The sequence below is a fragment of the Oncorhynchus masou genome, chromosome 31 (assembly GCF_036934945.1).
Source record: "Oncorhynchus masou masou isolate Uvic2021 chromosome 31, UVic_Omas_1.1, whole genome shotgun sequence".
In the NCBI taxonomy this organism is placed as follows: domain Eukaryota; kingdom Metazoa; phylum Chordata; class Actinopteri; order Salmoniformes; family Salmonidae; genus Oncorhynchus; species Oncorhynchus masou.
Window position 1 is genome coordinate 31995420 of NC_088242.1, and position 133341 is coordinate 32128760.

At 43.2% G+C, this 133341-nt stretch overlaps 3 protein-coding genes and 2 pseudogenes across 12 annotated transcripts; 1 reads left to right on the top strand and 4 right to left on the bottom strand.

The window, feature by feature from the left end:
- The first annotated feature begins 8974 nt into the window (after positions 1 to 8974).
- On the top strand, positions 8975 to 47148 carry LOC135523803 (neurotrypsin-like). The gene is made up of 14 exons (XM_064950721.1): positions 8975 to 9202; positions 23937 to 23979; positions 35489 to 35731; positions 39026 to 39164; positions 39343 to 39521; positions 39625 to 39772; positions 39915 to 40093; positions 40219 to 40360; positions 40592 to 40815; positions 40917 to 41058; positions 42984 to 43271; positions 43359 to 43481; positions 43684 to 43955; positions 44131 to 47148. The coding sequence occupies exons 1-14, from the start codon at positions 9065 to 9067 to the stop codon at positions 44751 to 44753; spliced, it is 2883 nt and encodes a 960-aa protein (XP_064806793.1). The 5' UTR covers positions 8975 to 9064; the 3' UTR covers positions 44754 to 47148.
- Positions 24866 to 26920, bottom strand: LOC135523805 (E3 ubiquitin-protein ligase TRIM21-like; annotated as a pseudogene).
- On the bottom strand, positions 30603 to 32578 carry LOC135525160 (E3 ubiquitin-protein ligase TRIM21-like; annotated as a pseudogene).
- Positions 47149 to 55718: 8570 nt separating the features above from the next.
- Positions 55719 to 95078, bottom strand: LOC135523807 (calcium/calmodulin-dependent protein kinase type II subunit gamma). 10 transcript variants are annotated; one of them, XM_064950723.1, is made up of 23 exons: positions 94881 to 95078; positions 90936 to 91030; positions 87506 to 87565; positions 78638 to 78692; positions 78476 to 78541; positions 77629 to 77701; positions 71815 to 71917; positions 71129 to 71212; positions 70516 to 70610; positions 69980 to 70102; positions 69223 to 69306; positions 68111 to 68153; positions 66179 to 66238; positions 63806 to 63846; positions 63519 to 63602; positions 63103 to 63141; positions 62975 to 63020; positions 62638 to 62721; positions 60494 to 60643; positions 60098 to 60173; positions 59911 to 60005; positions 58056 to 58292; positions 55719 to 57967 (listed from the first exon to the last, which is right to left on the bottom strand). In XM_064950723.1, exons 1-22 carry the CDS (start codon positions 94946 to 94948, stop codon positions 58060 to 58062), a joined length of 1857 nt encoding a protein of 618 aa, XP_064806795.1. In that variant the 5' UTR covers positions 94949 to 95078; the 3' UTR covers positions 55719 to 57967; positions 58056 to 58059. The 10 variants fall into 10 exon arrangements, with proteins under 10 accessions (XP_064806795.1, XP_064806796.1, XP_064806798.1 ...); XM_064950724.1 differs by lacking the exon at positions 66179 to 66238; XM_064950726.1 differs by lacking the exon at positions 63519 to 63602.
- A 24284-nt stretch (positions 95079 to 119362) lies between these two features.
- ptcd1 (pentatricopeptide repeat domain 1) lies at positions 119363 to 127826 on the bottom strand. Its single transcript, XM_064950722.1, has 8 exons — positions 127030 to 127826; positions 124428 to 124568; positions 122808 to 123026; positions 122516 to 122617; positions 121688 to 122443; positions 120596 to 120712; positions 120032 to 120214; positions 119363 to 119890 (listed from the first exon to the last, which is right to left on the bottom strand). The coding sequence occupies exons 1-8, from the start codon at positions 127519 to 127521 to the stop codon at positions 119708 to 119710; spliced, it is 2193 nt and encodes a 730-aa protein (XP_064806794.1). The 5' UTR covers positions 127522 to 127826; the 3' UTR covers positions 119363 to 119707.
- Between the last annotated feature and the right edge of the window lie 5515 nt (positions 127827 to 133341).

Here is a 133341-nt window from a genome sequence, read left to right on the forward strand (position 1 = left end):
AAACATTGAAATGTGGGATATCATAATTCTTTCTGGATTCCAATAGGAACCACACAACACTTTGCAAGCCAGCATAATGTGACTTTCAGTTAGGGTTGCAAAATTCTGGTAACTTTACCAAAATTCCAAAGTTTTCCAGAAATCCTGGTTTGAAGTTTTATGGAAACAGAAGCAGGACTTCTGAATTCCTTCTATCAGTTTTTGTTTTATTTTTGTGTGTGAGTTTTGGGAAAGTCAACTGAATTTTGCAACCGTACTTGCAGGCCTGGGGCCTCGTTTATAACTGTTGAGTATATTTCACACTAAATATCTGCATGCGCCATTTCTGACAAGACAGTGCATGTTCAAAACTTGGCACAGGCCATACATACGCATGTTCCAGTTTTAAATCAGACCCATCTTGAAACTGTGCATGCATGAACGAGTAAAATAGCCTGGTTTAAATAATAGCCTAGCTCATAGGCCCAATTAAATGAGAGATCCGCATGGTAACTTGTTGTAGGCTAAAGTTTCTTTGGGAAAATGAAACCATCATGGCCAGAAAAGGTGGTGAGGAATTTTTTTTATTCAAATATGCATAAATATAACATTATGCCTGTGGTGTAAAGTGCTTAAATAAAAAATACTTGAAAGTACTACTTAAGCAGTTTTTGGGGGTATCTGTACCTTTACTTTACTACTTATATTTTTGACAACTTTTATTACATTCCTAAAGAAAATTATGTACTTTTTACTCCATAGATTTTCCCTGACACCCAAAAGTGCTCGTCACAATTTTGAATGCTTAGCAGATGGAAGACAGGAAAACGGTCCAATTTACACATCAAGATAATATCCCTGGTCATCCGTACTGCCTCTGATCTGGCGGACTCACTAAACACAAATGCTTCGTTTGTTAATTAGGTTTGAGTGTTGGAGCGTGCCCCTGGCTATACGCAAAAAATTAAATAATAATTAAATGGTGCCGTCTGGTTTGCTTTACATAATGAATCTGAAAAGATTTATACTTTTACTTATCATACTTAAGTGCATTTGCATTTACTTTTGATACTTAAGTATATTTAAAACCAAATACTTTTACTGAAGTAGTATTTTACTGTGTGACTTTCACTTGAGTCATTTTAAGATGTCTTTCTAAGGTATCTTTACTTTTACCCAAGTATGACAACTTGGGTACTTTTCCCACAACTGCATTATGCTGGCTTGCAAGGTGATGTGTGATTCCTATTAGAATACAGCCAATGTGGGGATGTCTAACTTTCTGATATTTTTATCACCTGTAACCTGTTTTCAAAATGTCAGGTGAGAAAGAACAAGTTAAACCATGTAAATTGGACCAACCCTTTCAGTAGTGGGTGCAAGAAGTCCAAGTAATATACTGGCTTGTTATTTGTACTTGATTAGCATAAGATGAATTCATCAATCAATGTATTTGATTAGCATAGGATTCATTAATCAATCAATCAATGTACATGCAAAAACAAAGATGTTGAATGAAACTATTTAAAACTAGAGCAAGCTGGAAAATATGATAATGATGGGTGTGGTTTTGTTTCAAAGTGTTACCTGTGAGTTTCAGGCCCTATATTAGGGTAAAACTAGGCCTTGGAGATAAGGCCTTACAGAAATATGTGTGGTATTGTGTTAAAATATTTTTTATAACATTCATTATCTCATGTGGCAAAGTCGACAAGACAAATATGGATGACTGCAACAATGACAAAACTAATAAATACAGTCATGGGTAGTAACTCTGCAATTTACTCTAAAGGCAAGGCACCCTGGGAAATATTTGAATAAGGCTTTACACTAAGCAGTGTGTTAATTTAACACAGTTCCGGTGTATACAGTATATGAGTCCATAGACTCCACACTTTCAGTGTTGTTTTAAAACTCTCAGTGTTATATCTTTTTTTATTTAACACTGGACAATTAAAGTGGGCCTAATAGTCCAGAGGCCAAAAAGACTAGAAAATATGAATTCTCATACAACCACTGCGTAGAGTGGAAGCAGGACAAGTGCGCAAGATAAAGAGACAATTACTTTTCCTTCAATTTATACTCATCTGAAGGTGTGACTTTTTCAAACCAAAACTGACGAATCAGACCATTCCCAGTTACAGTAACATCAAACTAGCCCAATCTCCACACAGGTCACAGCATCCAAAGGTTTGTATGGGGGTTGAGACCAATGCAGATGAGGCAGAACTCCTATGGACAATAACACCTCTTGCATACGGTTGTTAGAGCTCACTTTGAACACATTCAAATGACCACAGAGATATATTAAACATAATACATCCGTATAGATGGCATCAAAATTATCTTCAGATAACAAGGTTCAGATAGATACCAAGCATGGAAGCAACAGTATTACTCTAACACACATTCCAGTAGTCAATTTTCTGGATTAGTGGGAAATGACTAATCAGATGAGGGAGTGTGATGAGGCGTATGCCGACCGGTTTGCAGGGGCAGACGAGAGACCTGCAATTCTTTAATCTAGTGATCCATTAATGATGTGGTTATTTAGTAGCTATAATAAAACTAGGGCCACAACAATAATTCATCGAGTTAATGGCATTAGTTAATCGTGATTTTAGAATTTAAAAAGCAGTGCATTGAGATATAGGCATACTATTTTGTGATTGTAAGGGGGGAAAAAGCCCTAAATAATCTGTATCAGAATGTTTTTAATGGCATTTTCATCGTAAACAACGTAAACAACACGCACGCACGCACGCACGCACGCACACACGCACACACACACACACACACACACACACACACACACACACACACACACACACACACACACACACACACACACACACACACACACACACACACACACACACACACACACCAGTATGGTTAAAGCTTCAGGCATTCTAAATGAGTGTTCTCCCAGTTTCTGGAAAAAAAAGAGCTGTCTCTATGGATACAAAGAACAAAGAGCTTTTAAACCTGTCCAACAATGTTATGAATTCCACAGACGTCAAAACAACAGATCAGCCAGGTTGGATTTCATGCAAAATGTATGACAGCAATTAGATCTAACCTACATTATGCTACTTATCCATGTTCTTCAACATGAACTGGTCACAAGCCGCTACTACTACAATTGGAATAATTTGCCTAAATCTTTTGACCTGAGAACTACAACAAAAACAGTAGCTAAATACAATGGATGTCCTGTTCAGATTAAAATAATTGTGGGAAGTTGAATCATGAGGCATTCAGCCATGGCATTGTAAACATTATTTTGGTTACTATGCAGTGCATTTTCTGTCCCCAGGAAATATCAGTTCTTATTTAGTGTAAAATTTGAATTCCAAAATAATTGAAATATAAAAGGTCAGGTGTCCTTTACCTTAAAAACACCAGAAAATAGATCCTGAAAAGCAATTTTATGCATTATAAACACTTTAAAACACACATACATTTCCACCCTGTGACATTAAATTATTAACAAATTAAATTAGAAAAAGTAATCAAAATGTTAAAATGTGCTTAGAGAAGTTAAAATCAAGTTCAGGTGTTCACCATTATGCTGGCTCATTCTTGCTCACTCACAGAGCTATGGCTAATTTAGGCTCAAAATGACCACCTTGTTAGATTCTACCCTGTTACGATTATGCACCTTACAAATTGGAAATGCGCCCAAAACATTTACCAATATGTCGGTTGAAAGAAGCTGGTTGAGAGAATGCCAAGAGTGTGCCAAGCTGTCATCAAGGCAAAGGGTGGCTACATTGAAGAATATAAAATATAAAATATATTTTGATTTGTTGAACACTTTTTAGGTTACTACCTGATTCCATGTGTGTTATTTCATAGTTTTGATGTCTTCACTATTATTATACAATGTAGAAAATATTACAAATAAAGAAAAACCCTTGAAAGAGTTGGCGTGTCCAAACTTTTGAATGGTACTGTATATACTGTATATATACTTTTTTTCCCCAAAAGTTTTGAGGTACAAATGGTAGCTCACTAGTCCTAACTACACGCTAACTAGCTAGCTTTATGCAATGCATATAGCTAGTTAGATACAAACAAGTGTTTGTGACTTACCAGGGATGAAGTGCTTTGAACACACAAAAATGTATCGCGTAACCAGAGCCCAAAGCTTTCCATCATCATCGCAGCGTAATGGCCTGAAATTATGTTTGCTTAACCTGATCCTTGGGCAGTTGATAAAACTTACTTTGGTGGTCTTTTTTCCTACTATTGTTTAAACAAAATGGTACTCAACAGCTTTTCAGCATCTTTAAAAGCAGGGTAGTTTAGCTAGTTGAAGAAAGTCTATTGGAATCGGCATGTACATTCCATACGACAGTCTATCTGCTCATGCCAACATTTTTACGTGTTAAATGAAAGTGTTTTTAGGTATGATGTAGTTTGTTGATTAAGACGACATGGAAGTATGTCGAACTCGGTATAAACAGTCATACGAAAATGACTCACCTTTTAGCCAGGTAAATTTCTATGGCAAATAATTCATCAAAACTAACCTGCTCAGGGGCAGGCTAACTCCACTTACCCTGAATGTAATGGCTGAGCCACTAGTTTAGGACCAATGAAATCAGATTCCCTCCCTCTTGCAAAGATTGAGTTATCATCCCCTTCATTGAGGAGACGATTGATTAAATGTTTTATTAATCTAATGTTTTTTTGTGTGTTCAAAAATAGTAATGTTAAAATATATCACATTGCACATTTAGTAATGACAATGCATCTTAAACTTCACACACAGTAAAGTCAACATTAACCATTTTGTATTTTTATTGTCTGAAGAAATTGCTGTTACAATATGTTCTTGTTGCCATCTGATGCACATTCAAATGGCATAGAAAAATCAACACTGCAAAGCACTCACTGTCCTCTGCCGTGCCATGATTCTATTACTGCTTATGATACAGTATCTGGAAATGTGCATGTACAACCTGGCCCGTCTACTATTGCTAGTCCCAATTCTGACTTGTGCTCTCGTAACAACCTGGGTTTTCTGCACATTATTAACACTAGAAGCTTATTACCTAAAATGTATCAATTGAAAGTGTGGGTTCACAGCTAGAATCCAGATGTGTTGGTCATTACTGAGACATGGTTAAGAAAGAGTGTTCTGAACACTGATGTTAACCTTTCTGGTTATAACCTTTTTTGGCAAGACAGATCTTCCAAAGGTGGTGGAGTGGCAATCTTTACGAGGGAACTCCTTCAGTGCAGTTGTCTACACCAAATATGTCCCCCCAAAATGTTATTAGCTGGTTTTAAGCATTAAGCTTTCAAAGAGCTCTTTGTTGACTGATGCATCGTCCACCATCAGCACTCGCCTGTACCCTACCTGCCCTTATGTTCTCTCCTGGCCCCTTACACTAAGTCTGAATTTTCCTGCTAGGTTACCTAAACTGGGACTCCCTAAATCTCTCTCAGATTATTACCAATCCAAGGTATGACTCGAAATAGCCAGAAAAGGCTACTCTCTTTGATGTTATCCTCACAAATAATCCTGACAGGTATCAGTCTGATGTTTTGTGTAATGACCTTAGTGATCACTGTTTTACGGCCTGTGTTCGTAATGGCTGCTCAATTAAACGACCTGTCCTAATTTGTCATAGACACTTGCAGAAAAACGAATGAGCAAGCCTTCCTTCATGACCTGGCCTCTGTAAATTGGTATAGACTCAGCTTGATCCCCTCTGTCGAAGACGCTTGGCTTTTAAAAATATTTTTAGTGGTATTGTTAATAAGCACTCCCTCATAAAGAAAATGACATTTAAAAACAGCCCTTGATTCGACCGTGATTTGTCAGAGTTACTCCACCTCAAGAAATGACTCACCAGTAGATTGATGTTTCAGCAGCGTCTCAATGAAGAGTTTGGCATTCGAATAGCCATGTGTGAAATGCACACGTGGTTACAAGCCTGCTAGAGTTAGCGGCAGGCAGACGAGCAATATCCACAGTCGCAATATGGATTAAGCTGTAACGTGAAGCTAACTGAAGCTGTTTAGTTTAATAAAACCCTGAGGAGATATAGCTTGCTTCTTAGGATACCCCTCTGGTCAATTTCAACCTTTATCAAGCAAGACACACTTGGGATTTATCAAGCAAGACACACTTGGGATTTATCAAGTAAGACACACTTGGGATTTATCAAGTAAGACACACTTGACATTGTGTGTTGTGCTTTATTTTTTTTTGCGGTTACAACCACTCTTACAAACAAACAAATCTAATTTGTACTGAAGTGATAACTGCAAGGATTACCACAATAAGGATTACCACACTACACCAGATCATCACTGGCAAATTGTGAATTAATGTGTGTGTGATCACGACATAAGTGAAAGAACTTGAATTCCATTCCTAACCTCAATATGGAACCGCCCAGTACTCATAGAAAAAAATCTTTCTGAGGAGAACTATGTTACTGCTGAAACCTTATGAGAGACCCTTGCCCAACAAAATATTATGAAGAAATTATAAACAGACAGGATGTAACGGTCGTTGGTGGAAGAAGGTGAGGACCAAAGTGCAGCGTGGTACTTGTTCATGTTATTTAAACTGAACACTATCAAACAAAGAAACAAAAAGCACAACCGAAACAACTCCGTCAGGTGCAAAACACACTAAACAGAAAAATAATCACCCACAACTCAAGGGTGAAAACAGGCTGCCTAAGTATGGTTCTCGATCAGGGACAACGGTTGACAGCTGCCTCTGATTGAGAACCATACCAGGCCAAACACTGAAATAACAAATCATAGAAAAAAGAACATAGACTGCCCACCCAACTCACGCCCTGACCATACTAAAAACAAAGACATCACAAAGGAACTAATGTCAGAACGTGACACAGGAGGCCAACTTCCAATCTTTTATGCAGATTCTGTTAGATTCTGCAAACAACCAGATTGATGTGCTAGTCAGGGAAGTACAAGACCTTATTAAGACCCGTGTTTGCAAACTCCCAAAAAGCCTTTAATGCGCTAAAATCAACGGGAAAAAAGCTCAATTACAATGAAACTCAAGTTCACAGTCTTGTCTCGACACTTCAAAGGTGTTCCCCGAAATGTCTGACTGCCTTGAGAGACGTTACATGGAGAATCAAAGCAGGCACAACAACATTGTAATTGAGTGAATCGTGTCTGATCATGTGGCTGAAACACGAGCTGACACAGAGAGCAAAGTGCGGGAGATGTTAACAAGCAATCTGAAGCTGGACTCAAAAACCATTGAAATTGAACATGCATAGAGGAATGGAAAATTCCGATGGAATGCTGAAAGACCACTCCTGGTGGTGGTCAAACTGCTGAGGTTCAAGGACAAGCAGCTAATCCTCTCCAAGGCCAGAACATTCCTGAAAAACACACCCGTATGCATCAACAAGGACTTCTCCGACAGACTGCATAAGAAGAGAGTAGAGCTGCTCCCTGCTATGAGGGAGGCCAGCTGTCATCAGCGCGGATCCCTTTGTTGTTAGGCCCGGAATGATGAGGATACGCAGAGAGTGGAGAGATCATGGATCCCCATCTCGACAGTGGTCATGAAAACATGACTCTGTATTCTGACTGTGTGTCTCATGGTCAGTGATTATTATCAGTCACTCAATTTCATCATAACTGATATCCACAATATTAACTCTTGATCATGTCTGACAAATCGCTACTCATTGCTTCCCATTAATGATGTGATTTATAATGAATGTTTCTGCAATCTATGCGTGTTTAACCATTTTCCATCTTCTCAATGAGGAAGAGTTTGGTATAGCAATGTCTGAAACATCTAGATGGAATATAAATTACACCAAATGCTACACATTCCATTGACCAATTTAAGATTGATTTGATAAGAGAAAATGACTCCCATAGCAATACTTTTTGACCCAGACAAATTGTATTTCTGGAATAAAGAGTCTTTTGTCTAACTGTAAGTATTATCTTGAGAAAGATTTAATTGCTGACATCAACCCAGAAAAATATATTTTGACAGACTGCCTTATTTCTTTTGTATATAAATGCCTCCATTTTTAAAATAATCTTATCCTTGAATTATCTAGCATTATTTACAGTTTTTATATTCTTGGAGTTACAGAGACATGGTTGGAAAAACAGCCCCAGGCCATTATAACCTCCTCTACAAAATGTTACAGTTGACACTATGCATTGGGGCAAGTAGCATTCTCCTGGTATCCTCCAAACCCATATTTGTCCATCGAGCTACCAGATGGTGAAGCTTGCTTCAACACTCCAGAGAACATGTTTCCACTGCTCCAGAAACCAATGGCGGTGAGCATTACACCACTCCAGCCAACGACTTGGCATTGTGCATGGTGATCTTAGGCTTGTGTGCAGCTGCTTGGCCATGGAAACCCATTTCATGAAGCTCCTCATTCAAACGGTTCTTCTGCTGAAGTTGCTTCCAGAGGCCGTTTGGAACTCGGTAGTGAGTGTTGCAATCGAGGACAGACAATGTTTACGCGCTATGAGCTTCAGCACTCGCCAATCCCGTTCTTTGAGTTTATGTGGCCTACCACTTCACAGCTGAGCCGTTGTTGCTCCTAGATGTTTTCACTTCACAATAACAGCACTTGCAGTTGACCAGGACAGCTCTAGCAGGGCAGAAATTTGACCTGACTTGTTGAAAAGGTGGCATCCTATGACAGTGCCACGTTGAAAGTCACTGAGCTCTTCTACTGCCAATGTTTGTCTATGGAGATTGCATAGCTGTGGGCTAGATTTTATACACTTGTCAGCAACGGTTGTGGCTGAAAGCTGAATCCACTCATTTGAAGAGGTGTCCACATACTTTTGTATATATAGTGTAGATGTATGTGTTTGTTTCTGTTCAGTAGAAGAGATGTGTGTGTTCTTCCATCACATCGAGGGAGATAGAGAGCGCGCGGGAGAGAGAGAGAGAGAGAGAGAGAGAGAGAGAGAGAGAGAGAGAGAGAGAGAGAGAGAGAGAGAGAGAGAGAGAGAGAGAGCAAATGAGCCAGAGACAGAGCTCTCTTAGCATCCGCTGTCGAGTCCGTTCGCGGCAGAGAATAGCGGTCTTATGGGACAGAGATGGGAGAGGTGTGCCGTTTCTTTATCAGCCTATGACACTGACACAGCGGCCAGGATGGATCTAACCACCCGGAAAATGATGCTTCTGATCGGTCTCAGCTGCCTCTGGCTCCAAGTGCTTTCAGAGGTAAGCTACTATGATCACTTGCTGTATGTATTTAGTGGCTATAATTGCGTTCATTTTCAAGGTGCTCCCTATTTTCTCACCATTTCATGGCCAGCATGTAGCCTATGTTTACTCTTGCGGTTATCTTGGGCCGGGTCGAACTTACAAAACTGATTTAACCTAGATGAAATTAACCTGGAGAAATAGCTTACGTTAAATAAAACAACAATGCTCCTTTTTCTTTTCAAGGTGCGCCCCATTTTTCCTCCACCGACATAACGGTCATTATAGGCTAGGTGCTACACACCAAAAACAAATGGTTCAATATAGGGCCAAGTAAAGGTCCTTTGCTAATAACCATAGCAATACCCTTTTGGTTCTATATGGCACCTCTTTTGAAGGTTCTATAAAGCTCTGGAACAGCTGGGTGTCTAATTGAGAACTTCTGACTTTGTCAACCATTCTCAATCGGTCCAAAATGTTCTAATGAGTCACCACCCCTACATGTTCATTATCACTAAAAGGGTAAAGGACCCTTTTTGAACTGCAAATAACCATTGACGGGCTTAAAGGGTTGTTTGGGTCAGTTTGGTTCCATATATAACCATCACCGTTCCCAAAGAACCCTAGAGGAATCCTCATTTTTCAGTGTGTAGCCTACATGTCATCATGGTTGGAATCACAGTATTATGGAACATCGTATACGTTCAGTTGCGTTTTTTTTAATGATTTTCTATTTCAACAATACTTTATTTTAGCCTATAGCTCGGCTACGTCAAGGGGTATAGACTAATGTGCTGGACAAAGCAGTTTGAATGTAGGTACATTCATTCCTTATTAACGAGCGCGCACACACGCGCACACACACACACACACACACACACACACACACACACACACACACACACACACACACACACACACACACACACACACACACACACACACACACACACACACACACGGTTCCCCCATAACGGGCTATCACAGGAACTCGCCCCAGTGATGAACGGTAACACCACGCGCTATTGCCCTTTGTCGCAGCAATTCAATCAACCTCCCTCAGCCTTCCAACAGCGCATCTACACCATTTGCATCTACAATATGTATGATGTTGGGTTGTGGCCTGTTTATATTATAATCATAAAGCCTTATTGAGACGCAATGTAGCCCTATTGCCTATATGATATGCTTAACTGTTGGGCCATATTCGAGGTTATCCTTTCATACAGATCATTCAGAGTGGGTACTATATTACTGTCGAATGAATCTCTCAACGTGCATCTTTTAGATAAGGAGATTGGATGGAAATGCGGGGAGTGATGTGAGGTGGATTGTTGTTAGAATGGACACTAAAAGGCGTATTTGGGAAGGTTGGTGATGGTTCTGACTATTTGAGCCCTTCAATGGTTCTTTGCCGTTAAGAAAAGTGTTCTTTGCTCTTTTAGCGATAATTAAAATATATGGGGCGGTGGCTCATTAGAATATTTTGGGGCGTGGTTTGCTCGCAGCTCTTTTTGTGCAATTGTGAGTGAGCGACATTACAGTTGATATCATGTGTTGAGTTACGGGAATTTACGTTGAAAAAGATTATGGTCAGTGACAGTTTCATGTATTGCCTTGTGTCAACTAAGAACAGTTGACTGAATCAGTGGTTCTCAAGTCTCTCCTCAGGGACCCAAAGCTGTTGTACAGTTAGAACGTAGTACTCAATTTGTTAATTTAAACAATAATAACCCTTTAGGAATTTCAACAATATAATATGGCTAACCAGGATTAAAAGAAATGATGGTTCTTCAAAAGGTTTGAAAAATGAATTTTGAGATTAGCAAAAATTCTTTAGAGAATAATTCTCCATAGAGATTATATAATGAACCATCAAAAAGGGTTCTCTTTATCCCCCAAAAGGGCTGTAACCATAGCAAACCATTTTTGGGGGTGCTGTATATAACCTTTTATTCGTGGTTATTTATAGAATCTTAGGAAAGGGTTCTTTATAGCACCATAAATCCTATATTCCACAGGCTGTCATTGCATACGAATTTGTTCTTAATTGTTTACCGGGATAAATAACGGTAAACAAATATTCCATTTAAGACCTAGGTTCTTTATAGACCTTAAAAAATATATTATACATAAAGCACCTGCTTAGCAAAGCATTTTAGCTAACCCTTTACCTTTATTTAACTGGGCAAGCCAGTTAGGAACAAATTCTTATTTACAATGACGGCCTAGGAACAATGGGTTAACTGCCTTTGTTAACTGCAGAACAACAGATTTTTACCTTGTCAGCTCGGGGATTTGATCTAGCAACCTTTTGGTTCGCTAGGCTAACATGCTAACCACTAGGCTACCTGCCACCTCAGGTAGCCTAATTCTCCTAACCTGTGTCGTTAATGCTGCAAACCTGCCACGAAAGGTCACTTTCATCCATAGCTGTGTACCATAGTCAAAACCTGTGTGGTGTGTATAGGCCATGGCTGGTTGTGAGAGGGTCAGGGTCATGGGTGAAGCCATGTTTCATCCAGACCAGGGACATGAGAAGTGGATCACCTCAGAGGCCAGATCAGCTGTGTAAACCATATGTTACAAGACACTGATTATGTGTCAATATTGTAGATTGCAATTCTCTCTAATCATCAATGCTGAGGAATTATAAACCCCTTTGGTTCCTCAAACCCTATGAGGCATATATCAATTAAATGGTCCATCAATTAATCAGTGAATTCATCTATTTTAACGTTTTAGTTTTTCTGAATAAATCAGAAGGTTTGTCATGTATTATTTATGAAACCATGTAGATATGTGAGTGTTGAGTGTGGTGTTAATTTTAACAGAGCTGGTTTGGTGAATCATGAATCAAGTGAACACGTCCATGTGAAGAGAAACCTTGCCGTGAGACCTGAAGACTTGTCAATTCCCAGAGCTATTACTTGAGCTCCATGGGCTTGGCTGACAGTCTTGTGGTGCATATCTCTGTGTGTGTCTGTACCGGTTCTGTGACCCCATCTCTGTGTGGCTGTGCAGTCACCTGTGCCGTACAGATTGAAGGCTACCAGTATGTTCCAATACCAACTCAATTTTACCGTTTAGAATGCATGCTCGATATACTGATTCATTCAAAGTGGTGTGCTAGTGTGGATATTGGAACAGATCGAGACTGTGGTGCGGTAACATCTGAATGCTTCTCTATCAGTATGATAACCGTGACATTGATATGAGTGGAGATATCAGCATGTTAGATTTTCATCAGAAACTCCTGTTCACTGTATAGTAAGATTAACCAGAGCAATGCCAAAGCACCCAGGACTGACTTTGGGGAAACTGTGCGAAATAACTAAATGCTCAATGTAAATCTGTGTGTGTCAGAGGCAAAGCAACGGAAGGGCCTTGCCCATTTGGTTGCCAACTGTCCCGTATTAGCCGGGATGTCCCTTATATTGGGCTAAATTGGTTTGTCCCATACCTGACCTCCCTTGTCCCGTATATTCATCCAATCACAGTATAGCGTAAACGTGCCAATTCCTGCAAAGTTATTTCTGATGTTGTTCGGTATGGATAATAAACTATATATGGGTAAATATGGATAAACCTGCAAAAAAGAAAAGACTGCAGCTACAACAAACAACGGGAAGCAACAAAGACGTGGGTTAAGGCTGTCAGTGGTGACTCAACGAAAGCTTTCTGTACTTTATGCCGTCAGGAATTCTCAATTGGCCATGGAGGGGAGAATGACCAAACTCCGCATGCATCCACAGAAATGCACAAGAAGGCCACGCTAGCTAAAGGTGCGAGCAATATCGGCGCATTCTTCGTGACGTCTAATGCGGAGAATCTTGTTTCTCATGATCTGTGAGTCCTTCAGGTTCCTTTTGGCAAACTCCAAGAAGTCTGTCATGTGCCTTTTACTGAGGAGTGGCTTACATAAAGGCCTGATTGGTGGAGTGCTGCGAAGATGGTTGTTCTTCTGGAATGTTCTCAAATCTCCACAGAGGAACTCTGGAGCTGTATCAGAGTGACCTTTGGGTTCTTGGTCACCTCCCTGACCAAGGTCCTTCTCCCATGATTTCTCAGTTTGCCCGGATGGCCAGCTCTAGGAAGAGTCTTGGTGGTTCCAAACTTCTTCCATTTAAGAATGATGGAGGCGAATGTGCTCTTGTGGACCTTCAAGACTACAGATCTTTTTTGGTACCCTTCCCCAGATCTGTGCCTCGACACAATCATGTCTCAGAGCTCTACGGACAATTCCTTCAACCTCATGGCTCGGTTTTTGCTCTGAAATGCACTGTCAACTGTGGGAACCTATATAGATAGATGTGTGCCTTTCTAAATCATGTCCAATCAATTACCACAGGTGGACTCCAATCAAGCTGTAGAAACAGCTCAAGGATTATCAATGAAAACAAGATGTACCAGAGCTCAATTTCAATTCTCAGAGCAAAGTCGGAAGTTTACATACACTTAGGTTGGAGTCATTAAAACTCGCTTTTCAACCACTCCACAAATGTCTTGTTAACAAAATATAGTTTTGGCAAGTCGGTTAGGACATCTACTTTGTGCATGACACAAGTAATTTTTCCAACAATTGTTTACAGACAGATTATTTAATTTATAATTCACTGTATCACAATTCCAGTGGGTCAGAAGTTTACATACACTAAGTTGACTGTGCCTTTAAAAACTTGGAATATTCCAGAAAATTATGTCATGGCTTTGGAAGCTTCTGATAGGCTAATTGACATAATTCGAGTCAATTGGAGGTGTACCTGTGGATGTATTTCAAGGCCTATCTTCAAACTCAGTGCCTCTTTGCTTGACATCATCGGAAAATCAAAAGAAATCAGCCAAGACCTCAGAAAATAATTGTAGACCTCCACAAGTCTGGTTCATCCTTGAGAGCAATTTCCAAACGCCTGAAGTTACCACATTCATATGTACAAACAATAGTATGCAAGAATAAACACCATGGGACCACGCAGCCATCATACCGCTCAGAAAGGAGACGCGTCTCCTACTGATGAATGTCATTGTGAAAAGTGCAGTGAACAGCATAGAACCTTGTGAAGATGCTGGAGGAAATAGGTACAAAAGTATCTATATCCACAGCAAAAAAAATCCTAAATAGACTTAACCTGAAAGGCTGCTCAGCAAGGAAGAAGTCACTGCTCCAAAACGGTTTGCAATTGCACATACTTTTTGGAGAAATGTCCTCTGGTCTGATGAAACAAAAATATAATTGTTTGGCCATAATGACCGTCGTTTGGAGGAAAAAGGGGGAGGCTTGCAAGCCGAAGACACCATCCCAACTGTGAAGAACGGGGGTGGCAGCATCATGTTGTGGGGGTGCTTTGCTGCAGGAGGGACTGGTGCACTTCACAAAATAGATGGCATCATGAGGTAGGAAAATGATGTGGATATATTGAAGCAACATCTCAAGAGGAATCTCAGTCAGGAAGTTAAAGCTTGGTCGCAAATGGGTCTTCCAAATGGACAATGACCCCAAGCATACTTACAAAGTTGTGGCTTAAGGACAACAAAGTCAAGATATTGGAGAGGCCTTCACAAAGCCCTGACTTCAATCCTATAGAAAATATGGGCTGAACTAAAGAAGCGTGTGCGAGCAGGGAGGCCTACAAACCTGACTCAGTTACTCCAGCTCTGTCGGGAGGAATTGGCCAAAATTCAACCAATTTATTGTGGGAAGCTTGTGGAACGCTTGTGGAATGTTTGACTCAAATTAAACAATTTAATGGCAATGCTACCAAATACTAATTGAGTGTATGTAAACTTCTGAACCACTGGGAATGTGATGAAAGAAATAAATGCTGAAATAAATCATTCTCTCTACTATTATTTAGACATTTCACATTCTTCAAATAAAGTGGTGATCCTAACTGACCTAAGACAGGGAATTTGTACTAGAATTAAATGTCAGGAATTGGGAAGAACTGAGTTTAAATGTATTTGGCTAAGGTGTATGTAAACTTCTGACTTACACTGTATATAAATAAGGTATTTCAGTGTTTTTGTTGTTGTTGTTTTTTCCCCAAAAATAATTACATTGTCATTATGTGGTGTTGTGTGTATATTGATGAGGGGAAAAATAATTTAATCCATTTTAGAATAAGGCTGTAACGTAACAAATTGTTTTTAAAAAGTCAAGGAGTCTGAATTATTTCGGAATGCACTGTATATTTAGTTCATTTACTAGCTGCTCTCATCACACCGTAGTACCATTACACTTCTGATACCAATGCAAGGTGAAAGGGGGCCACAAAATTGTGAACCGCTGTAAAAAAATATTTTGTATGGAATAAAAAAACAAACATTTTGACAATACATATTACAGTTCTCGAAAGTTTCTTATTACAAAACAGTGTAGTTCATCCCAGCGTTATACAAATGACAAATTACTCAGAAGTAATTTAAATATACATTTAAAATGCATGTAACATAAATGCTGCCCATATCGGGCAGCAGCGGCCTGTCTGCCAGGGTGTAGGACTTTTGCACTGAAATAATCACTTCAGGCCCCATGTGATCACTATCATAACTCTGTTATGGATGCTGAATTTACCCTGTTCATTCAGAAACTGCACTGAAAAGGAATTCCCATCCCTTATTGAGGTTTTGGACAGCTGCAGCCCTGACATTTTCCCTAACATCAATAGACTACTAAGGGCCATCATTGCCCTTCTTATGTCTTCATGTAGTGTTGAGAGACTCTTCTAAACTACAAACCAGATCAAAACATCCATCAGATCTTGCATGCTGACTGCACGTCTCAACAATCTAGCACTGTTGTACTTTGAAAGGGAACACAGTGACTCTTGTTGTTGACTGTCATGAAATAATCTCCATCTTTAACCAAGCATGCACACTACAACACGTGGGTTCCTCAATGGAAGGGTGATGGTTCTATTTTTATTTATGTTTTTATTTTTATTTCACCTTTATTTAACCAGCTGGGCAAGTTGAGAACAAGTTCTCATTTACAACTGCGACCTGGCCAAGATAAAGCAAAGCAGTTCAACACATATAACAACACCGAGTTACACATAGAGTAAAACAAACATACAGTCAATACAATACACTGGAATGGTAGATTTGACAGTAGATGAGTGTGCAAAGTAGAAATACTGGGGTGCAAAGGAGCAAAATAAATAAATACATACAGTAGAGGAAGAGGTAGTTGTTAGTGTTTCCAGTTTCAGAGATTTTTGTAGTTCGATCCAGTCATTGGCAGCAGAGAACTGAGTAGAGGCGGCCAATTGGCTTTGGGGGTGACAAGTGAGATATAAATGCTGGAACGCGTGCTATGGGTGGGTGCAGCTATGGTGACCAGCGAGCAGAGATAAGGCGACTTTACCTAGCAGGGTCTTGTAGATGACCTGGAGCCAGTGGGTTTGGCGACGAGTATGAAGCGAGGGCCAGCCAACGAGAGTGTACAGGTCGCAGTGGTGGGTAGTATATGGGGCTTTGGTGACAAAACGGATGGCACTGTGATATACTGCATCCAATTTGTTGAGTAGGGTGTTGGAGGCTATTTTGTAAATGACATTGCCAAAGTCGAGGATCGGTAAGATGGTCAGTTTTACGAGGATATGTTTGGCAGCATGAGTGAAGGATGCTTTGTTGCAAAATAGGAAGCCAATTCTATATTTAACTTTGGTTTGGAGATGTTTGACGTGAGTCTGGAAGGAGAGTTTACAGCCTAACCAGACACCTAGGTATTTGTAGTTGTCCACATATTCTAAGTCAGAACCATCCAGAGTAGTGATGCTGGACGGGCGGGCAGGTGCAGGCAGTTATCGGTTGAAGAGCATGCATTTAGTTTATTTGTATTTAAGAGCAGTTGGAGGCCACGGAAGGAGAGTTGTATGGCATTGACGCCCGTCTGGAGGGTTGTTAACACAGTGTCCAATGAAGGGCCAGATGTATACAGAATGGTGTCGTCTGCGTAGAGGTGGATCAGAGACTCACCAGCAGCAAGAGCGACATCATTGATATATACAGAGAAGCGAGTCGGCCCAAGAATTGAATCCTGTGGCACCCCCATAGAGACTGCCAGAGGCCAGGACAACAGTCACTCAGATTTGACAAAATGAACTCTGTCAGATAAGTAGTTGGTGAACCAGGCGAGGCAATCATTTGAGAAACAAAGGCTATTTAGTCTGCCGATGAGGATGTGGTGATTGGCAGAGTCGAAAGCCTTGGCCAGGTCAATGAATATGTCTGCACAGTATTGTTTCTTATCGATGGTGGTTAATATATCGTTTTGTACCTTGAGCGTGGCTGAGGTGCACCCATGACCAGCTCGGAAACCAGATTGCATAGCAGAGAAGGTACGGTGAGATTCGAAATGGTCGGTGATCTTTTTTTTAACTTGGCTTTCGAAGAACTTAGAAAGGCAGGGTAGGATTGATATAGGTCTGTAGCAGTTTGTGTCAAGAGTGTTCCCCCCCTTTAAAGAGGGGGATAACCGCAGCTGCTTTCCAATCTTTGGGAATCTCAGATCACACGAAAGAGAGGTTGAACAGGCTAGTAATAGGGGTGGAACCATACTGATCATAAGAACCCTTTGAGCCCTTCAATGGTTATTTGCTGTTCAAAAAAGGGTTCTTTCCTCTTATAATGATAGATAATTACACTGGACCTTCTAGAAACTGGAAACAACATATCTTGAGGCCGCATTTGTTTTAGCTGGGGATTTTAATTAAGCATTTTTGAGGAAAACGCTGCCAAAGTTCTATCAACACATTGCGCTTCAAAACTCTTGAACATTGTTACTCTCCCTTCCGTGATTGCTACAAGGCCCTCCCCCGCCCTCCCTTTGGCAAATCAGATCAGGACTCCATTCTGCTCCTCCCTTCCTATAGGCAGAATCTCAAACAGGAATTACCCGGGCTAAGGTCTATTTAACGCTGGACTGACCAATCGGAATCCATGCTGTTGTTTTGATTACACGGAATGGGATATGTTCCGGGTTGCCTCTGAGAATAACATTGACTTATACACTGACACAGTGACTGAGTTCATCAGGAAGTGTATAGGGGATGTTGTTCCCACTGTGACGATTAAAACCTACCCAAACCAAAAACCGTGGATAGATGACAGCATTCGCGCAAAACTGAAAGTGCAAACAACCACATTTAACCATGGCAAGGTGTCTGGGAATATGGTTGAATACAAACACTGCAGTTATGCCCTCCGTAAGGCAATCAAACAGGCTAAACGTCAGTACAGAGACAAAGTGGATTTCAAAAGGAAAACTAGCTACGCCGCGACACTGCTGCCAAGCTAAACACCTTCTTCGCCTGCTTTGAAAATAACACAGTGGCCCGCTCCCGAGGACTGTGGGCTCTCGTTCTCTCTGACCGATGTGAGTAAGACATTTAAGCTTGTTAATTAACCCTCGCAAGGATACCGACCCAGACGGCATCCCTAGCCGCGTCCTCAGAGCATACGCATATCAGCTGGCTGGAGCGTTTACTGACATATTCAATCTCTCCCTATCCCAGTCTGCTGTCCCCACTTGCTTCACGATGTCCACCATTGTTCCTGTACCAAAGAAAGCAAAGGTAACTTCTGTCATCATGAAGTGCTTTTTCGAGGCTAGTTAAGGGTCATATCACCTCCACTTTACCTGACACCCTAGGCCTAGACCCATTACAATTTGCATACTGCCCCAATAGAGCCACAGAAGATGCCATCGCGATCGCACTGCACACTGCCCTATGCCATCTGGACGAGAGGAATACCTATGTACAAATGCTGTTCATTGACGTCGCTCAGCCTTCAACACCGTAGTACCCTCTAATCTCATCATTAAGTTTGGGTCCCTGGGTCTGAACCCCGCACTGTGCAACTGGGTTCTGGACTTCCTGACGGGCCGCCCCAAGGTGCTGAAGGTAGGAAACAACACCTCTACTACTCTGATCCTCAACACAGGGTCCCCACAAGGGTGCGTGCTCAGACCCATCCTGTACTCCCTGTTCACCCATGACTGCGTGGCCACGCACCTTTCCAACTCAATCATCAAGTTTGCAGACAACACAACAGTAGTAGGCCTGATTACCAACAATGATGAGACAGCCTACAGCGAGGAGGTGAGTTCCCTGGCGGAGTGGTGCCAGGAAAATAATGTCAGCGTCAGAAAAATGAAAGAGCTGATAGTGGACTTCAGGAGACAGCAGAGGGAGCACGCCCCCACCCACATCAACGAGACCGCAGTGGAGAAGGTGAAAAGCTTAAAGTTCCTTGGCATACACATCACGGACAATCTGAAATCGTCCACCCACACAGATAGTGTTGTAAAGATGGCGCAAAAATGCCTCTTCAACCTCAGGAGGCTAAAGAAAATTGGCTTGGCCCCTAAGACCCTCACAAACTCTTACAGATGCACCATTGAGAGCATCCTGTTGGGCTGTATCAACGCCTGGTATGGCAACTGCACTGCCCGTAACCGCAGGGTTCTCCAGAGGGTGGTGCGGTCTGCCCAACACATCACCGGGGGCACACTGTCTGCCCTCCAGGACACCTACAGCACCCGTTGTCACAGGAATGCCAAAAAAATAAACATGGGCATCAACCACCCGTGCCACGGCATGTTCCCCCTACTATCAAGGCAGGCAGGGTCAGGGTCAGGTGCATCAAGGTGCATCAAAGCTGGGGCCGAGAGACTGAAAAACAGCTTCTATCTCAAGGCCATCAGACTGTTAAATAGCAATCACTAGCCAGCCTCCACCCAGTACCCTGCCCTGAACTTAGTCACTGTCACTAGCCGGCTACCACCCGGTCGCTCAACCCTGCACCTTAAAGACTGCTGCCCTATGTACATAGACATGGAATCAGTGGTCACTTTAAAAAATGTTTACATACTGTTTTACTAATTTCATATGTATATAATGTATTCTACTGTATTCTAGTTAATGCCACTCCGACATTGCTCATCCTAATATTTATATATTTCTTAATTCCATTGTTTTACTTTTAGATTGTATGAATTGTTGTGAATTGTTAGATACTACTGCACTGTTGGAGCTAGGAACACAAGCATTTAGCTACACCCGCAATAACATCTGCTAAGTAAGTGTATGCAACCAATAAAATTGGGTTTGATTTGATTAAAATGTAGGGGCGGTGGCTAATTCGAATTTTGGGGGGGATGGTTTGTTGTCTGCTCTTTTTGTGCAACTGTGAGTGAGTACCATCCCAGTTGATCTAATCTGCTGTGTTATGATATTGCATGTTATATATGACAATGGCTGGTGATGGTGCCTTGTGACAGACTCACGTATGGCCTCGTGACAATTGAGAACAGTTGATTAAGTCAGTAGTTCTTAGTTCTCTCCTTGGGGACCCTTAGTGATGGGGAAATTAAGCTTCCTGAAGCATTGAGGTTTTCCAGCCAATGGGGGTCGAAAATAGGTTAATTACGCAAGGCTTTCAGCGACACAGTGTACACTAGTGGCACATGCTGGTGTTATAGATGATGTTCCACACCCCGTAGCGCACGCGTGCAGCGTAACCTTTTTGTCTTCTACCAAACCAATACCAAACCAATCAGGTGGTTGTTTGACAAAACAAAGCTTCGGACGTCATTGATCACGTGCTTCTGATAAAGCGATACAGGTATCGGCACACTGCTTTGAAGTACGCTGCTTAGCAATTTCGACGCATACCTCGGAGCTCTGGCATCAAACATGACATCACTAGGGACCCCCAGCCTTTCCAGAGCAACTTGTTTATAAACAAAATGATAAAACCTATGGAATTTTAACAATATAATATGGCTATTAAACCAGAACAACAAAACCAGTATGGTTTTACAAAGAACCGATGATATTGAGAGAACCATTCTCCATACAGGTTCAATAAGAACCATAGAAAACGGTTCTATATTGCCCCAAAAAGGGTTGTAACCATAGCGGAACCCTTTTTTTGGTTCTATATAGAAGCTTTTTTTAATGGTTATTTATAGAACCTTAGGAAAGGGTTCTTTATAGCACCATTCAGGTTTAATTTAGAACCTTATGAGCATGGTTCTATATAGAACCTTCAAAAAACGGTTCCATATACTGTAGCACCAAAAAGGGTTCTGCTATGGTTAGAAGCCAATTAACCCTTTTTGGGATTTGGGACCAGAAAGAATCATTTGTTTTTAGTGTGTATGCGTCTATGCCTTGTGCTGTAAAGCATGAAAAACACAAGAAAGATAAGCCTGTATACTGTTTATTTATGATTTAGCCTAGTGTTTTCATGCCAAACTTGGTAGTCCAGGCCTATATGTGTTTGATTCAAAGTGAGCTACAATGGAAGTCAAGATGAAGAGGGTGAAACATTTATAGATGTTATCTGAGTCCTCTTTTATTCAGTATCAGCAGAAACAGGGGCCTCCCGAGCCTCGCAGCAGTCTAAGGCACTGCAACGCAGTGCTTGAGGTGTCACTACAGCCCCGGTTTCGATCGTGACCAGGTGTCCTATAGGGTGGTGCACAATTGGCCCAGCGTCGTCTGGTTTAGTGGAGGGTTTGGCCCGGGGGGGGGCTTTACTTGGCTCATCGCGCTCTAGCGACTTCTTGTGGCAGGCCGGGCGCATGCAGGCTGACTTCGGTCGTCAGTTGAACGGTGTTTCCTCCGACACATTGGCTTCCGGGTTAAGCTGCAGGTGTTAAAAAAGTGTGGTTTGGCAGGTAATGCTTCGAAGGACGCATGACTCGACCTTCGCTTCTCCAGAGCCCATTGGGGAGCGATGAGACAAGATCGTAATTGGATTGCAATTGGAGATCACAAAATTGGGGAGAAAAAGGGTGTAAAATACCATATATATATATAACCGAGTTTTAGACAGTTTCAGATGATATCTGACAGAATGCTGTGTAGTGCAGTCTCTTAGAGTCACAGAAACCAGGTCAGAGTCAAGAGGAGAGACGGAAATGGAGGAAATTATCTGACTGTTTCTGATGATACTATATATATATATATTTTAACCTTTATTTAACTAGGCAAGTCAGTTAATTAAAAACAAATTCTTATTTTCAATGACGGCCTAGGAACAGTGGGTTAATCTTGATATTCCCCATCCCGGATCCGGGAGCGTAATCATCGCCTGACAATAATTAGCATAACGCAACGGACATAAATATCCCTAGAAAATATTCCTATTCATGAAAATCACAAATGAAATATATTGAGACACAGCTTAGCCTTTTGTTAATCACCCTGTCATCTCAGATTTTCAAAATATGCTTTACAGCCAAAGCTAGACAATAGCCTAGCATAGCATTATGTTTATCGATAGCCTAGCATAGCATTATGCCTTGCTAGCAGGTTTGTCACAAATCAGAAAAGCAATCAAATTAAATCATTTACCTTTGATGAACTTCGGATGTTTTCACTCACGAGACTCCCAGGTAGATAGCCAAAGTTAATTTTTTCCCAAAATATTATTTTTGTAGGCGAAATAGCTCCGTTTGTTCTTCACGTTTGGCTGAGAAATCGACCGGAAATTGCAGTCACGAAAACGGCAAAAAATATTCAAAATGAGCTCCATAATATCGACAGAAACATGGCAAACGTTGTTTATAATCCATCCTCAAGGTGTTTTTCTAATATCTATTCGATAATATATCCGTCGGGACAAGTTTTTCATTAAGACCGATTGGAGTAATGGCTACCTTTGTATTTTACTCGAGAATCTCTTTCGGAGCCCCCATGTGACCACTTACGCAATGTGGCCGCCTATGGCTTTTCTTCAACATAAATGCGTAAAACTACGTCACAATGCTGTAGACACCTTGGGGAATATGTAGAAAGCGTAAGCTGGTTCATAGCACACTCACAGTTCAATAGGGACTCATTGGAACGCAGCGCTTTCAAAACCTGGGGCACTTCCAGATTGGATTTTTCTCAGGCTTTCGCCTGCAACATCAGTTCTGTTATACTCACAGACAATATCTTTACAGTTTTGGAAACGTTAGAGTGTTTTCTATCCAAAGCTGTCAATTATATGCATATTCTAGCATCTTGCCCTGACAAAATATCCCGTTTAAAACGGGATTTTTTTTTCTTCCAAAAATGACAATACTGCTCCCTAGTACCAAGAGGTTTTAACTGCCTGTTTAGGGGCAGAACAACAGTTCAACGCTCTAACCACTAGGCTACCCTGCCGTATATAGTATCAGCAGAAACAGTCAGATAATTTCCTCCATTTCCTTCTCTCCTCGACTCTGACCTGGTTTCTGTGACTCTAAGAGACTGCACTACACAGCATTCTGTCAGATATCATCTGAAACTGTCTAAAACTCGGTTATTCAGTACCAGAGGAGGCTGGTGGAAGGAGCTATAGGAGGATGGGCTCTTGTATCAGCTGGAATGGAATTAATGGAACGGTATAAAAAAAACATCAAACATATGGAACATGTGAACATATGGTTCCATTTATTCCATTACAGCAATTACAATACTCCTAAAGCTCCTCACACCAGCCTCCACTGTTCAGTACCCAGGTATCTGTGTTCTGTATGCTTGTGTGTCTGTAATGTTTGTCTATGTGACTGGTAGGGATTTCACCTGCATCATCGGCACGCCACAAGACAAGCCCACTGAGCTAAAGCCTGTAACAGGCTTCGGGTCTTAGGCAAGGTCATGGGAGTCTATATAGAATTGATTAGTTCCGTAACAGATATGATGTGAAATATTGACAGTAGGTTGTGTAATCTGAAACTATGTCTGATGTGTTCCTCTTCTCTCAGGTGGTAGCTGATGACAGTTATTTAAACGAGGTGCAAAACACAGGTAGGCTAACAGTCACCTCTCTCCTCTTCTTCCTGTTCACTGATCTATTTCTTTGTGTTCTATAAAATGTGCCATCCCTTTTTCCCCCACTCATATTCTCTCCATTCCTACTCTCACTCCTCATGTTCTTATAACCTATTTTCCCCTCCTCCTATATCCCCGTCTCTATTCTCTCTATTCTCTCTATTCTCTCTATTCTCTCTATTCTCTCTCTCTCTCTGTGTGTGGTTGTGATCTGGGTGTGGTTCTCTCTCTCTCTCACTAGCAAAGACCAGCCAATTCATAATTTCTGGCCTCAATCCAAGTGCTCAAAATCCACAGAAGCACACACACACAAGCGCCCAAATCTCTACAGTGCTGCTGATTAATTGAGGCCTTTGAATGTTGTCACATCAAGGAAAAGAAACCCTGCCCCAACATCTGGCCAATCAGACAGCATGATAATCTGCAAGGCCCTCCTTGGCTTTGATAGCGTACAGTACATCAGTGTGCTTTATTATAGTGTAGCTGATGTTGTAGGTATGAGTGTGTCTCGTGTTTGTATGCACTGCCGGTATGTGTGCGAGGACAGACACATACCCACCCCCATATGGCTCAGCTCTGCATGTGTGAACCGTGTGAAAAACTCATTGTGGCGGGGGAATGGATTATGGGAGCTGAGAGAATGAGTGTTCCTGTGGTGATGGTTCCCATAGCGATGGAGGAGAGTCTGGTTGTCGTAGCAACACAGAGTGTTGGTTTCCCTAGCAATCAGTGTGTGACTAGGATGTTATGAGTTAATTTGGGTTTAGGTCAAATCTTTTGAGATCTGGCAGGGTCCATTAAACAAGAAGGCAACTAAAAAACATGATTTCCTTCGAAACAGCACATATTTCCAAATCATACGCAAGATTATTCTAAAATGTATTTCACACATTGTCTCACCACACTTGATAGAAAAAAGGAAAAATGATCAAATAACCAAAATGATCCAGTTAAAACACATCATAAACATCTGATGTAAAAGATAAGGTGAAAGTAAATTACAACTACTCTGTACTTTCAGTATGTTACAAACACTTAGACACACCTCACGCCACTACAATTTAACACACCATTACATTCAACAACATCATATTATATCAAAGACATTACTCCCATCAACACATTTTACAATTCCATTCATGTATGTATGTTTTCTTTCAAATGCCTAATTGAATAACACAGTCTGACAAATGACCAAATCATCATTAGGTTATACGGTCACATCTCTGACTGACAGCATTATGAATACATACGGCACAATAAAATCTGTGACCTTATTGGATCACTATTTATTCTGTGTGATTGACAGTAGAGATGACCAATGAGGCAGTGTTTTTACCACCAGCATTACCACCCGAGTTGAAGTATGTATAGAGCTTCACGGTGAAGTTGCAGCTAGTGAAAGAGTGGATGTGAGATCTGGCCTTTACATCATAAAAGGAGACTAGACCCTCCTCATAATCCACAAACACCCCCACTTTTTGGGGTGTCGGGGGCTTGCCGGAGAAGAAGGGCAGGTAGAAGAGGTTATCGTACATGTTTGCACAATACCAATGCCGGTGGTACCCACTCTTCAGACCCAGAGTCCAGAATCCATTCTCAGGGGTCAGTGGAAGCCAGCCCTTCCTGTTGGTAGACTTTCTAGCCACCCCTAACCTCCACCAAGTCTTCCCCTCTACCTGCACCTCATAGTAGAATCTCCCAGAGGAGGATTCATTCTTTCCCAGGATAGCGGGATTATAATCAAACCTCTCAGGTTTGTTAGGAAGTTTCTTTAGTACATCTCCCAGTGTCACTTGTTTTCCGTCCTCAGACACGTTGAGGTATGGAAATGCTGTATCAGGGTCCAGAGTCACATCCAGTGCGTACTGCTGCATCCTCTTCAGCTTGATGTCAGGCAACTTCTCGATCTCATTATGAAGTGTCTCCTCTAGTTGAGACACAACTCTCCTCACATTCTTCACATGTAGATAGTAGTGAACACTGATCTCAGACCGGTCCTTGGTGAATGTGGGGGTGCACAGGGATGGGGAACTCTGGAGGAGGTGGAGGTGGTCCTCGGTGTGTGAGAGCTGCTCCAGCTCGGTGCGTCTTCTCTTAAGCTCGGTATTTTCTTGCTCCAGCTCGTTAATCAGCCCTTTAGCCCGCCTGCCTTCAGCTTTCTGCTTCTCCTCAATCTCCACAATGAGCTCAGCCTGGCTTCTTTCAATGGAACGCACCAGAGCCTTGAAGACCTTTACACTGTCTGCTTTCTCTCTCTCTGCAACTGTCTTGCTGAGCTCTACAGAGTCTTTGATCTCCCTAACCTTCTGCCAGCGGTCATGGATCATCTGCCACATTTGTGCTATGGAGTTCCGCAGTTGATCCTTCTTCTTTCCAAACTCTTCCTCTAGAGGTACGGTGTGGTGAGTCTTGTGGTCTGTCTCAGTGCAGAACTGACACACACACGTTTGGTCAGTCCTACAGAACAGCTCCAGGAGTCTGTCGTGCTTCTTACACAACCTGTCTTCCAGGTTCTCCACAGGGTCGATCAGCTTGTGTCTTTTCAGGCCTGCAACTCTCTGATGAGGCTGCAAGTGAATCTCACAGTAAGAGGTCAGACACTCCAGGCAGGACTTCAGGGCTTTAAGCTTTCTCCCAGTACAGAGATCACAGGCCACTTCTCCGGGCTCGGCAGGGGACAAATCTCTGTCTCTGTCACTCATTCTTTTGAAATGATCTGCAACATTTCTCAGTGTTGTGTTGGTCTTTAGCTCTGGTCTTATGTAGAAAGTATGCTTACACAGTGGACACTGGCTCCGGCTAGTGGTATCCCAGTATCCACTAATACAAACCTTGAGACTGGCTCAGTGAACACATCCTGACAGATGGAGCACTGGAACTGATCTTCAGACAGGAAACTGCTAGAGGACGCCATTTCTGCAACACAAAGAGCAAGAGCAACCACATACTTATGTTCTGGAAGGAGTACAACCACAATTCAGTCTCCTTTTATCCAGACGAGGAAGAGTTTAAAAAGATGATGGATTCAGAAAGAATATACTTTACACTAACCAACAGTATATAATATAATACCGATAAATGAATCAGTCAGATATACACATTTCCATCAAAAATTCCCAGTTTAAAGAAGTGACCCCAGTAGTGATTTATAAACCATATAATGTAGTGGATGTTTGTCAGAACTGTTCTGTTCTCCTGTTTGTAGACTGTGTTTTGTGGTTGTGAACGAAATAGTTGTCATACTCTGTTGCTGATCGATATGTAATGTTACTGTTGTGACTATCTGTTTTTGCGTGTCTTTCCCTGAGACATGTACAACAAATGTGACTTCTGTGGTCAATGAAATGTAATTCCAGGAAAATGTAATAAACGGATATAATAAATCATCTTCATAAAATGCCTCTAATATTGTCGACAGAGATCATGGCTTTTAGCCAAGGGCGTAGCACATGAATACAGCTGAGGAAAACAGGAAGCACAGCGATTCTGGTAGAAATAAGCCATACCTGTTCGGGTAAACCCTCCCTCCAACTCGATCAGTACTTACTTGAGTTTGCTTGTGCCTTCTATTTCTCCATGAAAGGTGGAATCTGTGCAGGCTGCAGCTGTGTTGCTATCTTCGCGAGCAGGAACGTGCTTGTTACCGTGTGCAGTTTCCTGCTCTCAATTGAACTCTGACTTCAGCAAAGTGTCATCTCGTAACTCCTCCCTGCTCCTACTTCCCTATAGTAGGGAAGGCGTGTCATTAGCTTTAATCGTCCATAGTTATTTGCTTGAAAGTATACTGAAAAACAAAACAAAAAAGGTTCAGAAAATGCTCATTAACTCGTGGAGTACAATGGAACGGGGGATGAAGAGAAAGACGGAGAGGGAAGTGTAATGAGATGAGCAGAAGGAAGAGACGGTGTGTACAGTAGGAGGAAGTATAGCACAGTAGTTTGTTTCATACAGGCTTCTCCTATCGGCTGTGATATTCCCCAGAGATGATAGGTCAGTTTTATATAAGCCTCTACTATCGGCTGTGATATTCCCCAGAGATGATAGGTCAGTTTTATACAGGCCTCTACTATCGGCTGTGATATTCCCCAGAGATGATAGGTCAGTTTTATATAAGCCTCTACTATCGGCTGTGATATTCCCCAGAGATGATAAGTCAGTTTTATATAAGCATCTACTATTGGCTGTGATATTCCCCAGAGATGATAGGTCAGTTTTATATAAGCCTCTACTATCGGCTGTGATATTCCCCAGAGATGATAGGTCAGTTTTATACAAGCCTCTACTATCGGCTGTGATATTCCCCAGAGATGATAGGTCAGTTTTATACAGGCCTCTACTATCGGCTGTGATATTCCCCAGAGATGATAAGTCAGTTTTATATAAGCATCTACTATCGGCTGTGACATTCCCCAGAGATGATAGGTCAGTTTTATATAAGCCTCTACTATCGGCTGTGATATTCCCCAGAGATGATAGGTCAGGTTTATATAAGCCTCTACTATCGGCTGTGATATTCCCCAGAGATGATAGGTCAGTTTTATATAAGCCTCTACTATCGGCTGTGATATTCCCCAGAGATGATAGGTCAGTTTTATACAGGCCTCTACTATCGGCTGTGATATTCCCCAGAGATGATAGGTCAGTTTTATATAAGCCTCTACTATCGGTTGTGATATTCCCCAGAGATGATAGGTCAGTTTTATATAAGCCTCTACTATCGGTGTGATATTCCCCAGAGATGATAGGTCAGTTTTATATAAGCCTCTACTATCGGCTGTGATATTCCCCAGAGATGATAGGTCAGTTTTATATAAGCCTCTACTATCGGCTGTGATATTCCCCAGAGATGATAGGTCAGTTTTATACAGGCCTCTACTATTGGCTGTGATATTCCCCAGAGATGATAGGTCAGTTTTATATAAGCCTCTACTATCGGTTGTGATATTCCCCCGAGATGATAGGTCAGTTTTATATAAGCCTCTACTATCGGTTGTGATATTCCCCCGAGATGATAGGTCAGTTTTATATAAGCCTCTACTATCGGCTGTGATATTCCCCAGAGATGATAGGTCAGTTTTATATAAGCCTCTACTATCGGCTGTGATATTCCCCAGAGATGATAGGTCAGTTTTATACAGGCCTCTACTATTGGCTGTGATATTCCCCAGAGATGATAGGTCAGTTTTATATAAGCCTCTACTATTGGTTGTGATATTCCCCAGAGATGATAGGTCAGTTTTATATAAGCCTCTACTATCGGCTGTGATATTCACCAGAGATGATAGGTCAGTTTTATACAGGCCTCTACTATTGGCTGTGATATTCCCCAGAGATGATAGGTCAGTTTTATATAAGCCTCTACTATTGGTTGTGATATTCCCCAGAGATGATAGGTCAGTTTTATATAAGCCTCTACTATCGGCTGTGATATTCACCAGAGATGATAGGTCAGTTTTATACAGGCCTCTACTATCAGCTGTGATATTGCCCAGAGATGATAGGTCAGTTTTATATAAGCCTCTACTATTGGTTGTGATATTCCCCAGAGATGATAGGTCAGTCTTATACAGGCCTCTACTATCGGCTGTGATATTCCCCAGAGATGATAGGTCAGTTTTATATAAGCCTCTACTATCGGTTGTGATATTCCCCAGAGATGATAGGTCAGTTTTATACAGGCCTCTACTATCGGCTGTGATATTCCCCAGAGATGATAGGTCAGTTTTATATAAGCCTCTACTATCGGCTGTGATATTCCCCAGAGATGATAGGTCAGTTTTATATAAGCATCTACTATCGGCTGTGACATTCCCCAGAGATGATAGGTCAGTTTTATATAAGCCTCTACTATCGGCTGTGATATTCCCCAGAGATGATAGGTCAGTTTTATACAGGCCTTTACTATCGGCTGTGATATTCCCAAGAGATGATAGGTTAGTTTTGGCATTTAGTGGATTTATTGAGTCTTTTAAGGTTGTCTGGCAGTAAGCCAATACAAAAGTACAAAAAACGATTCAGTACACCTAATATTCCAACACAGTGTCAGGATTTGGCCAGGGTTGTTCCGGGTTTTGGTCACTAGATGCCCCCATTGTGCTTTTTGACCTTATGTTTTTTCCCTTGTTCCCCATTATTATTTGCACCTGTGCCTCGTTTCCCCTGATTGTATTTAAACCCTTAGTTTCCCTCAGTTCTGTGCTCTGTGTTTGTATGTTAGCACCCAGCCCTAGTGTTCTGTGTTTTCTTGTCGATTCCGGTGGATGCTCTTGTGGAATTCTGTTTTTGAGTATCTCTTGAGGCTTTTTTGTGCTATTCCTACCACCTTTTGGATTTGCCATTTTTGTATTGAAGGACTTCTCCTTTTTTTACTTTATTAAATACACCGTCTTAAGTACTGCTGTGTCTGCCTCATCTTCTGGGTTCTGCTGACTATTCGTGGCTCAGTTGGTTAAGTGACTGCTTCTCACTCCGGAGACCCAGGTTCGTAACCAGGTCCTGACACACAGTACACCCCCATTATCTTACACAGCACATACATAACCAAGACTATAATACATTAGATTATTTACTCATCATTGCATGATAAAATTATATCAACAAACTAATTGCACATAAAATGTGCTAAATTCCGACATTTTATTCAGTCTGTGTGATTGACAGGACAGATGACCAATGAGGCTGAGTTTGGACCCTCAGAATTATTACAAGGGTTGAAATACGGATAGAGTTTCTCAGTGAAGGTGTTGCCAGTGAAAGAGTAGATATGAGACCTGGCCTCCACATTATAGAAGGAGATCTGACCCTCCTCATAATCCACAAACACCCCCACCTTCTGGAGCTTCTCTCTCAGGGAAATGGGGACACGAGTATAGTTGCAGGCCTGGTACTTATTTTTACCTCTCATATACACAGTCCACTGTCCACCCTCAGGGCTCTCAGTTGTAGGTTCTTTTCTCATGATGGACTCTTTGGCCACTCCAAAAATCCACTCAATCTTCCCCTTTACCTGCACCTCATAGTAGAATCCCCCTGAGGAGAAGCCCTCCTTTCCCAGGACAGAGTATAAACAATCAAACCTCTTTGGGTTGTCAGTGAGAAGCTGTGGTCCTTCTTCATATCTCACTTGTTTCCTGTCCTCAGACAGGATGAGACAGCGATGTGCTGTATCAGGGTCTAGAGTCACATCCACTGCACACCTCTGCATCCTCATCAGCTCGGCATCATACAACTTCTCCATCTCTTTGATAATTGTCTCCTCCAGCTGAGACAAAGTTCTCCTCATGATCCCTGCACACAGTGCACTGTGAACACTGATCTCAGACCAGTCCTTGGTGTTGGTGGGGGGGCTCAGAGATAGGGAGCTTTGGAGGAGGTGGAGGTGATCCTCAGTGTGTGAGAGCTGCTTCAGCTCAGTGCGTCTCCTCAGTAGCTCATTAATTTCCTGCTCCAGCTCTTTAATGAACCCTTCAGCCTGCATCTCTGATACTTTCTGCTTCTCCTCAACCACCTCAATGAGCTCAGCCTGGCTTCTCTCAATGGAGCGCACCAGATTAGAGAAGATCTGCATGCTGTCCGCTATCTCTCTCTCTGTGTCTCTCTTCCTAAACTGTACTAAGTGTTTAATCTTCTGAACCTTCTGCAGTCGCTCATGGATCATCTGCTGCACTTGTGCCTCCGTCTTCCCAAGTTGAGCCTTCCTCTCTCCACACTCTTCCTCTCTCGACACTCTTCCTCTAGAGGGACAATGTGGTGAGTCTTGTGGTCTGTCTCAGTACAGAACTGACACACTCATGTCTGGTCAGTCCTACAGAACAGCTCCAGGAGTCTGCCATGCTTCTTACACAACCTGTCTTCCAGGTTCTCCACAGGGTTGATCAGCTTGTGTCTCTTCATGCCTGCAACTCTCTGATGAGGCTGCAGGTGAATTTCACAGAAAGAGGTCAGACACTCCAGGCAGGACTTCAGGGCCTTGAGCTTCGTCCCAGTGCAGACATCACAGGCCACTTCTCCAGACTCTGTAAGACTTTGGTTTGGGCTGCCGGGAGCTTCCACTTGAACTGACCTCCTGAACTGAGCAGCCATCTCAGAAATGAAGGTATTGACGAGAAGCTCAGGTCTCGTGAAGAACTTATACTTACACATTGGACACTGGCACAGGTCAGTGGTATCCCAGTATCTGCTGATACAGACCTTGCAGAAGTTGTGTCCACATGGAGTGGAAACGGGCTCAGTGAACATATCCAGACAAATAGAGCACTGGAACTGATCTTCAGACAGGAAACATCTAGGGGATGACATTTCTGGAACACAGAACAAACACATCAAACGACATGCTAGAATGTGTCAGCATTTAGACAGTAAACGTTGTACTTGTCCTTTTCCTCACTCTCATAGTGACCTTGGTGTCTTCAGTTCAGTTCCCACTCTCACTCACAAGGTTTTGCTATCTCCCTATTAAGCATCTTCACCATCTCATCTCGCTACTCACCCGAGTGTTTGTTATTCCCTTTTATATCTCTATGAAAGGTAGACTGTCAGCTGCAGTGTTCTTTTTGGGAGTTGCTGGAGAAAGTTTGTTTCTGTGTGCAGATGCCAGCTCTATATTTAACTTTCACTACAGCAAAGTGACATCATTTAACTCTACCCTGCTCTGCTCTTTGCAAATATTTGCCCTTAAAGGGACAGAGTTGATATTTTACCAGCCTGTCTAAAGTCTCTTCTGATGTTTTTCCTCTCATCATTTTGTATTGTAATTTGGTGATTATTTGAATCAGCTGTGTAGTTTTAGGGCAAAAAACAAAATGTGCTCCCCTTGTGGTCCCGAGGACCGTGTTTGGGAAACCATGCTCTATCGTGTGTGGGACGTCATCTAATATAATCATTTAGCTGCTATAAATTCTTGATTGAAGCCTTGGGTAATGAACCTGTTTACGACACAATTGTCTGGAAAGCCTCAATGCTTTAGGAAGCTTCATTTCCCCATCACTAATTCATACCAGAACGCAGAGGAATGTGTCAAAATTGTGAAGTAGTTTACTTCAAAGCAGTGTGTCGATGCTTGTATCTATCAGAGTCGTGTGTATAGGTGGCAGGGAAGTCAGGATCAGGAGAATCAAACTTAGTGGAATGGAATTGTTTAATGACTTTAAACAAAACATAACTCCAAAACTATGAATAATATAAAACAAAGTGGGTACGAGGACCCGTCACGCACCAATACAAACAAGAAATATGAACAACAAAAATCACTGACAAAGACATGAGGGGAAAACAGAGGGTTAAATACATAACAGGTAATGAATGGGATTGAAACCAGGTGTGTAGGAAGACAAGACAAAACCAATGGGAAATGAAAAATGGATCAATGATGGCTAGAAAACCGGTGACGTCGAATGCCGAGCACCGTCCGAACAAGGAGAGGCATCGACTTCGGCAGAAGTCGTGACAGTATCACTTTATCAGAACCATGTGATCAATGACATCCAACGCGTATTTTTGTCAAACAACTACCTGATTGGTTTGTTAGAAGACAAAAAGGCTACCCTGCGCAGGCGCTACGGTGTGTGGGACGTCATCTATAATAATTTGGCTGATCTAAATTCTTTTGACAAGCAGGTGCCGCTAGTGTACACTGTGTTGCTCAAAGCCTCAAGCAATGAAAAGTTTCAAATACAATTGGCTGGGCCTTAATGCTTCAAGAAGCTTTGTTTCCCCATCACTAGTAAATATCACTTAATTTGCATATACCCTGCCCATTCCCCTCCCCAATAATCCCAATTTGTGCCACCCATAAGTGAAAGACCTACATAACCATAAGGTTATAGAAAAGAACAGAAGTGTGAAGTTAGTTCTACCTACAGGTTATGGAAAATGTGCTCTTATAGTTTTGCTCCAGTAGGTTTTTTCAAGGAGAAAGCCCCAAACTTCCATGTCAAAAATAATAAATCACTTTAGTAATTACTACAGTAATGTCCCCAAAAACACTATAGCAATTATTACAGTAAACCAAAACACTACAGTAAATATTACGGTATACTACAGTTTGCAAAAACACTACAGTAAATACTATAGTATATATTTCTCTTTTTTACTACAGTATTTATGCTATAGTAAACTAGAGGAAACACTACAGTGAATACTATAGTATTCACTACAATATGTTTTCATGTGGGTCCCTCTCCTTTTTTCTCTCTTCCTCTTCCAGATTGGAATGAGGTATGATGGGTAAGGGCTACAGCCTCTGGAAAGAGAAAGAGAGAGAGAGAGAGAGAGAGAGAGCGTGCGTGTGCGTGTGCGTGTGTGTGTGTGTGTTTGTGTGTGTGTGTGCATGGCATGATTAGATGATGTTCAAGGACAGCCAAGCTGTGTGTGAGAGATAACACTGGTCCTGGCTATTGCAGCTCCTCTCTCTGTCCTAGCTATTAATCACAGTGTGTGTGTGTGTGTGTGTGTGTGTGTGTGTGTGTGTGTGTGTGTGTGTGTGTGTGTGTGTGTGTGTGTGTGTGTGTGTGTGTGTGTGTGTGTGTGTGTGTGTGTGTGTGCGCGTGTGTGTGCGTGCATGTATGTCTGTGATTGTTTGGGTCTGGCAGAGTGTGAGTTGCTTAGCTACTATAGAGTCTGATCCTGCTACTCAATGGAAAGTCTAATACATCTCTCTCTCTACTAATACTGCTCTAATTACTGCCTGGGAGATTATTGTTGTTGTGTGTGTGTGGGTGGGGGGGTTGGGGTAGCATAATTTTCGTGTCAGCAGCAGTTTTATTTAGCCTTTGTTGTTTATGCCTCTTCCACTAATTCCCCCTCTACAGTACAGAGTGTACACTCCTTAGAGACCCTCAGACTACAGACTGTACCCTCCTTAAGGACCCTCTGCTGTGTGTCCTCCTTCATTTTGAGTAAGAATGGGAGTGGGAGGTGAAGGGATTTCAACATGGATCAGTTGAGTAACCGTATTACAGAGGTCCCCTGCTGTGTCATCGGAAAGTGGACATTAATATGTCTTGTAACTGTCTGTACATGAATATAGGAGAAGCAAGGCGATTTTCCATTTTGAATCAGGACTCTCCATCTCCCTCTCTCTCTTCAGCTCCTCTTCTCTCCCTCTCTCTCTTCAGCTCCTCTTCTCTCCCTCTCTCTCTTCAGCTCCTCTTCTCTCCCTCTCTCTCCAGGTCCTCTTCTCTCCCTCTCTCTTCAGCTCCTCTTCTCTCCCTCTCTCTCCAGGTCCTCTTCTCTCCCTCTCTCTTCAGCTCCTCTTCTCTCCCTCTCTCTCCAGGTCCACTGCCCTGCTATGAAGGGTTTACAGCTCTACTGTAACATTGTCCCTTTTCTCCTCACCTTCCACAACTGTCTTTCTCTATCTCTCCTCCAAGCTCCTTGCTCCTGTTCCAAGGGTTTTTCAAAGCTGGGTTACTAACATTATCCTCTCTCTCTCTCTCTCTCTCTCTCTCTCTCTCTCACTCTCTCACTCTCTCTCTCTATTCAGCCCCTCTCTCCTGTTCGGAGGGTTTTACAGAGCTGGGTTACTATAATGGCTCTGTGTCTCAGACGGACTCTGGCGCTCTCTGCCTGCGGTGGACAGAGTTTCCAGACTACGTGCTGCAGTACCCTGGCCGAGGCCTTGGGGAGCACAGCTACTGCCGTAACCCTGACAGAGAGTCCAACCCCTGGTGCTTCTTCAGGCAGACCTCTGGGGCCATCGGCTGGTCTTACTGCGACTGCCACCAGGGTAGGTCGACAGCACATATGTGAAATAGGCATATTAAATAAATGCAGTAGTTTGTGTGTATATACAGTACCAGTCAAAAGTTTGGACACACCTACTCATTCCAGGGTTTTTCTTTATTTTTGAAACTGAAAATGAAATTACACATATGGAATCATGTAGTAACCAAAAAAGTGTTAAACAAATCCAAATATATTTTATATTTGAGATTCTTAAAAGTATCCACCCTTTGCCTTGATGACAGCTTTGCATAGTTTTGATGTCTTCATTATTGTTCTTCAATGTAGAAAATAATAAAAAATAAAGAAAAACCCTGGAATGAGTAGGTGTGTCCAAACCTATGTCTGGTACTGTCTATATATATACAAAACATTAAGAACGCCTTCCTAATATTGAGTTGCACTCCCCCTTTTGCCCTCAGAACAGTCTCAATTCATCAGGGCATGGACTCTACAAGGTGTCAAAAGCGTTCCACAGGGATGCTGGCCCATATGGACTCCAATGCTTCCCACAATTGGCTGGGTGTGTCCTTTGGGTGGTGGACCATTCTTAATACACACGGGAAACTGTTGAGCATGAAAAACTCAGCAGCGTTGCAGTTCTTGACACACTCACACCAGTGTGCCTGGCACCTACTACGATACCCTGTTCAAAGGGATTTAAACCTTTTGTCTTGCCCATTCACCCTCTGAATGGCACACATACACAATCCATGTCTCAATTGTCCAACCTAAATTGTTTAACATGTCTCCTCCCCTTCATCTGTATGGATTGAAGTGGATTTAATGTGACATCAATAAGGGATGATAGCTTTCACCTGGATTCACCTGTGCAGTCTGTGTCATGGAAAGTGCAGGTGTTTTTGATGTTTTGTACACTCAGTGTATATATATATTGTGCATTCGGAAAGTATTCAGACCCCTTCACTTGTTCCACGTTTTGTTACGTCAGAGCCTTATTCTAAAATTGAATGAAATACATTTTTCCTCATCATTTTACACACAATACCACATAATGACAAAACAAAAACAGGATTATGTCAAGGCATGGATCTGGGTTAGGGTACCAAAACATTTCTGCAGCAATGAAGGTCCCCAAGAACACAGTGGCCTCCATCATTCTTAAATGGAAGAAGTTTGGAACCACCAAGATTCTTCTCAGAGCTGGCCGCCCGGCCAAACTGAGCAACCTGGGGAGAAGGTCTTGGTCAGGGAGATGTTTATATATCTGGCATTACTCATCTCAAATGTAGACACTGTATTCTATACTATTCAACGGTATCTCAGTCACTTAATAATGTTTACATATCTTGCATTACTCATCTCATATGTATATACTGTATTCTATACTATTCAACGGTATCTCAGTCACTTAATAATGTTTACATATCTTGCATTACTCATCTCATATGTATATACTGTATTCTATACTATTCTATGTATCAAATCAAATTGTATTTGTCACATACACGTGGTTAGCAGATGTTAATGCCAGTGTAGATAAATGCTTGTGCTTCTACTTCCGACAGTGCAGTAATAACCAACAAGTAATCTAACCTAACAATTTCACAACAACTACCTTATACACACAAGTGTAAAGGAATGAAGAATATGTACATAAAAATATATGAATGAGTGATGGTACAGAACGGCATAGGCAAGATGCAGTAGATGGTATTGAGTACTTTATATACATATGAGATGAGTAATGTAGGGTATGTAAACATTATATGAAGTGGCATTGTTTAAAGTGGTTAGTGAATCATTTTTTTTCATCAATTTTTACATTGTTAATGTGGCTGGAGTTGAGTCAGTATGTTAGCAACAGCCACTCAATGTTAGTGGTGGCTGTTTAACAGTCTGATGGCCTTGAGATAGAAGCTGTTTTTCAGTCTCTCGGTCCCTGCTTTGATGCACCTGTACTGACCTCGCCTTCTGGATGATAGCGGGGTGAACAGGCAGTGGCTCGGGTGGTTGTTGTCCTTGATGATCTTTATGGCCTTCCTGTGACATCGGGTGGTGTTGGTATCTTAGTCCACTCTGAGATCGATCATCCATAAGTATATAGTCTTAATTCATTCCAACTTAGATTTGTGTGTATTGGGTACATGTGTGTATTGGGTACATGTTGTGTAATTTGTTAGATATTACTGCACTGTCGGAGCTAGAAGCACAAGCATTTCGCTACACCCGCAATAACATCTGCTCGTCGCGTGTATGTGACCAATAAAATGTGATTTGATTTGAACCTGATGGTCACTCTGACAGAGCTCCAGAGTTCCTCTGTGGAGATGGGAGAACCATCCAGAAGAACAACCATCTCTGCAGCACGCCACCAATCAGGCCTTTATGGTAGAGTGGCCAGATCGAAGCCACTCCTCAGTAAGAGGCACATGACAACCCGCTTGGAGTTTGCCAAAAGTCACCGAAAGAACTCACACACCATGAGAAACAAGATTCTCTGGTCCGGTGAAACCAAGATTGAACTCTTTGGCCTGAATGCCAAGCCTCATGTCTGGAGGAAATCAGGCACCGCTCATCACCTGGCCAATACCATCCCTACGGTGAAGCATGGTGGTGGCAGCATCATGTTATCAGCGGCAGGGACTGGGAGACTATTCAGGTTTGAGGGAAAGATGAATGGAGCAAAGTACAGAGAGATCCTAAATAAAATTCTGCTCCAGAAGGCTCAGGTCATCAGACTGGGGCGAAGGTTCACCTTCCAACAGGACAACAACCCTAAGCACACAGTCAAGACAACGCTGGAGTGGCTTAGGGACAAGTGTCTGAATGTCCTTTAGTGGCCCAACCTGAGTTCAAACCCGATCTCTGGAGAGACCTGAAAATAGTTGTGCAGCGACGCTCCCCATCCAACCTGACAGAGCTTGAGAGGATCTGCAGAGAAGAATGGGAGAAACTCCCTCAAGAAGACTCACGGTTGTAATCGCTGCCAAAGGTGCTTCAACAAAGTACTGAGTAAAGGGTCTGAATTATGTACACGTGATATTTCAGTTTTTTATTTTTAATAAATTAGTAAATGTTTATAAAAACACATTTTTGCTTTGTCATTATGGGGTATTGTGTGTAAATTGATGAGGGAAAAAAACTATTTAATCAAATTTAGAATAAGGCTGTAATGTAACAAAATGTGAAAAAGGTGAAGGGGTTTTGAAACTTTCCAAATGACAAATAGCAAATAATTTGGACATAATATTTGGATTTGATGAGATTCCTGTCATGTGTCTTTCTTCCAGATTGTTGATTGGCTGATGTACATGTCCATCTCTCCCTCTCCTAGGTGCAGCTCGGCTGGTAGGCGGGACATCGTCAGGAAGTGGACGTGTGGAGGTGTACCTGAATGGCCAGTGGGGGGCAGTGTGTGACTCTCATTGGACAGACAGAGATGCCAGTGTGATCTGCAGACAGCTGGGACTGGGGTAAGAGAGATGTGTGTGGTAGGGGTGTGTATGTTTGAGCGCCTCCTCATCAAGATCGGCATTGTGGTATCGCAGCATTTCCATTTCATCTGTAAGATGAAGATCCGTAAGATTGTGTGTGTGTGTGTGTGTGTGTGTGTGTGTGTGTGTGTGTGTGTGTGTGTGTGTGTGTCCTCAGTGAGATCGGCACAGCGTTGCAGCACTCCCGGTTTGGCTCGGGCTCCGGTCTCTTCCACTATGAGCGGCTGGGTTGCCGTGGTGATGAGAGCTCCATCAGCCAATGCCGGAGCAGGACATTTGTTACCGGGGATTGTAGCCATGGAAACGAGGCAGGAGTGGTGTGTGCTCCACCAGAAGGTCAGTAGAAAGCATCGGGAGCTAAAGAGAAGGGAAGAAAGTGCATATTGTTACGTCTTGATCCTACTTAGCATCCATATTGGGTTATTGTTTCCTCCCCTAGGCAGTGGTCCTCCTCTACGATTGGTTGGAGGAGAGGAAGACTTTGAGGGGCGTGTTGAAGTGTTCCATGGCGGTAGGTGGGGCTCTGTCTGCGATGACCAATGGGACGACAGAGATGCAGAGGTGGTCTGTCGACAGCTGGGCTTTGGGTGAGTGTGTGTGTGCGTGTGTTTACGCGCGCACAAGAGAGAGAGAGAGGAGACAGAAGGAATCTGTAATAGCATTTAGAGGAAGAGCTAGAGGAAGAGTCATTATTGTGGTTTTGACACATTGATGTGCACATGTGTTTAGGGGTGTGGCGAAAGCCTGGTCATGGGCCCACTTCGGACAGGGCTCAGGTCCCATTCAATTGGATGCCGTAAGGTGTACAGGAAATGAACTCTTCTTGGACCAGTGTCTTCATGGAGACTGGGAACAACACAACTGTGACCATATGGAAGATGCTGGGGTGTCCTGCAGCCCCTACACAGGTACACACACACACACACACACACACACACACACACACACACACACACACACACACACACACACACACACACATCCTGAAAACAGATATAACATGCACACAAATGACTGTGTGTGTGTGTTCCAGACGGTGTGGTCCGGTTGGTAGGAGGAGACAGTCTTTGGGAGGGTCGTGTGGAGGTGTTCCACTCTGGGGACTGGGGTACGGTGTGCGACGACCACTGGACTCAACAACACGCACAGGTGGTCTGTCGACAGCTCGGATACAGGTGTGTGGGTGTGTACTTTCCTTTGCATACATGGCCACACTTGGAAGAGACAATAGTGTCTGTGTTGAATTTCATTGTTGTTGATTACTGTAACTAGGGAGTCTCCACTCTGTTCATGTTTTAAAGGTAGACTCAGTGATATGACATCATCATAAATGTCAGAGCTTTATGGTAATCAACAACTACCAAGTTGTACCTTTAAGTTGAAGTAATTTCGTGGTCCACCTCTAGGGGCCATGCTGACGTCATGGCTGACAGAACGTTTGGCGAGGGTTCCGGGCTCATCCTATTGGACGACGTTCGTTGTGAGGGGACGGAGTCATCCCTGCTGGACTGTCACCATGGCATATGGGGCCGTAGCGACTGTTCCCATGGAGAGGACGTGGGCGTCCGTTGCAGAGCCGGAGCTAAAGAAGAAGAGACCAATGAGGTCCCGGCTGTTGCACCTGCCACAGGTGAGCCTGACAATATGGCCAAACCTCCATCCAGCCCTTTTTTCCTGGGGCCCAGTGACTACAAAAAAATAAGTGATTTGTATCATGTCTGTGTGTTGCAGGTCCCCTGGTGCGTCTGGTAGGGGGTGGTAGCCATAAGGAAGGTCGTGTGGAAGTGTATCTCCATGGAGACTGGGGAAGTATCTGTGACTCAGGCTGGAGCAACCTGAACGCCGCCGTGGTCTGCAGACAGCTGGGCCACAGGTGAGTGTGTGTGTCTGTGTGCTTTAGTGTGCACAGACCTACAGTTGAAGTCGGAAGTTTACATACACCTTAGTGAAATAGATTTAAACTCAGTTTTTCACTATTCCTTTACATTTAATTCTAGTAAAAATTCCCTGTATTAGGTCAGTTAGGATCACCACTTTATTTTAAGAATGTGAAATGTCAGAATAATAGTAGAGAGAGTGATTTATTTCAGCTTTCATCACATTCCCAGTGGGTCAGAAGTTTACATACAGTGGGGCAAAAAAGTATTTAGTCAGCCACCAATTGTGCAAGTTCTCCCACTTAAAAAGATGAGAGAGGCCTGCAATTTTCATCATAGGTACACTTCAACTATGACAGACAAAATGAGAAAAAAAATCCAGAAAATCTTATTGGAGGATTTTTAATGATTTTTTTGTGCAAATTATGGTGGAAAATAAGCATAAGTCAATTAGCATTTGGTATTATTGCCTTTAAATGGTTTAACTTGGGTAAAACATTTTGGGTAGCCTTCCACAAGCTTTCCACAATAAGTTGGATGAATTCTGGCCCATTCCTCCTGACAGAGCTGGTGTAACTGAGTCAGGTTTGTAGGCCTCCTAGCTCGCACACGCTTTTTCAGTTCTGCCCACAAATTTTCTATAGGATTGAGGTCAGGGCTTTGTGATGGCCACTCCAATACCTTGACTTTGTTGTCCTTAAGCCCTTTTGCCACAACTTTGGAAGTATGCTTGGGGTCCATTTGGTAGACCCATTTGCGACCAAGCTTTAACTTCCTGACTGATGTCTTGTCTTGAGATGTTGCTTCGATATATCAACATAATTTTCCTGCCTCATGATGCCTATTTTGTGAGTGCACCAATCCCTCCTGCAGCAAAGCACCCCCACGACATGATGCTGCCACCTCTGTGCTTCACGTTTGGGATGCACCCCTCTTTTTCCTACAAACATAAAGATGGTCATTATGGCCAAACAGTTCTATTTCAGTTTCATCAGATCAGAGGATATTTCTCCAAAAAGTACCATCTTTGACCCCATGTACAGTTGCAAACCGTGGTCTGGCTTTTTTAATGGTGGTTTTGGAGCAGTGGCTTCTTCCTTGCTGAGCGGCCTTTCAGGTTATGTCGATATGGGACTCGTTTTACTATGGATATAGATACTTTTGTACCTGTTTCCTCCAGCATCTTCACAAGGTCCTTTGCTGTTGTTTTGGGATTGATTTGCACTTTTCGCACCAAAGTACGTTCATCTCTAGGAGACAGAATGTGTCTCCTTCCTGAGCGGTATGATGGCTGCGTGGTCCCATGGTGTTTACACTTGCGTACTATTGTTTGTACAGATGAAAGTGGTACCTTCAGGCGTTTGGAAATTGCTCCCAAGGATGAACCAGACTTGTGGAGGTCTACCATTTTTTTCTGAGGACTTGGCTGATTTCTTTTGATTTTTCCATGATGTCAAGCAAAGAGGCCCTGAGTTTGAAGGTAGGCCACAGGTACACCTCCATTTGACCTAACAGAAGCTACTAAAGCCATGACATAATTTTCTGGAATTTTCCAAGCTGTTTAAAGGCACAGTCAACTTAGTGTATGTAAACTTTTGACCCACTGGAATGATGATACAGTGAATTATAAGTGAAATAATCTGTCTATAAAGAATTGTTGGTAAAATGACTTGTGTCATGCACAAAGTAGATGTCCTAACCTAATTGCCAAAACTATAGTTTGTTAACAAGTAATTTGTGGAGTGGTTGAAAAACAAGTTTTAATGACTCCAACATAAGTGTATGTAAACTTCTGACTTCAACTGTATGCGTGTTGAAGTAATTGTGTATTCAGTCTATCCAGCATTTTCAATGTTCCTTATCAATTATCTCAGTCTATCATCCTCACACTCCCACCCTTTCTCCTCCCCCTCTCCCTCAGTGGTCATGCGGTAGTGGTGGGTGGGTTCGGTCGGGGAAAGGGTCCCGTCCACCTGGACCAGGTGAGGTGTAGGGGGAAGGAGGACTTCCTGGGGGAGTGTCCATCTCTGGGCCGGAGCCCTGAGGGCTGCAGACAGAGAGAGGATGCAGCGGTGAGCTGTGACCCCGCCCCCCAGGCAACAGAGGGCCAAGTCAGGCCAAGTGAGCGCACCTGTGGAGTGAGGAAGGTTGTGGAGGAAGGGAACGAGAGGAAGAGTGGAGTGGGAGGAGGAGGAGAGAATATACTCGGGTAAGAGAAGCTTTACCTACTGTTCAGATGTGCAGTACAGTATATCATACATGAGAACACATATACACATCTCCCCCTTTCCTCTAGCGCGTCGTGGCCGTGGCAGGTGTCAGTGTGGTTGGGTTCTGAGGGGAAAGATGGCCATCCTATTTGCAGCGGAACTCTGATCTCTCCCTGCTGGGCCCTCGCCTCCGCTCACTGCTTCACCAGGTGAGAGCACTTCTCCTTTGTCTTTTCTCCGCTCTTTTCCGGACATTTGTTTGCTCACTAGTTTTTGTTGCTCACGTCTTCTTTCTCTGCCTACATTTCTCCCCATCCAATTATCTGTCCCCCTTTTCAAAACCTTTACTCCCCCTATCTCTCCTTTGTCTCTCGCTCTCTCTCACTCCATCTCTCTCACTCCATCCTCTAGGTTTGGTATTGACCCGTCCCACTACGTTGTGCGCGTGGGGGGTTCTGACCGAACTCTGACCCTGGAGAAAGTGGTGGTCCACAGGAAGTTCAGGTCAGATCAGGGCCCTGGGGGTCATGACCTGGCCCTGCTGAGGGTGCCCAGCCCCAAGGGTCACTGTTTGACTTTTGACCCCGACACCAATGCTGCCTGCCTCCCCATCCCGGAAACTGCGAGTGGCAAGACCCCCTCTTCCTGCATCGCTGCGGTTACCGCAGGCTGGGACGGCCCAGGTACGACTCCCCTTCCACTCCCTCAACTCTGATCTCTCAACTACAACCTCGGAGGACATTGATTTGTGGTTTAGCATTGCCAACTTTTTTCTCTCTCTCTCCTTCTTACTGTACATCCAATCTCCCCATTCGCTCACAATCTCTTCCTCTAACCACTCCCCTTGTCCCTTCACAGATGCTGTGCTACAGTCCTGGGTACCCCTCCTGTCATCATGGCAGTGTAAGAAGCGTTATGGGGATGGTTACTCTTCCCACGGCACGCTATGTGCCGGCAGCCCCCCTGACACACGCCGTCTCCACAAGAACAACGGTTGCCAAGGCAACTGGGGTGGCGGGCTGGTGTGCCAGGGAGATGAGGGGCGGTGGGTGTTGACCGGGATTGTCTCCGGGGGTTACGGTTGCAGCGACCCCTCAACCCCGGCACTCTACACACGGGTCGGCCGGTTCCGGCGCTGGATCGAGGAGGTCACACAGCGGGAGCGGAACACACACAGTCAGGAGCACGAGGAGCTCACACACACGGAGGACCGGAGCATACTCGCATACGTTTATGACAAGCTGCAACACACACACTCCCAAGAGCAGAGCACACACACTGATGATCAATTCATACATACACAGCACAACAATATTCATACACACGATCACAATGAGCATAAACACACTCACACTCACAATCTGCAAAGCAACACTCGCAATGAGCTCAAACACACACACAATCAGCATGCACATACACACACTCACGATAAACACTCCCAGACCCGCGAAGCTGTCACTCACACACCCGCCCTGGTCTGATCGATGACACGCCATTGGCTCACCGGCCGTGCCATGTGACTTTCCGAGGAAGAGGAGGAAGAATGGATGATAAAGGAGGAAGAGGAGGAGGACATGTTGGAAAAGAAGGAGGGGGAGAAAGAGGAAAAGACATCAGAGATCCTCCTCTCCCTCTGCCTCCTGACCCAGACGATGTAAACCTCTAATATTCATGTCAACTCTGTCTGATTATCATCATAACTTAGCTGTGGTGTGTGTGTTACGCTAGCTGTGGGGTGTGTATGTTACGCTATCTCTGGTGTGTTTGTGTAACGCCAGCTGTGATGTGTGTGTGTTACACTAGCTGTGGGGTGTGTGTGTGTTACGCTAGCTGTTTGGTGTGTGTGTTACGCTAGCTGCGGGGTGTGTGTGTAGCGCTAGCTGTGGGTTGTGTGTGTAACGCTAGCTGTGGTGTGTGTGTGTGTTACTCCAGCTGTGGGGTGTGTGTTACGCTAGCTGTGGAGTGTGTGTGTTACGCTAGCTATGGGTTTTGTGTGTGTTACGCTAGCTGTGGGTTGTGTGTGTGTTATGCTAGCTGTGGTGTGTGTGTGTTATGCTAGCTGTGGAGTGTGTGTGTGTTTGTGTGAGTGTAACGCTAGCTGTGGGGTGTGTGTGTTACTCTAGCTGTTACTCTAGCTGTGGTGCGTGTGTGTTTGTGTGTGTGTTACGCTAGCTGTGGGGTGTATGTTACACTAGCTGTGGTGTGTGTGTGTTACGCTAGCTATGGGGTGTTTGTGTTACGCTAGCTGTGGGGTGTGTGTTACGCTAGCTGTGGGTTGTGTATGTGTTACACTAGCTGTGGGGTGTGTGTGTGTTACACTAGCTGTGTGTGTGTTATGCTAGCTGTGGTTTGTGTGTGTGTTCCGCTAGCTGTGGGGTGTGTGTGTTTGTGTGAGTGTTATGCTAGCTGTGGGGTGTGTGTGTTATGCTAGCTGTGGTGTGTGTATGTTAAGCTGGCTGTGTGGTGTGTGTCACGTTAGCTCTGGGTTTTGTGTGTGTTACGTTAGCTGTGGGGTGTGTGTGTTGTGCTAGCTGTGGGATGTGTGTGTGTTACGCTAGCTGTGGGGTGTGTGTGTGTTACGCTAGCTGTGGAGTGTGTGTATGTTAAGCTAGCTGTGGGGTGTGTGTGTTACGCTAGCTGTGTGGTGTTTGTGTGTTATGCTAGCTGTGTGGTGTGTGTGTTACGCTAGCTGTGTGGTGTTTGTTTGTTACGCTAGCTGTGGTGTGTGTGTGTGTTACGCTTGCTTTCGGGGTGTGTATTTAACACTAGCTGTGGTGTGTGTGTGTTATGCTAGTTGTGGGGTGTGTGTGTTTATGTGAGTGTTACGCTAGCTGTGGGGTGTGTGTGTGTTACTCTAGCTGTGGTGTGTGTGTGTTATGCTAGCTGTGGTGTGTGTGTGTTTTGCTAGCTGTTTGGTGTGAGTATGTTAAGCTGACTGTGGGGTGTGTGTATTACGCTAGCTGTGGGGTGTGTATGTTATGCTAGCTGTGGGGTGTGTGTGTTATGCTAGCTGTGGGTTTTGTGTGTGTATTACCCTAGCTGTGGGTTGTGTGTGTGTTACGCTAGCTGTGGGGTGGGTGTGTGTGTGTGTTATGTTAGCTGTGGGGTGTGTGTGTGATATGCTAGCTGTGTGTGTGTGTGTTACACTAGCTGTGGGGTGTGTTTGTTACACTCGCTGTGGTGTGAGTGTGTGTGTTACGTTAGCTGTGGGTGTGTGTTATGTTAACTGTGGGGTGTGTTACGCTAGCTGTGAGGTTTGTGTGTTACACTAGCTGTGGTTTGTGTGTGTTAAGCTAGCTGTGATGTGGGTGTGTGTGTTATGTTAGCTCTGGGTTGTGTGTGTGTTACGCTAGCTGTGGGGTGTGTGTATTACGCTAGCTGTGGGGTGTGTATGTTATGCTAGCTGTGGGGTGTGTGTGTTATGCTAGCTGTGGGTTGTGTGTGTGTATTACCCTAGCTGTGGGTTGTGTGTGTGTTACGCTAGCTGTGGGGTGGGTGTGTGTGTGTGTTATGTTAGCTGTGGGGTGTGTGTGTGATATGCTAGCTGTGTGTGTGTGTGTTACACTAGCTGTGGGGTGTGTTTGTTACACTCGCTGTGGTGTGAGTGTGTGTGTTACGTTAGCTGTGGGGTGTGTGTTATGTTAACTGTGGGGTGTGTTACGCTAGCTGTGGGGTGTGTGTGTGTTACACTAGCTGTGGTTTGTGTGTGTTAAGCTAGCTGTGGGGTGTGTGTGTTAAGCTAGCTGTGGGGTGTGTGTGTTAAGCTAGCTGTGGGGTGTGTTTGTTATGCTAGCTGTGGTGTGGGTGTGTGTGTTATGTTAGCTGTGGGGTGTGTGTGTGATATGCTAGCTGTGGGGGTGTGTGTGTTACACGAGCTGTGGGGGTGTGTTAGTTATGCTAGCTGTGGGGGGGGGGGGTGTTACGCTAGCTGTGGGGGTGTGTGTGTGTTACGCTAGCTGTGGAGAGTGTGTGTTACACTAGCTGTGGGGTGTGTGCGCGTATGGGTGCCATATGTGTGTGTGTGGAGGGGAGGTGGGATCCTATATTGATCATGTTTAGCTAGACAACATGTCTTTTCTCTGACAGTGGGGTTGGCTTTTTTATGATTGGTGTTATGATGCCCTATTTAAATGTAAAGTCCATCCAGACTGATTGGTTATTCCTTAACCAGTGGTAAAAAAAAATGCTGTTCTTCAAAAGCTGTTCTGGACCATCTAATACCACGGTTGTATTTCTGAAGATGCTATTTAATTTGCCTTGGAAATGGACTGGACTTAATCTTCTTTCGAATGTGAACTGGACAACTCTTCTTCTCTCCTTTCAAATATACTGGACATTCTTGGGGGCTTAAAGCCGGACTCTTTGGGGGACAGCAGTTAGCCTTGAAGTGTGGGCCAGTAACCTGAGCTTAATAGTTCCAGTTCCCAGATTGCATCTGCCGCTGTGACCTTGAGCAAGACACTTTACTGTTAGATCAAATTGCTCCAGGGATCCTGCACTGTGGCATACCCTGTGCCTCTCAACCGCACTGCAACATCACAAAAAAAGGACAATACAATTGTATGCTACTGTACTCTACTCTGTTCTATTCCTAATGTACTATGTTCTTCTCTCTCCTCTCAAAGCCATAGAGCCAAGGGATAGATGGATCATATTCATTATTTTCTACTGATCTCCCTGAACTGTTCTAGTTGTTAACATTGTCTGTAAATAGTTCTGATTGTTTGTGTGTTGCATTAATTATTGTCTTATTCCGATGGCCAAACAGTTAGACTTCCTGTAGTTGAATGTCCCTGTCTCTGTTCTCTGAGCGAATGTGTGTGATCTAACCAGTAGACGGCTATGTTGTCGTATATTCAGAGCCATAATTTATTGTACGCTTGAGGGAGAAGTTGTCCCTAACCACCGATCTGGGATCAGATTAGCCAACTCCAAAGCGTAGCCATTGGGGAGGATACAAAAAGATATGACCCAGGAGCAGTGGTTAGGGACAATGGCTCCCAACCCCAGACAGTATATGACCATGATTGTTTTCTGTTCTTGTTTTTTACTGGATGGACTTCCTCATTTGTGTGCTGTGCCCTGGTGTTGTGTAGCATATTGTATTCTATAACTAATTGTTTCTCTCAAACAGGAAATGCTCCTTTGCCTCTTTTTTGAATCCTCTACAGATGCCTACCTATCCAGTAACATGATGTGGTATATACTATATAATCGTTTCATGAGACTCCTCCCTGATGCTTGAATAAAACACTGTCCAGAGAATCATATTAAGTCAATGTAAATACAGTATTTCCATAGCTGGACATATTCCACCAAACCCCCATTGCATACTGTACACAGTGTCTGTGCACACATAGGCAGCAGTAGTTTGTAAACGCAGGCACTGCGTAAACAATGCTTTTGCGGGTTTGATTGAATCCCGGCCAGAGGATTCATGTCTCTGTTTAACGCTGTGAAGAGTCTGGCTCAGTAGAAATGTTAAAACGGTCTCACCATCTGTGTGTTCCTCTGACGGGTCTGTCTCTGTACTGAAACATGGTGGACTATTAAAAGAGAGCAGGTCCTGTGTTGGTCTCGATGTGGTCTTTTCTTTAATAAAACAGCTGCTTGATGAGCAGGTCCTGTGTTGAGCTGTATGTGTCTGTACTGGTCCTTACCTCATAGTAACACCTGGGGGGGGAAACTGTCCCTTTAAGAGCAGGAGTTGAGGGACACCGATTAGCTAAAAGTGTGAATGAGTGGGTTACAGTGGCGGGAAAAAAAAAAATGAGGAGTAAAGTTGTGGTGGAAAACAGGAGACTCGTTTTCAGTCGGAGTGATAGTTTTGGACCAATGTAACCTGGGAGATCCTTTTGAAGTCTAGTTAAATGTCATCGATGCGTTGGGGGACGTGGCGTCAGTGAGGGTCACAAGAAGTGGGCTCATTTGGATTTCATGTGTGTCTGCGAAGCAGAAGAATCATACATTGGGCATAAAGAAGATATATGAGTGGAATGTTTTGTGTATGGCTCTTCAAAGCAGAGCGCCTATAAAGGCGGTTCTCTCTGGGCCGGCCTATAAAGTGTGAAGATGTAACACCTAAGGAAGTAGGTGGAGTCAGCGCATGCTGACTGACCCGTATGGTAGATAAAATGAATTTATTCACTCTATCCATGTACAGATGAAGTCGGAAGTTTACATACACCTTCGCCAAATACATTTAAACTCAGTTTATCAGAAGTCCTGACATTTAATCCTAGTAAGAATTCCCTGTTTTAAGTCAGTTAGGATCACCACTTTATTTTAAGAATGTGAAATGTCAGAATAATAGTAGAGAGAGTGATTTATTTCAGTATTTATTTTATCACATTCCCAGTGGATCAGAAGTTTACATACACTCAATTAGTATTTGGTAGCATTGCCATTAAATTGTTTAACTTGGGTCAAACGTGTTGGGTAGCGTTCCACAAGCTTCCCACAATAAGTTGAGTGGATTTTGGCACATTATTCCTGACAGAGCTGGTGTAACTGAGTCAGGTTTGTAGGCCTCCTTGCTCGCACACGCTTTTTCAGTTCTGCCCACAAAATTTCTATATGATTGAGGTCAGGGCTTTGTGATGGCCACTCCAATACCTTTTGTTGTCTTAAGCCATTTTGCCACAACTTTGGAAGTATGCTTTGGGTCAATGTCCATTTGGAAGACTCATTTGCGACCAAGCTTTAACTTCCTGACTGATGTCTTGAGATGTTGCTTCAATATATCCACATAATTTTCCCTACCTCATGATGCCATCTATTTTGTGAAGTGCACCAGTCCCTCCTGCAGCAAAGCACCCCCACAGCATGATATTTGGGATGGTGTTCTTCAGCTTGCAAGCCTCCCCCTTTTTCCTCCAAACATAACAATGGTCATTATGGCCAAACAGTTATATTTTTGTTTCATCAGACCAGAGGACATTTCTCCAGAAAGTACAATCTGTGTCCCCATGTGCCGTTACAAACCGTAGTCTGTCTTTTTTTATGGCGGATTTGGAGCAGTGGCTTCTTCCTTGTCGATATAGGACTCGTTTTTACTGTGGATATAGATACTTTTGTACCTGTTTCCTCCAGCATTTTCACAATGTCCTTTGCTGCTGTTCTGGGATTGATTGCACTTTTCACACCAAAGTACGTTCATCTCTAGGAGAGAGAACGCTTCTCCTTCCTGTGCGGTATGACAGCTGCCGGTCCCATGGTGTTTATACTTGCGCACTATTGTTTGTACAGATGAATATGGTACCTTCAGGCGTTTGGAAATTGCTCCCAAGGATGAACCAGACTTGTGGAGGTTTACAACTTTTTTTCTGAAGTCTTTGTCTGATTTTCCCACTGAGTTTGAAGGAAGGCCTTGAAATACATCCAGAGGTACAATTGACTCAAATTATGTCAATTAGCCTATCAGAAGCTTCTAAAGCCATGACATCATTTTCTGGAACTTTCCAAGCTGTTTAAAGGCACAGTCAACTTAGTGTATGTAAACTTCTGACCCACTGGAATTGTGATACAGGTAATTATACGTGAAATAATCTCTAAAGAATTGTTGGGAAAATGACTTGTGTCATGCACAAAGTATTTGTCCTAACCGACTTGCCAAAACTATAGTTTGTTAACAAGAAATTTGTGGAGTGGTTGAAAAACGAGCTTTAATGACTCCAACCTGTGTATGTAAACTTCCGACTTCAACTGTGTGAAGAGTCTCTCCCCTCTCATGTTGGGCTATACTGTATGAGTTGGGCTATATGAGATAGCCTGTAAGAGCCTCCGTGCACAAACCCCTTCAGTGCCATATATGCAAAAGATTTGGACACGTCAAGTGTATGCAGACAGGAAGAGAATCCAGTGGAGGTTAGATATTGCAATTGTCGCTGCGAACATGCACACACATTTTCGGATTGCACTGTTAGGGTAAAGGAGGTGGCACAAGTAAGGGCTGTCCAGCGTGTCGCCTATCTGTAGGCGGTGAGAAGAGTGGAAGGAGCAAGTAGAGCTGAAGACGCATTGATAGGAGAGCCTACACCTGTGGCTGTTTCTCAGAAACTGAGGGATCCTGATATATTGCATGTTAAAAAGGTGGACTACGTAACATTTATTGCAATGGTCTTAACCTGCACAGCAGAAATGGCGTCCTCCAGCAGTTTCCTGTCTGAAGATCAGTTCCAGTGCTCCAACTGTCTGGATGTGTTCACTGAGCCAGTCACCACGTGGACACAACTTCTGCAAGGCCCGTTTTAGTGGATACTGACTTGTGCCAGTCACCACTGTGTAAGTGGCCTTCAAACAAGAGACCATGGGCCCTGTTTCCTAAAAGCATCTTAAAACTAAGTTTGTTGTTAAAACCATCAGACAATTAAGACAAACAGACTTAAGATGATTTTGGGAAACCGGGTATCTGTACTGGAACAAGGTGCAAGGCCCTGAAGTCCTACCTGGAGTATCTGATCTCTTTCTGTGAAATGCACCTGCAGCCTCATAAGAGAGTCGCAAGCATGAAGAGACACAAGGTAAATGACCCTGTGGAGAACCTGGAAGACAGGATGTGTAAGAAGCATGACAGACTTCCGGAGCTGTTCTGCAGGTCCGACTAGACGTGTGTGTTTCCGTTCTGCACTGAGACAGACCACAAGACTCACCACACTGTTCTTCTAGAGGAGGTTTGGCGAGAGGATAGCTGAACTGGGGAAGACGGAGGCACAAGTACAGTGAATCCAGATGATTCAGGAGCGTCTCCAGATGAATCAGGAGATCAACCATTCAATAGTGCTCAGCGAGAGAGATGCAGAGAGAGAGAGAGAGAGAGAGAGAGAGAGAGAGAGACAGATAGCATGCAGGTCTTCACCGATCAGATGCACTCTATTGAGAAATGCCAGGCTAGATTCACTGAAGAGAAGCAGCTCTCACACACTAAGGACCACCTTCACCAAAGTTTCCCATCCCAGTGTACCCTTCCAAACACCAAGGACTGGTCTGAGATCAGTAATCACAGTGAGCTGTGTGTGGTGAATGTGAGGAGAGTTTTGAGGAGCTCTGTGTCTGAGCTGGAGGAGAACGCGAGGAGAGCATTTCTTGCGCTTGGGGAGACTCTGGACCCTGATACAGCAAATACCTGGCTCATCCTATCTAAGGACAAGAAACAAGTGAGAACTGGAGCAGAATAAATAATCTCCCTGACAACCCAGGGAGGTGTGTTTGGAATCGCTCTGCACTGGGAAAGGAGGGCTTCTCAGGGAGATGCTACTATGAGGTGCAGGTAGAGGGGAATACTTGGTGGAGGTTAGGGGTGGCCAGAGAGTCCATTGACAGGAAGATGTATACACAGAGCACTAAGAATGGATACTGGAATGTGGGACTGAGGAATGAGTATGAGGCCTTCAGCTCTTCCCGTGTCACTTTCTTCTTGGCGAAGCCCCAGAAGGTGGGGCTGTTTGTGGATTATGAGGAGGGTCAGATCTCCTTCTATAATGTGGAGGCCAGGTCTCATATCTACTCTTTCATTGGCTACACCTTCACTGAGAAACTCTATCCATTATTTGAAATTGGGTTAACTGATGATGAAAACTCATTGGTCATCTCCCCCGTCAGTCACATGGCCTAGTAAACTTGTTGAGAGGAGAACTGAAAATGTTCATCCTACATCATGTTCTGTTTGCCTAGTTTATGTACACTGAGAGTACAAAACATTTGGGACATGACATAGACTGACCTGGTGAATTTTTTATTTAAAACGTTCTCATTTGCAGCAACGACCTGGGGAATAGTTACAGGGGAGAGGAGGGGGATGAATTGAGAATTTAGCCAGGACACCAGAGTTAATATCCCTAATCTTACGATAAGTGCCATGGGATCTTTAATGACCACAGAGAGTCAGGACACCCGTTTAACGTCCCATCTGAAAGACAGCACCCTACCCAATCACTGCCCTGGAGCATTGGGATATATATATATTTTTTAGACCAGAGGAAAGACTGCCCCCTACTGGCCCTCCAATACCACTTCCAGCAGCATCTGATCTCCCATCCAGGGACTGACCAGAACCAAACCTGCTTAGCTTCAGAAGCAAGCCAGCAGTGGTATGCAGGGTGGTATGCAGGTGAAAGATATGATCCCTTATTGATGTCACTTGTTAAATCCACTTTAAACAGAGTAGATGGAGAGGACAGTTTAAAGAATCATTTTTAAGCCTTGAGACAATTGAGACAATGGGCCATACAAAATATTGAAATGCCTTTGAACCGGGTATGGTTGTAGGTGCCAGGCACATAAGTTTGAGTGTCCAGAACTGCAACGCTGCTGGGTTTTTCACACTCAACAGTTTCCCATGTGCATCAAGAATGGTCCACCACCCAAAGGACATCCAGCCAACTTGACACAGCTGTGGGAAGCATTGGATTTAACATGGGCCAGCATCCCTATGGACTGCCTTCGACACCTTGTAGAGTCCATGCCCGGCGAATTGAGGCTGCTCTGAGGGCAAAGGGGAGCGCAACTCAATATTAGGAAGGTGTTCCTAATGTTTTGTATTCTCAATGTTTATCAAGATGTCTAACGTTCATGGTATACTGTTTAATCTAATGTGAAGGTTAAACAGAATACATACTTGACTAAGCTCTAAGAAGGAATGAGTGACTGGTATCGAGTTCTCTCTCTAAATATGTTCTAATTCCACAGAATCATACACCATTCATCTGACAGAAAGGGCAGGTTTTCTGCATTTATTGACACTAATCTGTTCCCTGTTCTTCTAAGTATGTGAAGCGCTACCGCCCCCTTTTGGCCTCAGATAGTACTGTTCTTCAGTGGCTGACCTTGAGAGCTGCATCTTAGCCCAGGGCACCAGGTCAGATTGAACAATGACAATATGACCAAAGTTCCCTGTGGAGACCAGTGGTAATTTGCAATAGTCTTTCCTCTTCTGCTTGGACATTCAAGTGCAGCTTGGACATTCATCCTTTGTGTATTGTCAGTTTTCATAGAGAGAAGGTGTGTTTCTGCACTGTGATAGAGTATAATAGAGTAAAGTAGAGCAGGGAGTGGAATGAAGGGACATGTACTTTAATATCACGATCTAGTCAGTGAACAAGGAGAGTAATCAAGCTAAGTGTCAAGACTGGTGGAGGAGGACCTTCGGACCTTCTCTTTTCCCCTCTGACATTTGGAGGCGGGATGACGACGAGATGAGAGACATGAGGAATTGAGGAAAGACTTGAGAATGAGCGCCGGCTATCTATTCCCAGCTCATGTCTACATGTCTGTGACCTTTGAGAAGACAGAAAAGGTAGAGAACAAGAGCGATAGAGGCAGATGGCCAGAGAGATAAATAGCATGCTGGAAAGGTGATGGTAGGTTGGTTGGTAAACCTGTGTGTCAGTACTAGTATACGCGTGTGTGTTCATGAACGTGTGTATTTCATGGTGGTGGTGTGTGTGTGTTGGAAGCTGACCTGCAGCAGTGTCCTCATTAATCACAGAGAAAGACAGGGGCCAAGAGACTTGTCCTACATCTCAGACACACACAGGAATACACAGTCCGCCTTAAATAAGGTTACACACAGGAGTATACAGTCTGCCTTAAATAAGGTTCCAATACTGCCCTAAATAGGCATAGGCTAGAGTCACCTCCATGAGAACAGGACAGGGAAGCTTTAAATAAGACTTAAAAGGCCAGACAGACACACTATCAATAGCTTTAGGGCACATGTCAAAACTCATTCCACAGAAGGCCGAGTGTCTGCTGGGTTTCGCTCTTCCCTTGTACTTGATTGATGAATGACGGTCACTAATTATTGTCTCGGTCTTATTTGAAAGGAAAAACCAGCAGGTACTACGCCCTCCCTAGCACACCACTTTGAGGCAATCTACTGGGCATGCATTCTTAGGGTTCGCAGGACATTGGAACACCTAGGCCTCGATTTAATCAGATCAAGCCTTAAAAATCGTTAGTAGACATCCACATAGTGGATGTTTTGGAAGTGTAACTGCGGTATGAGCTGACAAATAGGCGAGTGGCTGCTCACGCCACAAACCACTCCCTTATTATCCCTACAGTTACAACTTCAAAACAGAGATATAAATTGGAGTCTTATGCATGCTATCATGTACATTTGGATGTGGATGTATATCCAGCCTATCAGTCTAATCGAGGTGTAGACAACAGAACATCATACAATTCCGTTTTTGAACTTGTAATGCAGCTGCACAAATTAAGGTCACTGCATAGGATTTTGTCAGATTATAAAATTGGGTGGTTTCGTTGAATCCAATGGCAGTTTCCGTGAAAAGCCAATGCTAGGAGCCGCTTGTGGATGTTACAGCTCTAACGCAGTTCCACTTCCAACACGTCCAAAATATCCGCTGTGTGGGTGGCGGCTAGCGCAGGCCTGATATCATCTTGCCCCTAGTTTTACGTTAAAAGAGACACGGAGACAAAACTGTGCTGAAATAGTATTTTTATTAAATACTTTCAAGATCCAAGTTTTGAAGAATAACAAAGCTATGATAAAGGACCTACTAACAATTAGACAAACATTTGATCGTCCTCAATTCATGGTTTTAATTTACCGTACATCATGATCATGCAAAAAAACTCCAGCATCCAACGACTGCTGGGGAAAGAAAGCGCAGCCCGACAGGTTCACATCACAACGCAGGGAGAGTACTGACAATGAGCTTCATAACAAGCCAAGGCTCCTCAATCCTTTTTGTAATTAAATAGAATTTTTTTGTTGATTTTATTATCTGTCACCTATTTAATATGCTGGACGGAGGCAGAGTTTTTAATTTTCTTAATTTCAAAATATGCAAATATGATAGTTAATATATACCCTTATCCTCCGTCCTAGTTCAGGTAGGTGCACAGTGGAGATGCTTAAACTGAAACATGCATACATTGCTCTCTGGTTTAACGCCATAAATACTTATCTGATCTCTGAACCCTTCTCTCCACCTGAATGGGCAATATAAGGACTAAAATCCCACTGTCTGGGAGAAATAAAATTTATTTACTGGTAATCAATAAAAATTCAGTTGTCTCCTCGTTTACCCTCCATTTCCTCCTGTGTGTAACAGATTTATATCCTCAACAACTGATCTGAATTCAGTCCCTTCCATCCCTGTTATATTCGAACCAGCTAGTCTGATCAGTTTAATAGTTGGCCTAACTTTAGTGTGTGCGCGTGTACAGAATGCAGAACTTTCCAAAAAGCAGATTAACATTTTTTTTTTTACTGTCAAGAAAACCCAAACAGAGACGCACACATATATATATATAGACACACACACTCAGAGACACACATTCACACAGATAAACAGACTGCTCAAACAGAGGGAGAGACAGTTACTAATGATGGGGCGAAAACACGAACAGTGCCAGGGTTTCACCGCGGGCACACTGCAGTGGTGAAGATAGGTTACAAAACCTGACGCCACAGTGTGTATTTACACAGGATATTATGAGACTGACAGCTCAGGACATCAGGTTGAAATAAGAATTTGGGAGGTGTATGTGTTGGTATCCATGTGTGTGTTTGTGGAGGTCAGAGGTTGTCAAAATGGTGTCAGTAACATGGACATGGGACTCGAGCCGATTAATGTGTGTTAGACAAGTTTCCACCCCTTTGTCATGCACTCTGAGTGACTCCTAGACACACGTACATGCTATGTACAATCACACACACACACACACACACCCCATGTAAACACAGCCAGGATGAAGGGACAAAAAAAAAGGAGTCTTAGAAATACAAAAAAAAGGAGGACAAGAAAGGGGGAGAGAAAGAAGGAAAACATTTAAAATGCAGATGCCTTTCCCCAAAATGTGCCATCTCCCACTGCAGAACGATAAAACAGACAGCAGGTACATACTGCAGGTTCACTTTCACAACCTTTTTTTTTTTTTTACTCAGTCGCTTAAAATTGACTACATCAGACTCAGTCCACAGAAACGCAACATAAACAAGGCTAAAAACACAACAGAAACAGTGCTCTCGAATGCACCACTACCTTCTCTTAAAAAAAACACACAAAAAAAAAAACTCGTACAAAGCCTAAAGTTCTACACTTTGGTGCTTCACCTTTTGATATCAAGTTTCTCGCATCAGGTTCTTACATATTTCTGATTGAAACAACTGTCCTTCCATATAGAATTCTGCTTGGGATTTCTCCATATACATTCTCTGGGAAAGAGAGCAATTCCTGCTCTGGAGATAATTTTTTTCCAACATGTCATCTACTACCATCACACACTCTCCTCTCATCGTATATATAAATGCTTGTTAGGGTTGGGTGTTATCTTGTACTAGTCATATATTACACTGTATACTCATTCTCATAACTGTCATCACAAGTTCATGAACCCGTTCCTCCCCGCTCCTCTCATCTCAAAATGGCGGCCATGGACGGGAGACAAAATGGCTGCCGGGTGGGAGGGGTCAGAGGTCAAAGGACGAGCCCTCCTATTGGCCGTCAGATGCATGCATCATCCCACAGGGGCGGAATCCACACTTGGCCGGCCCCCAGCGGATCAAAGGAGAGACTGGATTGGTTGGTGTTGTGGAGAGGGTGCAGTCTTGCCCGGCCGGGCTCCTGGCATTGGTCAACCCACAAAGAGGACACGCCCCCAAAAAACACGCCGAAAACACGCCCCAAAACTCACACTCCAATAGCCTGGAGCGTTTGAACACCTGAGAGAAAGCGAGAACTTTTAACCCTTTGAATGTTCTAAAGTGTAAGTGTAAGTGTAAGTATGTGTGTGTGTGTGTGTGTGTGTACCAGTTCACTGCAGCGGTGCGGCCGGAGCCCCAGAGCAGTGGAAGTGGACATTGAGCCACTTGCTGTCACGGCGATGCCACACCCTGGTCTCCTCCGATTGGCTGGAGCGGGGGCGTCCCTGACCGTCGACGAATTGCGTGAGGCGGATGTAGGCGATGCAGGCAGCCTCCTCTCCAATCAGGTGAACGTGGGGGTTCAGCAGGGTGGTGTGGACCGGCTTACTGTTCTTACTCAGCACTGTAGGAACACAAAGATAAAACATGTTTGGATCTTTCTGCTGATCTCATTCGTTGTATGGAAGTGTGTTTGCATGTACAGTGCATTCGGAAATTATTCAGACCCCTTGACTCACATTTTGTCAGGTTACAGCCTTATTCTAAAATTGATTAAATCATTTCTTACCCCTCAATCCACACACAATGCCCCATAACGGCAAAGCAAAACAAGGTTTGTGTAAACTTTTTGCAAATGTATTAAAAATACAAGACTGAAATATCATATTTACATAAGTTTGAAGCACATTTGGCAGTGATTACAGCCTAGAGTCTTCTTGGGTATGACGCTACAAGTTTGGGACACCTGTATTTGGGAAGTTTCTGACATTCTTCTTTGCAGATCCTCTCAAGCTGTCAGGTTGGATGAGGCATCGCTATACAGCTATTTTCTGGTCTCTCCGGAGATGTACGATGGGGTTTAAGTACGGGCTCTGGCTGGGCCACTCAAGGAAATTCAGAGCCTTGTCCCTAAGCCACTCCAGAGGTGTCTTGGCTGTGTGCTTAGGGTCGTTGTCCTGTTTGAAGGTGAACCTACGCCCCAGTCAGGTCCTGAGCGCTCTGGAGCAGGTTTTCATCAAGGATCTCTGTACTTTGCTCCGTTCTTCTTTAACTCAATCCTGACTCGCCTCCCAGTCCCTGCCGCTGAAAAACATCCCCACAGCATGACGCTGCCACCACACTTCACTGTAGGGATGGTGCCAGGTTTCCTCCAGTCAAGCTTAGCATTCAGGCCAAATAGTTCAATGTTGGTTTCATCAGACCAGAGAATATTTTTTCTCATGATCAGAGTCCTTTGCCTTTGGGCATCTCCAAGAAGGCCATCATGTGCATTTTACTGAGGAGTGCTGTAGAGATGGTTGTCCTTCTGGAAGGTTCTCCTATCTCCACAGAGGAATTCTCAATCTCTGTCAGAGTGACCATCAGGTTCTTGATCAGCTCCCTGACCAAGGTCCTACTCCCCAGATTGCTCAGTTTGGCTGGGCAGCCAGCTCTAGGAAGAGTCTTGGTGGTTCCAAACGGCTTCCTTTTAAGAATGGAGGCCACTGTGTTCTTGGGGACCTTTAATACTGCAGAAATAGTTTTTACCCTTCCCTAGATCTATACCCCGACCCAATTCTGTCTCAGAGCTCAACTGACAATTATTTCGACCTCATGGCTTGGTTTTTGCTCTGACATGCACTGTCAACTGTGGGACCTTATAGAGACAGTGTTGTGCCTTTCCAAATCATGTGAAATTAATTGAATTGACCACAGGTGGACCCCAATCAAGTTGTAGAAACATACCAGGATGATCAATGAAAACAGGATGCACCTGAGCTCGATTTCGAGTCTAATAGCAAAGGGTCTGAATACTCATGTAAATAAGGCTTCAGTTTAAAAAAAAATTCTATACATTTGCAAACATTTCTAAAAACCTGTTTTCGACTTTTTCATTATGAGGTATTGTGCGTAGATTGATGAGGGGCAAAAATGATTTTATACATTTTAGAATAAGGCTGTAACGTAATGAGGAAGAAGTCAAAGGGTCTGAAAACTTTCCGAATGCACTGTGTGTGACAGAACAAAAGAGAGAGACTCACGGTTTTCAAAGTAGAACTTGTGGAAGTCCATGCCCTCCACCAGGTTCCCCAGAGCTTCAGGCTCAAAGGAGGTCAGACCTGGATCACAGATCCTCCTGATGGGGGAGGAGAAGAGCGAGCGAGAGAGAAAGAGACTAACGCTAGTAATTCAGTAGTCAGACGTGTGAAACAACGTAGCTGTACTCACGTGTAGGCTTCAAAGTCTCCATTGTTCACAGCTTCAATCAGCTGTTCAGTTATCTTGATGATCTCCTGCTTACGAGCTAGAGGGAGAGAGAGGGAGAGAAAGGGGGTGGGGGGGAGAACAAAAATGGGAGAAGAGAGATGGAAGTTCAGCGATTTAGCTAAATAGGAGCAACTTCACTACTCACCCTCCACTATAGCTGTACGGTCTTCCCTCACTCTTTCTATGTATTCCACTCTCTCCCTTTTCTCTCTCTGACAGCTAACAATGGACAACTCCATACTAGTGGGTGCTCCAACTCTGTCATGGGTTTGTGTGTCTGTTCTATGTGGTGTGCATACAGTACCTTCCTTGTATGAGCGCATGTAACTGTGTCTCTCCCTTGGTGTGTATTCTTACTGTGCTGTGTGGTGGTATTGACTGTGACAGGGACAGTGTTGCTCCCTAGCAGAGCAGCAGGGGAAGCAGAATGAGCGTGCCCCGACTCGGGGTTGGAGCCTTGATCGGAGCTGTTCCACGCCATGCGCTTTACATCATGCAGAGGAACAGCTGGAACACACAACGCACGGTCAACACACACACGTACGCAGTCAGACACGTGCACACATGAACAGTAATGAATGATGTTAGTTCGCTAAGACATTGAAACAGACAGACTGTTAGGGGGGGGGGGGGCTCTGAGAAGCTCAGCTGATTAAAAAATTTACTGACTAGATCGTGATATTAAACTACATGTCCCTTCATTCTACTCAACTTCACTCTATTATATTCTATCACAGTGCAGAAACACACTTCTCTATGAAAACTGACAATACACAAAGGACGAATGTCCAAGCAGCACTTTGAGAAGCAGAACCGATGCCTGCCATTGGTTCAGTGCTTGCACGAGCACTGGCCAATAGGAGAGCAGCGTTGTGAGGGGGAGAGAAAAGAGCAACACTGTGGGAGGAAGATGAAAAGAGAGAAGGATAACACTAGAACACCGGAGGATGACGAGAGAGAGAAGATGAGAGAAATAAGAGTAGGAGACTCCTCTCCTTCACCATCCCCTGACAGAGACACACAAACACAACTGTAGAAGGAGTGTGTGTGTGGGGTCATCCCGAGAGACTGAATATCAAACCAGCCCCTCGCCCCAACCAACTCGCTCAGAGGACCCTTTGTTAACACGCGAGGGTGACTTTCAGAGTGGTGAGAAATCCAATAAACCCATCAACTTCCGGACACATTCATGACTTAAATGATGCAATTCATGTTTTACATTTAAATAATAATCAAGCATTAATAAATATATATAAATTCCCCTTGTCGTTTTACAAGATAGAAACTTCAGTAACAGTGAAATACTTAATTTGGGAGGTATTACATTTAGTCACGTGCCAAGCCTTGAAATGGGACGCAAACAAATGCAAGTGACATAATTAGGGACACCTCCATGCTTTTGTATGAAGTGTCCATCTTAAGGGTCAAATTAGCCCCTAAATCCTCAGCATTGTTTCCCCAAGGATTGATTTCAGCAGCAGTGGTTCACAGCAGTCGTTGGGGGGGGCCTCCTAGGGCGGTCCGGGATTATTTTTGTTGAACGACTGAGAAGGTTACTTCAGCTGACAAAAATAAATAAAAATAAAATCTACTCCAAAATGCATAAATGTAATTGTTATTTTCATTTGAATCGAGTTTCAATTTAATCTGTTCATCTCAATGACATCAGCCAATTCCATCTTAACCCCAAACATTTTTATGCTAACGTTACAGTTTCTTAGCTGACAACTAGGGCTGGGAATTGCCAGGGACCTCACGATACAATATTATCAAGTGACTTCGGTGCCAATATGATATGTATTACGATTCGATACTGCAATTTAATTTTAGCGATTTGAAGTTCTAAATATGATGCTCACTACATGGCTGCTGCAGAGAGACAAGAGAGCCATGAGAAAACCAGTCATGATCAGTCAGAGAAATAAGTGCTGAAAACATGTTGGCCCACAATTAAAACAGATTTTAAGGATGAAAAACACCGAAGTCAAACATCGTGCAAAAATAATATTGCGATATGTAACTGTACTGATTCTCCCCATCACTACTAACAATTATCATCATAGGGCTGGCTACACTTCCAGGATTACAAGCCAGCTAGGTAGTTACCAATGGAGTTCTCTCTGACAATCTGGTGAAAATCTACAGAAGATATGTCACTTGTTGTAACTTGGCACACTTTTTAAGATAAGAGTGACTCGGCAGGTTTTTATTTGCTAAATGACTATAGTGGAAAAACTACTCAGCTTTGGAGCACTTGTGAATGTGGTGTAGGCAAGTGTGAATGTGCAAATGGAAGGCAGAGGGGTGAGAGGAAGGGGAAGGGAATGGTTTGGGATTCAGCAAAAAAGAAAAGAAAAAGGGGGGTACAGGAGAGATTCCCAATGTTGAAGGCTCAGAAAAAAAGACACACACACACACACACACACACACACAGGTCAGAAGAGTGGGGTCTTTGCCAGGGACATCCCCGAAAAGTTGTGGTTGCCGTGAAAAACACTTACTGGCAGGCGAGTTGTCAGACGAAGTCAGAAGGGAGGGCATCTCCTCTGTAGCACTGCCCTGACTCATCATCACAACGCTGTCCCCTAGATTAGAACCCACACACGCAAATAATGCACACACACGTAGGCACACATGTACACACATATACACGGGTGAGTCACACACACACACATACATACATGGGTGAGTCACACACACACAAACCTCAGCACACTGCTAGCTATAGAGCACAGGAAGATCTATCAGAAACTACGGTTAGATTACAGAGAGAACAAAGCAAAAGGAGAGAGAGAAGAGCAAGCAAGCAGAGAAGATAGATAAGTGTAATTTCCCTACCTTTCATATCCTCATCCTCATTTGTGTTGCAACTCTCTGTAGAACCCTAGAGACAGAGGGGGGTTAATAACACATAGTGAGCCTTATTCATATGTTGTTAACCTAACTCTGCACACAAACACCCTCACCTTGATCCCATCAGTAGCAACCACTGTATTTTGAGATTCCTGGTAGAAGAGGAACATAGAGTTACAAATCTGGTTACATACCCAGGTCTGTACAAGTGCCTGGGGGTTAGGGTTCGAGTTGATATTAAGATGTAGGCCGGTGTGGGAAGGGGTTAGAGGTTTGTGAAGGGTCAAACATGAAACAATCTTAGACTCCAGCCAACAGAGACAAAAGACCACTAGGAAGAGAATGGAGGTTAGGGGGCTGAGTTAGGGGGCTAGGAAGGGAGTATGGACTTTAAGGTGCTAGGAGGTTAGGGTGCTAGGAAGAGAGATACAATGAGGCTAATGGAGGGAGGAGAGCAGGCTAGGGTGCTAGAAGGTTAGGGAACTAGGAGGAGGGGAACATGGGATGAGAGGTGGTTAAGGTTCTGTACCATCTGTGAGGCAGCCATGCTGTTGTCCTTCATGGCATTTATAGCGCTCACGATGCTGTTCTTACTGTTGTTGTTGGTCGTGGGCTGAGACACACAAAATTAACAAACTGAAGAGAGTAATCTCTTTCTTCATTTCTCTTTCATTTCCCTCTATAAATACAACAGCCTTTAATTGTCCACTAAATCAAGTAGTCAAACAATCTCTTCACTAGCCCTGTCAGCCAAAGAGAGAGAGAGAGGAAGAGGGAGTGTGTGACAGCTACATGACATCAGATTTCACCCATTACCTTAGCAGCATCCGCCTTCTTGTTCAGTAAACTTTTGCATGCTGTAAAGAGGGGAATACAGCATAAGAGAGTTGCACTGGACTTCAAACATCTCTCCAGTCACTTCCCTCACATTCATCCAACCTGGTCCAAGTCAAGCATCAACCACTCCTAGACCGCAGTCTGATTTCTCTACGCCTTCTGCCGGCAGTGTGCACTTAACTACCCTTTCAGGGACTTAAAAGCATTGGATTGGTGTGAACATGGACTAAAGGGAGCATCCCCACCATATTCCAGACACCAGAGGCATTCTATTCCACGAAGGGGAGTGAACAAGCGCACACTTCAGGGAGAATGAGCGTGCTATAGAAGAGGCGGATGTTTAGTCACGTTACTGTAAACTATTGATTTCCTTTAGGAAACTCCAGTCAGTCGTCTCACTCTGGTCTCATCTAAAGCATTTCACTTTGCTGCTGTCCCAACTGCTTTTTAAGTATTACTGACACACACGCACGCAATTCTGGGATGCATGCAATCTCTTGGGGTTCCTTACCTTCCGTTAACAAGTGGGAGAGAGGGCGAAGAAAAGAGATGGAAAGAGAAGTCTCAGTGGTGCATTATCAGAGTGAGAGAAACAAGGAGAGAGAGGGAGGGTGGGAGACATGTTTTAGGCAGCAGGCATCAGTTGTCGGTGGTGGTTGGTGCACTGCTGGTGTGTGTGTTCTTACTGTGTGGCAGTATCGACAGGGAACAGTCTGGCGCCCTATCGGAGCGGCGGGCGGAGCAGACAGCTGCTCCGACTTGGGGTTGCAGCCTTGATCAGAGCTGTTCCATGCCATGCACTTTATATCACACAGCGGAACGGCTGGAACACGCAGTGGACCAGCCATGCAGCATCCACATCAACAACAGTTCCAAAGGTACATAGCTTCCACTCAGCAAACAGCAGAACAAAGCTGGGCCTTGATTGGTTAACTTTTGACACGTCTTCTACCCAGCTACCCACAGGGCGGGCAAGCATGGTCCCTGTTCCAAGATCTTCGTCGGACATATCGGTCACGTCACAGGCCAACTACATTGCAATGGTGCATTGCATCAACCAATGGCTGCATGCCAAATCCTCACAGTCGGGCATCAGATTAGCTGACATGTTAAAAACCTGAGATCTGGCAGACAGGCATTTGCAATGCAATTAACTAGAACGTGGCCATTGTCTAACATCTTCCCTTTCCTCTGTCCAGTCACCTCAGATCAGTGGCTATTTCAAGGAAGACAGGAAGTAACTTGTAAGTGTCCAAGTGTGCACTCATACCAATCATTTTACCTCTGGGAGGCAAAGTGAACGAGTGCACACTTCAGGGAGTAGAGCATGGAAGGGAAACGGATTGTATAGGGAATACAAGTCCACATGCAGCAAGGCAACATTGTTCACACTGTAATTCATCTGGGCTACAGTGTGACGATGTGACTGGGTAAGACGGAGGGTCATAAGCAGAGAGCAAAGTCTGCCTCAGCCAAACACAGTGGAGGGGAAAGCAGTGAAATCGCAGGGAGGCTAAGCTGCAGATGCCCTTCATAGGGCGATGATGTCATCCGTCTTCAGGACTTACTGGCAGGCGATTGGTCCACTCTCAGAGGAGAGGCCTGTGATTGGAGGGTTCTAGCGTATAGCTCTGTCAACCATCCTCATGCAGAACCAGAGCATCAATCGCACACTCAGGGGAGACTAACTCCCCCACCCTTGTTATTGGGCCAATACTACTATTACCCTACTTCCTAGAGACACTTGTGTAGATCTGAAAGGATCTGATAGGTGTAAATAATATGGTAGTAGCTCCAATTTGCCCTATGATCGGCTGGGTGGAATTTGCTGTTGCTTGCACCTATCCAACCCTTCCAGAAACATTATACCATTTCCTAGTCCGCATGGGATCGCTGACCTTAGTCCACCCACTCTCCCCCCTCTTTACCCAGGTCAGACGATGGCAGCATGCCTCCCCTGCTCCTGTCCATCCCCCAGTCAGTCAGTCGCCACAGATACACGCCTCCCCCCCCCATCCCTCCTCCCTCAACCCCCTCATGGCCGTAACCAAAGCAGGAGGGAGGGGAGGGGGGTTGATGTGGTAAGGCTAATGAATTTGATGATTTCTGATGTTGACATGAGGCTAAGTGGTATTGTTGACAGAATGTGTAGAGTTAGATGTGTTTAGCCTGTGTGTCCATGGTATTAGCGCCATCCTTAAAAACATCCATATGGTCTCACATGTGTGTATGTGTTTCAGGCTAACGTGATCTGCATTCAGGAAAGAATGCTCCCTTATAGAATGAAGTGGGAGGGACTTAAGACAGGAAGCGTGTGTAGAGGAAGTAAGAGGGCGTGTCTCTGTGACGTACCTTCCTGGGCCAGCGAGGCGGTGGAGGACACAGCAGCAGGGTTGGCATGCTGCCGGCCCACTATTGGACAGAAATACTCAGGTTGGGAGGAGCTATTCAAATCTGGGCTGGCCTAACCCAATACAGTGACCAATCTTAAATGACACCCTATTGTCCATATAGTAGCCAAAAGTAGTGCACTATATGAGGAGTAGGGTGCCATTTAGGACGCAAAAATCCTATTCCCTTAAGGCCAGGTCTTCATCCTAGGGATGAGCATCTTTCCATTTCAAGACAATTCGATAAGCATCTAGATATGGCACCGATATGTTTTAGTTTGAAACGATCCGATTAGTGAACAAATCGATGCAGTAACATTTGTTGCATAAACATGTTCATTTTCCATTCTAAATTAAAATCTGATGCGGATGGAGCTCCTCAACTGGGCCTCTCTGACCTGGATCTGTCTGTATGCGTGTGTAGATTCTGTATGTCTCTGGTGTATGTATATGTAGGCGCCTGAGATGAGCCATAAGGGAGACTAGGCATCCAGAACCCCACCCATCAGATTAAGGGGGGCAACATAGCCTACATTTTGTGCCCCCCCCTCTTTGGTTCTGAAATAACCATCACCCTCTAATTAAAACTTGTCATTTTTGCAGATGAAGTGTTTGAGCTAGTAATGCATCAATATTAGTTTACGAATGAGCTAGCACTATATAGTCATCTTTGGATTCCACCCTCATCTCAAAATCAAATGCTTTTGACCATTTGAAGTCTAGTGAGCTGCTTTTCGCCTCCCGCTTTTGCCGTGCAGAGCCTCGAAGTGATTGCGGACTTATCGAAATCATCACCTTCACCCTGTATATCTAAAAATAACCAGAAACACTGATTGTTTAAACCAAACTACCAACACCACTGCTGATGATGAACCTGAACAATCAAATTAAATCTATTGTAAGCCCCGTTCAGCGGGTAGCCTATAACCAGATGAGTAGCTTACTTTTAACAGCGCACAGATAAATTACAAAGGTTGTCACATAACTAATAAAGCCTAATATCAGGCAAGCCATTTCAGCATTTGAATGCTGAAGGTGCCGCGTAGATGTGCAAGATCAGGAACAGGCCGCCTACCGTGCGAAGCTGGGCACAGTTTGACTAGGTCACTGAGATTGCCTGGGCTTGTTCGGCCCGCAAAATGACTTGTAAACTCAATGACTGTCAATGCAGTTACATGCTTAGTTCCACAGAAGGAGAGGACGCATCAGTTGTCATAAAATAGGAGGTATTGTCAGAAGGCAGAAAGAAACTAATATGAGAAAGAAATGCGTAACACTTGAATCGTTTTTTTCTGACCGATGCATGCTTCATTTGGATCGGTTTGGAGTCCGCGGAACGATGCAGTCTAATCTTAAACGTTTGAATCGGGGACCGATGGCCTATCGGTGAATTGTTATATTCCTAATCATCTTAAGTAGCATAAGAGTGAAAGTAGAGCCTTTAAAATAGTGCCCTTTGTGACACCACATAGACATCCACCACTCCTGAGTAAACCGCTCACGCACACACTCCAGAGCCGACAAGGGGAGAGAGAGGTGCGTTAGAGACAGATACAAAACACACAGAATCTAAAACTCAGTACTGCTGGAATTCTAGAATCTAGAAAAACAGTCTGCAATTCTAGAATCAATGACCTCCTTCTAGCACCTCTGTGCACTGACACCTTATGACATCCTGCTCAGAACTTGCAGAGGAGCTCCTTTCATCTCTTCCTCTCCTTCAGAACATGTGTCCTGAACACACACTTCGAGTACTCACTCACACACACACACATACTCGGCCTAAAAACCTACATTAGGTGGACTCCACCGAGGAGGAGAGGGAAGGAGGGAGTAGAGCTCCATCTGTCCTCCCCCCTCACTCTAACTGGAGCGAGGGAGGAGACACACCCACCTGAGAAGGTTCTGGACACCAGCATGGTGGTGAGGATCGCTCCCTAGGAGAGAAAGACAGGGAGAAAGGAGAGATGAGTATTAAAGACAGATGATATGTAAAGGGCAGTTAAAAAGAGGGGGTTAATGAGGAGAAAAGGGATGTGGTCTAGGGGGTGTGTAATGAGGAGAAAAGGGATGTGGTCTAGGGGGGGGTGTAATGAGGAGAAAAGGGATGTGGTCTAGGGGGTGTGTAATGAGGAGAAAAGGGATGTGGTCTAGGGGGTGTAATGAGGAGAAAAGGGATGTGTTCTAGGGGGTGTAATGAGGAGAAAAGGGATGTGGTCTAGGGGGGTGTAATGAGGAGAAAAGGGATGTGGTCTGGGGGTGTGTAATGAGGAGAAAAGGGATGTGGTCTAGGGGGGGTGTAATGAGGAGAAAAGGGATGTGGTCTAGGAGGGGGTAATGAGGAGAAAAGGGATGTGGTCTGGGGGGTGTAATGAGGAGAAAAGGGATGTGGTCTAGGGGGTGTAATGAGGAGAAAAGGGATGTGGTCTAGGGGGGGTGTAATGAGGAGAAAAGGGATGTGGTCTAGGAGGGGGTAATGAGGAGAAAAGGGATGTGGTCTAGGGGGTGTGTAATGAGGAGAAAAGGGATGTGGTCTAGGGGGTGTGTAATGAGGAGAAAAGGGATGTGGTCTAGGGGGTGTAATGAGGAGAAAAGGGATGTGGTCTGGGGGGGTGTAATGAGGAGAAAAGGGATGTGGTCTAGGGGGGGTGTAATGAGGAAAAAAGGGATGTGGTCTGGGGGGGTGTAATGAGGAGAAAAGGGATGTGGTCTGGGGGGGTGTAATGAGGAGAAAAGGGATGTGGTCTAGGAGGGGGTAATGAGGGGAAAAGGGATGTGGTCTGGGGGGGTAATGAGGAGAAAATTATGTGGTCTAGGGGGAGAGGTATATAGGGAGCAGGAGGATGAGTGTGAATAAAGAAGGAATAGAGATGAGAAAAGGAGGTGGAGAGGTATATGAGCCAGTAGGAGAGGTGTAGGGAAGAATAGGAGGAATGGGATAAGGGGTGGAGGTAGCGAAGGAAAGCAGGAAGAAAAGACGTGTAGGGGTCAGTAGCAGTAGTGTACCTTGAGCTTCCTCCGAGCGTTGAACTTGCGCAGACATTCCACTGTCTCCTGTCTGTGGATCATAGACGCCACGGTGGAACGTTGCTATAGGGGGTGAGAGAGAAGTATTACACAATTAGGGTTGCAAAACTACCGGTAATTTACCAAAGTTAGCGGAATTTATAATAGTCTGACAATTTTGGAAATGTATAGCTGAATATTTATGAAAAATGTATTAACATATAGTATTAGGTTTTTATATCTGTGCCCATATTTTCCATGGTTTTCTAATAGGCCATATGGTTCAAGAGAAAATAACCTAATTACTGAAGAAAAAAAGCATCTAATCAACAATGACATTATTTTCAATTAACTCTGCAGCTACTGACTTTGACAACTGCCACCAGTTTGAAGCCAAATCATTTACAAAAAGACAGACATGGTAAAATAAAGGACATTTCATGCCGACACATTTACATCTTTATCATTCCGTTTAATTTCTAAAAGAATCTTATTTTATTATTTTAAATGTGATGAGGCCACAGAGTGCCAGACATAATTACAGACACCTGTGATAATCTAAAGTACTCAAAAAAGGGCACTAGATGTCATGTGATAAAACTCCATAAAAGTTTAAACAATATTGGTAGTACAGGTGAACTTTGAAAGTTAACTACAATACAACCATCCCATTGCAACCCTATACACAATACACAAAGCAGTATGTGAAGCGAATGTGATTTTGTGTTGCCATATACAGGTTTGTGTGTGTACTTACGCAGATCCATGGGTGTTTGAGAGCCTGATCAGCAGTGATTCTCTTGGAAGGGTTAATAGTTAACATCTGGTTAATCAGGTTCTTAGCCTCTGGCGTAACAGTGTCCCATTCGGGAGAGGGAAACTAGAGAGATGAGGCAGGAAAAGGAACAGAAATACAGAGACCAGCATTTGCATTATGTACACAACACAAATGTACTTCTTCATGTTTCATATCATGTAAACAATGTCTTCCTATAATCCAGAACGCTAAGATGCATGAAATGTGTGTGTATATGAATGTCTGCCATGTTAAATCTCAGTACCAGTCTTCATTAATTGTGTAACCGGAATACTAGAGACAAGGAGAGGATAACCCCTTGCATGCACGCACGCACACACACGCGCACACACACACACACACACACACATCCCTCTGCAATGCGTCAGGAGGCTGACGGGATCAATAGCTGAGGTGCAGCTCTCAATCGGACACTATTAAAAATTCACCAGCTGTGCAGCCAACCTCCACACTGTACCCTGCACAAACCGACTCACATCATAGGCCCCAGCCTTGATCTGCTGGTAGAGTTTGTGTTGGTCTTCATCCCAGAATGGAGGATAGCCAACCAACAAGATATACAGAATAACACCTGGAGAGGTTGAGAGAGACCGAGAGAAAGAGAGCGGTTAGATGGTCTGTAAAAACTGGTGTAAGATGTATGATCTCTGCACCATAGCCCAGCTTTAGATGCGTGCGTAACTATGGGTCAAAACAGACAGGGATGGCTTAGACTGTTAACATGCAACTTTATTTTGTCTCCAAATGTTTATTGAAAACATAGTTGCATAACGAGCACTTGTCGCAAATACCCCATTAGTTGTTGGATAGCTAGCGATGTTTTTGTTGCCACATTAGTATTGACATATAAAATCAGTCAAAAACACCTAAAAACAAGACATTGTATCAATAACATGATAAAGCTAGCTTAAACGAGCCACCTACGATTCCCCCCATGGCAGATTGTCATTGTTGCTAGCTAAAGTATCTGACTGTTCAGAATCAAAAAGCAGGCTTCAGGCCCCATCGATGTGCGCGCATCATTTTCGTGACGTTGTCAGCCAACACGTCTATTTGTTCTTCACCTACAGTTAGAGGTTAAAGGCTCACCACAGGCCCATATGTCCACAGGCTTGCCATAGGGGTCCTTCCTCAGGACCTCAGGGGACAGGTAGCCAGGGGTACCCGCAAAACCTGCCAGGCAGAAGAAAAAAGAAGATTTAGGTCTGATGAAGGTTACTCAAAATGTATCCACCCCTCCCTTTGCCTTCTGAACAGCCTCAATTCGTCAGGGCATGGACTCTATAAGGTGTTGAAAGTGTTCCACAGGGATGCTTGTACATATTGACTCCAATGCTTCCCACAGTTGTGTCAAGTTGGCTGGATATCCTTTGGGTGGTGGACCATTCTTGATGCACACGGGGAAACGGTTGAGCATGAAAAAAAACAAAAAACAAAACAACACACAGCAGCAGTTCTTGACACAAACCGGTGGGCCTGGCACCTACTACCATACCCCGTTCAAAGGCACTTCAATCTTTTGTCTTGCCCATTCACCCTCTGAATGGCACACATACACAATCCAGGTCGCAATCGTCTCAAGGCTTAAAAATCCTTCTTTAACCCGTCTCCTACCCTACATTTATTGGAGTAGATTTAAAAAGTGAAATCAATAAGGGATCATAGCTTTCACCTGGTCAGTCTGTCATGGAGAGAGTTCATAATGTTTGGTACACTCAGTGTATGTTTTTTATGACAAAACACTGTCCATAAAGAGTGTGTGTGCGCGGTCTTACCAAACCATGCCTGTTGGTCTCCCTGCACCTCAATGGCCAGGCCAAAGTCTGCCAACTTCACCGCTGCTCCCTTCATCTTACTGGCCAGCAATAGGTTTTCAGGCTGAAGGGGTGGAGAGAGACAGTGTGTTTGTTTGTGTGTAAAGGGGGGGGGGGGTATATGGAGAGGGACAGAGATGCATTGTTCTATATGTAAACCCTAAATGTGCTTCGAACTCTTTGGCTTTGCCAACATTTATACATCCATATCCTGTCAATAAAAGATTATTATTCAATTCAGTTGGGAGAGAAAAAAAAGGAGAGTAAAGAGAGAAATGAAGGACGGAGAGGAGTATTACGTTTTTGATTCTCTTATGTAGCTACCTAAACATTGCCTTACATTGTACTAGGTCAGGGGTCAAACTAATGACTGGTAGCGACAAGTGTTGAGGTTGCCGCACAATACATTTTTGTCCTTTGCACGTGCAATAGTGGCAATATATGATATTCAGCACCAGGGATATCAGTCGGATCACATTACCACGAAATCTGGCATTCAGGGTGACAGAGCAGTTGTAGCATCTGACTGGTGAAGTTGCAGGAAGAATTGAATCTTGTGAACATACATTGATTAAAATAAATAAATAAAACCTACCAAAGGAAATATTGTTCTGCAGTGATTAATTGAAATATTCACATAACGCTCTGCAAGAAATTGAATAACGACACACATACACAAGTATTATAATGGAAACAGAAGGTTTGATTGTCCTCAATATTTATTATACTGCTTTAACTACCCTGAACAAAATTAAAATGCAACTTGTCCCATTTTCACATGCTGAAATAAAAGATCCCAAAAACATTCCATATGAACTAAGCGCTTCACAAATTTCGTGCACAAATTTGTTTACATCTTCTTTAGTAAGCAATTATCCTTTGCCAAGAATCTGGCTGTCTTTGGCTGGCATGGTTACTCGTGGTCTGCGGTTGTGAGGCCGGTAGAGCGCACTGCCAAATTCTCTATGGTAGAGAAATGAACATTCAATTCTCTGGCAACAGCACACTCCCCAAAAACTTGAGACATCTGTGGCATTGTGTTGTGTGACAAAACTGTTCATTTCAGAGTGGCCTTTTATTGTCCCCAGCACAAGGTGCATCTGTATAATGATCATGCTGTTTAATCAAATTCTTGATATGCCACAAATGTGCCACAAACTTGAGAGAAATTACGCTTGTGTTCGTATGGTACCTTTTGGGGATATTAGGACCAACACTTTACATGTTGCGTTTATATTTTATGTTCAGTAAATAAATAGCCAGGGAGTCGCAAGGGGGATGTTGAAGAGCCGCGGCTTGCTGACCCCTGTATTTTACATCATGAGGCCGGTGACACTTTGCTTCTTGAAAGTCCAATATTTTTGAAAACTTCCCTGCCAACATGCAAAACATTTTTTGGACTAATGAACAAAATACCAAGATAAGTTTGTTAAATAGAGCCCCAAAACTAACGCAATGGTACTTCTAAGCACAGGCGGTAGCACTGTAGGTTCAGGGGTGTGTAAGAAATATTTGTGCCATTTTCACTAACACAATTAAATCGGCACACTTGCCAGTGGTGTAAAGTGCTTAAGTAGTACTTTAGGGTATTTTTACTGAAGGTGGGTTTGACAAATTTTACTTCACTACATTCCTAAAGAAAATAAAGTAAACGTTTTACTCCATACATTTTCCTTGACACCCAAAAGTACTTTTTACATTCTGAATGCATAGCAGGACAGACAAATGGTCCAATTCACACACTTACCAAGAGAACATCCCCTTTCATCACTACTGCATCTGATCTGGCAGACTCACTAAACACAAATGCATTTGTAAATGTCGTCAGTGTTGGAGAGTGCCCCTGCCTATCCGGAAATGTTTTAAACAATACAATGGTGCGGTCTGCTTTGCTTGATAAAAGGAATTTGAAGTGATTTATACTTTTGAGATATGAGAGATTTTTTAAAATTGGTTAAAACCTTATTTCACCTTTATTTAACCAGGTAAGCTAGTTGAGAACCATTATTTACAAGCAGTGCGACAGAAACAACAGAGTTACATGGAATAAAACAAGCGTAGTCAATTACACAATAGAACAAAAAGAAAGTCTATATACAGTGGCATGAGATTCTCTCCCTCCCTCCAAATACTTTTACTCAAGTAGTATTTTACTGAGTGACTTTCTATTATGGGATCTATACTTTTACTCAAGTATCACAATTGGGTACTTTTTCCACCACTGGCACTTGCTAGCATTAGCGTGAAAGGGCTGGGTTTTCATGAACCAACAAGTCGAGGCTTAGCCCTCACTTGCCAATCAGAACGTGCTTCACGGCGAAATATCTGTTTGCTTCAAATTGTATATTTGCGGTATTTTATGCATTGCCTTAGAATCAACTCCAATGTTAGTCTAAGTTTGTGAAATGGCTTACAGAAACAAAATAAAATGTAGAACTCTTTGCTAAATACGTTAACTTGAACATTTGTAGTCCACATAACCACATCTGCCGCCCCATGTTTCAAATTATTAGTTCAGCCATGATGCAATTTACAGTAGGCCCCTATATCAGTGTGAATGCAATTGAAGCCATGCAATTACTTACAACGTTGGGCCAGTAACCGAAATGTTGCTGGATCGAATCCCCGAGCTGACGAGGTAAAAATCTTTCATTCTGCCCCTGAACAAGGCAGTAAACCATCTGTTGCCCTGTAGTCCATTGTAAATAAGATTTTGTTCTTAACTGACTTGCCTAGTTAAAAGGCTAAATGTAAAAACACCACAACAACTTGTTTAAAAATAAAAGCCTGTGTCACACTTACAAGCACCATCATTTCTCCCCGTGGGCATATAATATTAAAACAGACTATGAAGGGTTTTACGCACATCCAAACTTTTCACGGGAGCTGGACAAAGATCCGATATGAAGAGAAAGGGAGAATGTCCACTCACCTTTACATTTCCCAAATAGGCCTATGTTTTATGAACATAAATCAGAACCATTTCACAGATCAGATCACATTCACACAATCTCCAGCAGTGGAATTGCAAGCGTCCCACGGACATTGTCGCCATGAAGGTGAATCATTGGATTGTAATAAAAAATGTAATGAAAAACCAGCAATACATTTTTTTTTAAACAAACAATGTTTGTTGAACCAGCCTTTGCCATAGGCCTAGGGCAGGTCTTGGGTGTTTAACATATGAAAACAAGCAAAAAACATTGTATTTTTTACAGGTAACTTCTAAATACGAGGTTCACCGTTATTCAGGTTCTCATCTCTCGTTTCACGGTGGGCATGGACACAGTCTACATCATGGAGAGGGTGTAATGCACGTCAAACATTTTAACCTGGATGCCTAAAATAAATGTGGGCCTCCCGACAATACATAGATTTTAAAAAAGGGAATGTCAGCTCACCGTTGTACTCCTCTCAAACTTGATATTTGAATAAAGCTTTGGCGATGAAGACCTATTTCCAAGCGGTCTCAGGAGTCAAACTGTTTATCGACAGTCTTGACTACTTGGCATTCGGCAGACAAATAAAGAAGCCTTCGTCGAGGGGTTTGGTTTTAGAACTAAATAAAAAGTGGGAAAACATTTGTTTTTATGTTTCTAAATACGAAGTATACACGCACCAAAAGCACTTTAGGCTACTCGTTTCATGCACATATGGGCAGTGTGTGTCACGGCTGGATAGGCTGCTTTTCCATTGTCCATGCCATAACCAGCTGAGTTATCACTAAAACCAGCTTTTGGTTAGTCTTAAATATTGCTATCAGTGCTGCCTGAAATTATCACTTGAGATCATGTTTTTCCAGCTGAGCTGAAGCGGGCGGATGTAAAATTGCCAAACCTGGCGTTAGGGCTGGAAAACGCCTGATTTTACACGATGAAATTGTAAACTAACGTGCGTTTTGACACCAGCGCCCCTTTAACGCCAACCAAATATAGAGCCCTTTGAGTGGATTTTTCCTTTAAGCCGTTTTGGAATTGACCACATTTGACTGTGTGTGGGTCTCCATCTCTCCTACAATTATCTCTGCAGCCATATATTGACATATGGTGGTAGCCATGGAAACCACTTGAGAGTCATTTAGACAGCACTGCAGACTGCATGCGCATGCGTGCGTGCGTGTAAGGGACTGCAGTAAAAGCCCACTCAGGAAAAAAGGCCAACGAAGCAGACAGCACACAATAGGTAATACAGCTAACCTCAGTAGAGCGATTCAAGCGATGAGATATATATATATATATATATATATATATATATATATATATATATATATATATATATATATATATATATATATATATATATATATATATACACACACACACACACACACACACAGAACAAAAATATAAAGGCAACATGCAACAATTTAATTGATTTTACTGAGATAAAGTTCAGATGAGGAAATCAATCAAGTGAAATAAATTAATTAGGCCCATATCTTTGGATTTCACAACTGGGAATACAGATACCTGTGCTTCACAATATGCCTCGGAATCTCATGGTATTTCTGTGCATTGTGTTGGTTGTCCATAGCTTATGCCTGCCCAAAGCATAACCCCACCATGGGGCACTCTGATCACAACTCTGACATAAGCAAACTGCTCGCCTACATGTGGTCTGCGGTTGTGAGGCCGGTTGTTTAGATCTTTGTTAGTGAGCATTTATCCTTTAGCCAAGAAGCTGATTAACCAGATGTGGAAGTCTTGGGCTGGCATGGTTACGTGTGGTCTGCAGTTGAACGTACTGCCAAATGGCAGAAAGGGAGAGGATCATTTTTTTTTTTTTTAATTCAAAATTGAAGAGAGTACACCACAAGGTTGCACTCACTCTCCCAGCACAGTGAATTCACAATGCAGATGGTTTCTATCACCCTTCACGCAGAGAGACATTATAATTTATGCTGCTGCGCTTGCTTTTCACGAGTGCCGCTTTCTATCATCCAATCACAAGTCATTAACCCAGCACAAGGCTACAGTCAGAGCTAGTGCCTCGGTGTGGCAAGTTATTAGGCGATATCTAGGCTAATAAATGGAAGATGGAATTGTAATGACAGACCTAAAAAAGTTAACTAAAAGAGAAGGACAAGCTACAACACCAAGAGCCAACAGGTAGGCTGCTACTTAATAATCTGAATGGAGTGGTTGATATTAACAGTAGGTCGGAAGTTAATGTTAGCTAGCTTCTCTCGGTTTGATGTAGTCAAGACGGGCACTATGTAACAAGATGAGATAAATAACTAGCAATAAGTTAGTCTACCGGTGCGAGTGGACTTGGTTGCCATCTCCCTGCTCCCCTTGTCCTTCAGATACACACTGCCCCCTACCCCGCTCCCTGCATGAGTTGCTTCTCTCCCTGCAGTAGAGCTCCAGTTAATAAAGTAGCAAAGAAATACAGCATTGTTGCATTACGTATTTGTTACATTCTTATTTTCCCTTTATGATGATGATGGGGACCTGTTAGTGGGAGTTCTGTGATAACAAAATGACATTCACAGTGCAGTTAAGGATTTTTTCTTAACGTTAACCCAATCTCATTTTAAATGTTCATACCCCTAGTGCAGAAGAGAGAGTGGAAAAAAAAGAGGCAGTGAGAAAAGACGAGGGCTAAAGAGGTCAGAGAGAGAGAGTGGGCCTTTGTGAAAGGGAGGGGAGCAAGTGGAGAGAGAAAGGGGGATAAAGAGGGAGATGAGAGCAGTGCGTTGCCATGGCCACGAACAGAGGTGTGTGTGTGTGGTAGTTATAGCAACACACACGCACACCACAGAAACACACACACCTTGAGGTCCCTGTGGACGATGTCATGCTGGTGGATATGTTGGACACTCTCCAAGATCTGGTTGATACACTGACTGGAGAGGAAAGGGAGAGAAGGGGGTTGAGCGTGAGAAAAGGAGAAAACAAATCAGTCATCTTTTCATCACTAAACACATGCCTGGTGTGTACAGAAAGCTCAACAGGTCTGACAAAGAGACAAAGTAGTGAGACAGATTTATTACAATAGTTGCTTTAAACTTTTCATTACTGTACCCATATCACATTTTGTTATGCCTGGAGTACCCCCTCATAAGCATTTGACCAACTTGGCCTATGTTCTTTTGAGACTTCCCAAGTACCCCAAATGGATAAGCCAGTTGGCAAAAATACTGTTAAGACGGTCTGCTGGTTGTGAGGCTCTGAGGTGAAAGGTCAAATCAGTCTTGGGAAGGGCGTGTTGCTGACCCCATGTGGCTTGTAGAGTGTGTGTGTCAAAAGCCCTGGTCAGCACTAGTCAAATTATTTCATGGACACTTCCCTTAATTCAACAAAGAATATCACCTAATAGCAAGATTGAGGAGAAGAGAGTGAGAGGGAGGGAAGAGAAAGGGAGTAGAGTTAGGAAGGAAACAAAAGGGAAAGAGGGAGAGATGAGTGGGGAAGAAGAGAAAGGGTTATATGATATATAGGAAGAGGGAGGAGAGAGGGATAACAAGACATGACAATGCAGCAGACATGAATACAAGGAAACCCATAGTCAGCCTGTGTAGTGTGTGCGCGCACCACGTGAAATCACGCCACTCTCCCACGGTTTAGACCCGCGCTGTGCGGCACAGTAACCATGGTAACAGTAAATAGGGATTGCCCACCTGGCATCAGCCTCGCTGTAGTACTCCCTAGCAACGATGTCCTCAAACAACTCTCCTCCAGTCACCCTGAGAGAGAGAGAGAGAGAGAGAGAGAACATGACTGTTATCATACATAATAAAGCTCATTCACAAGCCTGAAATGTGCATGTGTGCTATACTTACAGGTCAAAGACAAGGTAGTGAAAGCCTTCCTCTGAGATACTGTCATGTAGCCTCACTAGAGAAAAGAAAGGGAGAGTGGGTGGAGAAGAGGGAGAGAAAGAGAATTGAGAGATTTTAAAAAGTGGAATATTACAGGCTAGTGGCTCGGGCTCAGTTTTGTGATTCTAAATCTGACCTACTGTATGGTTTGTTTAAGGGTTCAGATTTCAAGGTTAAAGGTGATGTAAAAAGGTACATTTTGCTGTGCAATGAGCAGCAGGTCGGCCCTGCAGCAAGTACAGTACATGTGCTCATATCACTATCCCCTCTATCTGTCCCACTCTCTTTATCCAAAGTTTATAGGGCAAATGAGAGAAGGGGGTGAGAGAGGGTGAAGTATAAAAAAAGAGAATGAAAAGGGAGTGTGAGAAAAGGAAGGAGACCATGCCTGAGGGGTAGAGCAATCTGGGACACTGGAGAAAAAATATATAATAATAATAAATGAGGCAGAAAGAAGGTAGAGGGAGACATGATCGAGGGATACAAATGAAGGAGACAGCACAAAATTGTCATTGACTCATTGGTAAGGCCTCATCCCGCTCTCATATTTTCTCTTCCTCTACCTCCTTTGTTCTCTCCTCCTGGTTATATTTTTTTAGGGGGCGCTATTTTAATTTTTGGATGAAAAACGTTCCCGTTTTAAACAAGATATTTTGTCACGAAAAGATGCTCGACTATGCATATAATTGACAGCTTTGGAAAGAAATCACTCCGACATTTCCAAAACTGCAAAGATAGTCTGTGAGTGCCACAGAACTGATGTTACAGGCGAAACCCAGATAAAAATCCAATCAGGAAGTGTCGCATTTTTTGAAACCGCTTCATGCCAATGACACCTTATATGGCTGTGAATGAGCTACGAATGAGCTTACATTTTCCACGTTTTCCCCAAGGTGTCTCCAGCATTGTGACGTCTTTTTAGGCATTTCCCTTGAAGAATGGTTGTAAGGGACCATATATGGCATGTGGTCACATGGTGTCTCCCGCAGAAAACCTTGCGTAAAATACTGAGGTAGCCATTTTTCCAATCGCTTCTTATGAGAAACCAACTGCCTCGACGCATATATTATCGAATACATATGTTAAAAACACCTTGAGGATGAATCCTAAACAACGTTTGCTGTGTTTGTCGATATTATGGAGCAAATTTTGAAAAAAGTTTGCCGTTATAGTTGAAGTATTTTTCGTTCGATTTCTCAGCTAAGCAGGATGAACAAACGGGAGCTATTTCGCCTACAAAAATAATATTTTTGGAAAAAAGGAACATTTGCAATCTAACCGGGAGTCTCCTGAGTGAAAGCATCTGAAGTTCTTCAAAGGTAATGATTTAATTTGGTTGCTTTTCTTATTTTCGTGAAAATGTTGCCTGCTGCCAGCAGAGCCTAGCATAGCATTATGCCATGATAAACTTACACAAATGCTTGTCTAGCGTTGGCTGTAATGCTTATTTTGAAAATCTGAGATGACAGTGTTGTTAACAAAAGGCTAAGCTTGTGTTGGAATATATTTATTTCATTTCATTTCATTTGCGATTTTCATGAATAGGAAAAGTTGCGTTATGGTAATGAGCTTGAGGCTATGATTATGCTCCCGGATACGGGATTGCTAGTCGCAAGAAGCCCGAACTGATTTTAACAATAATTATTGTCCTCAAATCGATTACTTTTTCTAATCCTCAATTTGAAAATAAAACCAGTAGACAAACAAATACAGAGGCTGACATCCAGACAGAGAGATATACACTCAGACATACAGATTGATAGAAACACTTAGAAAAAAAGGGTTCCAAAGTGTTCTTTGCAGAGGGATAAGGTTCTGCAGTCTATGTAATAGCATAACAGATTAGTTCAACTGGAATGACTCAACTCACGGTTGCCTAAAAAGAGTTGTGCACAAAGCACAGCCCAAAATATTGTGAGTCACCGCCCCTACATTTTAATTACCACTAAAAGAAGAGAACCCTTTTTTCAACCGAAAAGACGTAAAATAGTGTAATTTGCTCAGCAGCCTGATTAACTTGTGTTTGTACTCTCAATTTCTAAACCGTATAATCAAAAACGAAGTCTCCATCCTCGCAAAAGGAAACTCACACAGGTGAAAATGGCGGCTGTCAGTCGCCCATTGGCGGGTGGTCCCTAAAACACACCATGTCGTCAGCAAGCGAATGAACAGCAGACTGTCAAATCGGTGCAATGTGTTTTCTACATAACGAAAAGCCCTTCAACGGTTCTTCGCAGTTTGAAAAAAAGTTATTTGTGATAATTCAAATGTAGGAGCGCTGACTCAGAATATATTGGCCCGTGGTTTGTGCACAGCTTTTTTTGTGCAACAGTGAGAGAGAGTCATTCCAGTATAACTGATCTGTTATGCTATTACATACAGTGCTTTCGAAAATACCTTTACTATTTCCATATTTTTTTACGTTACAGCCTTTTCTATGACATTTACATAAGTATTCAGACACTTTACTCAGTACTTTGTTGAAGCCTCTTTGGCAGCGATTACAGCCTCAAGGCTTCTTGGGTATGACGCTACATGCTTGGCAGACCAGTATTTGGGGAGTTTCTCCCATTCTTCCCTGCAGATCCTCTCAAGCTCTGTCAGGTTGGATGGGGAGCATCACTGCACAGCTATTTTCAGGTTTGATGGGGTTCAAGTCCGGGCTCTGGCTGGGCCACTCAGGACAATTAGAGACTTGTCCCAAAGCCACTCCTGCATTGTCTTGGCTGTATGCTTAGGGTCGTTGTCCTGTTAGGAGGTGAACCTTCGCCCAGTCTGAGGTCCTGAGCACTCTGGAGCAGGTTTTCATCAAGGATCTCTGTACTTTGCTCTGTTCATCTTTCACCCGATCTAGTCCCCCAATCCCTGCCGCTGAAAAACATCCCCACAGCATGATTCTTCACCATGCTTCATCGTAGGGATGGTATTGGCCAGGTGATGAACGGTGCCTGGATTCCTCCAGACATGACGTTCGTCATTCAGGCCAAAGAGTTCAATCTTGGTTTCATCAGAGCAGAAAATCGTGTTTCTCATGGTCAGAGTCCTTTCGATGCCTTTTGGCAAAAATCCAAGCGGGCTAAAGAGTGGCTTATGTGTTGGTCACCCTACCATAAAGGGCTGATTGACGGAGTTCTTGAGATGGATGTCCTTCTGGAAGGTTCTCCCATCGCCAGAGGAACTCTGGAGCTCTGTCAGAGTGGCCATCGGGTTCTTGGTCAGCTCCCTGACAAGGCCCTTCTACCCCAGATTGTTCAGTTTGGCCAGACAGCCAGCCCTAGGCAGAGTCTTGGTGGTTACAAACTTCTTCCATTTAAGAATGTTGGAGGCCACTGTGTTCAACCTGCAGAATTGATTTTGGTACCCTTCCCCAGATCTATGCAGACAGAATCCTGTCTCGGAGCTCTATGGACAATTCCTTCGACCTCATGGCTTGAATTTTGCTTTGACATGCACTGTCAACTAGAGGTCAACCGATTAAATCGGAATGGCCGATTAATTGGGCCGATTTCAAGTTCATAACAATCGGAAATCAGTATTTTTGGGCGCCGATCTCCGATTTGTATTTTTTATATACCTTTATTTAACTAGGCAAGTAAGTTAAGAACACATTCTTATTTTCAATGAGGGCCTAGGAACGGTGGGTTAACTGCGTTGTTCAGGGGCAGAACGGTCAACTAGTCCAACGCAATAACGACCTGCCTCTCTCTCGTTGCACTCCACAAGGAGACTGCCTGTTACGCGAATGCAGTAAGCCAAGGTAAGTTGCTAGCTAGCATTAAACTTATCTTATAAAAAACAATCAATCATAATCAGTAGTTATAACTACTAATCCAGGTTAGCAGGCAATATTATCCAGGTGAAATTGTGTCATTTCTCTTGCGTTCATTGCATGCAGAGTCAGGGTTTAAGCAACAGTTTGGGCAGCCTGGCTCATTGCGAACTAATTTGCCAGAATTTTACGTAATTATGACATAACATTGAAGGTTGTGCAATGTAACAAGAATATTTAGACTTAGGGATGCCACCCGTTAGATACGAACGGTTCCGTATTTCACTGAAATAAACATTTTGTTTTTGAAATGATAGTTTCCGGATTCAACCAAATTAATGAGACCAAAGGTTCGTTTTTCTGTGTGTTATTATGTTAGAATTAAGTCTGATTTGATAGAGCAGTCTGACTGAGCAGTAGCAGGCTCGTAATCATTCATTCAAACAGCACTTTCGTGCGTTTTGCCAGCAGCTCTTCGCAAGCACAGCGCTGTTTATGACTTCAAGCTTATCAGCCTAATGGCTGGTGTAACCGATGTGAAATGGCTAGCTAGTTAGCTGGGTGTGCGCTAATAGCGTTTCAAACGTAACTCGCTCTGAGACTTGGAGTAGTTATTCCCCTTGCTCTGCAAGGGCCGCGGCTTTTGTGGGGCGATGGGTAACGATGCTTCGAGTGTGGCTGTTGTCGATGTGTTCCTGGTTAGAGCCCAGGTAGGGGCTAGGAGAGGGACGGAAGGTATACTGTTACACTGGCAATACTATAGTGCCTATAAGAACATCCAATAGTCAAAGGTATATGAAATACAAATGGTATAGAGGGAAATAGTCCTATAAATACTATATTAACTACAACCTAAAACCTCTTACCTTGGAATATTGAAGTCTCATGTTAAAAGGAACCACCAACTTTCATATGTTCTCATGTTCTGAACAAGGAACTTAAAACAGCTTTCTTACATGGCACATATTGCACTTTTACTTTCTTCTCCAACACTGTTTGTGCATTATTTAGACCAAATTGAACATGTTTCATTATTTATTTGAGGCTACATTTGTTTTATTGATGTATTATATTAAGTTAAAATAAGTGTTTATTCTGTATTGTTGTAATTGTCATTATTACCACCCCCCCAAAAAATAAAAAAATAAAAAAAGGCCAATTAATCGGTATCGGCTTTTTCGGTCCTCCAATAATCGGTATCGGTGTTGAAAAAAAAACAACAAAAAAACAAATCGGTCAACCTCTACTGTCAACGGTGGCCTACTGACATGTGTGTGCCTTTCCAAATCATGTCCAATCAATTGAATTTATCACAGGTGGACTTCAATCAAGTTGTAGAATCAAGGATGATCAATGGAAACAGGATACACCTGAGCTCAATTGAGTCTCCGAGCAAAGGGTCTGAATACTTATGTAAATAAGGTATTTCTGTTTAATACACTTGCAAATATTTCTAAAAACCTGGTTTTCGCTTTGTCATTATGGGTTGTGTATATAAAAATAACATTTAAATACATTTTAGAATGAGGCTGTAACGTAACAAAATGTGGAAAAGGGGAAGGGGTCTGAATACCGTACGAATGCATTGTATATGACTATGTGATGGTGTCTTGTGAAAGACTCACGTATGGCCTTGGGTCAATTGAGGTCGTTTGACTAAGTATGGGTTGTAACTATAGCGGAACCCTTTTTTAGTGTCATATAGAACCTTTTTTTTTAATGGTTCTTTATAGCACCATACAGGTTCCATTTAGAACTTTATGAGCATGGTTATTTATAGAACCTTTAAAGTAAAATCCATATAGCATCAAAAAGGGTTCTGCTATGGTCACAAGCCAAGAACCCTTATTTGGCACTATATAGAACCATTTGTTTTCAGTTTGTACCAAGACCCTTTTTCATCCTAAGAACAGTTTTTGGAAGAAAGGGTTATTTGATGATTCGTGGAAATGCAAGAAGGATTATTTGGAAGGCAAGAAGGGGTTCTACATAAAAACCTTTGGAATCATTTTTTTATAGTGCTTAAGCATTAGTGTTTAATAACATTGAGGCAAAGTATTCTGATAAGTTTAAAATGATAGGTAGTTTAAAAACATTCACACATCTATGTTATGGGTATATATATCTGGTATACTGTTAATAATTTTACATATACAGTACTGGCATAGTTGATATCTTTGTCATGATGTCTGTCTTTAAATATTTACTGTAATTTTATTGAGCAGAGAGTAGGAGAATAGAAGGGAGTCAGTGACCCAGCAGTGTAATAATTTAGCCCTACCTCTCCCCCTACTGTATTTATTTAGCTCCTTTGCACATTCTTCCACTGCAAATCTACCATTCCAGTGTTAATTGCTATATTGTATTTACTTCGCCAACATGGCCTTTCTTGCCTTTACCTCCCTTATCTCACATTGTATATATACTTATTTTTCTACTGTATTATTGAGTGTGTGTTTGTTTTACTCCATGTGTAACTCTGTTGTGTCGAATTGCTTTGCTTTATCTTGGCCAGGTCGCAATTGTAAATGAGAACTTGTTCTTACTTGGTTAAGGTGAAATAAATGTATTTTTTGGTAGACAAAATTGGCCAGTGTTACCAACAGTTTATCAGTGTAACATGTCTAGTGTTGTTTCAGGAGTTAATTTAACACTCAGGTGACTGCGTGGTGTTAGAGAACCCCAGTGTTGGTGTAAATAACCAGAGTTGAGTGTAACACATTTTTACTCTGAATGAGGGGTGCAAATTCTGGTACAATTTGCTGCAGTCTAACTGACCCTTATTAACCAGTCAACAAACACATTTTTCCAAACAGTAAAATTACGTGATCAACAGAGATCTTTATATGACGACAAGATGCTAATGTTTCCGCTCTAACAATGGGAGTCGTCACAAGGCGAAGGCAGGCGACAAGTTTAGGCCCAAAATAAGCCCATAGAAACGCATTGGGCTTATTTTGGCGGGAATGAAACCTCTTGCTTTGCCTCTTCCTCTCTGATACTATGCATGCATACAATGACCAGACAAGAGCTTATTGGAAACATGCAACAATCTTACTCAAAAGGCTATAGCCTATTATTGAACATGCAACTCCTGTAATGAAGCAACAAAATAAAACGTAATTTAACCATTTGCAAAAATGCAATTCGAGTTATACACGGTTCTAAACAGCACACCTAATGCGAGCAGTTGTGAGATACATCTCTGTTAGAAACTTCTAAAGATGGGGAATCGAATAGCAGCAACTAGGATGTGTTGCTGATATGACAAGGATTGTGCCTTTGGCTTCTGGACAACGAAAGAAAGTTGATATGAAAACCAATAGAAAAGGAGAGAAACGCTGGTTAATGGCTGGAGGAAGTCTTGATAAAATAATTGCCTCCACATTTCTATGGTTGGATTTTGGCAAGGCTACTCTGAAGCAAAGACAAGACATGCCCCATTATTTGAAGTAAAGTCAACTGTTCACGTTTCAAACAATTACACTGCCTCTAGCTCACATTGTAAAGTGGTGGTTGACACGCTGATAGTAAACAGTAGGCAGACTATAGCCTACACACCCATATGGCGAATGGGAGGCGTGCCTTAATTACGAGCGGAGATTAAGAAATAAAAATATCTCCTTTTAAAAATGGTGGCCACCAACGTCAACACACGATTGCATTTAGAATTGTTACTGGTTGCGCAATGACTAGGCTTATAAAAGCCAGTTTCAAAAATACACAAGCAGCAATTTTATTCCACAAAATTATGCAAATGAACCTATAGACTGATAAGCATGACAGGTCAAATGTGTTAAGCGACTAATGGATTAACGGGTAACATCCATACTCTGAATTGAGTAATACACTCAAAACCACATGCATTATCATATTACCAAGCATGCTCTATTGCAGGTTGATTTTCAGAATTGTTTCTTTCAATATCTTTTTTTTTTTGCATGTACATTGATTGGTTGAGTCATCTTATGAAACACAAAGATCAATAACAGATTTTTTGAATCCAATCTTTTAGCAGTTTTATTTATTAAACTCGTTACTGAGACAGTTGTTCCAGTTTAGATGATTTAGGCAGTCTCAGTAATCATTCTGCCCTCTCTGGCAGTCATTCTGAATGCAGGTTGCGGGTGATTAAAGGTAGTCAGCAAAACATTATTGCGATGCGCAAGATGCAAGACTTCGCTCTCACTGTCAAATACAGTATCTGAGCAAGTGGAGAAGATTAGTATCGTGCTCCAACGCTTTCAGTCGTTGCAGAAATTGGCCCACAATGTTGGCTTACTTTGTGCATCTACCTCATATCGCTGACTCTCCATTTAAAAAGTTCCACTTGTTGGATGTCCTTACTTTGGCTGGATTACAATTTGGAATTACACATCACTTAGCAAGCCAGCGTGACTTGCAGGCCTGATGTGGCCTATAAACCAGGAGCTTCAGACCATTGTGTTAGGGTATAACTAGGCCTTCAAAGAACAGCCTTATATTATATGTAATGTCATAAAGACTTTACCAAGTATCAAAAATATGTTATCTTATGAGGAAGTCAAAGAACCCAATATGGTTCTACTTTTAGCACCTTTAAGAGTGTAGAGGGGGGCCTCCCGGGTGGCGCAGTGGCTGTGCCAGCAGAGACTCTGGGTTCGCGCCCAGGCACTGTCGTAACCGGCCGCGACCGGGAGGTCCGTGGGGCGACGCACAATTGGCCTAGCGTCGTCCGGGTTAGGGAAGGTTTGGCTGGTAAGGATATCCTTGTCTCATCTCGCACCAGCGACTTCTGTGGCGGGGCGGGCGCAGTGCGCGCCACCAAGGTTGCCAGGTGCACAGTGTTTCCCTCGACACATTGGTGGGGCTGGCTTCCAGGTTGGATGGCGCTGTGTTAAGAAGCAGTGCGGCTTGGTTGGGTTGTGTATCGGAGGACGCATGACTTTAAACCTTCGTCTCTCCCGAGCCCGTACGGGAGTTGTAACAATGAGACAAAACAATTGGATACCACGAAATTGGGGAGAAGGGGTAAAATTCAAAAATAAAATAAAAAGAGTGTAGAGAGATAGACGACAAACCTATGTTGGAGTGTTTGAGAAGACGGCAGATGCGAGCCTCTCGATCCAGCTTCTGGTGATCTGAGGAGAAGACCAAAAAAATAAAAGTTAGGGAATCGTATTTCACGTAAAAGAAAGATTATCTAATATATACACACACGACTGTATAAGGTGTGAATGTTTGTGGAGGTGACTCGCAGCTCCAGCTGTGGAACATTGCTATGCCAGCACATTGTCTAGCAGGGGACACATGATGAAATTGGAACACACGCACACCCCCGCCCCTCGTCGTCACTGTTAGCAAGGCGGTTGCGAGAGGTTAGAGGTAATCTGGGGTAAACCTAGCAACGGCATAGAGAGTGAGTCAGAAGTGTGACTGCTACAGGGCTCCAAAACAGAGGGAGAGCATGCACACAGACAGCACTTAATTGCATTAATTAAATCTGAGTATTTGATACTGCAACACTGAATATCTTAAACTCAAGAACTGGCAATTTCATCTGAAACCCTGTCTAACAAACAAACACACATTAGACCCACGCACAGACACTGCAATGCACACCCATCCTTCTTTCTCTTCACATTATACATTTCAGCCAAACAAATGCGACACTCCTATACTGCTGCTAACCAGCCTTACAGCCGAACACACAGTTCCCCCACCTTTCTACCCCACCCCCCATGCCTCCCTCTACTATTCCTTAAGCCTTCCACCTCCCCCATCACTGCTCTGGCTTCTTCCATTCCTGATTGCCTCTCTCCCCTTCCATCTTTCCCACTACCCCTCTCCTTTTTCTCCTCCCCATGTAGGCTATAGATTCTCTCTCCCCCTTCTGCAAAGGGAAAAAGTACAGAAACTTGTCTCATTTCACTACTGGCGCATAGAGAGCGAGAAATAATTATATGAACTTTCCATTTGTGAAAAGAGGTAGGGCTGGGCGTAATTGCCAAAATATCATCACTGCGTTTCTCATTTTTGACGGTATTTGGTATTTCTGAATAATAACAGTTCAAATATGCTTTATGGGTAGTGCATGGTAACAAATTCATTCTAAGTGGTTAATGGGCTTTCTCCATTCTGACTGCATTATACTGTTCAACCAAAAACAAATAGGACAAAACTGACAGTGAAGTACTTCTATTTGTAGAACATCGTATAGGAATCAAAATCCTCTTTTGTAGACGACTCAAACTCTGGTACTGAACCAATGGTTTTCCATTTGCATAGTTCATTTGTTCAATTCCAGCATTCATTTCAATAAATGTCTTAATTTGCTGCACTAATTTGTTAACATTTACACACCGTCGGGTTCTTCTTTTGTCTTTGTATCCCTCTATTTGACAGAATAATTATTCTCCTCAGAAGGCATTTTTGCTTCAACTTCACTTCTTACTTCCGCCACTAGGGGTAGTCAGACGATTTTCTGGGATCCATTTGGCAAGCTTGCCCTCCAGAAGTTGTTAACTTGTGTTAGCGAGCAGCCCTCAGTTGTAAGCAGTTTGTTTGTTTTTTGTTTGGTTTTTTTAAACTGGCAACAATCTTCTCAATCCTCTTTTAGAGTCATTAGTGAATTATTTAATGTAACATATGAAACATTTAAAAAACTATTGTCGACGGTAAAGTAAAACTCCAATCTGGTCTGTGAATGAATGAACAGCAGGATATAGTTTACAGTTTACCACCCAGCCCTAGAAAAAAGGATCACAACTTCCCATTGAATGTGTGGTGCGTGTTCAGCACAGCATACTACAGCTTTTGCTGATTCTTTCAATTATTTCTTGATGTGTGCATGTCTGTGTGTATAGGCGTGCACAATGCATGTGTGTATGGCGGTAGTAGATGGGACAGAGAGTGCTGCAGGGTTAACTCAATACTGGCACTTCCTGCTGTTCTCTAATTGGCCATCTGCTCCACCGGGGGGCGGGCCTATAGCCATGTTACATCAGGGAGAGAAGGAGAGGCAAGACACACACACCACTAGCCCGCCTCAGATTATGACGGTGTTTAGCGGAGCTTTAAGAGACTTATTACCCATGGGGCAGTGCGCTAGGTCAAACAGGCCCAATGGTGCTAAAAACAACACTTAAATCCTTAAATCCTACCAGGCACACTGCCACCGGTGTACACACACTACGTATAGACGGGTTGCCTGACGTCGTCACAAAAACTATGGCCGCGCAACGCACAGGCACTAGGCTGTGTGTTATGATTCTGGACGGTCAGATAGCTAACAACGATGGCAAGAAGCTGACGTGGTGAATCTTGGGTAGCTCGTCGTATCTTGTTATTGATTACATGTCTTGTTTTGACTCATGTCACGTCTATGCTAATATGGCTCAAATTCACTAGCTAGCTAACCAAGAACTGTAATGTATTTGAGAGACAAGGGCTCATTGTGAAAGCGTATTCACATTTCCAATATTCATTGAGAGGAAATAGTTGACAGGTTGTCAACAATCCTTTGATTCTAAGCCTACCCCATCTGTTTTCCCCCAAGGGTTGCGCACGCATCGTTTTGTTGCTAAACAACCCACCCATCTATGGCTATTCCTCTAATCTCTAAAATTTTCCCCTTCTCACTATTCCTCCTCCTCCCTACAATCGCTGTCTGCATCTCCCTCCACCTTTCCTCTCAGTCTCTAGACACAGATCACTGCAAGACCGTCTGAGTCCCTCCCATCCTGACATACACACACACACACACATTTAAATTCTGTACAAAGCTTATCATTTGACTGCTACCATGACAAGATTGGTATTCTGAAACAAATACCTTCCCCTAATGTGACACTATTAACACACACGCAGGCACAGAGAACGAAGGGGCTAACAGGGAGGTGTGTATGATCCGTGGGTTCTTAGACTAAATATATATCTCATCAGGGGCTAACTGGATTAGCCTCGATACTGACCAATCCGCTAGCTACTGACGGGTGGGAGGAAGTGAGAGAGAGCAGGAGGGGTATCGAGCAAAAAGCCAGGACTGCTCAAACTGAACAGAAAAAAAAAAGAACGGGCGAGCGAGCGAGAATGCGTGCTGACTGCAGAGGAGGGCAGCTCTGAGCTGAGGCAGCACACAGTCCCCAGACACACTGTCTATGTGAGTGAGTGAGTGAGAGAGAGATGCTTAGAAAAGTTGTGACCCCGTATGCCTACAGCCCACAATGGAGCTCGGCCTCCTTGGTAAACATAGTTCCCACATAACCTACCACCCCCTCCCTCCCCCCACACAATCTCAGAAGCAAAATCTTGAGTATGCAGAATATTTTATCAAAGTTAGAATGTATGATAACATTTGTCACAAGAGATTACACAAACATGACACATTAGCTACTCATGGTCAACTGAAGACATCTGACAGTCACCAATTTGTACAGCAGATCACTGACAGCTCACAAGGATGAACATCGCACCCCTACCCACAAATCTACCACTGAGTGTGTGTGTTACCTCTGGCTGAGAGTTTCTTGGTGTTGATAATTTTGGCAGCAAACTCCTGACCTGATGACTTCTTCACACATCTGCGGACCACTGAAAACGCTCCCCTGAAAACAAGGCAAGCAATGATCAGTTCTGGGTCGGGGGGGGGGGGGGGGGTTGACATTTAGTATACTAACGCCCAGGCATACCCACAAACAAACACACAGAGGGGTTGGCCATCAACACTGATACACAGCAAGGAGCCATAAAAATGAAATTGACAGTGTACTGCAGGGCTCTCCAACCATGTTCCTGGAGAGCTACAAATCTGTATTTTTTACACCAACACTAATCTAGCACAACAGATTCTAATAATTAGCTGGTTGATAAGCTGAACCAGGTTAGTTACAACTGGGGTTGGAACGAAAACATACAGGAAGGTAGCTCTCCAGGAACAGGTTTGGACGCCCAGATTGCAGAGCTCTCTCTCAAATACAGGTCTATAACACTGCTGGTTGTTCCTTCCCCTCTAATCAGGTACTGATCCAGATCTACGACACTGAGGTCATGTTCAGTCGGCACAAGAACATTTTCCAAAAATAGATTGAACCGAAATGGTAGGCTACTATCGGATCTACTCCAATAAGAAAATACATTTGTTTCCCATTGCAAAAAGTTTGATACTTTGTTCCCTAATGAACACATCCCTGGTGAGCAAGAGGACTTTGTTTAATTAGTCAATAAATCAACTAACTACTAGGTAGGCCTAGTAGAGAAAACCAGTAGTCGTGCAGACCAGGATAAGATTGGCTGTAGTGTACACACTACAAGTCTAGACACCAGTACTAGCATATGTACAGTACCAGTCAAAGGTTTGGACACCTACTCATTCAAGTTTTTTATTTTTTATTTATTTACAATTTTCTACATTGTAGAATAATAGAAGCCATCAACTATGAAATAGCACATAAGAAATCATGTAGTAACCCCAAAAAAGTGTTAAATCCAATCATATTTTATAATGGAAATTCATCAAAAGTAGCCACCCTTTGCACACTCTTGGCATTCTCTCAACCAGCTTTTAATTTTTTTTTTATTTCACCTTTATTTAACCAGGTAGGCCAGTTGAGAACTGGCCAAGATAAAGCAAAGCAGTGCAACATAAACAACAGTTACTAATGGAATAAACAAATGTACAGTCAATAACTCAATAAAAAGGTCAATATACAGTGTGTGCAAATGAAGTAAGATTAGGGCGGTATGGCAAAATAATTACAATTTAGCAATTAAAACACTGGTGTGATAGATGTGCAGAAGATGACTGTGCACGAGGTAGTCACCTGGAATGCATTTCAATTAACAGGTGTACCTTGTTAAGTCCATATTATGGCAAGAACAGCTCAAATAAGCAAATAGAAATGAACAGTCCATCATTACTTTAAGATATGAAGTTCAATCAAGGCGGGAAATTAAAAACTTCGAAAGTTTCTTCAAGTGCAGTCGCAAAAACCATCAAGCGCTTTGATGAAACTGGCTCTCATGAGGACCACCACAGGAAAGGAAGAACCCGAGGTACCTCTGCTGCAGAGGATAAGTTCATTAGTTAACCGTACCTCAGCAATTGCAGCCCAAATAAATGCTTCAGAGTTCAAGTAACAGACATTTCAATATCAACTGTTCAGAGGAGACTGTGTGAATCAGGTCTTCATGGTCGAATTGCTACAAAGAAACCACTACTAAAGGACATCAATAAGAAGAAGAGACTTGCTTGGGGCAAGGCCAAGAAACATGAGCAATGAACATTACACCGGTGGAAATCTGTCTCCAGATTTTTGGTTCCAACCACAATGTCTGTGAGACGCAGAGTCTGTGAACGGATGATCTCTGCATGCATGGTTCCCACCGTGAAGCACATGATGGTGTGGGGGTGCTTTGCTGGTGACACTGTCAGTGATTTTTTTATTTATTCAAGGCACACTTACCCAGCATGTCTACAGCAATACGCCAACCCATCTGGTTTGCACTTAGTGTGACCATCACTTGTTTTTCAATAGGATAATGACACCTCCAGGCTTTGTAAAGGATATATAACCAAGAAAGAGTGACGATGATGTTTCAGATGACCTGTCCTCCACAATGACCTGACCTCAACCAAATTGAGATGGTTTGGGATGAGTTGGACCACAGAGGGAAGGAGAAGCATTTGTGGTTACACCTTCAAGATGGTTGGAAAAGCATTCCTCATTAAGCTGTTTGAGAGAATGCCAAGTGCGTGCAAAGCTGTCATCGAAGGGTACTTTGAAGAATCTCAAATAAAATATTTTGATTTGTTTAACACTTTTGGTTACCACATGAGTCCATGTGTTATTTCATAGTTGACATATTTACTATTTACTCTACAATGTAGAAAATCATTAACCAAAATAAAGAAAAACCCTTGAAAGTGTAGCTGTCTCCTAACTTGACTGGTACTGTACAACAGAGCAAGGATGGCCAACTCTCTCCTGGAGTGCTACTGGGTGAGCATGCTTTTGCTCCAACCCTGCTCTATCACACAGCAGCTCAGTCTTGATTAGGATACAAGCTAGTTAAAAATGTAGCAGGTGTGTTAGAGCAGAGCTGGAACCAGGTTAAACCCTGCAGACCCAAGCCAGTAGCCCTCCAGGAGGGTTGGCCACACCTAAATTAGAGGACAAACAGAAGCAGGTTTAACTACTCTTCCAGCTCTCACTGGAAACAGCCACTCTGTAACCCAACATCTACCTGTGTTAGTGCTACAGTATCTGGGTAGCTCAGTTAGTACAGCATGATGAACATAACACCAGATGTGGGTTTGATTCCCACTAGAGACACCGATAAGAAATGTGGGCAGTACCTGTAGATCAAATCTCTTAAGTGGCATATGTTTATAGCTATATTATAATAGTATGTACCAAGAGGTCTGGGGCTTTATGGCAGTGTGGCCAACTCTGGTTGTTCTTCTTAGATGACTAGACTGTTTATGTTGATCATGATAAGAGTAGCATACGTGTCAGAGAAGCAACTGTTCTACATACACTGATATCTGAACGTTCCACAACGTTGAACTACTCAACGCGGCCCAGGTGTGTGAACTGATAAACCAATCACGGATCAATAGAATGCTAGAGAGACGCCCAGACACTGCGACTAAAGCCAGGGTCTGGGGCTAAAGAGATAGGTATACAAAACAACCATCATCAGTCGAGAGGATCGAGCCACCGACAGATGCCCATAATAATAATAATAATAATAAATAATAATACGTCCCGGTTCTCAGAAAAAAGCCACCGAGATTCTGAGAAACCGCATCACGCTCACCCTTGCACTTTTAAGCCACACCGACAGAGTGTGTTAGGAGGCTTATAATGCTACTTATGGCATTTATATTTACGGCTGCTGTATGAAGGGGTGCAGGGTTTTACATAATGTGCCAACAACATCGCTTTCGGAGGAGTCCGTGTGGGCTATAACTATAGGTCTATGTTCGACACATCAGCTAGCTAAAACCGCAGTTTAGACAAATTACCTAATATTGTACAGCCACAGACAGCTAGTAATCATACATACATTCAGCACAGTCAAACAGGCTGCTAACGCAACGTGCCGTGCCAGCAAATGTCAGTGTTTTCGCTCAAACGCTTCCTGCCTGGCAATTTTCAGCAGACCAAAAGACAAGGCGTTGACACACCAACGTTACATTGTTAGCTAGCTGTGCTATCGCATATACAAAGTGCATTAAATACATACATTGTAAACTATGTCCCTAACCTACGACACGCAAGCTAGCTTCCTTCTGTCAACAACCAGCAAAACACAATAGGGTCAAGCTATCGCAGCTAGCTAGCTGACTAAAGAAGGAGAAAGTTAGCATACGGGGGTGGGGAGAAGGAAAGACAGAGAGCACGGCACTGTGCATTAGCAAGCTAGCGTTAGCAAACGGCGACAGTCGCTTACTTCCCAAGCTCCTCGTAGAGTTGGTATTCATCTGTAAAGCGTGTGGATGTAACGATAGTAGTAGCCATGGCTGAGCGGGGGGGGAGAGTCTCCAAGCCTCGGTCAGGGTACGGCAGGCTGGGTCTAGGGGAGGACTGTCACCCTCCTGTACTAGCAACGGCACTGACAGGCTGGAAGAGAGAGAGAGCGAGAAAGGAGGGGTTGCCAAAGACAGAACCACGCGAGATGTGAGCAGGGTTTTTGAGCGGAGTCATGTAAATCAGAGTGGGGCAGTATTCGGTGATTCAGCGGTTCGCGAGCTCTAACAAAACGTTTGAAGACTTAACAACCCCTCCCCTCCCGCCTTGATTTGGGTGCAACCCAATATAAGGAAGGTGTTCTTAATATTTCGTACACTCAGTACAAAATTTGAAGGATTCAAATGTTTAAAAAATCTATACATCCTTAAAAATGAACACAAAACATCACAAACCGATAAACACAAAAACACAGTTTTACATTCAAAGAACCAACATTTGAAAAGCTTAAGAGTATCAACAACATTATTTTTCTTACTGACCTTATTATTCAATGTGGCAAAGTAATTTAATTCAAACCTTTCAAAATATTGACTGATAGTGTTCTTAATTTCATTTTATAGATGTAATATTTAGCAAGAATTAAACAAATGAATTACATGCTGTTCTTTAGTGAAGAATCTTGGATTATCAAACATAAAAAGAACATCATAAACTTGCAGATGGATGTCTTTACCAAATATTTTTCCCAAGTCCCGGTGAATGTCTACCCATAAAATAATTACATGCACTGTAAATCCTTTCCTGTTCTTGTTACAGTAACTTATAGGCAGCCAGTTGCCTGTAAATTACTGTGAAATAGGTACAGTATGTTACGTACTGTATTTTATGGTGTCCAATACTCACTAATATTTTTTATTGTTGTTTTTATAGTAACTTACAGGCAGGCAACTGGCTGCCTGCAAGTTACCGTAAAACAGTACAGTGCATTATGTAAAATGTTTACAGTAATTGTAACAAATTAATGAATGGATGGATTAATGAAATTCATTGAGGGGGGGATGGGGTTTGTATTTTACAATATCTTACCATAACTGCATGGGATTGGTGCAAGCAGGTTGGCTGCTAGGTAATGTGTTTGCATATTACAGCATGAAGGCCAGTTTGGAAGCCTTTGTTAAGGCTTTTACAAGTGCAAGTGATATAAATAAAATGCATGTTGGTATTTTATATCACATGCACTTCTAGTGGCAACCCGTCATTTGTATTTATTTTTCCCTGTTTTGCATGTTATTTTGTCATTAATACATGTCACATATCAGTTTGCAAACAATATAAGCAAATATTAAAACATTTAGTTAATAAAGCTGCATACAAACATTATCTTTTTTTGCTTTCTTGAAAAAGGCAGCTCCAAAATGCAGGTGTTTCAGCCTAGCTCAGAGCTTTCTGTGGTGGTGAGGCAGCCAGCAGAAAATACAGAGCGTAGGGGTTGGTAATATTTTCTAGTTGTCTCAGTGTTCTGGCACAGTGTTCTGTCACTCAAGGGTAAACTACATCACCGCAAAATCAATGGGGAGAGCTTGAAAATTCAAACCCCTTGGGTGCTGCCATAGAGTTACATTAGAAGTGGCCATCCAAGAAGGCTCAAGGTCATTGGCCACAGATAAAATGATGTCAAATCAAATTATATATACCATAGCTTTGATTGGACCGATCATAGGTGAGACCAAAAATGTCTTGTATGCTGCTGCATAAATTATGTGATATGCCAGGGAGATATGCATACTGTAGCTAAGAAAGTAACACTAAGTGTCTGTTGGGCTAGTAACAGCTTACTACACATGTGCCTCACCCTTATCATTTGGTCCCTTTCCCCTCATAACTTAGCCTACTGTTCTGACTTGGTGGTGCACACGTTTTAGAGAAATGTCTTAATCAAAATTATGGACAGCCCCTTATCCGCTTGGAGTCCCCTTATGCCATAGTTTGTACATCTCAATTGTCAGTAGAAAGCACATTTGTTTAAGCAAGTCAGCCATATCAGCTATGTTTTTTTCAAAGGCAGTAAATGCAGCTGAATGAACTGTTTCCCTGCCAGACAAGGCTCCGCTGACAGCCAGATGTACTAATGGTAAGGTGGTGGGACTGCTGTTGGGACAGCTTTATCACCCTTGTAGTGCAATTAATATATTGTTTATCCTAGCCACCGTGCTTCTACACCTGCATTGCTTGCTGTTTGGGGTTTTAGGCTGGGTTTCTGTACAGCACTTTGATATATCAGCTGATGTAAGAAGGGCTGTATAAATACATTTGATTTGATTTAATGTTGTGTTGTGGCTTTGTTGGCATGCATCAAAACATTCGTGTTTTTTTTCGTTTGCTCCACCAAGATTTACGTGCTACTGCCCCTATACACATTTAATTGTTGGGGAACTCCTACCACATACCAGTGAAATTGGTACAGCACTCTCAGTAACAGGTTGCACAAATTAAGCCTCAAAATATGTTAATAAGCCTGTAATGTTGTCTGATTCACAGCAATAAAAAGCTAGATAAAACAGGTTCAAACTATTAAAAACTGAAAATAACTAGAGAAACAAGCCTTTATTTCTTTGTACACCTTAAGAAATTCAAACAGTATAGAGCAATCGAAATTATATTGTATCAACGTTCAGGCAAAGACAAAAAAAACAACTATTTTCACAATGACCCAAATCTGTGAGTCCATAACTAAGATTGTATCCGTAAATTCAATCTGGAGTGCCAGAGTGCGTGTTAAGAGTGCGCTCTGGGCGTTCGTAAATTCAAAGCATTGTTATATTGTCTGTTTGTAAATTCAGAGCGTTTCGCTCTCGGAGAGTTCATAGCGCACCCTGAAAGCTCTGGCGGAGGAGTGGGGCTGATCTGAGCGTTCTGACCTCATGTCAGTCAAGCACCCAAGCAAACTGGCTTTCGTTGGCTTACTTCCAGAAACAAATGAGATAACGCCTCAATCTCACCAGTTTACGCGCCCTAGCAGAGCTATTTAGACTGTTTTCATGTTATCCAGAGCATTGGTGACTAACTGTGCTGCTGGCAAGAATTTAATTACGCTTTCTTACCGACGTTTACTGACACCGGCCATATCCACCGGTTTTGAGCGTTCGGAAATGCATCAGTTATTCTGCGCTCTGCCACACTCAGATCGATTGCTCTGAATTCGAAGTAGATTGCCAGACTGAATTTATGAGCGCACCCTAAAAACACCCAATAATTGTCCTTTTATAATCCCAAATCCCGCCCTGTACACAACTCAGTCCAATAGAAACCCGATCCGCCCCGTGACACGGTTGCAAGAGCGCGAGACTCAGTCGTTATAATCTAACACAAAGGAAAACGCCACCAGACTTAAAAAGTAAAGAATATCAGTGTGGCAATAAAATCAACAAGGAAAAAAAAAATTGATCTCACCGTGAGATAAGAAAGGGAAAGGGGGGTACCTAGTCAGTGTCCAACAATGTATTCAACTGGAAATACCCCTTAGAATGTGTATACTCTCACTGTTTTGAGAGGTGCACCTGACACATACCACAAATCTATACAAACATTTGACATAATAATTCTCAATAAAAAAAACCTTGGAACAGACTCAGGAGCAGCATTACTCTCTTTTCTGGTGCAAACCAACAGGCCTTCTACCACACATCATAGACCAGACACACCCTTAGTATCTGTTGGGAAAATATCAGTCTGAGTATCATTGTTCTTTACACACAATTATTGGTCTAGGGATAACCTTTTACCCTTTAGTTAGATTACCATGTATGGTTTTCACTTAAAGCTCATTTACACAGGCCTATATGATTTGTTACATAGGCTGTAAAACAGGGTATGCGTTTCACCACATTGACAGAGTTCTCTTTCCCTACTGGGCTGCCCCATTAATCTCGGTAGTTCACTGGTCATAGTTTCTTTAAGACTTTAGCTAGACCTGCCCACTTTGGCGCTAGCTGTGTCATGTCATTGTCTACCGGCCTTAGAAAGACTCAATCTCCCAGTAGGAATTGTGCATCCTTCCTCCGAGAATTGTAATATTTAGCTTGTTTGGCTCGGTGAACACCCACCCGGTGAAGCTCTTCTGCTGTCTCTCAATCAGATTGTAAGCTGTTTGTCATGGCAAAGGAGGCTTGTAGATCAGTCTCTCAAGGGGACCTTTCAGATGCCACCCCAGTGCCAACTCAGCAGGAGCTTTTCCTGTGGTTTCCAGTTGAGCTGCGTTTAGGTCCCGTGTTCTGTGATGCTTTCCTATGAAGGAGGCAATCATTGTCTTGACACCAGAATTTCCTATTTGTGGTGTGTTTTGCTGTCTCTCAGAGGGAACATCTCGATCCACTTGGTGTAATAACCAACTATGACCAGCAGGCATATATTTCTGTTCCTCTTACTGGTTAGAATCAGATCAACCAAGAGTGTTTCCTGGTTCGTTGACCTCAGTGGTCTGAAGATGTTGTTGTATGCTTTGCACTGTCAGCAGGTGTTGCAGCACTTTATGTGCTTCCATACAACTTAATCCACACTGGGCCGCCAGGCAACTTCCAGAACAAGTATTAAGGTCTTCAGTTGTCCTAGATGACCCCTAGAAGGTTCTCGTGGAAGTAGTGTAGAGAACTGAAGATCAGTGCTTGGGGAACAACCAACTGTTACTTTGCCCCATCATCCTTCAAAGGAACTCTACGATAGAAGATGCCTTGGTGGTCTTCAAACCCAATGCATTCTGGTCTGGGGTCCATCTTGGTGTTTTTTGACATATGTCTCACACTTCTGGGTTGTTGTTTTGATTTCAATTATTGTGTTGGGCAGATCACAGCGACATTTGTTGGAGATGACAGCCAGACATGGAAAGACAGCCCCAGTTGCGGGTTCAAAGGCTCTGGACAGAGCATCTGGGCCCAGGTTAAGGCAACCTTTCCGGTAGTGGAACTTGAAGTGGAACTGCTGAAGCCTTAGGATCCATCGAGTCAAGCGAGATGTGGTTTTGGGGCAGTTGAACACCCAGGAGAGGGCAGCATACACCTCAAACTCTACTCCTTCAAGGTAGTGCCTCCATTTCTCTACATCCTAGACAACATCAAAACACTCCTTTTCAGAGGTAAAATAGTTACATTCCGCTCCACGGATACCTCTGGAGGCGTAGGCGATCACCTTCTCTCCTTCTAGTGTGGTCTGGGTTAAGATGGCCCCCACCCCCACTTCACTTGCGTCAGTATGCACTTGAGTTTCAACTGAGTCAACACAGTTGGGTCTTGTGTAACAGTATAGCTTCCGTCCCTCTCCTCGCCCCTACCTTGGCTCAAACCTGGGACCCTCGGCACACATCAACAGCTGACAACCACGAAGCATCGTGGGTGAACAACTACTTCAGGGCCTTCAGAGCTAGTGACGTCACCAATTGAAACACTATTAGCGCGCACCACCCCTAACTAGCTAGCCATTTCACATCGGTTACACTCATCCCCCTTTTGACCTCCTCCTTTTCCGCAGCAACCAGTGATCCGGGTCAATAGCATCAATGTAACAGTTTTGTTTCCGTCCCCCTCCTCGCCCGACCCGGGCTCAAACCGGGGACCCTCGGCACACATCAACAGCTGACACCCACGAAGCATCGTGGGTGAACAACTACTTCAAGGTCCTCAGAGCGAGTGACGTCACCGATATTAGCTATTAGTGCGCACCACCGCTAACTAGCTAGCCATTTCACATCTTTTACACTTGCAAGACACCCTTCAGACCATCCACACATCCATAATACTTCCGGCGCCGATTGAGATGGCCGCCTCGCTTCGCGTTCCTAGGAAACTATGCAGTATTTAGTTTTTTTACGTGTTATTTCTTACATCGGTACCCCAGGTAATCTTAGGTTCGATTACATACAGTTGGGAGGAACTACTGAATATGAGAGCCACGTCAACTCACCATCATTACGATCAGGAATATGACTCTCCCGAAGCGGATCCTGTGTTTTGCCCACCACCCAGGACAATGGATCGGAGGATCCCAGCCGGCGAACCTAAACAACGTCGTTGTAAAAGGGGCAAAAGAAGCGGTCTTCTGGTCAGGCTCCGGAGACGGGCACATTGCGCACCACTCCGTAGCATACTACTCGCCAATGTCCAGTCTCTTGACAACAAGGTTGATGAAATCCGAGCAAGGATAGCATTCCAGAGAGACATCAGAGACAGTAACGTTCTTTGCTTCACGGAAACATGGCTCACTCGAGAGACGCTATCGGAGTCGGTGCAGCCATCTGATTTCTTCACGCATCGCGCCGACAGAAATAAGCATCTTTCTGGTAAGAAGAGGGGGGGTATGCCTTTTGATTAACGAGACGTGATGTGATCATAACAACATACAGGAACTCAAGTCCTTCTGTTCACCTGAATTAGAATTCATCACAATCAAATGTCGAACACATTATCTACCAAGGGAATTCTCTTCGATTATAATCACAGCCGTATATATTCCCCCCCAAGCAGACACATCGATGGCCCTGAACAAACTTTATTTGACTCTGTGTAAACTGGAAACCACATATCCTGAGGCTGCATTCATTGTAGCTGGAGATTTTAAAAAGACTTATCTGAAAACAAGACTCCCTAAATTCTATCAGCATATCGATTGTGCAACCAGGGCTGGTAAAACCCTGGATCATTGTTATTCTAACTTCCGCAACGCATATAAGGCCCTCCCCTGCCCTCCTTTCAGAAAAGCTGACCACGACTCCATTTTGTTTCTTCCAGCCTACAGACAGAAACTAAAACAAGAAGCTCCTGCGCTCAGGTCTGTTCAACGCTGGTCCGACCAATCTGATTCCACGCTTCAAGACTGCTTCGATCATGTAGATTGGGATATATTCAGCATTGCTTCCAACAACAACATTGACGAATACGCTGATTTGGTGAGCGAGTTCATTAGAAAGTGCATTGGCGATGTCGTACCCACAGCAACTATTAAAACATTCCCAAACCAGAAACCGTGGATTGATGGCAGCATTCGTGCAAAACTGAAAGAGCGAAGCACTGCTTTTAACCAGGGCAAGGTGACCAGAAACATGACCGAATACAAACAGTGTAGCTATTCCCTCCGCAAGGCAATCAAACAAGCTAAGCTTCAGTATAGAGACAAAGTAGAGTTGCAATTCAACGGCTCAGACACAAGAGGTATGTGGCAGGGTCTACAGTCAATCACGGATTGCAAAAAGAAAACCAGCCCCGTCGCAGACCAGGCTGTCTTGCTCCCAGACAGACTAAATAACTTCTTTGCTCGCTTTGTGGACAATACAGTGCCACTGACACGGCCCGCTACCAAAACCTGCGGACTCTCCTTCACTGCAGCCGACTTGAGTAAAACATCTAAACTTGTTAACCCTTGCAAGGCTGCAGGCCCAGGCTGCATCCCCAGCCGTGTCTTCAGAGCATGTGCAGACCAGCTGGCTGGTGAGTTTACGGACATATTCAATCAATACTTATCTCAGTCTGCTGTTCCCACATTCTTCAAGAGGGCCAACATTGTTCCTGTTCCCAAGAAAGCTAAGGTAACTAAGCTAAACGACTACCGCACCGTAGCACTCACTTCCGTCATCATGAAGTGCTTTGAGAGACTAGTCAAGGACCATATCACCTCCACCCACCTGACACCCTAGACCCACTCCAATTTGCTTACCGCCCCAATGGGTCCACAGATGAAGCAATCGCAACCACAATGCACATTGCCCTAACCCATCTGGACAAGAGGAATACCTATGTGAGAATGCTGTTCATCAACTACAGCTCAGCATTTAACACCATAGTACCCTCCAAACTCGTCATCAAGCTTGAGACCCTGGGTCTCGACCCCGCCCTGTGCAACTGGGTACTGGACTTCCTGACGGGCCGCCCCCAAGTGGTGAGGGTAGGTAACAACATCTCCACCCTGCTGATCCCCAACACTGGGGCCCCACAAGGGTGCGTTCTGAGCCCTCTCCTGTACTCCCTGTTCACCCATGACTGCGTGACCATGCACACCTCCAACTCAATCATCAAGTTTGCGGACAACACTTCAGTGGTAGGCTTGATGACCAACAATGACAAGACTGCCTACAGGGAGGAGGTTTAGGGCCCTCGGAGTGTGGTGTCAGGAAAGTAATCTCAATAAAACAAAGGAGATGATCGTGGACTTCAGGAAACAGCACATCGACGGGACAGTAGTGGAGAGGGTAGTAAGTTTTAAGTTCCTCGGCGTACACATCACGGACAAACTGAATTGGTCCACCCACACAGACAGAGTTGTGAAGAAGGCGCAGCAGCGCCTCTTCAACCTCAGGAGGCTGAAGAAATTTGGCTTGTCACCAAAAGCACTCACAAACTTTTACAGATGCAGAATCGAGAGCATCTTGTCAGGCTGTATCACCGCCTGGTATGGCAACTGCTCCGCCCACAACCGGAAGGCTCTCCAGAGGGTAGTGAGGTCTGCACAACGCATCACCGGGGGCAAACTACCTGCCCTCCAGGATACTTATACCAGTCTGGTCCACTCTTGCATGAGTGGACCAGTGTCCAAGACAGCCTCTCCCTTCAATCCACCCATATCCATAGGCACCAATAAAAGTTACGGTCCTACTTTGGGTACTTCTCCCCTAATGCACCATATTGATATCTGCTGGTGGTCTACAGTGTCCTCCCTTTTCTTGGTTCTTTCTCCCCTTTTTTGTCCCCTCTATCCTTGTCCCTTTGGTAGCCCACTTTCTGCCAGTACTTTTTAGAAGCGGAACAGTCTTTCTCCACCATGGTTCCTACCTTCACCAGCTGATCCACAGTCTTCACTACACCTCTCAAACAGCCAGCCACTTGTGTATTGCAGTTATTCAGTATCTCGCCAGGTTATCTTCTGAGATGTCTGGCTTCCATTTGAGACAGAGAACCCTATAATCATAGGTGAAAACATGGAGGCACTGGTTAGGCTCTTCGACTCTGTTTCTCAACTTCTCCTCCACTTCTGTCACATAGTCTGTGGGCAAGAAGGCTGACTGGAAAGGGAATTCAAGACTGATCGGAGGGTAAGTATATAGATGGTTGGCACCGGTCAGGTTACTGGGAGTCATGACTGGGATACGACTCAGACCAGGGGTGTATAGTAATGACTGTGGGATGGTAGTGGTGCTGGATTGTTTTACTTTACTCATCTCTGTATAAGAAACAATTTACTACATCATTGATAAGATAATTGAGGACACCCATCCTATGGTTTTCAAGAGATACTTGCCTTTTGATCTACATAGTCCCTGTAGCTCTCTTCTCTGTTAATGTTACTGTCTAGTGAATCTTTGTAATCATTCTTCAGAGATGCCACTGGCAGTAAGAGATGCTACCTGTGCTTGTAACAGAACCAGATCCGCTGCAGCAGCTGCTTTGGCCTGTTTAACATTTTCATCATCATCCTCTTCATTTTTATCATCATCAGATGTGAAAGGAAGTGATTTCCCCTGGGGGATCTCTCCTAGTGACATATGGCCCAGCAGTAAAGTTTGGATACTCATGGATAGCCACTGACTCTGGCCCTTGCTCTCTATAAATCCCATGATTAGCATGTTCCAATATGACACACAAAAGGAAAAAGACACAAAATAATGGCAACAAGTTACACTACTGGCCAACACTATTGTAAGGGGTGCGTAACTGATGGCAGGGAAGTCAGACGCAGGAGAGCAGAACTAGGTAATAGCCGGAGCAGTTTAATTCCAAAACCAACGGCATCAAGAAAATAACAACTTGGTTACAAAACCCGACACGCACATGTGCACATGTGCACAAGCACTTACAAACAAAAGCCGGTGGTGGCTGGCCCATGTGCACAAGCACTTTCTTCTCAGACCGGTGGTGGCTGGCCCACTCCAGGAGGCTGAGGTGCGGGAGGTTCCTCCACCCCCTCTGGACATCGAGGGGGCCCCGGCATACTCCGTTCGATCCATCCTGGATTCGAGACATCGGGCGAGGGGCCTTCAGTACCTCTTGGACTGCGAGGGGTACGGTCCGGAGGAGAGAAGCTGGGTTCCGGTGGAGGACGTGTTAGATCCTTCCCTGCTGCGAGCCTTCCGGTGTCTGGAGCCGCGCGTCAGGGGGGAGACTGTCATGGCTTCTGCCGAAGTCGATGTCTCTCCTTGTTCGGGCGGTGCTCAGCGGTCAACGTCACCGGTCTTCTAGCCATCATTGATCCATTTTTCATTTGTTTTGTCTTGTCTTCCTACACACCTGGTTCCAATCCCATTCATTACCTGCTGTGTATTTAATGCTCTGTTTCCCCTCATGTCCTTGTCAGAGATTGTTTGTTGTTCATTTATCGTGTTGTTTGTGTTGGTGCACGACGGGTCCTCGTACCCACTTTGTTTTGATTATTGTCATGGTTTTGGAGCTATGTTTTTAAGTTATTAAACTACTCCATTTTACCAAGTTCGATTCTCCTGCACCTGACTTCCCTGCCACCTTTACACACGTTTATGACACCTATACACATTGTTTGATTGGTTCACTCCAGACCTTGATGTCTCTCAATCCTATTACTCAGAATTGTTTTGAAAAAGTTGCAAGTTGCCAATCCCACAATGCTGTGGGGTTACAGTAATATACTGTTTAAAGGGGCAATATGCAGTTGCTTCATTCATTTTCGGACTTCTGAATAAATTAAATGCCTCGTGAGCTTACTTCAACTGTGAAGTATAAACTAAATAAACACAGAAGATGCTGATAAACACCGAAAGCCGGGCCTCCACAGCTCATGAGGATATCTTATTTGTCTGCCTGTGACCTACCATTATTGATCACCAGCCCCTAGAGTCAAAATGTTTATTTTACACAACATTTTCACCAAACAGCAAAGGTAAGCTTCGATTTGGTCTGTGTTTGAGCTATAGCTACATGGGGAGTATAAAATGAATTCTTAGGTTGGTCTATTTGTAACGGCAGATCTCTTCTTCATCTGAAGAGGTGTAGCAAGGATCGGACCAATACACAGCGTCGTAAGTGTCCATGTTTTAATAGAAAAGACTGAACATGACAAAGTGAAATGGAAACGAAACAGTCCCGTGTGGCACCAATACTGATACAGGAAACATACACCCACAAACCAACAGTGAAACCCAGGCTACCAAACTATGATTCTCAATCAGAGACAACTAATGACACCTGCCTCTGATTGAGAACCATACTAGGCAGAAACAGAAACCAAACATAGAAAAACAAACATAGACTGCCCACCCCAACTCATGCCCTGACCATAATAAATAAAGACAAAACAAAGGAAATTAAGGTCAGAACGTGACACTATTGGCCTATTGCCAATGTTATCTGATGATGTATGACTTAATGGCAACATTGAATGTCCACCGAGTGACTATCTTTGTACATCAAAAATATGATGTTGCCTGCTTACAAGCTGTAGGCATCCATTACAGAGGGGATTGGCTACTATGGCACCTTGACAGTCTTGTAGTCAACGAGATAAGCTTTCCAGGGACATGCAGTTGAACTGGGTGGGACAAAGCAAGGCCTAAACCTCCGTAATGCGAGCTATTGCTACCTGGCTCAGAAACTTGGAAACGTCCATGACCACACCTGATACCACCACTAAAACATCTTCCCATTTCTAGTTGTTAGGTCTATCAATCCCATTTCTTTTGTCTGATATTGTTCACATGTTGTGGAAGTCATCTGATCATCAATAATTCACTTATAGCTAGTCAATGAAAGATGACTAGATTAGGATTTTTAAGCCTTGTTTTGAGACATGGATTGTGTATGTGTGCCATTCAGAGGGTGAATAAGCAAGACAAAAGATTGATGTGCTTTAGAATGGGGTATGGTAATAGGTGCCAGGTGCACCGGTTTGTGTCAAGATCTGCAATGCTGCTGGATTTTTCACGCTCAACAGTTTCCTGTGTTTATCAAGAATGGTCCACCACCCAAAGGACAACTCGATATTCTTAATGTGTTCTTAATGTTTTGTACACTCAGTGTATAGGCTGCATGTGTTGGATTCACTCCACACAGTGGATAATTGTACTCATGTTAATACTTTGCACATGAACCGCCTCTCATTCTGAAAGAAATTGCAATGTACATATTTACGTATGTCGTTGTTGTCTCTCCATGTTGGAATCCTCGATTGTCCTGTGGAGTTCATCAGAGTCTCTGGTTAACTTTCCCAGGAGTCACAATGTATTTTGTGGTTGTAGGTGGTTAGATAGATACTTCAGAGTACCATTCGGAAATGTTCTCATAGAATAGGTGCTTCGGCGGTTGTCGGTATTCTCGTTCTAGATTTACATAATTTCTAGCTACAGACTAGTAATTATACATCTAAGATTTGTTCTTATTCTGTAGTGATCGATAATCTCAGAGTTTAAGCATTTCAAGCTACAGCTGTATGGTCTCTATGGCCTATAGAATTGTAACCATTCCAATGTGGTGACTCTGTCCTGGCGTTCTCTGACTTCTTAACCATTCGAGACGTCCGGCACGAAAGGTACATTTTGTCACGGGTGATTTTCTACTCTGAAGTAGAAAAGGGCAGTTCCATGACGCCAACGTAATGTTTATGCTCACGTGGGCGTGGCCACTGACAAGTTAATCTTTATATGAAAATCCATACTCTCATTTAGAAGGTTAACATCACATTACATCTTTTCACAAATAGTTTCATGTTTAATCACATACGTTTCACAATATTTAGATGTAAACCTGGCAGCTGGGAAATGTACACTTTCAGAGATACAGTTATGTGTGTTTCCAATCCTACATGAGATGAAATGAAAAACACTCAACATGACTGTCCCTTAAGTGTCCACGGACCACTTACGGACCATTCCCACATTCTCATAAGTAGAAATATTGTTTAGTTCTCCCATTTTGGGGATTAGGAGTTTTGAACTAAGAGAAGCTCTTTGTTCTGGTAGACTCTGTCTCTCAATACTGCATGGCAGTTTCTACGAGGTATTCATGATCTGTCATAAAACTGTGGAGAGAGAGAGAGAGGGGAGGGGGGCTATGATCCTTCCCTCAGGGCATGTCATGACACTGTTTTCTGTCTGGGTACTTTTTGCCCATAGTTTCAAGTGCTAGTTATCAAGTGTTGCCGACAGTCTTCTATTTATGTTTATTTAACTTGAACGTGGATACACTTTTAAAGTCAAAAGTCACGACACGTTTTAAACTGCTCTGGTGACGAACACTTTTTTCCTTTTCTCCATTTGTCCTCATGGCTGCTGGCTGCACTTTGCAACCACTGAAAATATTGTGAAGATTGCCCATTATTTAGTTTTTGTAAGGACCCCAAAAAACGGAGGCAGTGGGATAACCTATTCAAGTAAGTAAATACCTTCTTTAAATGTTAAACATTTTATTGTTCGCTAGCTGGCTACAGTTGCCACTTTGTAGGCTAACTCAACTGAGCTGCTAGCTAGCTAGCTAGGTTTCTAACTTCATACACTGTTTACTTAAATTAATTAAATGTCATCAGCTAGCTAACTTCCTATTATCATGACGTAAAACAGTTTCCAAATGCATTTGTACATAACAGTGAAATTGCAGCTCCAGCTGTCAGTAAAGGCTACTGGATAGGGCAGGTAATTTTGTGGGAGGACATTATGAAAATATTCTCAAGTTCCAGTCCCTAGAGCAGGAATCTCCAACCATGTTCCTGGAGAGCTACCGTCCTGTAGGTTTTAGCTCCAACCCTAATCTAGCGCACCCGATTCTAATAATCAGCTGACTGAAGCTGAATCAGGTTAGTTACAACTGGGGTTGGAGTGAAAACTTACAGAAAGGTAGCTCTCCAGAAACAGGGTTGAAGAGACCTGCCCTAAAAGGGTTAAACCTTGAGGATAGAGATATACTGTATGGTATTGAAGGCTAAGCTCATTACAAAGCTCACAGCCCTGGGTCTGAACTCCTCCCTATGCAACTGGGACCTGGACTTTCTGACGGGCCACCCCCAGGCAACATTACCACCTCGACACTGATTCTCAACACGGGGGCCACACAAGGGTGTGTCCTCAGGCCCTCCTGTATTCCCTGTATACACAGGACTGTGTGGCCTCACACAGTTCCAACTCCATAATCAATTTTGCTGACGACACAACAGTAGTAGGCCTGATTACCAACAATGACGAGACAGCCTACAGGGAGAAGGTAGGCACGCTGACAGGGTGGTTCCAGTTAAACAACCTCTCCCTCAATGTTAGCAAACCAAATGAGCTGATTGTGGACTTCAGGAGGAACCAGGTTGGATACGCCCCCATCCTCATCAACTCGGCTACTGTGGAGACGGTCATTAACTTCAAATTCCTCTGTGTCCACATCTCAGAGAAGCTGAAATGGTCTAACCACATGGACACCATGGTGAGAAAGGCATGACAGCGACTCTTCAACCTCAGGATGCTAAAAAAATTGGGCTTGTCTCCAAGGGCCCTCACGGTGTTCTATTTTATTTAGGCCCCCGAGCACCAACATGCAGGACTAAGATGTTCACTGTACCCTGCAATCATACCTGCACAATGTACACAATGTACATGACTATTAAATATGAAACATTCTGAATCTGAAACATAATATTCAGTGCTGTCTAATTTGAATATAATGAAGCCTTTGTCTTTGATGTTTTCTGTCCTCATATATGGAAAGCTGTGAAAGCCTGTTTGCAGATGAAGAGAGAGGTCCCAATGAATGCCCCAAGAAACTTAGGGTATATTCTATATGCCAGGGGTGTTCAACTCTTTTCCGATGAGGTCCTCCTGGTTTTTTGTTCTACCGGATAATTAATTGCACACACCTAGTGTCCCAGGTCTAAATCAGTCCCTGAATAGAGGAAGACAATGAAAAAATGCAGTGGCACTGGCTTTGAGCTTCAAAGTTGAGTTTGAAGGCTATATGCCATGGCCTATCTATGTTAGCAAATGTTGTATACAATACAGTTAAACATCACAAACAATGTATACACTTATTACAATTGTCACACCCTGATCTGTTTCACCTGTCTTTGTGACTGTCTGCACCCCCCTCGCCTATCTTCCCAATTATCCCCTGTGTATTTCTACCTGTGTTCTCTGTTTGTCGGTTGCCAGTTCGTCTTGTGTGTCAAGTCAACCAGCTTTTTTCCCACATCAGCTCCTGCTTTTCCCAGTCTTTCTTTTTCTCGCCCTCCTGGTTTTGACCCTTGCCAGTCCTGACTCTGAGCCCGCCTACCTGACCACTCTGCCTGAGCCTGCCTGCCTACCTGTACCCTTGCCCCACCTCTGGATTATTGACCTCTGCCTACCCTGACCCTGACCCTGCCTGCTGTCCGGTACCGTTGCCCCACCTCTGGTTTACTGACCCCTGCCTGCCTTGACCGGTCTATTGCCTGCCCATGTTGGATTATTAAACCATTGTTAGTTTGATATTGTCTGCATCTGGGTCTTACCTTCATACCTGATAACAATTGAAACAGGCCAACCCTGCTGGATGTCTGCTGGGTGTGTAGGTTCTGTTTCAGCCCAGCAATAACCCACCTGATTCACCTGGCCACCGCTGGTATGGAATTTTTTGTTCACCTGAAATGACGCTTTAGTAATAATAGCCTACTTTTTCACTACTTGATTATCTGTTGTTGTTTTGACTAAGATGTCTAATCTTTACATACGAGTTTGCTTATTTGTACATTTTGAAATGTTAATTCTTAGATGTGAATTGATTAAACTTGTTGTGATTGTTCAACTATTATTCAAAATGAACTAGTGCCAATGTTGATTAAGTCACAATCCTGCAAAAAGAGGGGAAGGGGCTCTGTGTCTGTGTTTCTGTGTTGTGTTCTCAAGTGAACGTTTCATTTTTGTCTAACTGTAAGATCTCCAATCTGTTTTATTTGATTGTCACTCTCTCTCAGTATATCAGCTATGTGAATCCATTTAGCAAATTATCATATGGCATGCATCGCCAAAGCAGCCTTCGGCCTACAGTATGATGGCCTTATGGGCAGCTGTCATCTGAAGCAGATAATAGCTAAACTCACACATTGTTTACATATTGAGCTATACAGTATGTTCTCAGTTAAAAATGATACCAGTAGACAATGAATGAGGCAAACCATATACCAGATTTTGTACATGCCTTTTAAGTGCGGACATAACATTGTTTAGCGCAAATCCAACCCTTGTAATTTAGGTACAGTATGAAAATAAGGAGATAACAATTAGGCTACAGGAGATGAGCATTACAGGTAACATTTTTTGAGGTTTGATTTGATTTAATTCACTTTAGCAATGTTTGCAGTTGTTCCCATGGATAGACAGCTCAGCAAACATTTTAGGTCAATAATATTCTGTTTTTATTCAAATGTTATTCAAATGCTTTATAATCGTGAGAGAAATATAACTAGCTAGTAGCTAGCTATACATTGGTAGCTTAAAAGGTAGCTGACTTTTCTTTCTTTTTTAACTCATTGTGGCTAGCTACTTGTCCCTCATGCTAGCTTTAACTGACAAATATCACTTCAGATACATTAAAAATAATAATTTATATGGCCAGCATTGTAGACCGTTTCTCCCCTCTTGCTGCTTTAGCTTTTCTCAAAATAACCGAGAAATGCTCTTATAAAAAAAAATGTCACTAGTGCTTGTATTGTTGACATTTGTTGCCCTCACACACTGTTTGTCCTACGGCACAAATCTGGGAGTACATATGGAGCTCCACCGAAGCAAGGCATTTGATTGGTTTGACATGTTGCGAGGCATCACTGACACCGGTTCCGACCCCTCTTTAGCTGATTTCTGCCATGGAACTGTTCGCGACGAGGCAAGGAACAGATGTTACCAAAAAATATGTAAAGCCATTTGGAAGTTCTAATAAATTCTTGACAAATATTTCTATTTTAAATCTGAATTTGAAAAAGTGTGGAATTTTTGAATTGAAAGGTATTGATATCGCTGAAGTTTGCAATATTCCAGTCAAAGACACTAACTTATTTAGGGGTAAAAATTACAAATTAAAAGGAGAGAATGAAGGATCTTAATCTCTCCACAGTTATCTCAGATATAAAAAATTTGTTCTCAGGGTTAGGCAGAGATTTGCTCACTTAGACTGAAGGTTTGTCTCGGGCATCTTATTTGTTCTCTTGTCGAGACAGTTTCAAGTATATTTGTTCCCAATTAGATAAAACACTAACTTTATATAGAAAAACAAACCTCAGAAAGTAAAACAATATGTTCATAGTGTGTGAGGGCGGTCTTAATGCTTTGGCCTTCACTACTTTCAAACAAGTTTGAAAGATTTGTTGGATAAAGCGTTACTTTAAGCTATTCACTTTCTGTACCACAGGAAATGTTTTAGGGAAACACTCTTGTTAGGTTAAACCACAGAAGAAGAGTAGCCAGCACATCGCTAGGCCTACTCTGTCTGGGGTGGAAAGCTATATCTAACTTTTGAAAGTACCATGATCAGATTCCTAATGACGTTTCAGATTTGTATTATTTTCAAACATTCTTAGCCTGTAATTTTGATAGTTTGTGTGGTCTTAAAAACAGATTCCACTAATACTGTATGCAAAACTACATAGAATTGCATGACATTTTTATAAATTTTTTATTTTTTTCTAAGACTTGCAAGTATGATGATTCATGCAATGCTTTTACTATAAAGGAGATCTTTCCACCTCTACCCTTGTCCACAGGAGTCTGCGAACCCACAACCTTCTGGCCCGCCGCCCTGTGCGCCAGCAAAATTCCTGCGTTGCCATGTAATGCAAATAATTGTTTCTAAAATTACATATTTAATGCTCTGCTCTGTGCAAGAAGTGAGGGTAAACAATAGACATGTTATTTGCTATCCACATTGTTTTTATTATTATTTTGGTTATAGGGGTGGGTCACTTGTATTTTGTTTAAGCATTCAGGGAGGGTTTAGGTCAAATATATTTTGCTGCAGGGATGGCCATCCATTTTCATTTCAGAGAGGTCCGATTTACTCCATGTAACCCGTATTATAAATAACTCCCTTATTGGGTCCTCTTGGGCCTTCTGTTGAGAGGCCTAAATATTTATTCTAACGGCCCTTGTGACTCCAATCTCCATCCGTTTTGATTACTTGAGGTGATCTGGTATGAAATACTCTATCTAGAAACAATTGATCCTTGATTGGGATACAGCTGTGGAAACCTTGAACACCCAACTTAATTAGTCTATTATCCTAAAATAACTTTACAAATACAAAAGATACACTTACTGTTAGGCGTTTTACCACATTGTTTTGTAGTGTAACAGCTTCAAGCCCATGTTTTTTGTGTTCCCTCTCTAAGTTTCCATTATTTCAGGAAGTGTCATAGTTCAGGTAAATGTGAGCAAAACACCTCCATGGTAATCTGTGTTAAAACATTGCACAGGAAGAAAATTATTTTGGGGTGATATGAAAGTAGTTTCTGAGGTTTCCAAAACTGTATTTCATGCAATGATTATTAGTCTTAACAGTTAGGCGGAGCACTGTTGTACTCATTGGCCTTGCGGTGGTCAATGGATCGAATGAGAACCCGATGGCTGTGTCCTCTACTCATTCACATAAACACATGTGTGCGTGCACACACACACGCGCTCACACACATTAACCAGCGATCAATATAGATCAATGGGTCTGCTCTCAGACAGGAGACCCTTCTGGCCCAGCGAATCAGAAAGAGATAGAGAGAGAGAGAGAAAGGTACATTATTAGGTTTCCATACTGTTGAAGCTGAGTGCTGCTAAGAGATGATGTCACAGAGACCCAGAGTGCTTTGCTAAATGTTTAATGTGCCATTTGCAGGAGACCATCAGAAGTGTGTGTGTGTGTGTGTGTGTGTGTGTGTGTGTGTGTGTGTGTGTGTGTGTGTGTGTGTGTGTGTGTGTGTGTGTTGAGTGCTTCCTGAGTAGCATTGCTCTCTCAGCAGTCTCAGTGGAGGGACCATAAACACCACAGATCCAGGCACGGAGTAGAGAGGACTCAGTACAGTTAATATTAGAGTTTCAACTGAGAAAGAAAGTTTGTCTTACAGAGAGAAGAAAAAGACAGAAGGAAAGGGGCAGTGAAAGAAGCTCAGACCCAGTCCACCTCAGAAGCTCATACAAGTTGTGCAGTTATCATGTAGTGATGCGGCCAACACTGGGAGGTGTGCGTGTGTGTACATAGCACTGCAATATGGTAGTTTCCTCCCCCTCCTTCAACTACTTGCCGACCTAGTCTTCTTCCTCCTCCTCCTCCTCCTCCTCCTCCTCCTACGATGTTTATGTAATAGTAACTCCTTTAACTCACCCTGCTCACATACTCTGAGAAAAAAACTAAAAGAAGAGAAGGTGGTAAAAAAAAGGGCGTAGGAAAGAGATTTGTATAATTTCAGTTGGGTTCGTCAGGGAGAGAAAGAGAGCGAAAGAGAGAGAGAGAGAGTATGTAATAGCGTTTTACTGTAAGACCTAATGCCACCTCAATTTCTACATCACATCAATAATGCATCAGATGTGCCTCTCACAGTGCGTGTTTGTTTGTGTGTGTGTGTGTGTGTGTGTGTGTGTGTGTTTGTGTTGCTGTGTCATATTGAGTTGTCTTGCTTTAGTGTATTCTGTGAAACCGTGACTTCTCTTTCACAGCAAAAGAGAAGGGCTACGGGCTGGGGCTGCTTGACTGGTTCTGGGGCTGGGCCTGGGCTAGGTTGAAGTGAGCCTCAGGACTGTTGCTGGTGCTAGGGCTGCATATCTAGAGCTGCATATCTAGAGCTGCACCTCCTTACCATTTTAATAACCAGACACACAATCTTTCGTGCTCTTTCTGTCACTTTCCCCCTAACTTACCGTTCTTCCTTTATCCTAGGACATGGTGATCAATGAACCAAGAGCAGCGTTTCCCAAACTCGGTCCTTGGGAGTGCAAGTTTTGTTCTTTGCCCTAACACTACACAGCTGATTCAAATGATCAAAGCTTGATGATTAGTATGGTTATTAGAATCAGCTGTGTAGTGTTAGTGCAAAAAAGTAAATGTTCACCCCTTGGGGTCCCGAGGACTGAGTTTGGGGAACCCTGTCCTAGGGGCTCACGGAGTGCAGTATCCCCCTCCCAACACACACACACACACACACACACACACACACACACACACACACACACACACACACACACACACACACACACACACACACACACACACACACAGAGGAGAATAGGAATATACAGTGTGGTCTTATATTATTGACACCCTTAATAAAGATCAGCAAAAATTACTGTAAAAAATAAATAATTCAAATACTGAGCAATATTGTTTGCTCAAAAAATCTGGAAATTATATTATTTTATAATAACACATTTGCTCAGAGAAAGAGATTTTGTATAGCAAGTAATATTTTTTCTCAAAAAGGTAGGGGTAAAAATGATTGACACCTCTGTTTTCAATACCTTTCAATACCTCACCTTGCAATGATAATGGCACTGAGACCTTTTTGAATAAGTTTTATGAGTTGGAGAACACATTGGGAAGGATCTTAGACCATTCCTCAATACAGAATCCTTCAAGATCCTTGATACCGCAGGACCAGTGGAAGAAAAATAGCCCTATAACATCAAAGATCCACCACCATATTTTACAGTAGATATGGGGTTCTTTTCTGCTCATGCATTCTTATTTTGACGCCAAACCCAGCACTGGTATGCATGACCAGAGAGCCTGTATAATTGGTTCAATCCAAAAACATTCATAAACCTCTTCGTTTGATGTGCCTGTAGACAGGGACTCTGCTGCCACCTGCTGCCAGACAAACTGAACTTAACACTCTTTTTCAAGGACAGAATGAATCCCAAAGACTCCATAACTGACTTCCTGTAAACCCCATCCCTGCTGTTGAGGTAAAGTGCAGTTCAGAATTTCAACTTTTCAGCTCTACAGACTTCAATTGATACATAACACAACCCTATGATTGTCTATATATAGATATTGGAATTTAAAGTATTACAAGGAGAGAATTAGGCAACTTTCACCAAGCAGCAACTTTCATCAGCAACTTACCCACAGACAGACTCAATTCGTCGGGTCATGGACTCTACGAGGTCTCGGAAGCGTTTCACAGGGATGCTTGTCGACTACAATGCTTCCCACAGCCCATTTTTGTGGGAAGTTGCTATAGACCATCAAGTGCTAACATTCAGTATCTGGATAACATGTGTAAAATGCTTGATAATGTATATGATATCAGAGAGGTATATTTTCTGGGTGATTTAAATATTGACTGGCTTTTATCAAGCTGCCCACTTAAGAAAAAGATTCAAACTGTAACCAGTGCCTACAACCTGGTTCAGGTTATCGGTCAACCGACCAGGATAGTTACAAATTTCACAGGAATGAAATCATCAACATGCATTGATCACATCTGTACTAATGCTGTAGAAATGTGCTTTGAAGCAGTATCCAAATCCATAGGATGTAGTGATCACAATATAATAGCCATATCTAGGAAAACCAAAGTTCCAAATGCTGGGCCTAATATAATGTATAAGAGGTCATATAAGAAGTTTTGTAGTGATTCTTATGTTGATAATGTAAATAATATTTGCTGGTATGTGGTGTGTCATGAGGAGCAACCAGATGCTGCACTTGACACATTTATGAAATTGCTTATTCCAGTTATTAATAAGCATGCGCCCATTAAGAAAATTACTGAAAAAACTGTTAAAACCCCTTGGATTGATGATGAGCGGGATGAGGCAAAAGGTATGGAAAATAAGTCTGGCAGCCCAATCAATTGGCAAACGTACTGCAAATTCAGAAATCATGTGACTAAACTAAATAAAAATAAACTATACTATGAAACAAAAATAAATGATATAAAGAATGATGGAGCACCTTAAATGTAATTTTGGGAAAAAAGGCAAACTTGGATTCATTCGTCACAAAACCCACTGATTTTCCCAACTACTTTAATTACTTTTTCTTTGGCAAGATAAGCAAACTTAGGCATGACATGCAAGCAACAAACGCTGACACTACATATCCAAATTATGAAAGACAAGCATTGTACATTTGAATTTAAGCCTACAAGAAAGTATGTCCCCTCATGCCTGGATGGAAGCAAAAGTAATTCTACTACTCAAGGGTAGTAAAGCCCATTGACTGGGTCAAATAGCCGGCCATTCAGCCTGTTACCAACCCTTAATAAACTTCTGGATTTTGGGGGGGACCAGATACAAAGCATGCTTATAGGGAAGGACATTCAACAAGCATAGCACTTACACAAATGACTGATGATTGGCTGAGAGAAATTGACAATAAAAAGATTGCAGCTTTTGACATTATCGATCATAGTCTGCTGCTTGAAGAACTAATGTGTTATGGCTTTACACCCCCTGCTATATTGTGGATAAAGAGTTACTTGTCTAACAGATTACAGAGGGTGTTCTTTAATGTAAGCCTCTCCAACATAATCCAGGTAGAATCAGGAATTCCCCAGAGAAGTTGTTTAGGCCACTTACATTTTTCAATCTTTACTAATGACATGCCACTGGCTTTGAGTAAAGCCAGTATGTATATCTATGAGGATGACTCAACACTTGGCCCCCCTTTAGGTTGTGCCGTGGCGGAGATTTTTGTGGGCTATACTCAGCCTTGTCTCAGGATGGTATGTTGGTGGTTGAAGATATCCTTCTAGTGGTGTCTCCTGACCCCTCCTGCCTCAGCCTCCAGTATTTATGCTGAAGAAGTTTATGTGTCAGGAGGCTAGGGTCAGTCTGTTATATCTGGAGTATTTATCCTGTCCCATCCGGTGTCCTATGTGAATTTAAGTATGCGCTCTCTAAATCTCTCTCTTTCTCTCTTTCTTTCTCTCGGAGGACCTGAGCCCTAGGACCATGCCTCAGGACTACCTGACCTGATGACTCCTTGCTGTCCCCAGTCCACCTGGCCGTGCTGCTGCTCCAGTTTCAACTGTTCTGCCTGTGGCTATGGAACCCTGACCTGTTCACCGGACGTGCTACCTGTCCCAGAACTGCTGTTTTTAACTCAGGAGCGGTAGAGATACTCTGAATGATCGGCTATGAAAAGACAACTGACATTTACTCCTGAGGTGCTGACCTGTTGCACCCTCGACAACTACTGTGATTATTTTATTTGACCCTGCTGGTCATCTATGAACATTTGAACATCTTGGCCATGTTCTGTTATAATCTCCACCCGGCACAGCCAGAAGAGGACTGACCACCCCTGATAGCCTGGTTCCTCTCTAGGTTTTTTCCTAGGTTCTGGCCTTTCTCGGGAGTTTTTCCTAGCCACTGTGATTCTACACCTGCATTGCTTGCTGTTTGGGGTTTAAGGCTGGGTTTCTGTACAGCACTTTGTAACATCAGCTGATGTAAGAAGGGCTTTATAAATACATTTGATTGAACACTATACACGTCAGATACTACAGCAACTGAAATGACGGCAACACTTAACAATGAGCGGCAGTTCGTTTCAAAATGGATGGCAAGGAATAAGTTAAATATTTCCCAAACTAAAAGCATTCACTAAAACCTAAACATCAACTATATCTGGTAATGAATAATGTCAAAATTTAGCAAGTTGAGTTAACTAAACTACTTGGATTAACCCTGGATTGTAAACTGTCATGGTAGTGACATGCGCAGTGACATGTGTGACATGCGCAGGTACCATAGCAGATATTTCTGGTTTATGCAGTCCAAACACTTATAAGTTATAAAACCCAGTCTTTGGTCAAGCATACACAGTAGACTTGAGTGGTATAACGTATAATGGGGTATTTGGAAAACCCCATGGGATATTTTTTCAACTGATGAAACTTCCTTTTATTTTTATAAATTTGAATATTTGTTGCTAAGTAAATACCTGCAGTCAACTTGTGCAAAACATTAGGAAATAAAGATTGCGTTCTTCATTTCATCTGTCTCAATTTTTTATTACGAAGCTTACCTGTAGTCCCCAGTCGTGGTGTTTATTTACAAGCACACAAGGACGAGAGACCGGAGCCTCACTGTTGTGCAGCACACGCCAGGTGATCTAGTTACAGTATGGAATTCACAACTAAATGTTTGCCTGCTCGATATCTTAGAACTATTAAGTTAGCTGTCTAAAATGTGTGAAATGCTCTGCAGTTGTGCATTTGGCTTGCTTCGCTTGGTAACAGCAGAAAATTCCCTCCTGGATCAAGAGCCTTGCTGTTAAATATTTGTTTTGTGCATGCAGCAAACAGTGAGTAGCATTACATTACCTGTATACTTATTTAGTTCAGAGACTGTACACAATGTTCGCAATGTACTTTTTAGCATTTAGTTAGCCTTCTCTATGAGAATGTATATGTACTTGTTAGCATTGCTAACCTTTGGATTAGAGGGGTTTGAAAACAGCGCCCCTTGTAGGTATGAAGGTATGACATCCTTGATACTGCCCAAGCCTAATACAGTAATAAAACTTGGTCTGTGTAAGTTTATTACAAAAAAGAAACATAACAGTTTACATATATTTCATTGGAGGCTGTTGGGAGGAGCTATAGGATGACAGACTCATTGTAGAGGCTGGAATGGAAAAAATGAAATGGTGTCAAAGACATCAAACATATGGAAACCACACGATTGACTCTATTCCATTTACTCCATTCCAGCCATTACAAATGAGCCCATCCTCCTATAGGTCCTCCCACCAGCCTCCTCTGATATTTACAGGACACGTGACGAGACTTAGAGTAACAGCATCATGGCTCTGGGGTTGTAGACGCTCACATTTACAATGCTTGCAGTGTGTGTGTGTGCTGTGTTCAGCTGTGTTTCTTGCGGTGTCGTCTTGCTGCTGCTGCCTGCTGGTGTCCATCTTGTCTCGTCTCTGTAGGGTAGTCTCTCTCAGGTCCTCCTGTCTCCTGGGCGGGCATGGTGGTCAGCCACTGGTGGTAGTAGCCACGGAAACCATCAATCTGAGACAGGTAGGTGTTCCTAAACTTATACTGACAGAGGGAGAGTGAAAGAGGGGTAGGGAAAGAGAGAAAGATGTGAGACTCAAACACATGATCTGTTGTTTCTGCACTTGTAATGACAAACCGATGGACATGATTAGATACCACGTGCACATGCCCTCTCCTCCCTACCTGGTTATAGTTGGGCGGGTACTGGGAGGCGTGTTCTAGCTGAGTGATGATGATGTCATTAGGTGGGACGTTGTGTTCCCTCATGGCTCTAAGCACCAGCCTCAGATACACATAGTCCAGCCTCCTGCTGGCACAGCCAATAAGAGCAGAGAACACCTGCACACTGGGCTGCACCCCCGCCGCCTGCAGGAAACAGAGGGGATTCTAATAAACTGGCCCGGATGACTGCATTTGTTTTGGAACCGGGTTGCCTCCCAGGTGAGAGACGGACGTCCCGTCGGCTTAGGTTATGCACGTGGTGTAAGGAGTAGGATTGTGTTTTCACATGCAAAAATGATTGCTCTGATAAAAACTATTTATTTATCTGCCTTCTCAATGAAAACTACTTAGAAAATTCAGACATTTTATGGAAAGGAGTTTATTTATTGTGAACTATGCGTCATGCTGCATTGTTGACAATATGATCGGGCGGGCCTCTCCCACCTAGCTTCACCCCGGTCACGTGACAGGCCATAGCTCAGTTCAACCCGGGGCAACGTAATCATGTGTGTGTGTGTGTGTTACCTGCATGTCCCCCAGCAGCTGTAGGGCATCTGTCTGTCTGTTGCAGCCCAGAGCCAGACTGCCGTACGTCCGTACATCCGCTCGCACACGTCTTTCCTGCATCACACACATCACTGCCTGACACACACACAGTTAGAAAACATACACACCTTGCAACAACATTGGTATAAATTCAGAGCCCTATACTATGTAAGTGGTTTGAGGAGTTAAGTGAGGTAACTTTGGTCAACTCTGAGTTAACACGGGGATAACCGATACCATGAAGGGGGCTCACCTTTTAGCCAGGTACATTTCTATGGCAACGAATCCTTCAGAACTGACCTGCTCCGTGGCAGGCTAACTGAGGGCTAACTCCACTTACCATGAATGTAATGGCTGAGCCACTAGTTGAGGGTGAATGAAATAAGATTCCCTCCCTCTTGCAAAGACAGCATCATCACCCCTTTCATTTGAGGAAGACTGATGAAATATTTTATTAAATCAAGTTTTTTGTGTTTAAAAATAGTCATGTTAAAATTCCTATCACATTTAGTAATGACAGAATGCATTTGAAAGTTCACGCACAGTAAAACTTGTTTATAACTTGTGTTATTTTATCGATAGGAGTGGGGAAAAAAAGGTGCTTGTGCAATGATAAGCATCCGAAAGCACACCAAAGATGGCATTAACGAGATGTGATAAAATAAAGACAGCACTTCAATAAACCTATTTCACACCATAACCTGCTGAATTTGCAAGATCTCTTTTCCTTCATTTTGCTTTCCTCACAAATAAAAATGGTGCACTGACTCGCCCATAGATTGACGTTTCAGCATCGTCTCGATGGAGTTTGGCGTTCGACTAGTTGCGTGCAACATGCACACGCAGTTACAAGCCTGCTAAAGTTAGCGGCAGGCGGAAAGCAATATCCAGCGTCGTAGTACAGTTGAAGCCTGAGCTGGAAAGTGAAGCTAACTGAAGCTGGCTAGCTTTAGTGAAACCCTGAGTAGATCTGGTTTAAAATGTAGTATACCTCTCATGTGTGTGTACATAGTGATGGTGTGTGTACAAATAGTGATGGTGTGTGTGTGTACATAGTGATGGTGTGTGTACCTTAGCCTCTTGTAGGTCTCCAGCACGTGCTGCCCTGCGGATCACGCTGTTGTAAAACGCTGCGTCCAGCTTCACACCGTGTTGCTTAGCGACCGCCAGCAGGCTGTGCAGTGATTGGATGCCGGGCTCCATGGTGTCAGCTAATAGTGTGAGAGTTCTGATGTCTGGGCAGAGCCCCGCAGTGGCCATCTTATCCAGGAAGCCCTGGGCCCCGCCCATCAGCGCCAGCCTATCGAACATTCCGCTCACCACACCAAGCGAGACCACACCCCCCTCTTCAGCCCTGCCCACTGATAGGTCCAGCAGGTTGGGGGGGTGGGAAATGGCTCCTGACAGACAGGGTAGAGAACCAATGGGAGCCTCTTGCTCTCCTCCCTTCCTCACCATCACCAGTTGGGTTGTTACCGGGGTGACCATACTACTGTCCAGGTCGCTATGGTGACTGAGGATGTTGCTAAGGTCATTGCTATGGTTACTGGGGTCATTGCTACGGTGACTGGCGTCATTGTTATGGTGACTAAGGTCGTTGTCGGGGTGTTGTGTGAACAGTTGACTCTCCAGAGCATCGACGTCCAGCGGAGCTGACCCCTGACGCCTGACCTTTACGGCTTGAACTTCCTGGCCGCAATCAGAGGTCAGCAGCAGGGCAGAGGCCACGGCGGGGTTACCTATCCCACAATCTCTAGCAGCGCGGAGCAGCAGGTTGTAGTTCTGGACGTCGGGACGAATCCCAATCCTCAACATCTGACGATACACCTAACACACACACACATTATACACACACACACAATAGTTTTAGAAGTTTGAAAACATGTGTGTGCGTGTTACCTGCAGGGCCTGTCTGAAGCCAGTGTCTCTGTCTCTCACACAGCCCATCAGCAGGAAGTGGAAGGTCTCCTGAGTTACTGCATGACCAGCCTGTAGCATGTCCTACAAACAAACAAACGCACACACTTTGTTTGGATGTACAAAGGCCCTGAATATCTCATAAAGAGAAACATTATAAATCTAATATGGTCTCATGTTTTTATTGTCTATAGAGGTCAAGGGATAAGTGTGTGTATATAGGCTCTGAGGTGTTTGGTGAGGGAAAGTGTTAGAGGTCAGGGGCTAAAGTTACCCGTAGTGTGTGTAAACAGGCTCGAAGGTGGTTGGTGAGGGCGTGTGTCTTCAGCAGGGCATGGTATGTGATGTCACTGAGGGGATGGTTCTTCCGCCGCAGCTCCTGCTCCAAGTGGATGGCTTGCTGCAGCCCGGCTTGTTTCCGTGGTGACTCGGCACAGGCGTTGAACAGAGCGGTGTAGGTGGCGTCGCTAGGAACCAGACCTCTCTTCTTCATCTGTCACCCACACAAACACATCACATTGAACACATACACCATAATTATCATCATCTGGGGGTGAGGGAGAAACATATGTGTGTGTCTGTGTGCGTTTGAGTCACTGTGCATGTACAGCGTTTCCCTAGTGCACCGCTGCTAAATCATGGCCGCCACCGCAAAAATAAATGAAAATAAATACAATTTATTTAAAAATAAATACAAATTGGGATGGCATAACATTTTCAGTGTTAACTTAAATGACTAAAACTAGATAAAGTGTATAGAAAAGATAATGGATCTATATATTTTTTAAACAAGATCATCTCTGAGAACTGGACCATCAGGGATAATCTAACATGTTAATACATGGCATGGGGGTCCCATTGATTTTGTTATGTTTGAGTCACTCAGATAGCACAAGAACAAAGTACAAAACATGGCAAAATGTGTATAATTGCAGAAATCTTGCTTTAAAACAGCAACATTTTGTCTCTGAGGTCAAGAGGGCCTCTAAAACTGCGCCATAGTCCATGCCCACCATCTCCCTCCCCCGCTAACTTTGCCATCGCTGCTGAAAAGAATCTTAGTGAAAACACTGGTGTGTGTGTGTGCACGGGATGTGTGTGTGTGCCCGTGTGTGTGTGTGTGTGTGTACGGGTGTGTGTGTGCACGTGTTACGGATACAGGTATTCTGTGTGTGTGTGTATGTATCCTGTGGTTGCTCTCCTTCTCCCCTCACAGGTGAAAATCATCACTCCCCAATCATCAATCAGAAGACACACCTCCTCCTGTTTCCTACCCAATCACAGTTCCTTTCCCTTGGTTTAAAAACCTTGTCAGTAGTTTGCTCTAGAGCTCAATCTCTCTATGTAAATGCCATGTCTGTAGGTCTCTGTGTGTCACTCTCTCGTTGTGTATTAACCTCTCTTTTGTTTGAGCACCTCCATAGCACTTTCATCACCTGTGAGTATTGTTTTGGTTATGGTGTTTGTTTGCTGGTGGGAAAAGGGGAAACCAAGACAAGTCGCCCATGGGCATACACTACCCGTAGGTAGACTTTGTTAAATACACTAGTTAGAACTGGGCGGACCACCCACTGTATTTTTGGTTAGTTAGCTGTTGTTAAAGTAGGCTAGTCTAGCTTAGTTTTTTTTTTGAATACTTATTGTTTCTTTCCTTGGGTCCAGCTCAGCCCCTTTTCCTGCTCCCCCCATTACCGTGTGTTTTCAAATAAACCTTGAGTTTGACGGTAGATTTCAGTTGACCTGGTTATTTCGTTTACATTTCTGCTTTGTCACTATTATAATTTGCATGAGTTTTGTTACGGATCTCATTACCATCCCCTCTGGACTGTCGGGCCAAAAAGGGATCCGTAACAGCACGTGTGTGTGTACGGGTGTGTCTGGTCTCTATACGTACGTCGTTGTAGAGTTTGAAGGCGTGTTTGAGATGTCCTGCTCGCCCACAGCCTCCTATCAGGACAGTGTAGTTATATTCCTCAGGTGGGAGTCTCTCTCCCTCCAACATCTCCCTCTGGAACATGGACAGGGCCTCAGACAGCTGAGGGTTAGAGTTCAGGGGTTACAGGTCAGAACAGTATAGTTACACTTTTCAGGTTGGAGCCTCTTTACCTCCAACATCTCACACAGGAACGTGAACCGCAGACATTAAAACTAGTAGATAGTGACGTCATCCACGTATTCCTATGGAAAACCAGATGGCATGACATATTTGAAGTGCACCATATTGCTGAATTGCAACCATAAAACGCTGGGGATAATGATGAAAGTGGCCATAACTAGCAATGGATCATGGTCAATGTAGTGGTTTTCATCCTGCCTGAGACTCAACCTGAGCCTCCTTGTAGCCTGCCGTCCTCTGACGACAAATGTATATACAGTACCAGTCAAAAGTTTGGACACACCTACTCATTTTTCTATATTTTTACCTTTTCCACATTGTACAATAATAGTGAAGACATCACAACTATGAAATAACACATATGGAATCCTGTTGTAACCAAACAAGTGTTAACAGAATCAAAATATATTTGATTCTTCAAAGTAGCCACCCTTTGCCTTGACAGCTTTGTACACTCTTGGCATTCTCTCAACCAGCTTCACCTGGAATGCTTTTCCAACAGTCTTGAAGGAGTTCCCACATATGCTGAGCACTTGTTGGCTGCTTTTCCTTCACTCTGCGCTTCAACTCATCCCAAACCATCTCAATTTGGTTGAGGTTGGGTGATTGTGGAGGCCAGGTCATCTGATGCAGCACGCCATCACTCACCTTCTTGGTCAAATAGCCATTACACAGCCTGGAGTTGTGTTGGGTCATTGTCCTGTTGAAAAACAAAATATTGTTCCACTAAGCTCAAATCTGATGGGATGGCGTATCGCTGCAGAATCCTGTGGTAGCCATGCTGGTTAAGTGTGAATTCGAAATCACGGACAGTGTCATAAGTAAAGCACCCCCACACGACCACCTCCATGCTTCACCGTGGTAACTACACATGCGGAGATCATCCGTTCACCTACTCTGCGTCTTACAAAGACACGGCAGTTGTATTTCTAAAATGTGGACTCATCAGACCAAAGGGCAAATTTCTACAGGTCTAATGTCCATTGCTTGTGTTTCTTGGCCCAAGCAAGTCTCTTCTTATTGGTGTCATTTAAAAGTGGTTTCTTTGCAGCAATTCGACCACGAAGGCCTGATTCACACAGTCTCCTTTGAATAGTTGATGTTGAAATGTGTCTGTTACTTGAACTCTGAAGCATTTATTTGGGCTGCAATTTCTGAGGCTGGTAACTAATGAACTTTTCCTCTGCAGCAGAGGTAACTCTAGGTCTTCCTTTCCTGTGGCGGTCCTCGGGAGAGCCAGTTTCATCACAGCGCCTGATGGTTTTCGCAACTGCACTTGAAGAAACTTTCAAAGTTCTTAATTTCCGTATTGACTGACTTCATGTCTTAAAGTAATGATGGACTGTCGTTCTCTTTGCTTATTTGAGCTGTTCTTGCCATAATATGGACTTGGTCGTTTACCAAATAGGGGCCATCTTCTGTATACCACCCCTACCGTGTCACAACAAATTTAACAAGGCACACCTGTTAATTGAAATGCATTCCAGATGACTACCTCATGAAGCTGGTTGAGAGAATGCCAAGAGTGTCCAAAGCTGTCATCTAGGCAAAGGGTGGCTACTTTGAAGAATCTCAAATATAAAATATATTTTGGTTACTACATGATTCCATATGTGTAATTACATTAGTTTTGATGTCTTCGCCATTTTTCTACAATGTAGAAACCCTGGAATGATTAGGTGTGTCCAAACTTTTCACCGGTACTGTAGTAGGCAGAAAGGATCACTATTTAAATATCTTGATTTGTAGCAAACTTTAAAATAATTCACCATGGGGATCGAACTTGATCATGCTACACTAATTTTAGAGCCCAGAACCTTCATAACATGACCGCAAATGTATTTTGTGGCTTTTCTGGCGTCCATAATTTACATAGGCTTTCTAGGGCAGATCAGTGCTTTTGGCACTGCTAGGTTGCTATGCAGTAGCTGACCAACAGAGCTTGTGACTAAACCTCCAGAACAAACATTGGGGGACTGACAGGAACAGTTCATTGGGGGCCTGACAGGAACACTCTGGAACATAAACAGAGCCTCCGACAGCTGAGGGTTAGGGATCAGAGGACTGTAGTTATTAACCTACTCTTCAGGTTGGAGTCTCTCTCCATCCAGCATCTCAGCCTCAAGCATGGGTTATGCTCCCCTGCTCAGATGTTAAATATGCATGCCAGACCTTACTTAAAATACCTATTCAGGCATTGTATCAGCTAACCACATGTTATAGCAATCTGGTGGCTGTCGATGACGTTTCACGCAACCATTCCTCCCTCCCTACCTCATTCTCTTTCTCAGGTGTCTGATACAGTGACATAGGATGAGGGGACAGAGAAAGAAAGATGAGAACCAGAGGGGGTGATTGATAAAGAAATAGATCGCTGTACCTTGTTCTCCTTGATGAGTCTTTTACACTGGAGGAAGTACCAGTACTGTGTGTTCCTCCGACCAGTCCTAGATCTGAAGGCTTCCGGCTCCCTCTCCTCCTCCTGTCCGGCCGCCTGCCTCTCCTCCCGGTACAACATATCCTGCAGCTCTGGGGTGGTCTTCCGGAAGGCCCGTCTGGAGGAAAAATCAGCGGAAAGAGATCCGAAGTCCTCAACGCCCAGGTCGCTCCCAGCCCGGCCCATGCGGGCGGGAACGGTCGGTGATTCCTGGACATCCCTGGTTCTTCTAGAACTCACCGACACAGACCCTGTGAAGGCTCTTCGGTTGATGTCCGTTACCGGGTGAACCGACCAGGAACGTGGAGCTCTCACAGTGCTACCGGAGCCCAAGCTCGACAGACCTCGTGCTGTCTGAGTAGAGCCGTATCTGACGACGTAGTCTACGATGATTCTCCCGTTCCTCAAACACGACTGAGACACACACTGCAACATCTTTACAGTCCTGGGTGTACAGTAGCTAGCTAGAGTTAGCTAATCTCGGGGTTACTGTTGGTAGCTAACGTTAGCCAACTGTTAACAAGCTTGTAACTCGTTAGCTATCAACCGTTCATATTACACGAATAAATGCAGTATGACAATTCTTCTTCAAAATCCTACTGTATCCGACAGTTCTACCGTGTAGAAGTCTAATGTTTTGGTTCCAACCATGTTTATTTATGTCAGAGTACACACAACCGTCGTCAACTCATGAAGACCTGCAAGGAAAACGCAAGCATGTTTTTCCATATATCTACCAGACAAAACAGGTCAATAATCGAGCAAAGTCTTGTACTGGTAAAACGTCTGACAATGTATGTATTTGAAACGTGTTGTTGAGACGACCATACATAGTGTACAGGTTCCGTGTTTATTAAATGTCTTCATATTGACGTTGTTTCTGATAAATCAGACCGATATATCGGGGATAGATTAGCAAGGCTGTCACATTTTTGGAGGTCAGACTTCTTCGTGTCTTGTTAGGTCTCCAGCGGGACAGCACAGAGAACAACTGTCATCTACAGGAAAAAAAAATGAACTGCAAATGTGTCCACCCACATAATGAACAGAGATTCAAAATTCATCTGTAAATAAAATGACATGGACATTTAATTTCTCATTAATCCATAACAAAAATGTTCCTATTAATTTTTATTCTCTCTATCAGTTCTGCTACTTATGGGAGAGAGATGGATGGAGTGAGAGAGGGAAAGAGAGTGTGTGAGAGAGATTGAGAGAGAGAGACTACATATACATAATATGACATTTGAAATGTCTTTATTCTTTTGGAACTTCCGTGAGTGTAATGTCTACTGTTCATTTGTATTGTTTATTTCAAACGACCACCCCTCATCACTGTCAAACGCTCCCTAAAACACTTCAGCAGGCCTTTCTAATCAACCTGCCCGGGTATTCTGGAAAGATATTGATCTCATCCCGTCAGTAGAGGATGCCTGGTTGCTCTTTAAAAGTGCTTTCCTCGCCAACTTAAATAAGCATGCCCCACTCAAAAAAGTGTAAAACCAAGAGCAGATATAGCCCTTGGTACCACCCCAGACTTGATTGCCCTTGACCAGCACAAAAACATCCTGTGGCGTTCTGCATTAGCATCGAATAGCCCGTGCGATATGCAACTTTTCAGGGAAGTCAGGAACCAATATACACAGTCAGTTAAGAAAGCTAAGGCTAGCTTTTTGAAACAGAAATTTGCTTCCTGTAGCACTAATTCTGAAACTGTAAAGTCCATAATGTCATCATGAGGAAGGAAAATTATTTGGTGTGGCCACCAGCTATATAAAGTACTGAAGTGCTTCTCCTCCTCATGGACTACATCAGATTTGCCCGTTCTTGCTGTGAGATGTTACCCCACTCATCCACCAAGCCACCTGCACGTTCCCAGACATTTCTGGGGGGAATGGCCATAGCCCTCACCCTCCAATCCAACAGGTCCCAGACGTGCTCAATGGGATTGAGATCTGGGCTCTTCGCTGGCCATGGCAGAACACTGACATTCCTGTCTTGCAGGAAATCATGCACAGGACGAGCAGTATGGCTGGTGGCATTGTGCTGGAGGGTCATGTCAGGATGAGCCTGCAGGAAGGGTACTACATGAGGGAGGAGAATGTCTTCCCTGTAACGCACAGCATTGAGATTGCCTGCTATGACAACATGCTCAGTCCGATGATGCTGTGACACATCGCCCCAGAAATTGACGGACCCTCCACTTCCAAATCTATCCCGCTCCAGAGTACAGGCCTCGGTGTAATGCTCATTCCTTCCATGATAAACACGAATCCGGCCATCACCCCTGGTGAAACAAAACCGCAGCTCGTCAGTGAAGAGCACTTTTTGCCAGTCCTGTCTGGTCCAGCTACGGTGGGTTTGTGCCCAGTATTTGCAGGTGATATCTGGTGAGGACCTGCCTTACACCAGGCATACAAGCCTTCAGTCCAGCCTCTCTCCACCTATTGTGGACAGTCTGAGCACTGATGGAGGGATTGTGCATTCCTGTTGTAACTCGGGAAGTTGTTGTTGCCATCCTGAACCTGTCCCGCAAGTGTGATGTTCGGATGTACCGATCCTGTGCAGGTGTTGTTGCACATGTTCTGCCATTGCGAGGACGATCAGCTGTCTGTCCTGTCTCCCTGTAGCGCTGTCTTAGGCGTCTAACGGTACGGACATTAAAATGTATTGCCCTGGCCACATCTGCAGGCCTCATGCCTCCTTGCAGCATGCCTAAGGCATGTTCACGCAAATGACCAGGGACCCATCTTTCTTTCTGTATTTGTCAGAGTCAGTAGAAAGGCCTCTCTAGTGTCCTAAGTTTTTAGTGTCCTAACTGTGACCTTAATTGCCCACCGTCTGTAAGCTGTTAGTGTCTTAACAACCGTTCCACAGGTGCATGTTCATTAATTGTTTATGGTTCATTGAACAAGCATGGGAAACAGTGTTTAAACCATTTACAATGAAGATCTGTGAAGTTATTTGGATTTTTACAAATTATCTTTGAAAGACAGGGTCCTGAAAAAGGGTTGTTTCTTTTTTTGCTGAGTTGATATGGGGCATCCGACAGTCTCAGCTCTGAAGATTGTGCTGTAAAGAGACAGAATCAATAGATCATGTATTCTATTTAGCTTGTTTCTGGTCACAGGTTCAGGGATGGTTTAAAAAAATCACAAGATCCAGTTAAAATTAACCTTACAAATAGCAGTGTTGAGATAAGGGCACCGGGCAAGACCCAGATGGTTTGAGTTTTATTACTATAATCCAAGGGGCAGGCAAGAGAATGTTGGTGGACAGGCAAAAGATCATAACAAGGTCAGAGTCCAGGAGGAACAGAGTGGGAGGCAGGCAGGCTTGAGGTCAGGGCAGGCAGTATGGTCAGGCAGGTGGTTCAGAGTCAAAGCAGACAAGGGTCAAAACTGGGAGGACTAGCAAAAACCAGGAGCAAGGAACTAATTCACTGGTTGACAAGACAAACTGGCAACAGACTAACAGGGAACACAGGAATAAGTACCCAGGGACTAATGAGGAAAACAGGTGACACCTGGAGGTGGGTGGAGATATCACAAGGACAGGTGCAACAGATCAAGGCGTGACAAAACCACAGCAACCACAGCTTCCTGTAGAGAGACGTACGAATGGAAGGTTCTTGTTGGAGCCCTTTCAACTCTTCACCTCTCAACCTTCCAACACATACACACACACACAGTTTTAAAACCTTATTTGAATCCACCAATTAAATTTACAAAAAAAGGATCCAAACATTTTAAATGTCCCTGTATTCATGGCACTCAAGGGTACAGAAAGCACCTTCTTCTCCAAACAGCTAGGCTGCCCACTACAACTGAAAAAGAGCAGTACCTAGTCAATTGCTTTGCCCTAGTTTTTGTCAGGCCCGCAATCTGGAGGCCATGCACTGCAAGCCCATGTATGCGAACGAGACTGACAAATATGAGGCCTGCTCCATGTAGCCGTCAATAGAGCAGTGGTGGAAAAAGTACCCAATTGTTATACTTGAGTAAAAGTAAAGATACCTTCATAGAAAGTCACCCAGTAAAATACTACTTGAGTAAAAGTCTAAAACTATTTGGTTTGAAATTGACTTAAGTGTTAGAAGTAAATGTAATCGCTAAAATATACTTAAGTATCAAAAGTAGAAGTATATTAAGCAAACCAGATAGCATTATTTAATATTTTATTTACAGACAGCCAATGGCAGTCTTCAACACTCAGACATTATTTACAAACTAAGCATTTGTGTTGAGTGAGTCTGCCAAATCAGAGGCAGGATGGATGATACTTTGTTATACGTTTTTTTCCCAAAGCGGTTCACATTTGTGGCCATCCTTTCATGCTGCAGAAATCTGATGGCACTATGGTGTGATAAGAGCGTCTGCTAAATGAACTATAATAAATATATATCTAAAAGTAAATAATTGCAAAGCATGCTGAGTATTATTCTAACGAACCCAAAACAAGGCCAATAATAATACCCCGTGTGCTTTGCAGTTCATTTTGGTCTGTTCATTTTTACATAAACGTGGCATTTTGGTCATATAGCAGCTTAACTCTTATCACGAGTGACTTACTCAAGTAATGTAGATAAACAACAACATATCGTATCATCATATCATAGCAAGTCAACATTTTCTTTTAACTGTTTTTGAGAATTTTGTTGCTGTTTGCCCCTCTAGTTTCAAATATGTTTTTGTACATTAATTTTTATAAAATACATTACAAAATATTTGTATTTTTTAGATGATTTTGATACCTTTATCTTTATGGTTATTTGTAATTATATTTAGTTTTTTCGGTAAAAATTGCCCATCCCTGATTAAATATCACTCCGAGACAGATTTGGGCTTTACACAGAAGCTAACCACATACTGGGTTCGTGTGTGTGTGTTTGTTTGTAGCTGTGTTTGCGCAACGTGTGTGTTTGTACCAGGACCCAGGAGGATCAAATCAAATTTTATCTTGTGTTCACTCCACAGATGCAGGCTGGGGTCAGGTTCTCTATTCAGACAGACTTAACACAATTTGGTTGAATAGGCTATTTGTAGATATCCTACGCACAACTAGAGACAACCGAATGGGGAGTTTGGTTAACTATCTGTGGATACCCTACACACAACTACACATACCATGGAAATATGAACACTATGACATACTTTTAGGAATTCATAAAAGGCATACACATGCACGTGCACGCGCACGCACACACACAGAGACATTCTATGTGGAGTCATACTGACCCAAAGGACCCTTCCAGCCCTTTAATGGTTCTTAGCAGTTCAATCAATAATTTTCCTTAATTAGTGATAATTAAAATGTAGGGGAGGCGTCTCATTGAAATATTTTGGGGTGTGGTTTGTTCACAGCTCTTTTCGTGCAAATGTGAGTAAGTGAGTGTGTCATTCCAGTTGATCTGATCTGTTTGTGTTATGCTATTACATGTTAGATATGACTTTGGTCAGTGAAGGTGTCTTGTGAAACACTTATGAATGGCCTTGTGTCAATTGAGAAGGGATGATTTAGTCAGTAATTCTCTCCCCAGGGACCCCCAGCCATTCCAGAGCTAGCAAACACGAGATCAACTTGTTAATTAACACAATAATAAAACCTATGGAATTTGAATCATATAATATGTCTATTAAATAAAAAAGCACAGTATGGTTCTACAAAGAACCTTTTCAGATTGAGAATAGTTCTATAAAGAATCTTTCTCCATAAAGGTTTTATAAAGAAACATAAAAAATGGTTCTATATTGCCCCAAAAAAGGTTGTAACCATAGCGGAACCCTTTTTGGGTGCTATATAGAACCATTTTTAACAGTTCTTTAGATCATCTTAGGAAAGGGTTCTTTATAGCAGGGTTTCCCAAACTCGGTCCTGGGTGCCGTGTTTGGGTTACTATCAGTTGTACATCGGATCTGTTATAACGGATGTTCTCACTATGTGATTTGACAGAGAAAGAGAGAGAATCTGTAACAGACCAGTAAAAGAGATTATAGAGATTATCTTATCTTTCATAATTTAGGGGAAACTTTGATGGAATAACATTTTCAACCAGTCTTACATTATTTTGTCTTTCTTATTAAAATAACTGCTTCTTAAAACATATTCAGAGATTTGTTTTCCAGTCAGACTTTCAGAGGTGGCATTTACATTAAAAAAAAACAATATTTATTTAACTAGGCAAGTCAGTTATGAACAAATTCTTATTTACAATGACAGCCAACATTGGGCAAACCCCGATGATGCTGGGCCAAT

Coding starts and splice junctions, on each gene's coding strand:
- ptcd1 (XM_064950722.1), bottom strand. CDS start 127,521: ATGTTGCAGTGTGTGTCTCAGTCGTGTTTGAGGAACGGGAGAATCATC. Junction 120,215..120,595: donor AGCTGCTGGGGGACATGCAG/GTAACACACACA, acceptor TGTTTCCTGCAG/GCGGCGGGGGTGCAGCCCAG. Junction 119,891..120,031: donor ACCCGCCCAACTATAACCAG/GTAGGGAGGAGA, acceptor TCCCTCTGTCAG/TATAAGTTTAGGAACACCTA.
- LOC135523803 (XM_064950721.1), top strand. CDS start 9,065: ATGGGACAGAGATGGGAGAGGTGTGCCGTTTCTTTATCAGCCTATGAC. Junction 35,732..39,025: donor TTACTGCGACTGCCACCAGG/GTAGGTCGACAG, acceptor TCCCTCTCCTAG/GTGCAGCTCGGCTGGTAGGC. Junction 41,059..42,983: donor TGCAGACAGCTGGGCCACAG/GTGAGTGTGTGT, acceptor CCTCTCCCTCAG/TGGTCATGCGGTAGTGGTGG.
- LOC135523807 (XM_064950723.1), bottom strand. CDS start 94,948: ATGGCTACTACTATCGTTACATCCACACGCTTTACAGATGAATACCAA. Junction 78,693..87,505: donor TCTCAAACACTCCAACATAG/GTTTGTCGTCTA, acceptor TCTTTTCTCTAG/TGAGGCTACATGACAGTATC. Junction 63,142..63,518: donor GCATGGCTGCCTCACAGATG/GTACAGAACCTT, acceptor CTCTTCTACCAG/GAATCTCAAAATACAGTGGT.